The sequence below is a fragment of the Diadema antillarum genome, unplaced genomic scaffold (genome assembly GCF_040938485.1).
Source record: "Diadema antillarum isolate AM-2024a unplaced genomic scaffold, OU_Dant_1.0 seq00000266_RagTag, whole genome shotgun sequence".
NCBI lineage: Eukaryota > Metazoa > Echinodermata > Echinoidea > Diadematoida > Diadematidae > Diadema > Diadema antillarum.
In genome coordinates, this window is record NW_027271303.1 from 18,978 (window position 1) to 163,156 (window position 144,179).

Consider the following 144,179-nt stretch of genomic DNA (forward strand, 5'->3'; position numbering starts at 1 on the left):
CGTATACAGTATGAACTGCTGATTGAGAGGTGAAATGTGTAGAGTTTTTAGAAAATTATGTTCACATTAAAAGGTTGCTGTGAATGCATTTCCTGTTTGGGGATGTTCCTGTTTGTCTTGAATAAACATGTTTTCCTTGAGGATGTGCAAGTATGCACCCTAATACAGAGGGACTACTACCACAAAAAAGCAGGATGGTTTAAATGAAATCCATTAAATCAAAAGGTCAAATCAGAGAAAGTTGAGCAAAGTAGGTCAATTATAAAAGAACGTACATGCAGCATAATGTGAATTATCTGTTGTTTGACATTGTGTTCAATGAAGACTACAGTTTAATATTTTACCCTTGTATTAGATATGTAAGATATTCATTGTATGTATTCATGTAAAATGTAATTGTCCTGTATATTTTGTTGTTGCATAAAATCATCAGTTGTGGGGGGGGGTGGGGGGTTAGAAGCATGCCATTTCATAACTACGTAGTACAAAGGCAGCATTTTCATAGGTCTTGGAGGATTTTGGATTTTATATTTTAACACCATCTTTATTTCTTTTTCATACCATCTTTTTAATACCATCTTTTATTGAACACAGCCATGTTAAACTTGAAACGTTGAACTTAGTATTAACCCACTCCTTGCGGGAATCTGATATACGGTATGCATCATATATTTATGACACATACAGTACATCTTGCAAAGGTTCATTTTATGATAAAGATTCACATCTTTGTCTCGCCTTCCAGTGTGGTTCGGTTGTCAGTCATCATGTGATATCATGTAGGCATCGTATTCACTTTGGCTCGTGATTGGCCTCGGATAGGACATAACATGGAGGTCCCGTGTATGAGAGAGTAACAACTCATGCACGTAAAAGATCCCGCTTCATTCATTCATCGCAAAGAGCAGGGTGTTTAACCCAGTGAAGTGGTCCTACCTCGCATCTGACTGGACCCCATGGAAGACCAGCTTAACGTAGCTGAATATGGGCTATTCAGCCATCTTCTCAGATGGAAAGATGAACAAGCAAACCAAGTTTGGGGCCAACTTCATGCGAAATTGAAGTTACATATCGTGGCTGTGGTGACAAGAAATTGTATCTACAAAATGTCAAATGTTCAGGAGAGCCAAAAAACATAGCGGCCGAAGCACTAAAGTGAATGGGATAGGCATTCCTTTTGACATACTGTGGGAGCTTCATTTGGGGGTAAGACAGTTAGGACTTGGACAGAACATCACTTGACAGATTATTTGACCGTAGATCCCCCCCAAAAAAGGGATTTTCACCCAAATTTAAGGTACAGGGTCTTGTCACCCCAGGGACGATATTTGTATGGCCATCTTGCAACACTTTTGGGACAGCATGATGCCACCGTCAGGCTGCAATCACTGCCGCCAGTAGACTTAGCCAAGGACGTCAAGCTTCGTAGGTCACAGTCTTATCCACTGAACCTCAATGGCTCTTCCATAGAGGAGTGGAGAAGTTCTGCAGTTATTCATACTTTTACATTTCACTTGCCCATTTCACGTCTGAACATGACAAGTCAGAATGTTTCATTTGTCTTTAACCTCATTCATTACAGAAAGTGGAAAAAGTGATTGGTGTGGAGATGAATCAGCAAGCAGTAGACGATGCAAAGGAGAATGCAGCTATTAACGGTAAATTTGTATGGGGTTTTCTGCAAGATATAGCTGAGATGTTATATTCTAAGACCCAGAGATATCATTCCAACACTTTAATCATATTAGAAGTTATCAATGCAAAAATTTGATTGTAATTTTTTTAGGGACATGCAGTACATATAAAACATGTTGAAGCTCATATAGCTAGAGACTGCTTGATGTTGCTTTGTGACTGACACAGGCTGTGATGTTTTTGATGCATTTCCTCTTAACATTTCTCTTTTCATCTGACTGAGATATATATCCCTCAACTTTAATATTCCATCTGAGTGGCCCAATCATGGGCTTGTACTATCATGTTTTTGGGGTTTTTGTCTGATTTCATCTTTGTTTCATTCTGACATCTGTGATCCTTAACAAAATGATGGAATAATCCTTAAAAGCTGATTTTTTTTTTTTAAAGGAAAACAAATCCGGCTGTTTTTGTTGTTTTATATGCAAGCCATGTTCACAAGATACTCTCACTGTCTTTATTGTCCCCGCCGAACGAGTTCGAGCAGGGGACTATGAAACGGGCTCCGTACGTGTGTGTGTCCGTGTGTCCGTCCGTCCGTCCGTGCGTCCGTGTGTCTGTGTGTCCGTCCGTGTGTCCGTCCGTGTGTGATCAAAATCTTCAATTTGCTACTTCTCTGTCATTTATGAGCCAATTTTGATTCTGTTTGCTTTATATGATAGCACTACATGGGAGCTTTGAAACTTCTACACAGAATTTCAGTCGTGACCTTTGACCTTGACCTTTGACCTATATTGTACATTTTGCTACAAGATGCTACTCCTACGCCATTTCTAACCCGATTTCGATTCCGTTTGCTTTATGTGATGGCACTAGGTGAGGGCTTCAAAACTTCTACACAGAATTTTGACCTTTGACTTCTTTGACCTTTGACCTTGATTTTTGACCTGTGTTGTACATTTTGCTACAAAATGCTACTCCTTCGCCATTTCTAACCCGATTTCGATTCCGTTTGCTTTATGTGATGGCACTAGGTGAGGGCTTCAAAACTTCTACACAGAATTTTGACCTTTGACTTCTTTGACCTTTGACCTTGATTTTTTGACCTATATTGTACATTTTGCCACAAAATGCTACTCCTTCGCCATTTCTAACCCGATTTCGATTCCGTTTGCTTTATGTGATGGCACTAGGTGAGGGCTTCAAAACTTCTACACAGAATTTTGACCTTTGACTTCTTTGACCTTGATTTTTGACCTGTATTGTTCATTTTGCTACAAAATGCTACTCCTTAGCCATTTCTAACCCGATTTCACTTCCGTTTGCTTTATGTGATGGCACTTGGTGAGGGCTTCAAAACTTCTACACAGAATTTTGACCTTTGACTTCTTTGACCTTTGACCTTGATTTTTTGACCTATATTGTACATTTTGCTACAAAATGCTACTCCTTCGCCATTTCTAACCCGATTTCGATTCCGTTTGCTTTATGTGATGGCACTAGGTGAGGGCTTCAAAACTTCTACACAGAATTTTGACCTTTGACTTCTTTGACCTTTGACCTTGATTTTTGACCTGTATTGTTCATTTTGCTACAAAATGCTACTCCTTAGCCATTTCTAACCCGATTTCACTTCCGTTTGCTTTATGTGATGGCACTAGGTGAGGGCTTCAAAACTTCTACACAGAATTTTGACCTTTGACTTCTTTGACCTCTGACCTTGATTTTTGACCTACATTGTACATTGGCTACAAAATGCTACTCCTTCGCCATTTCTAACCCGATTTCGATTCTGTTTCCTTTATGTGATGGCACTAGGTGAGGGCTTCAAAACTTCTACACAGAATTTTGACCTTTGACTTCTTTGACCTTTGACTTTGATTTTTTACCTGTATTGTACATTTTGCTACTAAATGCTACTTCCGGCGGGGACATATATTACGCACCGCGTAATTTCTACTTTTCCTTGTTCACAAGGGGTCAGTAACGTGACATTTTATTGTGGCAAAGCAGAGGATCTGCTCCCAGACATCACCACCCAGCTGCATCGGTGCCTGGACGTCGTGGGCATCGTCGACCCACCCAGGGCAGGCCTACGTGAGTTCCACAGATTAACTTTTCCTACCATAAGACATTAATGTTCAAGACGTAGCCAATGGCTGCTCTCAATCAAGTGCTTCTTGCAAAATCCAGTCAGTCAGTCAGTCAACCAGTCACTATTGCGCGTAAAATTCACCTATCCTTCAGTATTGTGGAGAGCTGTGTGGGCATAGCATGCCTTACAAGTTGCTTTTAGACTTGAGTTAGAGGGGTCACAGGGGATTTTGTAGCAACAGGGTCGTCTACCTCACACGTTTTTTCTGTAATAAAGAGAATCAGCTCTGTGTATTATGACGTCGTGTGTGTTACTTGTATACTTCATATCGTCGCTTGAGAATGATAAGGGCGTTAAGTGATCACAAAACCAATAGTGTTCGAGACAACTTAAAGCCCTTCTCATTCTCAACAGACGATATGTCAACTTCTGATATGATATGCTTCCAGACCAATTTGTATCTGAGCACTCTCTGTCACAGTATGGTACAGTATGGTACACTTTTGCAGCACACTGGTAAGTGGTCCACTTTTGGCACTGTACGGTTCACAACAGTATACTTTGGGAGTGTTTTAGTGCTCCTCTGGCACAGGTACGGTATGGTATTGTACGTTTTACGGGCGCACTCAAACGTGCCCAAAGTTCCCCCAGGAGTTGTTTGGTTAAGGAGATTCAGCTCTCTACCTCTACCTGACTATCTTTTTTCTTCTTTTTTTGTTGTTGCAGATCCACGAGTGCTGCAAGCCGTGCGGCGCTGTCCCCATCTCAACAGACTGGTGTACGTGTCATGTGACGCAGGGCAGGCTCTCCAGAACTTCATCAAGTAAGAACAAATTTTCAGATGGCTTTGATAGAAACCGGTATAAGACTATCCAACCTGCCAGCAAAATCCGCCATTCCTGCGGTGTCCCATGCACACACACATATGCAATTGCATGATTATAATATGTCACCGGCTCACTCCTGCCGCAAATGCATTTAGCATATGCATGCACACTTTGGACATCGCAGTAATGGTGGATTCACCACTAGGTTGGATTGGTCTATAGAGAGAGAGCAACAAAAGGTAATGTCACGGTGCTCATGACTTGTGGTAGAAATTTTATTTTTGAGCATTGCTGGAGATTTTCTCCCGTGTCATCAAAGAAACTAATTAAAGCAGCATAACAATATGCAGCAGTCAAATTTGGGAGACTTTTGAGGCCTTTTATAATGAGAACATAGAGTTGCGTGTGTTTAAGAAGCAGGGATATTGATTGCAGCCCTATTCGTAGATGAAGTGATAATGTCTCCTTACCTCACCAATCTTGAAATGTTCATATGATTTTTGTTTTCATGTATACACATATATTTCATTTTATAGAGATTATCTCATGGTACCTTTGGCATTTCTAAGAACTGGATTTTTTTATCATTATCACTTTCTCTGATTGACATGTGTGTGTCTCTTGATGTCATCTCTCTCCTCCCACGTCACTCCTCCTAGCCTCTGTCGACCCGTCTCCAAGAAGATGAAAGGGATGCCCTTCAGGCTGGTCAAGGCCATTCCCGTCGATCTCTTCCCCCACGCCAGCCACTGCGAACTCGTCCTCCTCTTTGAGCGGAATCTCCGTGGCGACGGGGAGGGCCGCGGCGGCGCGCAGCCGGAGCCACCTCCAGCTGCTCCGCCGCCGCCGCCGCCATCGTCATCCTCCGCGTCATCAGAGACGACGTGATTGCCATGACGATAAAGTGCATCCACTGAGATTCTTCCATGTCGCACCCAGCAGCTATCAAAATTCATTGGTTGACATCTCCCCTTCTGTAAAATTGCCGTCATCAGATCCACCAGCTGTTATGCCTTCACCTTTTCCAAATTGTATACTGTATAAGCTGTGATTTGCACAAGGGTTTATTTTTCGCGAATTTCGCGAATTTAACAACACGCGACAATGTCTCCATGCGCTGGGGTAATAGCGCATTTACATTAGTTTCGGCATCGATTCGCAAAAACAACATCTCGCGAAAATGTCTGTGACCTCCTCATTTTCGAAAATATCTCTACTGAAAATAACAGCGTATGCAGTATTTTCTTGAGCCCAGAAACGAGAAGCTATCATGGCCCAGTGGATAACCGCGCATACTATCAATCAAGGGGTCTGCTGCTTGTTATACCCCCGCCAAACGAAGTTTGAAGGGGGTATATAGGAATCAGCGGACGGTCGGGCGGTCGGGCGGTCGGGCGGTCGGGCGGTCGGGCGGTCGGGCGGTCGGGCGGTCGGTCCGTTGCAAATCTTGCGTCGCGAACTACTTCCTCAGTTTTCAACCGATTCCCATAAAACTTGGCACAGATGTGTGCCTTGGGTTGTAGATGTGCAAGACTATTTTTTGACAGTACTCAAAAGTACGTTGCCATGGTAACGGCACATTATGGGCAAAAATGGGTACAAATCTTGCGTCGCGAACTCCTCCCACAGTTTTTTATCAATTTTTATGAAATTAGGTACAGATGTTCATTTGAATATGTTAATGTGCAAGACACATATTTCCGCAGTGGCAAAAAGTGCGTTGCCATGGTAACGGCATGTTATTGGTAAAATATAGGGCAAAATGCTTCATGGCAAAACTGCTTCATCAGTGTTCTTCCAATTCTCATGGAATTCATAATGAATGTTTGTCTTAGGATATAGGTCAGCATGACACATTTCTTGACAGTGACAAAAAGTATGTTGCCATGGTAACAGCTCACATATTATGAGCCAAAATGATGGAAAATTTTGTGTTACAAACTACTTCCTCAGTTTTTGCCCAATTTCCATGAAACTTGGTACAGATGTGTGCCTTTGGTTGTAGATGTGCAAGACGCATTTTTCGACAGTACCCGAAAGTACGTTGCCATGGTAACGGCATATTAATGGCAGAAGATCAAGGAAAGATCTTGTGGATTTAGCTACTTCCTCAGTTTTTTGACCAAAGCTTATGAAATGTTGTTTTGACCAAAGCTTATGAAATGTTGTTTGGCGGGGGTATAACCAGTCGCTGTAGCGACATTTCTAGTTTGAGTCCCTTAAAGACAGCTGTCACTTCCTTAGTGGCAAATCGTGATTTAATTCAAATATTGATGTAGACCACATCATCGTCCTTGGAGGAAGAAGATTTGTGAAATCAAAGGATAGCAATATACGTAAGATCTTCAAAATGGCTGTACTGAAAACATATGGTAGTATAGTGATCGGTACTTGTGGTGTGGGCTCACATGTACTTCACAGAGTTCGCTTGTGTGTTGTTTTTGTATGAAATTTTTTTTTTTACTAGCTTAGCAGCACTGAAAGTTGACAGAGTTTCTGCAAACAGCAGAAAGTGAATACTACAAAATGATGTTTCTTTCATACTATGGGGTTCTGGTGAAAAGGGTAAAAAGAGAATTATCATTGAATATCCATGTATGCAAGATGTTTAGTGGTTACAGTTTTTAGAACACATTGTCACCCGAACAGCAGTATGGAAGATATTCCTGTGTCGCAAAGAATAGTTACAACTCGCAGAACACTCAAGTCTTTGATCGAGGCATTTCACTGATAAGCAGGTGGACTGCCAGGGTTATACCACGGGCCGTCCACAGATATTTTGTCAAAATGATTATGGCTTATGTCACACAGAATGACTCACTTCTTGCAACAGCATAGAAAAATGCTGCTACTCTTTCTCAAAAATTGGCACTCGCACAACTAAGTAGGATGATGCCAGAAATTAGTATCACGACCAGCGACATGACGCTGATGTGATCCACTCTTACATGCAGTGTGTCAGCCAATGAAAAATGGCCTTTTGATTGTAAAATGTATGATCACACCTGCTGGCAGCTGATAAGTTTTATTCATCATCAATCTTTCAAGTTGCTTGAATAGAGACTATGACCCCCTACAGAAGGAATCAAGGGAACAACAATCCCGCAAAAGGGGAAGACTCATTCCAGCTTTTCAGAATTTCCTCCTCTAAATGTAGCTCACAAATTTTTATGGACAGCAGAAAATGGACTGTAACTCTTGTTTAGAATGGCCTTTTGAAATACACCTGTACATTATTGTGTATGAAGAGATCTCTTTAATGCATATTTTAACTCATTCATCTTAAGTTCAGTGAAAAATGCTTGCATATCTATATCTGTCGAACAGAAGAAAAAGACATAAAGATTATTTGTGTACCAGAGGCACAAGAAATAGCATTTGAATTGTATATGTATGAATCTTTTGAAAATAAAAGATTTCAAAAAATCCATCCTTGCATTAAATTCTGTTCGTGATTAATGAATTTTCATTACATGAACTTGTTGCTGCTTACATATCTGTCTGTGTGTCTATCTATCTGTGTGTGTGTGTGTGTGTGTGTGTGTGTGTGTGTGTGTGTGTGTGTGTGTGTGTGTGTGTGTGTGTGTGTGTGTGTGTGTTTTGGGGGGGGGGTATGTAGTGTATGAATTTGTTTGTATTGCAAGTGCAATGGTGCTCTTGAGTTGCACTGGAAATGTTTGCATAAGGGTCCAAGCAGGTTTCAAGGACATTGTAGGTTGCAGTTGTTATATAGAAATTCCATGGTAAGTGCACTTTACTCAAACAAGTATGCCTCGGTCAAACAAAACATTAGAGGGTTCATTAAAGTATAGAACAACAAAGAAGAAAACATGGACCGTAAATGCTTTTGCATCGTGTTTGTTGCCTGATACTAACACAAATCGAAGTCAAATGATGTGATGATGCCATTCCCTCATAAGTCTTCCATTTGCAATGAAATCAAAGAAATTATGCCCTTCACATCAAATTATTCAACCCTGCAATGATTAAACAATGGTGATTCTCGAAAGAGGGATTATATTCTCAAATATGATTTCATTTTCATATTTTCTATACCAGCATTCACATCACACGGAGCCTTGTGAGGCCATGACATTGCATTACCTAATTTCAATACCCCTCACCCACCCCGTTTTATTACATTATACAACAGAAGAAGAAGAAGAGTAGACTGATCTCTGTATTCAGATTTTGTGCATGCTTTTTTCACACAAGTCGCTCTTAACAATCACTAAGGCTTGCCAGAGTCTTACCCTACCTATTATAGCAACAATAATGGTAATGGTAATGGTAATGGTTTATTTAAAAATTCATTTGCAGCCATGAAGATGGCTGAATTGCAGAATTTTGTACAATATCATATTTCATTCTATAACAACATACATAATCATACAATCATTCTACGATAAAAATATAAAACTACACAATTATATATACACATATAAAAGACACCTGATGACCAAAATAGCAAAATTAATCAAATACACTTTAACTTATACATACACATTGAAAGAGCTACAAGAAAAATTAAACATAGTCTTCATGTCACCATCACATATGCATACACAAACTTATAGACTAAAATATATCAAAAATACACAAATCATTATACTTCTCCAACAACTTTCAAATTTCATTTATACATGTACTGAAAAAAAAATTAGGCAGTGATGACATAAGATATATCAAACATTTGTGTATGGAGACGGAGAGAGAGAAACACAAAAGGGGTAGGAAGGATATAGCAAGAGAGATAGAAAGAGACAGAAGAGAATACTTGGAATGAGATGTGCAAAGATATATAGAATAATGGATCTATTTCTTGTTCATCTTGTATTTCTATCAAAATAATCTTTTCAATCCATATAATCTTTTAACATTACCAGCTCTTTAACATTATTATATATATATTATAATAAAGTGAATTCCTGCCGATGGGACTAATGGGAGGGAGCCGGGGTGAATGAAATGCTTCATTACTAAGCTGTAGGAAAAGAAACATCCATGAATTACAATAAATTACAGAAATGAACTATTCCTTAGGACTTAACAGGAGGGAGCAGTTGAATGAAATGCTTTATTAATCGGTTGTATGAAAGAAAAAAATCTGTAAATTTAATACAATACAGAAACGGTTTATTCATTCATTATTACCAATTGCAACTGATGTCACCTGATTTTGTAAAACTTCTATATTTGAAGAGTTTGTTTGCAAAAACCGATAAGTCCATATTTGCCAAATGGAGATATTTGCGATTAAAGGTCAAGAAAAATAAAGAGAATAATAAGAAAATTTTTGCTTCTTTTGACCATAACTTCAAAAATGTACCTTTGTATCTAGTGACCAATATATCATTTAAAAGGTATTATTTTGTACTTTATGACAGAGACCGTACTTCAAAATCTTCAAAAATGGACTTATTGGTTTTTGCGAACAAACTCTTCATTGTCTTCAGATAAATTTTTATATTAATCACTTCTGATTAGTATTCTTTTTATGAAAGTCAACAATATGGAGGGGAGTATCTCTTCAAATATATTCCACTTTTTACCTGTTTTTAGGGTTTTCACAGCCGCGAACAAATTAAGTTACAATTGTTTGTGTATTAAATAGTCTATAAAAGATGAACTGTTTGGTTTTCAGCTATAATGCAATCATATGACTATTATGCAACGAGGATCAAAATCATCATACCGCAAGCATGCAGTGACATCACATTAAGTATGTGATAAATTCCGGGACTTGACTGCCAGCTAGATGATGGGGTCAGAATGAAACAATGTGCATTCATATAGATCATGTGATAATAACTGTATGACAAAAGATTTCACCTTGTCTATATAATCTAGTTTTATGTAACACTTGACAGTCCCCTAGGAGTTCTGAGTTATATTTTCCAATCAAGACAATTTTTTACAGCTTTGTTTTGCTTTGTTTTGCTTTGTTTTGTTTTGTTTTTGTTTTTTTGTTAAAGAACTTTAATAGGAAGATATCTCAATCAGATTGGAAGTAAAACTCTTCAATTCTATAATTTTAGCATTTATATGTTGTTAAGTCCATGGTAGTCATTGTTTATTTGTTCTTTAGATAGTTGGGTTCAATTTTAGGGTTCAGATCAATAGACACTTATAGGGCCTATATAGGTGCAGATCGTAGTTAATTATACTAAAAAGGATAAAATAACAACTTAGCTAGTCTTCATGATTAACAAGCTGATGATAACGAACGAAGAAAGAAGAGAGTATGTATGAACAGTGAATACACGTTTTTAACGGCAGAACAAAAAAAACAACAACAACAAGGAAAGAGAAAAAGTGGGCGTGGCAGTTTCTACGCACAGGGGAAAGTTCTGCCACCTGACAGCTTCTGGTCACCTGATACTTATCTTATTTCTACGTGTACAGTATGCGCGATCGCGATATGCACCAAGCCAGCGCGCGGGCGGGCGGGTACACGCAGCGTCCGTAGAGTTCGCACGTAGAATTAATTAAGAATGCAAGATTGACGGTTTACGTAACAGCTCACAAAACCATGCCATGTCGGTTGTACCCGGCTGAATAACATTGAGCTAAGCAAGTGCGGAGCAACAAGTTAATTTAATCTTTTCAGAGGAGTATCTGAGGTGAAAAAGGAAGAGAAATGGCGCCCTGTTTCTTGAGTGCTATCCAAAGCCCAATCCAAGCCTTCCTGAGACCGGCAATATGGATACCCGGTTTGAACAGACTGCATAGTCACAGAGAACAGTAAGTCACTGCAAAATAACCCCTCCAAACTAAAAATGCTTGAAGAATCTAATCGTGCATTTCAATTACACTAGAAGATATACATGCAGTCCTCATCAGTGATGATCTTTCGTGATCATTGGCATTGATGGAACTAGTAAAATGAAGTTAGTCATAGCGTTTGAATATGAAGCACAACGCCAACGCCAACGCCAAACAGTCGACATTGTTATCTATCCAGCCAGGGTAGCTATAGGAATCCGGGCCGGGGTCGGGTGCGGCCCCGCCACATGCAGCTCAGGATCATGCCTCAGCCATAATCAATATAATTACAGGCGGGCACAACAAGTGGTGTCTACTACAATGTATGATTATGCAAACCTGCAAAGTCTCCCTGATTCTGCAGGAGTTGCCCTGAAAAAAATTAAGTACTTTTACTAGTATCCTAGTTTAGACTAGTCACTAGAATTTAGAAACCCTAAATCTCGACACAAATATTAAAACTCAAGAGCCTCCCTGGCCCTAATGGTCTGTTACCATTTGAGATGCATGTTGCATTTGGGTCTCTCCTATAACCCCGGGGTGCTGTAACCAGTAACAGCGACGTGTTGGTGTCACCGCTGCACGCATAACCCCAGAACTCTGTAACCAGAATGCGTTTGGGTCGCCAGTGCTGTTAGGTATCTCCCTGATGTGAAAGCTTCCCGGCATCTCTCGACTTTGATGTGGGAATATATATAATAAGAATGTTTACAGCTGTGGCATACAAACTTGTGACAATTATATGTTATATGACAATGCTGTGAATTTTTGATTTTATCCTATTTGTAGCACAAGTGATGTTGCTTAAAAATTCCTTCTACTCTAAAATTACGTCTGCTAAAAACAGAATTCTCGTCGGTGCTCACATTAATTTCATCATTCTAGCATTAAAGTGCAGTATAAAGGAATGTTTGGTGTCTATTATTAAGTACCGACGCTACCGGTATTTAATTCAGCCTCTCGGATATGTGCAAAATGCACATGATTTATAAATTACTGTAAAAGCCATATATTTAGCAAGTCTAAATTTTTGTGAATCAAGACTTCCCGATGATTTTGCGAGTGGTTAAATTCGTGATCTTGGAGTCCTGAACTGAACGGAAAATACACGTACATCACATTCATATTGGGATGAGAGTCAATTTTTTTCGCGGGTCTTTAATTTCACGAATTGCAGCTGACTCGCGAAAAATAAAAACCTCGTGAAATATTGGCATATGTGATGTCATGAGTAATATCCTGATCATTCTCGATCACAGCTGTGGTGGTTTTCAACAGTGGTTTTCAACTTGATCAGTTTGATTGTTTATGCAACTCACATACTACCTCAGCTTTAGATTACTCTGCACAAGAAGAAGCTATGCTTGAAGTAAATTTTAGGTGCATCATCCCAGCAATTATGGATCACTTCCACTCTCAAATCTGCCTTCACATCCTGAATTATCCCCAGGACAGTTTAACAACTTACCAGGTATGTGATGTATTCAACATTGTTTTGCCTTGCCACTATAAAGGGGGCAGACAGACGTTATTCCTGAAACAAGTTTCAAAATATACAGAATTATTATTCCTCCATGCATGACAACCTGATGCATGATTTGCAGCAGACATCAAAAGAGAAGGCACACATAATGCTAATTGTGCAGTATAGTGTACAAAATGTCGTCAAGAGCGCACCCCCCCCCCCCCATAAAAATTGTATTTATCATTTCATCTCATAGGTGGGTGTCACTGAGTGCTACAGCTGACCAACTGACTGAGGAGCTTGTCCAAGCGGTAGACAGGGTAGCGGAAGCTGACCCGCGTACAACATACAAAATTACCAAGGTACTTGAATTATATTTATAAATTCTTATCCTAGCCTGCAACTTGAAACCTAGTTCTCAACAGTCACTGAGTGCTTGATCACAGAAATCAAGCTCAGAAATAGCATTAACTACTCAATTCCATCTGGTCAACATCAAATGACAATTTCGACAAGTCCATGTTTGATTCTTTACAGGCCCTATATCATTCATTTATTTGTACAAATTTTATCAACTTTGTCTTGCTATTGGAATTCAGTTTCTTGATCTGAATTGAAATGATACAATGCTTATTTAGCCATCCATTCTGTCTTTATTTTCTTCCTGTAACGATTGTGTGTTATATGTTTAGTACTGTTTGATATTTTTTTTTTTGGTTAGGTTGTTTGTTTGTTTTGCTTTGCTTTATTTTATTCATCAAATAGCAAGTTCACTTGTAATCTTTAGTTTGAATTCATGTGTCAGACCACACAAAGTAATTTTGGTCCTAGATCTTTCACATAAATGTCTGACATGTTTCTGTCATCAAAGGTTAGTGAAGGTGCCATACATTTGGAGTATTAGTAAGTCAAAGAACATCCAGGCTTCTATTAGCTGTGCACTTGACCAACTTTTCAAAGGTTGGACAAGAATGTGGAACCTCATCTACAGGACACGTCATATTTCATGTAAGACATTTAAAGTCAGTGTATACAAGAAAAGTGGCTGAAATCAGAGGGTTAGTTCCTACTCTTTCTATAGCTCTCTCTGATTATGACATTAATGATTGTTGATTGATCGCTTTTTAAAGGTGATACCTGAGTTTCTCTTTGTGGTATACCCTTTTTTCATAATTCATGATATTCGTCTCAACACCAGGTCGACAAAGAGAAGCACAGAGTCCAGATCTTCAACTGGACGTGGGCGGAGTGGCTGGATGTCGTGGAGATTGAGTTCAGGGATGGCGCCAATGGAGGAGTAGAAGCTAAGGTCAGTTAGAGAAGAGTTCCATTTGAGGTCAGGAGGGGGGAGGCGGGAGGAGCTGTCATGCAGAGCTAGCTGCCAAGTCTACCTGATTCTGCAGGAGTCTCCCTGAAAATGTCAAAATCTGTTCATGTCTGAATACGAGAATATGAGAATCTCCCTGATTTGGGAATTATTTTCACCCATTGAAATGCATGTAACACACAGATATCTCCCTGATTGCTGTGTGCAATCTCCCTGATTTGGATGTGGGAATGTTGGCAGACCTGTGTCATGGGGTAGGAGGGAGAAGGTGTCATTAGGCTCGGTCAGACTGGCAAAAGATCAAGGAGATCAAGTTCACGATCTTTAAGATCTCGAAGTTTTGCCAGTGTGACCGCAAACTTCTCGCAAAACTTCTCGCAAATCTTACCACTCCAACTAGGGATATTTCCTTCACTCCCGACAAACTTCTCAATCTGTTTGCGGGCGGTGTCTCCGAAGTGCGAGGCCCTTTGTCATGTACAGTGTGCATTGTTACATCACAATCACTAGCCATCAGACGACACGCTCTTTCTTCTTTCTTGCACGCACATGTCAATGACCCAAACTTCTTGATCCAAGTATGGCTGCCAGTGTGACCGCACAACAAAAGATCGCAAAAACCTCGCGATCTTTAACTTCTCAATCCTTTGCCAGTCTTATTGGGCAAAGCCACTTTTCTCCTTAATTTGACCTTCAGCCACTGGAAGCTTTTCTACTAATGCCTGCACTATGAAATGCTATTCAGTTGGGTTGGGGAGGTGGGTGGGGGGGGGGGGGCAGGCGGAGAAGGTACATGTAGCATAGTACAAGCTACTTTTCCCCTTAACCCGTTGAGGACGGTGTGATTTTGCTACAACACACATTTCCCATAGACACTTGCCTGAGTATACTCGGGACTCGTCCTCAGTGGGTTAATCTGACCTTCAGGCATTGGGAGCTATTTCTACTAATGCTGTGGAATGCTGTTCAGTGAGTGTCTTATGTTAGCCTGATCCTCCAGATTTCTTGTTCTATCATGAAAGTAAGATGTGTGAGAAAACACTGGCACAAGTGGGTTGTGCAAGAGTGTACATGTACAGTGTTTGCAGTAAAATTGATGAGATTGTGAATGTATGGTATGGAAATATGTAATATGACTTTTGTTGCTAAAAACAGACTTTGTTGACAAAAACACTTCAGTAGAGACACTGTTATTTCACTCCAGCAACAATGATCGATGAATGTTTCCAAAATTGGAGTGACTTCAAGTGTGCTCAAAGCAGTCCAGTGGTGACAGCCAGGGCTGGGACTATGTCATTTGGTGAACATAATTTAAAAATGATAGGACGAGTGTCCTTCGGCTAAAAAAGGATTTAGTGGTATTAGTGAGGTAGCTGCTTGAAAATGCTTTGCTCATCGCACTGTCACGTAGCATTTCTATACTGCCATACTTTTGATTTGACAGTAGACCATACAGCCTGTGGTTACTGTTGCAACAAAATAAAAGTGTTTTTTTTTCACATTTCTTGATGTTTCAATTTCTATGGGCTCGCACAGGACTGAACCTCTGGAATGTTGATGAGGAAGAGTGGAATGTAAATTGAGGAAGAAATGTGTGATGAGAGCATAGTCCAACATGTGCATATTTGTGTATGAGGCACTCTGCCAGTTACATAGTATGCTGATGTCTTCTAGGAATTAATTTTCACATGGTATTTCTGTTGATATTACAATGATTCTAGAAGTGGCTTGCAGCAAATCAGAATTTCATTCTTTTTCCCTCATGTACGAATGGTACGTGAGTTTATTCTTCTTATTGTCATGTTTGATTATACCATATGATTTTGATATCAACAAAGATAACCGTTGATATGATACATTTTCCATCTTTTTTCTTTGATTTCTGTCTTTTTAGTGCCATTCATTCTCCAGCGGGTTCCTGCCAACTTGGGTCCCCCTCTGCTTCCTCTTCAATGTTGTGAGTATGACACCGAAACAGGAATGAATGCTTGCAAGTGCTGTGTATGTAGTTGGTGCCTAGGGCTGGTGGGGCCCTGATGGGGCCCTGATGGGGCTCAGGACCACCAATGGGGGTGTGAAGGAGGGGGGGGGGGATGGAGATGAGGATCAAATCACTAGAAATCCTGAACAGGGGGAGAGGGTTGTAGTTTAGCATTGTTTCTCATCAGTTTGTTTTGTTTACTAGAAAGAAAAAAAAGACGAAGAAAGATCTTTTTCTCTTTCTTTTCTCCCTCTTTTTGCCAAAAGTGTATATGTGTGTGTGTGTCTGTCTGTGTGTGTGTGAATGTGTGTAAATCATGGCCCATGGCATGTACAAAATATAACTGGATGACCTTTAACATTCATGATTCTCTCTCCTGTTGACTCACGTTCACGAGACGAGATTTAAACTTGGCTCTCAACAGATAGACATATTAGGTATGCATGGACAAAGAGGAAGTTCAGCCATGGTATTTGGTGCTACGAAGCTTTTGTGCTGTTGAACTTGGATACTGAGTCTTGAACTTTGATACTGCTCTGGTATGAGCAGCATGTTTATTGACAGCAAACAGTCGAGGCAGAGACATGGTGAATGACACAAACACAAGCATTTGCCAACAAAAGGACAAAAAAACATGTAATTCTTGTTTTCATCACCAGCGATGCTTGGTATTATCAAGAGTGCATATATACTAACATTTGTGCTCTGAATAAATGTTTGTGAATGTTTGCAAGGTAACCATATTGCAAATATATTTTATATTACAATAGGACATTTATATTCACTCCAGGCAATATGCAAATTAGAGACATTATTATACAACAAAAAAATTTTTTTTTCCTCTGTGACCACCAGAGGGAGAAGCAGATTTCCAACATATAGTAAAAGAAGGTAGAAAAGTTATATTCATTTATAAATGTTTCATATGGTTTTACGCGCTCTCAAGGACTCTCCTGGGATCCTTGGTGTGTATACAGAGAAATAGATGAAAACAACCCGAAAACATGATGCCTTCAGCGACACTTCATTGTGGAGGCATAAAATAGCAGATACTCACATTTTTACACAGAAATTCCTGTTTTTAGACGATTTGTTATAAGCTTTCATTATCTCAACTCGCTTAGGCTTCTTCCGTGATGTGTACATGCTAATCATACCTCCAGAGACAGAAAAGAATTTAGATCAAACTGTCGTCTGCCCAGACAGGTGTCATTGATATCTCTGCCACCAAGGGGAGACTTTTTCATGCTAATGTCATAATGAAATCCATGTACGTGTACCTTACTTTTCTACTGCTGAAATGAGTCGATGACTTAAAGTGACATATTTTTTTTCTCCTCTTCACTCTCTTCAATTTTTTTCCCCTATTTTTCAGCTGCTGTTTTTTTTTCCCTTTCTTGACATTGGGCTAAATGCGAGGCGGCTGTCGCGATTGCGGAAATCTATGGCCGGTGCTTGTGAATTACAGAAGTCAAAGTAGATTTCTTTACCATTTTGTGCACGAGGTGAATAATCAGTTGTGTTTTGTGTGTACCGCTTGCAACTGCTGTCATATCGCCCATTGTAAAACACAGCCTCTTCTTCTTACTTGTGCTTTCTGCATATTATTAAGTTTTCGTCCAGCAGCCAATATCGTTGCACCCCATTCACTGATGTTTATAACCTCTGCTTCTGCTCAGCAAGTGTGCAAAATATAGTCATGGTTGAATACATAGCCTGAGTGTTCTCTTAAGTCTATTTGACTATTTATCCATATTTTTATTTCTTTCTTTCTTTAATAATCATTATATTTGTTTATTTAGTTTTATAGTTAAGATATGATAGACACCAGGTCGTCGGCTGAGAATGAGAAGGGTGTTAAGGTCCCTTGAATAGTATGGCTTTAGTGGCAACTTAACACCCTTATCATTCTCAGTCAACAAAGTTATTGTTTGTCAGTTTGATATGTATTCATTTATATTTTTGATGAGAAATCATTCACTGCAAATAAATTTCACCTACCTATCTATCGAGAAAGTGCCTGACTTTAAAAATGTGTATGCATAGATGGGGCTATGCATGTACTGTCCCGCATGAGGTAAAGTATGTGTTAAGTAATGGGTCTTCCACCATTGGATGTGGTACACCACCATGATCTGCAAAGCTTTTGATAGTTTGATAGTGATATGAAAACAGCCCAGCTTAGCTCTCCTCTACAGCCCTTGATATCTCTGTCATTGCCAAGATATCACACAAATATTTAGGCAACACTATGTCTTGGTATAGTTTTGCATGCAATGCAATTCATTTTAAACTAAATTTTTAGAAAAGCACTCAGAGAGCACAAACCTCTGCCAAGCAGATCATTTCTACCCATATACTGTAAGCACATGCTAAAAATTGTCCAAATTTTCAATGATAAGGAAGCCTAGTGTTAACCTCATTTAACTCTTTATGTGCCACGTTCGCACGTCCGACTCAGTCCACGGCGTGACAACTTCGCATATTCCGCTCAAACGCACAAACCCGCCCAAACTGATCGATAAATCGCCAAATGCCACAGTACAATTAAGGCGTTTCTGGCGATTGCGTTCCTCTCGTCTATAGCTTGCATTTTATGTGGTGAATGACTAACAAACAGTGTTTCATACTGGATTTGTGTGCAAATTCTACGTTTCTTTCACTGCTTTGTGTACAAAAGTCATACGTTTACAGTAATGTAGCTGCTGGGCATTTGAAAAAAAAAAGCAATTAAAGATTTGTCGTAGAATTTACATTAATGCCAACCTTGGCATTTTCTCTACAACTTTGTGCACTTCGTCTACAATTTAACATAAATCTATAAAAGTACAATGTAATATCGATTCGAAAAACAGAATATTTTCTCAACGCATGACTACTTTGGTGTCTCAGAATAATGTGGCACACGGGGGGGTTTCCACCATGGCACATAAAGAGTTAATAGCTTCCTGCTGTGTGACCCCTTGAGCATAGCACACACTTTAGTGCACATTATGCAAACCTCAAGTATGTGCAGCTTGAACTCCCAAGTTCATTGACCCTATTTGCCAAAAGATTAACAAAAAAACCTTCAAAAATTCATAAAAATCCCTGATCACTAACAAAATTTGATTGGTTGTTCCTTGTGTTATTTTCAACTTTTCCTGCAAGTTTCATTTAAATCCATTCACAACTTTTTGACTTATTGTGCACACAGACAAGCAAACCAATGCCGACAAAAACATAACCTTCTTCGCGGAGGTACAATGTAATTAAACTCGCCCTACTGACTTTCTGACTCTCTGTCTCTCTGTATATACCTATCTATCTATCTATATATCTGTCTATCTATCGTTATATCTATCTATCTATCTATCTATATCTATCTATTTATTTATCTATCTATCCATCTGTCTCTCTCTCTCTCTATCTATCTGTCTATCTGTCTATCTGTCTCTCTCTATCTATCTATCTATCTATCAAACTATCTATCTATCTATCTATCTATCTCTCTCTATCTATCTATCTGTCTGTATCTCTCTCTCTATCTATCTGTCTATCTGTCTCTCTCTCTCTATCTATCTATCTATCTATCTATCAAACTATCTACCTATCTATCTATCTATCTCTCTCTCTCTCTATCTATCTATCTCTCTATCTCTCTATCTATCTATCTATCTATCTAACTATCTATCTATCTATCTATCTGTCTATCTATCTATCTTATCTATCTATCTGTCTCTCTCTGTCTATCTATCTATCTATCTAACTATCTATCTATCTATCTTGTCTATCTATCTATCTATCTATCTGTCTATCTATCTCTATATCTCTCTCCCCATTTCTCTCTTGCATAAATGTAGGAATTAAAGGGATGGTCTAGTTTTGGTTGAGATGGGGGATTCAGATTTTAACTTCCTGCAAGATAATTAGAGACCACTTATGAAATGTTAAAGGGCTACAATTCTGAGAGGAATTCAAAGCTTATTTGATAAAAAAGTGGTTTTAAAATAGCTGAGATATATAAAATAAAAATGAAAATTGAAGTAAAACAAAGAGGCCCTAATAAAAGGTGGGTTCCACCTTTTATTAGAACCTCTTTGTTGTGTTTTGTTTTTTTTTTATATCCCAGCCATTTCAAAACCAATTTTCATCAAGTAAACTTTGATTTCCTTTTAGAATTGTATGCTCTTTCATATTTCCAGAGAGATTTCTCTTTATCTCACAAAAAAAGTTGGAAACCTGAAGTCTCATCACAACCAAAATGCTACCATCCCTTTAAGCAGCAGCTGCCAGATTGACCATGACAAATCAGAATGTGCACAAATGAACACACAATGATGAATTGATTTATAGAATGTGGTTAAGAATATCGCCAACTAGAAGCACCCAAATAAGTCACGTGTATTCTCTTTATGCCAGACTACCCTTTGCAAATCAAAATCTACACCGATGAACACATGCCAGGGTAATGATAAACTGGGTTTAAGAATGTAGCCAATGAAAAGTGCTGAAATTAGTTATATGTACTTTCTTTATTTTTAGCCAATGCATGGTGGTGCAAGAAGTGTGCAATAAAAAAAGCATATCTGCACTGCATGTTATCGTATTTATGGCAATTAACCAATTGTCCTGTACAGCCAACTATAGCTGATGTGTGCACGGCATGAACGCAGGCAACCACTTTGAATCTTATGCACAGCCTATAGAAGAGCAGCCCCACTGTATTGAAATGCAAAGTTTTACCAGTTGATATAATAGTTCTGATGTACAAAGTTTCACTATCTGATATCATAGTTCATAAACCATATTATGAAACAAATAATGCACAGATTTAAGCTTGTGATGTTAGTGGTGGAGATGTAATGCAGTCTCGGATATTCCAAATGTCGTGCAACATGTCTGTACCTTTGTAAATACCTTTTAGTAAGCTACATCTTCCTCACTAACTGACTCTCCTCTGGGCATTATTTGTATGATAAAGGAAAATAAAATGTCAAGTCAGGCCCTACATCAATCTTTATTCTTTCCAGATCCTCTTCTTCATTCCATTCTACGATAACAAATTCAACTCCACGCGGCTCGAGAGACTTCGCAGTGCATTGGTGACCGATTGTCTCCTGGTTCCCAAGGATTCACAAAGACCCAACGAGGCCACGCCCATTCTGTCATCAGATGCATCCGCCCGTCCGGGCTCCCATCACTCTCTCTCCTCATCGGGCGGCAACGGGGAGCCCACCGATGCCAGCTTCGGAGGCGTCCCCATCGCCACGGAAACAGGGCGGTACCAGGATGCCACCCTCAAGGTTGCAGATTCCCACACCTCAACACCCTCCAGGTCAGATTCCCACGCGCCTCCTCCAGCAAGTTCGCCTTCAGAGAACATCCCACCGGAATCTCTCCAGTCGGATTCTACAAACGACAAAGGCCAAGTAATCTCAAGTGAAGACATTCACAGAGATGCTTCTGCAGATGATGTTCATGTATCTGGAAATGACAACCATATCCAACAAGACCAGACTCAGTCACCCCATGACCTTTCTACAGATAACAAAGACTTCTCAGATCCGATGCACAGCACAGAGCCAGTGATTGCTTGAACTGTGTTTTTTTCTGTCGTGTCCTGATACAGGAAAATCCCGTTGTAACGAACTCTCTTTCAATAAGGTGCTGCTTTTAACATGGTGATTTGGCAGTCCCGGTTTTCCGTTTCTGTGTTTAGTACATTTGTAACAAGATACCAGTTATAGCACGATTCAATCAGTGGTCCCAACAATCTCATAGTCAGGTTTCCCTGAACTATAAACCATGCATTGACAGCTTCACATTTTCACTCGTGGGTGTTAAGGGACTTTCTACAATAAATAAAACATCTTTTCCGATAATGCACATGTATGCATTGTGCAAGGTCTAGACTTAGGGTGTCATGTTTTTGAGTACTAGTAAGTCCACTGCCACACCATTCAGCATTATGCTTATCTTGATATCTATTCACCCTTTCTACAATTTATTCATCTTTACACCCCCACCACAAACTGCCCCTTAACCCTATTTTAACTGGGCTATTTGAGATCAAGTTTTTACTGGGAGGGGGGGGGGGTCAATTTCAGATCTCGGCCGCCGATCGCGCGATCACCGCAAAATTTTGCCTGAAGATAGAGCTGGATGTCAACTCAACTACAAGATTACGTGGTCATACAAAAGAAAAATTTTGATTTTCTATTTTTAGTAAATTAATTATGCAAATTTACACATGAAATCATATTTTCACCTATAACTCCATTAAAAAGACTGAATGATTGCTAGATTTTTGTGTAAGAGTTCCTCAAGACACATTAAACAATTTTCTTGTTAAAAAATAGCACAATCAAAATCAGTTTCTTTTGTTTTTTATTGTTTATTATCCGCAACGACGCGGCAAATTCTTTGCGCGTTGCGGAATCATGACGCGAAATGTGGAGGGGGGGTCAGTTTGACCCCCCCCCCCTGGTTGGAATAGGGTTAAGGTGTCATGTTTTTTAGTAAGTTCACTGCCACACAGCATTAAGCTTATCTTGATATTTATTCACCCTTTCTACAATTTATTCACCTTAACACCCCCACCACAAACTACCCCTTAATGATAACCACCTGGCTGTCCATCTGTCCATTCTGTATTCATCTATCCATCCACATGCACCGCTTGTTGTTACTGTTGTTCTTGTATTGTGCAATATAAGATCCTCTCTTCCAAGGAAAATTTCTAGGTATCCCGCTATAAGGTGATTGTACTATGCATAGTTCAAGTACATGTATGTATGATCACACAGTATCTTGCAAATTGATGGTGCGAGAGATGAAAAGTCTAAATTTCCAGGTAGGTAATACTGTACAGACCTTTCCTCAGAATGATAAAACTGGAAACTTCTTTATGATAGAGTGGCAAACAATGCTACAGATTTCCAGTGAATTTCTTCGGATCCTGAAAAAAAAAAAAATGCAACCTTTATTCTCAGTACAAAAGGGGAGTGTATTCTCAGTGATATGAGGTTACTTTTTCATTTCTGTTTTAAATGCTTTGGGGTGAGTATCATAAGATTTCCTACAAGATGTTGAGAGACATTATTCTTCAACCATGCAGAAAAAAAAAAATTGTGATACATGTATTACCAAAAGGAAGCGCCATGGGCACACATGTTTGACGATGTCCTTTAACCCTAAAAAGACCCCCCTTAAGATCTCGGCAGTGGATCGCGCGATCACTGCGAAACTTTGCACAATGGTAGTGTGCGATATAATCAACTAGATTGTATATTCAAATTTTCGAAATAGTCTTCTTTTATTTTATTTTTGATTAATTATGCTAAGTTATGCGAGAAATCAGACTCTTTGATCTAAATCAGTAAATAAAGCTCCAAAAGTGCTCATTTTTGGTCCAATTATTCTTTGTGGCATTCTTAGCAAATGCACTTGAAAAAAAAAATCGGTAACAAAATTAATTTCTTATTTATTTTATTGTTTCATGAATTTCTTATGTATTTCTTTGTTTTTTCGACCTTTTGTTTTTGTTTTGTTTTTTTAACAGAATATGTGGCAGACACTTTTTGAAACATAATACTCCTAAAACAAACTGATTTTAGCCATTGAGAGTAAAAATAAGCATATTTATATGAACCATGTGAAAAAACTCAATTTGCATTGACTTTGTACACAAAATCACATTTTTGAGCCATTTTCGGCCTCACACGCATGTATAAGATGTTATGTAACTTCAGAACCGTACCCCTGGGCGTCACAAATTTGGTGTCAAAATGTGCGAAACTTGAAAGAAAAAAGTCATAGAGCATCGCGGCGAGAGCATTGCGTGTTGCAGAGTAATCGCGGAAAATGTCGAGGGGGGGGGCCTTTTAGGCCCCTCCCCAGTCTTTTTAGGATTAAAGTGGCATAATTTAGCACGAGGTGCATGTTCAGTGGAAAAACTGACAGCCTTGTTTGAAGTGTCCCCAGGAAGTGGGGTCGGTGCACTGAAAGAGGGGTTTTGATTCCATTAACCCATCGCTCACAGAGACTGTGTGTGACATACATTTACCCTATGGGGAATTATAACATTTTAGGAGATGAAGGGTTAAACAAAGTGATGCCCAGTTAAAGATGGAAAAGCAGCAGATACAAATAGCAACAAACCAAATGTATACTCATGGATATTCTGATCTCCTGCTAAGAATTTTACCTACACTGTACATTGCTGCCAAATCGTTTGTCTTCAATTCAAAACTTAATTCACCTTTAACAATTTGTGTAGTATGTAGCATGCGAGTGTGTTTTTGTGTAATGCAAAAAAGGTGTGTGTAAATCTGTGCTGTTTTCAAAAACAAGTTGTTATCTGGAAATCATTTTTCCTCTTTCAGTAGTGCACCTTCCCCCTAGACCAAGCATAACTTATGTATGTTTCCAATGTAATATCTTCTGTTGATCACATTAGTATCATGGAAACATGCAAGTTATGCTCAGTCTAGAGAAAAGTGCATTCCTTTGGGATCATTTTGCTACAGTTTGATCTTACTGGTATTGGTGCCTTACGTTCAAGGATTAGTGTGAGTTGTTACGAATAAATTTCAAAGTGTATGCTACTTTTAATACATAACCTCTTTTCCATGGATAGAACAAGGTTGGACCCTCTCTCTAGCAATTATTTTGCAATGGATTTGTTTTTGTCAGTTGTTGTTGTTTTTTTGTATATGTATAAATTCTATTACATTCTAGAGTGATATGTGTCTTTCTATGCATTTGTAGGTAAGAAATTTGTATAAATTGTATGTCCTATGTGTGATAACAAATTAATCCTCATTTTATCCAACTACAGCTTGTATTGACCTTAATTTGCAGTATATTTTGTGATGCAATAATGTTTAACAGTAACTAAAGTAATCAGTATTATCATTTCTATTTGCCTACACATTAGAAGCACTTGGATTATTCGTCGTTATCGAATGTTTATCAATATACCAGCAAGCTTAACAAAAAGTCAAACTCGCATATTAAGTCATACATTGCCTAATTCGATGTTCCAAACCATTCCCTTAGTCATTATTTTCTATTGTCTTTGTCTCTTGTAAGTGGAATTTCTTTAAGTCTAAGCTGTTTATTCAGCTTCGTCTTATCCAGTGTTGACTGCGTCATTGTCTATGAACATTGGTATCAATACATTGTGCCTTTTACAAGGAAAGTCAATAATAGATTATTAGTGAATAATTTTTTTTTGCACTATTGTTACAAAAAAAAAAATGAAGAGTCGATAGTGATCAAGTACTAATCAATAAACCAATGAATTATTGTGAAACTTGGTTATGTATATCACGTTGATATTGTTCCTGTTGCTAGTACATTGCCATGTTGAATGAAAATTCAACTTTCTGTTTCAAATGAAGAGGAAATACACTAACTTGCAAAAACAGTTAACAAAAAAAAAAAGACATGTAGCAGAGAAAACTTGCTTTGTGGTTTGTGACAAGTGTATGAACTTTCACAAAGACCCAGGGGAGTAAAATACACTGCAGGGTTTCTTCATATCTTTTGACTATTCCCATGTAAAATATGCTTTTCCTCAAACTTAGGATCTCAGCGCAAACGCGTATATCAATGGCAGTACAGTATTTTGAGAATGAATTTTTACTTTCATGTTTATGCAGCAATTAAAACAAAAGTGATTTTTATGGAAGTGGGCAAAATGAAGTTTTGCTTTAATATATTGGTCTATCGTAAAGTCTTGTTTTAGTGGGGTTTTTTCGACCATTTCTGTCCTTATAAAAGGCAAAAAAAAAACAAAGGAAGAAGGGAGAGGGGAATATAGAATTAAAGGAATTAATAGAATAGCACTAAAGAGGGCGCTATACCAGAGGTTTAAAAAAAAAACTTACAGACTGTAAATCAGTCGCAAATTAGTAATCCCTATGGTGAACTCGACAGCTATTAATGCAGTGTGTGCATCGTGATGTGTATTGAGTAGTGCTATTGATTATTTCAAAAGAATCATATATATATATATATATATATATATATATATATATATATAATGTTTGAAGAGTTTTAAAAAAATTTCATTTTCAAAGTTTGTAAAGTAAGGTCATTATTAAAATGATAATCATAGAGCAAAATAGAATCTTTTCAATGATTTTTTACTAGTTGCATGACAAGGAATATTTTGAATATTGAATTAGTTTCCTTGTTTTTCAGCAGGAGTAATCTCAAATATCTCAAACTGATAGAAGTGAATATGTGCAGGTTGTATATGTTTGTTTGGTGGTTTGTTTGTGTTTTTTTTTTCATCTAAACTCCCTCTCTCGCAATCCAGATACATACATATATGATACATAATGTATATAATTGTCAGTTGGTTTGTATCAGAATTCCAAATTTTCGGGGACCTCCCGCTTCGTCAGGGATGAAAATAACGCTAAATTAATACATTCACTGTAATGTATTTTTCTATCGTAATAAACCTGTTGAGATTTCACGTTTTGGCTCCACGAAAGGAATGAAGAAACAAACTGGTAATGCATTTTTAGGCACTAAAGCATAACTGTATTCCGCTCAAATTCGAGGCAAATAAATATGCTTTATTGGCCAAAAATGCATTACCAGTTAGTGTATATATATATATATATATATATATATATATAGAGAGAGAGAGAGAGAGAGAGAGAGAGAGAGAGAGAGAGAGAGAGATACGGTGGCGTAACAATCCGGTGGTAAAAAAAAAAGCGTTGTAATAAATACAATAATATCTCCTGATGTTGCTGCCAGTAATTTGCGTTTCACACCGTCATTCCGTGAGCAATGTAAGGAAAACTGTTAACACGTAACAAACATTGCGCCGACAAGAAAGGAGTTTTTGCACCTGAAACTTATGTTTTTCGGGAAGATATTTATTGGGTAAAAATTATAACATGTATTCAAGACACATGAAAAGAGCTTGTTTCTTCAGGCGCTGACTCGCTTTCGCTCGGTCGCACACAAAAATAAGTGAAGTAAATGATGCTTCGGACATATGGAATGACTTTAGAGGGTATTGTTATAAGGTATTCGCAATAAATTGTCAGCAATGCCGGCAGTTGTAGCCTGCAATAAGAGTTTGGAGCTACACGTCCTGGGTTATCAGAAAGATAACTTTCTCTTACCTTATAAATTTGTGTATTCCTGAGCACTCACTACGCTCGCTCGCACATATAATCTAATTTCGTAGTGAAGAACATGATCATAATAAATGATTTATAATTAATGCAATATTGGGATAATGTACGTAGCAATATTTTAATAATAATAATCATCGTCATCATCATAATCAATCAATCAATCAATCAGTCATTTATTCAATGAGCGCAGAAACTATGTTTACATAATTCTACTGCAGTCATATATCACATTCCTCGAGTAAAACAATATTTCCATTCCATTTTCCAGAATTATTCAGATTTACAAAAATCTATCAAAAGTATGCATGAGATTGCACGATGATCGACATAGATATATAAAAAAAAATCTCCCGTGTGAGGGGGGACACTCCATCCCACACCCTCAAAATTACTTTTCCGCGAGGTGCCCCCCCCCCATGTCTTGACCCACGGTACGCCATCGTGTGTGTATGTATATATATATATATATATATATATATATATATATATATATATATATATATATGTTGATAAGGTAGTCCACGTGTTGGCAAGATAAAAAGATAAGTAACAAAGCTGCAACAAAGTTCATACTGTATTCACCAACGGTTTATTTCTTCACACAAATTTTCGAGCGTCTCGCCGCCCTTTCTCAAGTGTTGATACTGAGAGAACAATATATGTATATATATATATATATATATATATTATATATATAATATACATAATATAGGCATAATATATATATGAGATATGAGAAAGGGGGGAGAAATCGGTGCGTAGCTTTGACATCGTTATTCCTCTTACTGTTCCTCCTTTTTGGAAAAGCGCAAGAGTTGAAAAATTGGTCTCCGCCGGGAATCGAACCCGGGTCTTTGGCATGGAACGCCAACGCCTTAACCGCTCGGCCACGGAGACGTCATAGCGATTCAGGCAGACCCAAGCTCGAATACCCTACGGACCAACCTTTAAACTCTTTTAGCATACGTTCCTTTTGTGAGGCAGAGAGTTATGAATAACGACCAGCCGCGTGCCTCAGCTGGATCTGCAATGAGATTCACGTAGCGGTAAATTCGGATAATGTTTTTGCGAAAGAGATCACCGCTACAACAGCTTTTTGGCTTCTCCTGAACAATTTTGCATATGTGAGATATGAGAAAGGGAGGAGAAATCGGTGCGTAGCTTTGACATCGTTATTCCTCTTACTGTTCCTCCATTTTGGATTAAAAAAAAAATATATATATATATATCCATACATATATACACGATGGCGTACCGTGGGTCAAGACATGGGGGGGGGGGGGGCACCTCGTGAAAAAGTAATGTTGAGGGTGTGGGAGGCATATATATATATGTATATATATATATATATTACATTATAGGCATAAAAGTGAGTTAGTTGTTCACGTGTTGGCATGATAATATCATCAAAAACAAAAGCATGAACTTGATCTAGTTTTGTTTTTTGATGATTATGATTTAATCATATAGTATATGTATATATATATATATATATATATATATATATATATATATATATATGTATATTCCAAAACGAGCTAGAACCATTCTTGCTAAGATGAGATATTTGTGATCAAAGCTGCTAAAAAAGAACAAAGAAAATGATAAGAAAATACAGGGTATTTTAATCATAACTTCTAAAATAGTTCTTGTTATGTTACAAGTGAGGTACATTGTATTACTGCAAGGTTTAATTCTGCTCTATGTGATGGACGTAGGCCTACTTTGAAATATTCAAAAATGGCGCTTAGAGCATTTTGCAATAAAACTCTTCATATATATATATATATATATATATATATATATATATATATATGATTATATATAATAAAATTATACATGAACTGATTTCATTTTCAGTTTGACTCAGGAATACAGGCCTTGTATATTGCTTTTTCTGTATCATGATTTACTTGTACAACTGTCATTTTACGGTCCTTTACAATATTCAAGATATCTGAATGACAGAAATGGCAGGATAATCCATGTCCGCGCTCATTGACAATTTATGTAGAGGTGAATGCATGTAATAATCCCCATATTCCATAGCTAAGATGAAGAAACGGGATTATGGGAGCGAGAGAGGGGAAACGAATGCAGCTGCAGTTTGTGTTTGTACTTTCCAATCAAAATGTACTCTAATTTTTCGGTTAACGAACAGTAGAAGAAATATTGATACACGTTTAAGAATGAACGAGAAGCCGTATTACAATTTTGAAACCTGTCAATTACCGTCAAGTAATCTCCACATCTCTCGTTAAAACGAGCATAGCACGACTATCTTCTATAAGACAGTGATGATGAGAACTAAACATCAGTCAATAGGAAAGGCTAACTTCACAGCCTTTCAAGGTTGTTATCCCCTATGGAAGGAAAATGCCACAAATTAATGATACCAATTTTTTTCTGACAAACATTCGCCTAAGATTGGTATAGAAATCGCAAAGAATTTTCCGTCGTTAAATTATCAAGCCCTCAAAACAGATGTAGTCAGATTTTGTGTGTGTGTGTGTGTGTGTGTGTGTGTGTTTGCGCTTTTTGCTATCAAAAACCATGATTCCATTGAAATATTTCATCAAGTATAGTGCCCACACCTGTTTTTTTGAATTATGATTAAAATCTATGCCAGCATAATTTCGGAATAGGATTGTTCAAAATCATAATGTGAACTGAAGCAATTTCGACAACGTCACGTTCGACCCCGCTTCGTTTGATATAATATTGCTGATACGGTTCCCCGCTTACCTTGTGTGCATGGGAACCGCACCAAAACGGTGTGGTTCCAGGGTCGCCCATTATGCGGTCTACTACTGTGGCAGATAAAAGGACATACACTTTTTTTTTAAATCGCAAGTTTTTGAAGGTATGTGTGATAATCAGATGTTTGCTTTGTGATTCTTTGAATATTACCTTGATACGCAAGTGCGATATCATGATGATGATAATGATAATTCATTTATTTCATACTTCTCATTTATGAATATTACAACAGAAATAATAATACAAGTTCTTTTACCTTGTAAACAATGTGCAAAAATAAACATTATACATGGTAATAACACAGCAATTGTAATGATAACTGGTCTAAATCGAAATGGGCTTGAACAAAGAGAAGTATGACGGGGCCTACATGAAAGTAAGCTTGTTTGGCTGTAAGGCCGGAGTAATCAGTGTTTGAGAAAGAAACGGAGAACGGATAATGATGATGATGATGATGATGATGATGATGATGATGATAATGATGATGATGATGATGATGATGATGATGATGATAATAATGATAATGATGATGATGATGATGATGATGATGATGATAATAATAATGATAATGATGATGATGATAATCACCATCATCATATCAACAATAATAATGTAACAGAGTGAGAAAGAGAGGGAGAGATGAAAGAAAGTACGAGCTCGTGCAATAACGACATGCAGTTGCATCCTCAAGAAAATAGTAAAACTCAGATTTATATTTCGCTATGCCTCGATAACTAAAAAGCACATGCTCTGTAAACACGGGGAACTTACTCAATACAGCACTTGGACACATGGTAGATGTCATTTCTGCCAAACCTACGTTCGTTGCACGTTTGTGTTGGTACTTTGAAGTCAAACAATTGTTTTTGCTACACTCAGACAAGAAAAAGCAAAACGCTTCGTCCTTTACAGAATAATTATTGACTACCCAATTTTAAGTGTGTGTTATCGCTATGTACAATAACATATTTCGGTCCTAAAATGTGGAATAGTCTCCCAAATGTTATTAAGCATTGTGTTTCAATGTCTTCATTCAAGAGAAAACATACAGAATGTATTGTGAAATCATATACATGCAATAGTGCCTTCTTGTAATATAGGGCCTACCCATTATCATTGATGCTAGTATATTGATATTTTGTTTTGTTCCGTTTTGTTCTATTTTGAATTGTTTTGTCTTGGAGTTAATCAGAATTGTTTATTATTATTATTATTATTATTATTATTATTATTATTATTATTATTATTATTATTATTATTATTATTATTATTATTATTATTAGGGGAGAAGCCTTGACAGGTCAATGGCCTTTGCTTCTTCCTTCATACTCTGTATTGCATTCAGTGCCACGCAGTTTTGTATTGTTCGTTCTAGTTTTACTCAAGTTGTGCAAGCTGTGGAAATAATTGAAATGAATTGAAATGAAATGAAATGAAATAAAATAAAGAGATGTATCTGTTCATCTCCGCGGATTCCGAGAAAAAGAAAAGATATTGGGGAGAAGAAAGAGGGAGGGGCGGGAGAGATTGATATTCGTGGAGAGAGAAAAAAGAGAGAGAGATAGTCTGATGGGGGGAAAAAAAGAAAAGACCTCGATCACAAAGAGTTATTGACGGAAAGGATTTTCGCATTCGCATTCAGGGGCATTTTATGAATGGCTCGCAAACACAGTCCAGCCCACAGAACGGGTCCGTGTATATGGATGTGTGAGTGTGTGTGAGGAGATTCACACAGACCAATAAGCGAAACGGAGTCGGCTGTCTGTATTCAACCGGCGTGCTAGTTGCATAAACTCGTCAGTAGATCGGCGTACGCGCTAGGGTCAACATCAGATTCGAGCTCGGGATAAGTCCGCCTCTAGAACTTGACAGTGAGAAAAGAGTGCGCGTGGAATCATCAGAAACCATGGCAACCACGGACGACCCGACCTACGCCAACCTTAACTGGATCGACATTGTCGTGATCGTGGCCTATTTCGTCTTCGTGATGCTCGTTGGAATATGGGTATGTATCGGTGTGGATGCATGGGCTATAATACAACTGTCTGTCTGCTAATGCCATGATTATGATGCCGGCTATAGCGTTTTTTGTTTCCTGGTTTCCGTCTTCAATCGTACTTTTCCTTGAGTCAATGTGTGTATATACGTGTAAATGTGTTCCAAATGTATGAGTGGTAGGTTGAATCGAACCGGTCATTGACTGTTCTCATTAGATTCAGTTCTTAATCCAGCCCCTGGCCATTTCGATGCATTCATCTTTTCTGTGTCTGCAATTCAGTGACAATATGGGCAGGGTATATGCGGCTTGCAGAGATGGGGATTCGTAAATGTTACGAAAGAGAGCTGGAATTAAGCATCACTGAATGCATCTTCTCATTCACATTGCCCTAGAATGATGTTTTTCATGTTGATTGTGAATAATAATTAAAAAAAAAACAATTCTTGGAAGCCCCTCCTCATTAACAGCGATGCCTCTGATGTCCGAATATCACACGCTCTTTCAAGCCAGAATGCTTCCCTGAAGATTCTTTAAGGGTGCTACATGTACAATATTACAACAAATAACCTTTGTCGCATCTTCTTATGAATATATTCACCCCAAAGATACCTGATAAGTTATTGCAGTTCATATTGTGTATGATATTATGTAATATCTCTTAAATATTTCGAACTTTGACAAGCCCAAACTGGCGTCATCAGTATGTGGTCGTGTCCATAGAATTTGCGGCTTGCGGACAGTTGGGGATGGCTATTATAGGAACAGGTCCAAAATTGAAAGAAACTTCGATGAATGAAGATAATGATTATGTCGCATGATCATAGAACAGATACAATGGTATGATGTTTGTTTCTGCTAAGAGCCCCTTCTGGCTATAGCTTCAAGGATGACAATGCTATAAGGCAGCTCAGGTCGGTCTCTTTTTCAGTTTCAAGGCTAAAATTTTGTCTTGTCTCGTATATAATGTGCGTGTGTGTGCGTGTGTGTGTTCATGTGTGGGCGGGGTGGGGCGGGGTAGGGGTGGATAGGTGTATACGCTTTGGGGCAGTGGCCTTGTATCCCTCTCGTATTGTCTCCAGATTGAATGAGCGTCGCTGGACGATCAGTATGTTATTGATTTGAAATGGAAGCAGAGTAGAGCGTATAGAGCATTACGGTCTCAGTGTATACCCGTTTTCTCTTCCTTTCAATATAATCTCTTTCTCTCCATCTGCCTGTATGTCATTATATGTGCGTTATTATTGTATATATACATTACCAATATATACATGTATATATATATATATATACACTGTATATATATATATATATATATATATATATATATGCATGTATACATGCATTTAATATTATATACACACTTGCACAAATAAGCTGTATTCCGTTGACATATCCGATGGTTGGAGTTTACAGCTGTAAGATAATTTATCACATTCTATGTGCAGGTCTACACCTGCATTGCTATAGACATCACACACAAACATGATGATATCGATGTCATGCCATGTTTCTTGTCAGTCAGTGCAAATTTGGATAGCCGTAAAGACAGACACTTATTAAAATAATCATGTTTCATATTAGTCAAAAGAAGAATAGGGCTCTGATAAGAATATATTCCACTGCGCGTTCAGTGATCTTTGAAGTATAACTGATAAACCAATAATTGGGCAATTCGGTTATTGCGAATTGCTTTGTACAAACCTGCTCTGGGAGTCTTTGGACTCGCACGTGTTTGTAAAGAATATTATATGGTATTTACAAACTGTATAGCAATACAGTCAGTGACTTGCCCCCTGCAGTCTTGATTAACGCATTAAAAAAACACCTCCAACCCATTATTACAAAATGAGCACGTCGCGTAGTTTGATTCTGGCACGCATTCTCTTCGTGCTTGGCCAACTCAATAAACACACGGCCGATACACGTTATTCATAATTCATCGAAGCCGGAAAGTCAGCTACTATTCATATACGCGTTCATTATTGTATTGCTGTGACTACCCTAAACCAGAGGAACAATAAAATGTACGATTTTGAAAGAACCAGAATGAATGGTTCCCACATACTTTGTGCAAGTTGCACTGCACTCGCGGGGCCGCGGTGAACTATTGCCCGTTGATCCATTGACTAGCACGGAATGGTGTGGAATCCACAAAACGTGTGCTAGACAATAATATTGTGTGTGTGTGTGTGTGTGTGTGTGTGTATGTCGAATATTATAATTCAAATGCACGCTGACATGCACTAATAATAAATTTGAGTGTTGGCACAAACATGAAAAAACGAAACTTTTTTTTTTTATTTTTTACTTCACCATGAACCATGTTGAATTTCACAATAGTTATATTACAGTATACAAGCCGTGAGTTCCGCCTATCCTGCTACGTGTTCAGATCTCACGGTCTTGTGAGATGTACCTGTTATTGTCATTTCAAAAGCATTGCCTGATTCTTAGTTTGTTTTTGTGTGTGTGTGTGTTTTTTTTTTTACTTTACCTTTGGGTAAAGTTATCCGTTGTATATCTAGATAAAGCACTTTTGTCCAGGGCTCCGTCTTATTTTTTTTTATTATTATTCACGTTCCATATTCCACATTTCGTACAAGTTTTATATTCCATTTGATTTGAAGCAGAAATGTTTTTCACACAATGGTCAGTTTGAACCAATAATGCACAAATGTATAAGGACATATAATTAACGTGTAATATGAGGAACCCACTAAAAAGCAAAGGTTGTAGGATGTGGGTTCCAAAAATATAACATAGGGTTTTAGTACAGTATATCAAAGTCAGAAGTGACGTAACATGCAAAATTCAAAATATCGAGAATATTACAATGTTTACGGGATGTACAAAGTATAGTATATAATGTTTTATGATTAACTTATGGTCTTATAAAGCCTTCAAATCAATCTCAAGTCCCCAAAACAATCGCAACTTGCATTGCAGCACACACAAAAAACTTGTGATTGATTTCTATCACAAGTCTTTATAAGACAGGCCCCAGGGACGTGTTTAGCACTGTACGAGACGGGATTCGAACCCGTGATCTCTTGTTTTTGTTTGTTTGTTTGTACATTTCCATCTGAGAAGATGGCTGGATAGCCCACATTCAGCTACGCTAAGCTGGTCTTCCATGGGGTCCAGTTGGTATGTGAGGTGCAGGACCACTTCACCGGGTTAAACACCCTGCTCTTTGCGATGAATGAATGAAGCGGGATCTTTTACGTGCATGAGTTGTGATTCTCTCATACACGGGACCTCATACGCGGGACCTCCATTTTATGTCCTATTCCGTTCATGCACGAAAAAAAAAAAACCATGCCCACACTACTTTTAAAAGTGCCCCCACAATCAACGTATGTCCTGAATTAACTAGCCCGTTTACTCATTTATATATATATATATATATATATATATATATATATATATATATAATATATATATTTGTGTGTGTGCGTGTGTGTGTGTGTGTGTGTGTGTGTTTGGAAGTGCAGACTCATGGCAAGTGTTTAACAAACCTGCTAATTAGGTCTAATGGGTCAAACGGTCAATGGTCAACATCGCAATCAAGGCTTGTAAAGTTTATACCTCTTGTCATTGTGTATAGGACAGAATATGTAGTTAAGAAAAAAATAGCATATCCTAATCTTATGAAGATATGACTTATTTCACGTCATTATCAGTGAAATAAGCTTAGAAAGGTTGTGATACCTATAATCCATATTACTTAAAAATGCGATCCGCCCCTTGAACCTACTAAAATTTGATCTTATGTGTGTGCGTGTGTGTGTGTGTGTTTTCAATTTCGAAATAGAGGAGATTTTTATATCTGCAAGCTGTGGAATCTATTTTCTACTGTATTTTATTATTGTAGATAACAGCTTTCACACAGTTTGTATTTTCTGTAATACTGCATGGTTGTGAAGACGACTAGAAGACTCATGCGGCTCATACGGGAAACAGCATTGCTATCTTGGACAGTATTAATCAAATTCAAATTCAAATTCAAATTCAAATCCAAGAGTAGTTTGCCGTAATCGTTGGAAAATACGACCCATTGAAACCATCACACACCTTTGAATTTGTCAGCGATGAAAGGGTAAAATGCCCTTACAAGAGACGTTCTAATTGTCATCAATACGCCCCGGTTTCATGTATAAAAACATTGTTGCAAAATAAATACTAGCAGATCATTTGAACTGAGCACATTCATTCATTCATTCATTCATTCATTCATTCATTCATTCATTCATTCATTCATTCATTCATTCATTCATTCATTCAAGTCGGTTTTTATTATCACATCAAAAAGTCCGAAGACAAACAATGTGAGTTTATATAAATTTGACATCATGATACCAAGTATGCGAGGAAATATCCTGTATTTAAATGGGCTCCATAAAGAGTTAATTTCAAAGCTTCTGATGTAGATGTTGCTTTATTATTCAATGTCAACCTTCATTTCTAAAGTCCGGTGAATCAATGAACAGCAAGAAAAACACAACCTCACACGGTCAGCCGCACGCACGACGCACCAACTACTTGTGATAATAATAATGCTTTTCAGACTGTGCGGGGTTTGGTGATGGGGCCAGAGAAGGGGAAGAAGTATTTGAACACTCTCATTTTGACAAACATAATCCTGTATCAGAATTTTTCATGATGGGAGGAGTTCCAATACGGACGGTATTTTTGTTTAACCATTATTGAACTTCAATACCTGCTGATTCATGGCGCAAACTTATTTGGCAGCCTACCAATTTCAATTCATTCTTATTTGTCAATTCCTGTTGACCGAGATGTCGGAAGAAGAGAGAATAACCCGAGTTCAATTCTGTATAATATCTTAATTGAATTTACGAATCCCTGGAAACGTGTTCCAAAGAGATCACTTTGAAGCGTTTGATTATTTCAAACATAAAAATAGTGTGGCTTCAAAGAGATTAATTATGGGATAAACTGATTAGCGCGTGGTACAAAATCTTGGCAATAGCCAGCGAACAGGTCAGTTTTAAAAGCTTCTGTATGACTCAAAATTAAAGATCTATACGAGGAGAAGGAGGCTATTCGTTAGAAAGAACTTCACAGTTTCCATGTCATGTTCGTCTGATTTTCAAAGGGTAGCCGAGGGCTTGCTACAACTGCTGAAATATTTTGCTTCGGTTGATTGGACATACATGTATGTGCAGTATTGCCAAAGGATATACAAAGTTAATAATCAAGGACTTGAATGACGTTGGTGAAACATTTTCACTTTAAAATCGTAGATCGGATCACAAGTACACCTGTTGGACATTGTTGTGTTTAAGTAATATATGAAGTTGCCTCATATCCTCTGTTTGTTGAGATGCAATGCTAATTTCTGTTTGTTTCTTTTAACCTGTTTTCGTCGTTTCAAATGTGTAGATACATTTGAGGCCAGAAGTTTACATACAGCTGGAAGGAAAACAATATCATTTTCCTCAAACTTTCTCAACTTCATTTACTTCTGTCAACCTGTATTTTCACGAGGACAGACAGGTTGTATATCACTCTGCTTCATGTACATGAACACCCAGAGGTATATGTATGGTCCATCATAGTAAATATTTGCAGATAATCAGGGTTCAGAAGTTTACATACGTCAATCCTAAACTTTGTGTTACTGCCTTTTACATATTTTGATTCACTCCCGGTATAGTCGTGATGGGCAGCGTATAAATATATCAGCTCCTTGTAGACCTCTACTGGAATTCTGGACCGTTCGTCCAGGGAGATCATTGGTACCGTGACACGTATATATGTACTGTTTGGTAATATTCCACACAAAGATGTCACAAAGTGTGACAGACGGTCTGGGTTACTATTATAATGTCCCAGCACCCCTCCCCCTCTAGGCGCAAATCACACAAGTCAAAGAGACACTTCCGGTCTATGTCGAGATGATCGGCGTCTCGCGTCAGCTGTAACTTCTACAGCAAATGCTGCTATTCCCTGTCACTACAAAGACAGTCACCTTCGTCAGTTGGTCACAAACGCTTTTCTATTCAATACCCCAAAAGTTCCACGGCATGACGGGAAATTTGGCATTAGGAGGCCTCCTGCACTCTAAAACGTTATTGATTTCCCGGGATGATTTCCCTTAGCCTGTTAGATCAGTTGTTACATCAGTACCCAATAGCTACGAGACAAATGTATATCTAAATATTCCTTGAAGACCAATATACCAAATTCCATCAAACACTATACATTTCCTCTGTTGCTACAAAGTGTGGCAAGACATGACCCTCGTGACGTCACACCACAACACATTCCCTTTCATCTTCTACCTCAAGGAAAAAAAAAAACTTAATCAAAACAAAAACATTGTTGTGGCCTATTTGAGTAGTAGCTTCCTGGCATTACCACAATTTGAGTCTCCATAGACTATACTATGGTTTACAAGCATGTCGTTATTTCATTGCGGTTCAATCATCAGAAAACTGCTGTATTACGATTGTCAGCAATTCTCGTGTTGTTTCATCGGCCTCGGATCTCGATAATAGCCGCTCGGTTCCTACTTTTCGAGAGTAATGGTAATCCGCCGTTCACATGGCAACTAAAAGCTGCAGGTCCCTGGTCTTTTGTATAGGATTGTACTTTTGGACGAAGAAACATCGGGAAAATCTCGCAGTGCATTAGGAGATAGAGAGTTATGATCAGAATCTCTCTCTTCTCTCTCCCTTCTTTTCTTTATCTCTCTGTTTTTATTTCATTTCTCTCTTTTTTTCTCTCTGGCGTGAAGTATCTAACGTAGATCAGAGAAGATTGGAGTGATGGTATAGTAGTTGGGAGGTGCTTCAAGAAAGGTGACTGCCGCCGTGTCGCGAGCGCATTTGTAACCATGGCTGTTAGGCTCTTTCCGATCAGATGGGGGTAAAATATAGGTCGCTGCAGGGTTTCTAACAACCGGTCTCGATGTAGCTCATAAAGAAAACCCATTTGGGTCAATGGAGCCTGTATCACGTCCTTTAGAGATGGGTCAACGTTGGAGCATCTGCACAACTATGTATAATCGGCACCAGGTTCCAATCCATTAGATACGCCCTAGAATAACGAAATTACAGAAAAGAAGGTCCATGAAATTGCACCCCACTTGACCTGATTCCATTACCTTACTTCAAGTTAACACTAACTCTGCAAGTGTATGAGAATTCAAAGAAGTTTGTAGAATCTTTGGTCCCTGATTGAAATGCTATTTTCAGACATCATGTTTTTACGCCAAGCTGATTTACGGTCTATCTTTGAAACCGGAAACAGCTTCGAAAACCGGGGGTAGATCATGGTTTCTTTTTCTTCTTTGACGGAAATGAATAAACTATTGAATTGAATTGAATTGAATTGAATTGAATTGAATTGAATTGAATTGAATTGAATTGAATTGAATTGAATTGAATTGAATTGAATTGAATTGAATTGAATTGAATTGATAGCACTAATCAAACGCCGGCAAAGATCTAGGTGTCACCCGTGTGCCGTTATCTTTGAATAGATTTTGATTATTTCCTAGAGCCGCAACACGACATGGCCATGGCATGGATTGTTTATCATAGTGGATGATGATGATGATGATGATGACGATGATGATAATGATGATGATCCAGTAAGGAGAATGATAATAATGATGATTGAGAGTGGATAGGGAATTCCCAGTTTGAATAATGGTATGTAGAAAGAATGTAATGTATGTAAGAAAGCTGTGTGATTGTGTGTAGATGCATCGATAGATACAGGTGCCTCGAAACGAGTTATTGAGTGTAGGGGCTCTGCACTAAGGGCGGAGAGGGGGGTGTCAGAGCTAGTGCTCATAGTTTGGGTTATTTATCTATTATGGTTTAATCCTTTGAAATAATTTGTCAAATTCAGTTCAGGTGTAGTAAGTCTGTTAATCAATTCCGCGGACCCTGCATGGGATAACCAGAAAGATAGATAAATAGATCAGGTAGATAGATAGATAGATAGATAGATAGATAGATAGATAGATAGATAGATAGATAGGTATGTAGGTAGATAGATAGATAGATAGATAGATAGATATATAGATAGATAGATAGATAGATAGATAGGTAGATAGGTAGATAGACAGATAGATAGACGATACAACGTCATGTGTCGTCAAAAGACATTGGAAAACTCTCCATTGCCCATTGCCCTCGAATAAAATCTAAAATACTTCGACTCTACCACTATGACCGCTGGTCGCCGCGTAGCACCTGCACATGAATACAAGATTAACTCGTTTAGTCTCGTCAGCAACGTGTTTATGTATAATGTCAATGGCTCTTTTAACCGTTACCATGAGAGGGTTAATTTAACACATGAAACACAAACGTCCCAACATAATAGAAAATTTCGACATAGCGGCAGAAGTGATATGAATAATGCGAATCCGTCTTAGTTGACCTCGTGGTGAGATACAGTAACTGTGTCCACGTCAGGCACTGTCGCTGCGAATTAAAAAGCGACAACACCTAATCATACAGGAAACTCCAATTATCACCAATGCAATTTAGGCATCGCAGTCAATTTTCTTTCATTTGATTGTAAATGCAGACCATAAGTGAAAAACGGACAGTCGCAGGGGCGAATCCAGGAATTCCGTAAAGGGGGGGGAACATAATTTCTTGTGCTACTTCCGGGTTTCGTCTCATTTTTTTTTTAACAAATATGAAGGGGGCGCGCTCCCGGTGCTCCCCCCTCTTGATCCGCCACCCATTATTGGTAGTGACTTCCTTTTATAAGCTCATATGGAGGAGTGATTATATTTTTTTCTTCCACGCAGACTGATTAATTTTTTTCTCTTGCGCCAGGTTGTAATTAGTTTGATTTCTCACATTTTGAAATATGAAAATAGCCAAGGTACAGACAATCATATTCATCCTAAAAGTTTTTTATTCAAACGCGTCCTTGATGTTTAATCAAAAGAGCTTTTGGTGGGTTTTTTTCCACCTATCTGAAAATATCACATCAACTCTCCAAAACACATAATTACATTTTCTGCTTAAACAAAGGACGAAACCAAATAACATACGTGTGGATTGAGTGAATGCAGCTATGTTAGCAGAACACATCGGTGAAGTTTGAGGAAAATAGTATTGGACAATAACTTCAAGTGTGATGAATTTTAAAGTTTTGGTGGCGCCATTGCTGGATGAGAAAACTATTCGACAGTTCGTAATCCGTAACTTCATGAATGGACAACGACATGAAGCAAATTTAAAGAAAAATCAACATAATCATTCACACTCTTCTGGCATAATGAAAACGCAATTGACTTGTCTCTTTCAGAAAACGGAAGGAATTATAATAACCCTTAAGATATATCAGCATCATGAAGATGGAGTGTCTCTTTTTATATAAAAGTAAACATTTCGTGGAAATCTCTTTATATTTTCTGTGTGTGTTTAATGTATTGAGGCAAGCTGTTATTTCACTGTATAATGCAAAGCAAAACATCGAATGCTAGGCCTATACTTACAATCATTCAAGCATATTCAACGTATACGAGTGACATATTTATATAATACATGGCAGGGACATTTTGTGGAAGACGACATTTGTATGCACATAAGGAAACGAACAAAAAATAATATTTATTTCTTTCGTCACTTATGCAAAAGGCTGTGAACAGTTTCTCCACCAATTTTTCCTGCCCCATCTGTTTTCTTTCTTTTTTATGCACATTCATTGGAGTGTATTCCGATAAATTTGGGAGAAATTGCGGTTGGATTTCAAAGATGTCTTGTGTTCGCCACTTGACCGTCTTGTTTTCGATGTCTTACGCTTTAACCTAAATCATTATTGCAGTGGTATTCTAATGGAGCAACACTTCCTATATACACAAACACGATGCCATGCAGATCGTTTTTCAGTTCATTTCGGTACAACATCAGTCGTGCCAGGCTACAGCAAACAACTCATAAAAAAGCCCGTCCCTGCGGCGTTTATGACATGCAGGAATAACTGAGAAACATTTTATAAGAGGCCTCTCTTACTTCGTGCTTCTATTATTCGTAATGGCTGACCGATATGCACTGACCACAATTGCACTTCTGTTCAATTGGAGATGGGATTAAGAGACAACGTTACGTTGCCACGGAAGTGACGTCATTCCACGCGAGATGTGTAAAAATTTTCGAGGGGATGTATATGAGGTGCCAATGGTGACTTTGTGCGGCATGCGGTACCATACGGGGCCATAATGCATCTTAAATCTTGCTTGGTCGTTCTGTTTTTGTTGGGTTTTCGGTATAGGCATCAATATTGTTTACATATAGGAGATGGTGGAAGGACTGTCTTCTGCTTAATAATATTACGACAACTGAGATTCTTCAAGTTCAAAGTGCGAGAAATAAGCCAAAAAACCATCTCCTCCTTCTCGGGGGATTTCCGCCATGTTTGCAGTCCCAACTGGCCCCATTCTGCACTCCATACAGGGTGTCGGCAAACAGCGGAGGATGTCTCTTCTCCAAGTGTCGATGTTGAACATCAAGAAGGATTAGTTATTTGCCATCAAATTTCCACCTCGATCTCTACTGCAAATATTACGGCGCATATATATAATGTAGAATGACAAATTATCCTCGCCACGGGGACTGCAAAGGAGACTAGTTATATTTGCCATTGTGATAAACCTGTTTAAGTTCAGACAGTCAATGTGTACGATTGAATAATTCGAATGTAGTAGGAAACACTTTCCACTCACTCAATACGGTTTTCCCCTTTCTTGCACCCCCTTTCGCAGTTCTTGGGTGGTTTTTATCCCCCTCTTTTTCTCCTTCCAGTAGATAATCGGTAGAGCATTTCATTCTTCCTGGTGGACATCGATAGTCACTTTGTGTGCGAATGTTCAGAAAGCATGTCCCAACGGTCGCTTCCATGAGGCGTTGTTTAAAACTAGGGGAAAACAGTTATACTATATTATTGAAATCAACTCAATCCTTCCTACTTTGTCATCTTCATTTCAAGAGGTTGGTTCAGAAACTGATTCTTTGCTACTAAACTTTTTGATTAACCTTGCGCGCAAAAAAAGACCACACACACACACACACACACACACACACACAAACAAACAAACAGAAAGAAAAGGAAAGTTAGTAAGAATTAACGGTTTGTATGACGTGTCATGTGAGTTTGGAGGGATTTTATTTATACGAACAATGTCTTCAAAACAGGGTTGAAAACGTTAACCTGTAACTAAAAAGAGGGTGTGTCATAGGAAAGGACCATAATACTATGCACTCCCAGTGGTTTGAAGAGGTGAAGACCACACCCAGTGGCATAAAGTGGCGACTGACAAGTTGCTTACTTTATGACTAGTGTTGTTCAAAATGTCTCGCTTGAAATCTTTACCATAGCAGCTTTACTACTAGACTTACACGCCAGTTTCAGAGCGTGGTTAATTTTCACAAATTAACGTGAACATGCGCACCATTGTCATTGCTAAGTATTTGCTAGCTATGATTACCTGGGATGAATCAAAAAGGGGTTGCTATTATCACACACCGTTTTTCTTTTGAGATGGTGATAATAAGCCGTCGGAATGTTAATGTCATCCTGCCTTTGATACGGAGAAGTGAGGCTGCAGAGATCTTAAACACAGACTGTCCTACACTACTTCTCGTAATCACAAAAACAAAACAAAACAAAAACAACAAAATGTCACACAAAGATAGATAATAGGTAATACTAGATAATACTGAGTCTATAAAGTCAACTTTCGTTATCTCACAGAAGCAATTCTATCCTATGAACACGTTAAAAACAACTCTTTTATGAGAGAATGTTGAAATATTACGAATAGCAACACACTAGTGGGATCCCACACCACCCACCACGGTTCTGATAACCTTTCAAAGTCACCTTGTCTATGTTTTATTTAATGAAAAAAAAAGTCAATTCAGACTCGGAATTGGCAAAATTATATTTTTGAAGGGGATGCGTTTGATACTGAAAAAAGGCCAGAGCTCCTCATTCACATATATGATTAGATAGATAAATATATAGAAAGATAGATAGACAGATGGATAGATAGATACGATGTAGTTAGATAGATAGATAGATAGATAGATAGATAGAGTAGATAGATAGATAGATAGATAGAGTAGATAGATAGATAGATAGATAGATAGATAGATAGATAGATAGATAGATACAATGTAGATAGATAGAGAGTGGGGGAGGGAGAGGCAGAGACAGGGGAGAGATCACTGTTATATGCAAATAGGTACACAAGGCTAGATAGCTGTTAACATATCCATATCATCTTTTTTTTCACATCTTTCAAAAGGATGTCCCTAACTGTCACCACCGTTTCTGTGTCAGGGTCAGATAGAACAGAGGGGTGGGGGGGGGGGGAAGAAGATGAGATGTGAAAAACATTCCCATGCACGGTATTTCTCTACACCACGGGCGGGACTTCTTTTCATTGTATACTCCGCGCAGTTCATATTTGAAGTGCATTCTTTGAGCAAACAGACAAAACAATACGCTCAGTCCAGAAAATGCGTATTTGATGAGATGGTCGTGATCTTGAGGGCGACAGTTACTACGCAGATATACCGCCCCCTGTCCCTACATGCCCAGCTGCTGTGGCGCTGTGTGTAAATGCATTCCTTGGAAAGTAAGGGCGGAGGCGGGGGAAAGGGGGAAGGGGGGGGGGTAAGAATTGTAAAGGGATGAAATAGTTTTGGTTGAGATGGGGATTCAGGTTTTGACTTTTTTCCGAGATAATTTGAAACCACTTGCATAAAATATCAAAAACCATACAATTCTAAAAGAGGAATTAAGTTTATCAGATGAAAATCGGGTTTGAAATTGCTGAGATATCCAAAAACAAAGAGGTCCTATGTGTCATTGTTCGCTGACCATATGTCGCTTCCCTCTTCAATTCTCCTCTTTCTAGGCTCTTCTGCCAAACAACGATCCGGCTAAGGACTATACACATGGTGTCACCGCAAATCTTTCTCACTCAAAGAGGTCGTATTAAAAATAAGACCCACACTTTATTTGGACCACTTTGTTTAATTTTTTTTTTGATATCTCAGCCAGTTCTAGAAAGGTTTTCATTTAACAAACTATGAATTCCTCTTAGAATTTTGTGATCTTTGACATTTCATAAGTTGTTTGTAATTATCTCCTAAAGAGTTTAAATCTGATTTCCCTATTTCAACCGAAACTACATACCATCCCTTTAAGAAACGGAACGATTGCGGTGAAAGGAAGTCGTTGGTGAGTTGAATGCATAAGACGGAAAACAAGTGATGTGTACATGGATATAAAACAACAAAATACGTGTAATATCACCCACCATCTAGCAGAATGCGAAGTTTCATGTTTAGACCAGCGTGTATCTTTAATGCGGGATGCGGGTTATCTTTGTCATCTTCGAGTTGCCATGGCAACGCGAAAAAAAAAACTCCAAAATAACCAGCATCAACACAATAATGGTTTTGGATCATATAAAAAAAAAATGAATTCATTGATATCGATCTTGCTGGCGACATACATCTCTCTCTCTCTCTCTCTCTCTCTCTCTCTCTCTAGTTTAAAAAAAAAAAACGTTTTAATTTTCCAGAGCTCAATTTACCTTCTCACTGTTTGATGAAATTACAATCTAGTCAGCAAATGCCTGAAACATGATGACTCTGACTCTCTTTTCATTGACTGAAATTGACGAATTCGTGCTTTGGACCAAAGATGCATATCGTACTCATATTGAATTCCTTCATTCACTGCTTGACCTTCGGCAAAAATATGATAAGAAAACAAAAGACAAGTGAATGAATAGAGATAATATTACCTTATGACTTTCTAGGAAATTAAAGTGTCCTCATTTTATCTGTTGATCCATAGGATTAATTTCATGAATAGTATTTTTAGCTATTTCCTCGAAAGAGATATCGTTTTGGGATTTTATTTGAACCCATTCTTACACGTTTGAACTGTGTTTCCGTACCTTCGGCGAATATAAGTATAAATGCTTTCTTTGAAATTGTAAAAAAAAAAAAAAACAAACTATAAAGTATAGCGAGAAAGTCGAATATCATTATAGGACATTCTCATTTTCACATCCAATGTTAACATTTAAGATCTCGTGTACCTTTATATCAACCTTGATCTTAATGGTTGGCAATTTTTGCAAATGTACACATGGTTTATCTTATCCTGTAATCTCCAAACACTTTTTGAATTCTATTCATGTCTATATACTGTTTGTTTTTGAGGGTGTGGGCATGATGATGATGTGTGTATTATTGCGTATATGACAGTGGAAATGACTTTATATAACGAGTGACACACCCTAAACGACATCAATGATCTCAACATTACTATGCTAATAGCATACATAATTGTACATAATTATACATAAATGGGCATCGTGTTAGGGCATGTACATATTGGATATTAAATTCAACTTCAACCTGTTTCCTGCTATCTAACACCCATTAGCGCCACATGAAACTTTTCAAGCGTCTGGGAAGGTTGAACCTTTCATTCTATTAAGATGGGTGGAGTAGCGAAAACGTTCAGGCATTCACAAATTACTTTTTCGCCCCCCCCCCCCCCTCGATTAGGAGCATACTCCAAAGTCGAGACGCTGAATTCTGGAGTTACGAAACTATCGCTATTGTTCGGAAGGGGATCCGCCCCTTCTGGAAGAGAGAATGTGTTTTTTGTCGGTCTCCAGATGACCTGTCAACCTACAACTTGCATGATAACACAAACGAAGGCGTGTTGTGGGGAATGATGGAGTGCTGGTTTCTTTTATTCGACTGGCAAACATGTACAAAGTTTGAATATTGACATTCAACAAGGACAAGGGAAGAGGTATCGAGAAATCAAACAGAATAACCTTGAGAGAAGGGGTTAAATACTTCGATAGGCACACTCCGTACCATGCGGTTATATCCCTTCAAAGTGGGATAGAGCATATAATATGTATAGTATAAATGATTTGATTGATGCAGATCATAAATCTCAGTACATATATGGTGTGATTTGGGGGCTTATTGACAAAACAGAAACGCACAGGTTGTCGTGGTTGTTTTTGTGTACAAGGTTGATGGGCGTGAGAAGATGAAAATTCAAATAATATCACGTGTCACAACACGCTGTAGGTGAACTTGGAAAATAACTTTACCGTCGTGGCAGTATAGAATTAAGCTATACCCGTCGGCTGAGATAAACACCATGATCTAAACAAGGAATCCAAACCGAGACATTTCAACACGAATTAATTTCGTTCTTGTCTGTCACTTCATACATGCATTAAGATTTCATATCTTGCAATCCCTTCACTTCCAGACACGAATTAATTTTATATAATTATATTATATATATATATATATATATATATATATATATCATAATATAATTATATAAAATTAGATATAAAGGGTGAAGAACCCGGAGAAATTAATTCGTGTCTGGAAGTGAAGGGACTGCAAGATATGAAATCTTAATGCATGTATGAATTGACAAACATGTGGGCAATAGTCACATAGTGGGCAATAGTCACGATATTTTCCACATCTTTGAATGTTAATGTGGAGTGCTCAATATTATTTGCAGGTAGAGTGTACGAGTCACGTTTTTACTGTGAGTTAGCTTTTTGGGGGCCGTGTTTCAATACTGAAGTCATTGCAACCACAAATCGCATAATATTCACTGGTAGCATTGTTTTGTTATATAGAGGTTCAAAAGTGCTGAATTTTTCAATGAGAGAGAATTGAATGGTACATTATAATTATGGTAACACAGATGAGCGCGTTTCATGATGTGGTAAAATATTGCCGCCTATAATTCCTGTATATCCGCTCCCGGGATGCTGATGCGGTTTTTAGTCAAGGCTAGTTCTGCACGATTTGGTAATATTTCAATGTTCCCTCATTACTTTTATGGACATTCATATTAAGGGAAAAAACAAACAACATTAACATCAACTTCGAACTCATTAATGACCGCCAAATTGTAGAAAGTATTTACACCTATTTACCAACTTCAGGCTTAACATGCTTAATGATCATATTAAAGTGCCCAAACACTTAATATCACTCATTTAAGTTGGCGATCACGTTTGCACAGTGACATTCATAAATTTTACAAGGCGACTATTCAGGAGTATTTAAAGTGGAGATATTACTCATTGAGTGTCTTCCTGTATAAATAGAACTTTTATTCTTCTCTTATGTAAGCCCCTCGCCTATCGTTCAAAATAGGATTGAAATGGACTTCAGTCTTTAAGCAGCCGACGCAGAAAACAATCCAATCAATCAGAAAAATTCAGCATACTCCCTCATTCGGATCCGATGTTTGGTATTCATGAAATTAAGAAATGTGTGTGTGAGAGAGAGAGAGAAAGAGAGAGAAAAGGGAAAAAACCCCAAAGCATTCTGTCTCAACGTGATTGCGCACCTGGGCCCTGTTGCATAAAAGTTCAAATCAAACATAAGACTCTGAATACTTGATTTTGATTGGCTGATACCTGATTGACTTCCTTACTTATGTTTGATCGCATCATTTTATGCAACAGGGCCATGGTTAGTAAATCGAGCCCATGCTTCCATCTAGAATTGATCAACTTATCGATAGGCAAGATTGTAGAATAAAGATACCATCCCCTGAGAAAGATATCTCGCCCCGAAAGTAAATACAAAACGCATAAAAGAAAACTGATTGTAATAATTAATCTTGTGTAATTTTCAAAGTCATTTTCACGTTGACAAATAATCACTGTATATAGATACGAACATGAAATTATGATGTTGCGAATCTAAAATTTTGCAAGGTTTTAGGAAAGATTTCTTTGCTCTAGGCCCTATTTTATGTTTTCCACGCAATTGCACGTATCATCCTAACCGATGAAGTGAAGTTTGTCTATTACTCTTCCATTAACGTTTGACAATGTCCTGTTACACAACATTGGCAGCATTTTATAAGGCGGTTATTTTCTGAAGTCTACTCATTCAATAAAGGAGCGGTTCTCTTTAAGTATGTTTGATTTCCGATTGATAACCTTCTTGAACAAGAGGTTGAAGGCATTTCGAGATGTTTCAAGTAGCGGATGAAGTGAAATGTACTGAAGAAAAAAAAAAAAAAACAAAACTCGTAAGAATTTGAAGCGCAACATGTTTGCTTTAAACCTCGTGGGTTAGCATGTGCTTTTCTTCAAGCTTATACCTATATTGATAACTTAACCCGCTGGGATGGCCGGGGGGGGGGGGGGGGGGCAGGTGCTCTTTCATGACTAGAACTAATGTCATAAAGATAAGGAAGTGTCTATGCCAAGAGAAACTTGAGAGATTGAGGAGCGTAATTGGTCGTTTTACAACATTACAACCGACGTTCATATTTGCTCGTAAATAGCCGCATTCTGGGACGGTTGGGGTCTTTGCGTCTACTCGTCTTATGCAACATTCACCTTACAAAAGTTGACCATGATATAAATGTAATGAAGTAATTGCTAAGTTACGTTAACTCTTAGAGGACAGATATACAGTTGTTTTAATATATCATTTTAGACCCGACACGCGAGTGGTAACATGCACAGTTCAAATCCTAATAGACAAACGGTGATGGATTGGTAGAGCTTGTTCCAGTCTCGAAATCTATTTCCAAAGTTTGTTTCTTCTTCTCTTTTCTCCTGTCGTCGTCGTCTTCTTCTTCTTCTTCTTCTTCTTCTTTTTCTTCGCTCCTATACTGCTACTTTCTTTTATTCTCTTTCCTGGTGAGAAATGAAACTGAACTGAACTGAACAGTTACATCATCGACCTTACAGCCATGTATACTACTATTTCTTATGCAATTGCTAATCGAGTAAGAGCAACTTATGATTTAATCGCTGTAAAGGATGCTGTATAGCATCGCAAAACAGTCTTCGATATAAAGATTTTAATCCTGGTCTATATGTTTGATTTCAGACTTGATTATCCATTTGTGTTGTCTTCTCTTCTCCATTGTTACGAGTTCAATATTATGTGTTATAACCCGCTTGGAACTTTGGACTCGCATTCAGAAGTTAAAGTTCTTCACACCTTGATAAGCTTCCATGAAATCAGAACGAGTGTTTAATTAGGCGCTAGATTTAAAAAAAAAGAAAAAAAGTCACATATTTATTGAGTGATTCGTGAAGTGATGTTGAATCGAATGTTCTGATGTTAAGTTAATGGCTTCCTTTGACAGATGTAATCCCCAACAGAGACACATTTCCATTTTACTACGTCACGTACGTGAAGGCCCTTTACCTTGTACGGAGCTACTTCAAACTTTCGATGATCCTTATTGGCTCTTTGTGTCCAGCCAATATGATGATGTCACTAGCTCTTTCAACTGGGTGACGTTAATTGAGACCTGAAAGGACTATACAGCTTGCTGAGCCGATACAGTAGTTACGCTACCATAACTCCGAAATTACAGTGTCCCCGCGTTATAGCAAAATAAAGTCATTTGCTCAAAAGGTGGAAGGTTTACTCAGCGGGGGAACGAGTCGGAAGGACGCGCCTGCAAGAATATCTGCCGGTAAAAATTAGACTGCTTTGAGGGTGGAGCGGATCGAATGTGTCAGTGTGTACGCCACTGATCACGATGTAAACTATCGAGATCAGCGATGTACGCCAAGAAAGGGACATTCATCATAATGGATAACGTCATTAAGGTTAACAAGTAGACGGATGCACCCCAATACGATACATCGAGAATGTCAATGCCACATTTGTCATCATGAATACTTACTTTATATTTGCTGTTTATTTGAATATGTTGGAATCAAGAGCATTGTCCAAGATAGAATTTAATGGCACGGATCTCTCACAGCTCTGTAAAGTTTACAATATCATGACAACATTGGGTCATATCTCATCGAGGAGATATTCATTGCTATTAACCTTCGACCTTCCAACATAGCCTTTCTTTTTGATGCCATTGAACTGTAATGCAGTTTATTTCCCTGTGACAAAGGCAGAGCTGGACAACTTTCGTGATTATCGTCATAGATGACACTGCCACTCTTCATCATTTTTTATATTATATTCTGACTGGAGTGTCAACGATATCGACGGAAAAAAGATTCAATATAGAAGTTCCCCCCTCTCTCTCTCTCTCTCTCCCTCTCTCCCTCTCTCTCACTCTACCTCTCTTCCTGTCTCTCTCTCTCTCTCCTTCGGTCGTCAATATTTACAAACTTTATAGCTTCATCAGTGTGTAGCTTTAAGATAAAGGTCAGTCAAACAATAAAAAATGGGTTAGTCGCAAGGTAAACTTAAATGCACGCGCTCCATTACTGTATAGCTATAGTAAGATTACCAGTGAATGACACAAAACTACTTTTTAGTGACACAGAGTGGTTAACAGGGATCGCCGAGCGGAAGTTACATCACAATGATCATTGAAATATCGCCGTTCCCTGTGAATCACAAGACACCTGTTATCATGCAATAATGATGAGGTGGATATTAATTGGCTGCTACTTAGATATTGATGTGTTATAAAAAAAAAGTGCAATGATGCCTTGTTCGGTTCGCGCTATACTCAAGGCCGCACTTCATTCTGCATTTCACAAATCCAACTTAGAATGATTTCCGTTACCATGGCAGCAAACGGGACACAACCAATCCATATTGCAATCAGAAGGGAAATCATTTGGATGTTTGCTCAGGAGGCTGCTATAGGTTAATTTCAAGTGAATTTGAGGCATACATGATGCTCAGATCCACCTCCTATATATGCTCTGCTTTGGTCTGTATACCTGACTTAATAATTACAGTGTATGTAACAGTTGTTGGACTTGGACCGGTGTGATCTTGCTTGTGTAATCATAATAATCATGTCAATCACAGAAACATGAGCCAAAAGATGTCGAATATAAAGATGTCATATAGGAAATAATGACTGGTGATAAAATGTCACAGGTATGATATCACTAAGTGCAGGCAGAAGTGTATTGTCTCATGCAGAAATGTATACGATGTACCAAAGTCAGGAGTAAATTTCATAGGATACTGGACATAATATTGATGCAAACACTGGAATTCTTACAGATCAATTATTGTAAATACCGGGGATTTTCATGTCCACCGCATTAATTATACGTCTGAGGCCTACTGTAATCGATACCCTCTGTATATAACCTAGTTGTATTTCATGCGTTTCTAATCTTCGTACGTTTTGAATCTTGACTGGATTCCCAGATGCCATAACTATACTACAGAAGTACCTTAAAAAGGGGTGAGGGGAGGTAACAAAACTATAAGAGACAAGTAGGTATGAGAATTCATGACTTTCACACAAACAAATATACATAACACAGGTTGTGTAAAACTGAACGCTCTTGTGATATAGGTCCGCACCTCTGGTTATAAAGATCAAATGTGTTTCTCAACATGTTTAGTTCACGGGCTTGTGGTTTTTCTACATTTGTATCTTCGATTGACAGCTTCAGCACATAGAACGATAATACAATCTAGCCTGACATAGGACCTAAGTTTAAATTTTCGTCTGTAACAGTTATGGAGTTACTGTGTTCTTTAAAGATACCCTAAAGGTATGAAGGGTTGGTGTGAATCTTACCCTTGTGTAACGGGTTGGTGTGAATGTAAAATCCAGATTATTCATACACATTATATACTTCTGGCTTGTGTAGCAGCCTCCGCATAAATATACAGCTGTACTTTATTCAAATGCAGACAAATTACTGAAGGTGACTTTCACACAAAAGGTTATTCTTCGGTCGCAGAAGCTCAATCCTAAACAGCCTGTTTCTATTTTTGTTTTTAAGGAGTAGCTTATAAACAAGGACGTACATACAAGCTTGCATGTACGCAGACAAGCTTGAAATTCCTTATAAATCCTTCTTTTCGTTATAGTAATGCGGAGCGAACCCCAGTTTTGGTATGCAAAGTAGAGGAGCGCCAAGCAGAATACGGACACAAAGGAAAAAGGGCACGAGTCCATCCAAGGAAATCGCCTTTTGACTCTTCCTTATTGTGTCGTTTTAGCCCTCATACATATCAAAGGCCTCGCCTCACCAACGCCCACTTTCTTCAAAGAAAGGGAAAGGGTGGATTGTCGCCTCCCGTTGTATGCCTAACGGCTTCACGTCACCCTCTGGTATTTCGAGCCACGCAAGCGTACACACAAGGTGACTCTCACACGTGCGTAGTGATAAAAGGAAACACACACACACAACAAGAGCAACAACCACAACACATACATACGCACACAGACACACACACAGCGTAAATAAACGCATGACACAAACATATCTTTTAGAACAAGAGATTGTCTCATGGATAAAAGTCATAAAAATGCATGAAATAGCGTTTTTGTTTATGTTATTTTTATCAAGATGATTTGGGTTTTTGGACAATACATCGAGAAAACAGCGAAAGAATAGAACGCGCACACAGCCACACAGTTTCCTAACTCAAATTGAGATGATAGGGTTTAACGCTTTCGAAGCATAATTATAATTAAAGACATGAAATCCTTACTTCCCGTTTCCTGCATGTTTGATGTCGATAATGACCAATTCACATCATATAATGTCGGCCTAATAACAAGAAAACCGATTGAATCATTATCGTGTTTATCTTTCTCAAACCTTCACCTTTTTACAGCGACGCTATAGCGTGTGTGCCTGAATTTCCTTGAAGCTTGTTTGTGTGTCGCATATTTATAGTGCATAAACGCGATTACAGCTATACATGTAAACATTAAGGGCGCTAGCATGCCGTAAACAAGACAGGGCCTTCTTTGTTTGTACCTGTTGGCTTTGAATCTTACCGAACTTACCTTTCGAAAGTTATTCGAAGGGTAAAAATAGACGGCGCGAAATGCGGAGCGTCTAATGTATCTGCAATGTGATACGTTCGGGGAATCAAAGCGAGCTTTGTTTCTATAAAGGGCGCCTCATTTCGGATGCGTGCAGCCATCGCTTCTCGGCTCGCCCAGTGAGAGAGGAAAAAGAAATCGAGGAAGGGAAAACATACAGCAATTATTGACAAAACAGCTTTGAATTAGTCGCTGATTTTGCAGTATGTAGACATTGGTAAACAACAAGAATGGTGTTCAACTAAATTTATCAACGCAAAGTTCTCGTAAGTGGTAGTGTTATCTATTCATGGATTCCGTTGTAGCTCCTTGATCTAACTGAGAATTCACAACGTAACCCTATACAGAACCAATCTCGATTTTTATTTATTCTTTTATTTTTTGTAAATGTTTCAGATTATCTTCCTTTGCGAGGCAGGTAACATGGATATCAAAAGCCGAAACAATTGATGCAATGACCCTCTTAAGTTTCTAAAAAATGTTCTTTTAATGCTTCTTTGTCTTAATGTCATGTAAACGTAAACTGTTCGTCATCTACGCAAATGCCTTGGGGTTTTTTGTTTTTTGTTTTTTTTGGAAAAATGTCATGACGTCATCACCGTCAGCTGACCATGCGCTTTACCATCAATCAATACTTTGATGTTTGGTGGGCTTCAGATATTCAGGAATGTGAAGTGGTGCTGCCCCCGTCTCTTCCCCCTCCTCAGTGTCACTTTTACTCGCTTTATACAGGCCGTACGTCAAAGGGGTAGTCAACTAAAACGGGGGGTCGTAAAACACACTCGCTCTTTGCTCTCCATTCACGCAGTCTCTCTGATCACTGCGTTACCAAAAAAAAAAAAAAAAGAAGGAGAAGAAGAAGAAGAAGAAGAAGAAGGAGGAGGATTCGAATGTTTATAGATCTGTTGGACGTTGGATACGCACTCAGACGCAAACTTTCGCCCAAAGTATGCGAAGTATGCAAAGTATACGCGCGGCGTGTCTCAGTTGACCAATATTCTACGAAGAGCCGTTTGACCGTCACTCCATGATTTCGTTTTGAAAGACAAACAAAACCAAACAAACAAACAAGCAAACAAAAAAACCCTGACATAGTTGGAGCTTATTCGTTGTTTATTTTTAAAAGACTTTTACGGATTGCATTTTGTTATGTGCCCGTTGTGTCTATTCTTCAATTTGTGATACGGATACATTTTCCCCGGAACGCTTGTGGAAAGGCGCAATTAGAAAAAAAAAAAATAACGGTTTACTAGATGTTAGATGCAATGCTAAAAAATGTACATGTAGTTCTATTCTGTTGTTTTACTGGAACGATTGAATTGTATTTATAGCTCACATTATCTAAGAGCCTTGATTCAAAATCAATAAGAGTAAGCTGATACGAGATACCGTCGACATGACTTCATATTGTCATACTATGCAATACCTCTACAGTAATATAACGTTTAAATTTTTTTCAGTCATGTATGTTTGGCTTTAGTGTTCAACAGGACCTTCAATTAATGGCTTTATAAATACATCGTTCATTTTTCCGGCGTCAAATGCAATAGAACTTTCATTCCAGAATTAAGTCATAAATTAATCATGGTGACAGCAACTAACGCGACAGCGGGAATGGTGATGAATATATATAGTAACTGACATTGAATTCCCATCTTTACCCAGATGACAATTTGCATAGATACTGGTGGGATAGGCTACTCGGTTGAGCATCTGTTCGGCGATTCTCCATTTCTGTCTCAATCGTCTACATGATATGTCTCAAGGGATGAATGATGGGTCGAGAAATATCCTCCCTCCGTCAGTCATTCCTCATACCAGTGTCGCCAGGAGTGATGTTTGCGGAGAGGTTGCATAGCAATATTGGTACTATCTTGTGCCGATCACTTACCATGTATATACACAAGAGCAAGGGTCATCTAGATCATAATGTAAACAAATAAAATGCTGTATAACATTTTGATGTGTGTAAAGTTTTTTTTTTTTTCAAAACACTGACATACACCAGATGATGAGGAAGCATGGGACATTAATCACCTGTAAATGTTTACTGACTAAATAAACAAACGGCATTTTGCAGCATCATTAAACCTATTACTTAAATCATTAATAGATGCATTATACTCTTAATGTTTGGCGTGATTTCATGTTTACCCTATAATACCTTGCCATTCCTCGAAAACGAAGCTACCCTGTTTTGGTGAAGCTATAAAATTCATTTTTCAACATCATTTTGCAAGCATGATTCGGCAATTGGCTTATATACCTCTTTCAGAAGGCAGGGGGATGATATTAATCTTAATATATAATCACTTTCAGTGACAAGCTTAACAAGTTTAAGATAATATGTGTACTTTCATTCTTGTGGAATTCTCCTTTCTTATACCCTTGCCCTACTGTGACATCACAAATTGCTGCAGCGACGCCTACACCGAAACTTCAAAAAACTCCATTGTTTTAACGGATTTTCAATTTTCCACAAACTTCACTGATTTGTTCTACAAATATTTCTGCATTCGTTCAGTCCACAATTTTCGTTTCATTCTCTTAACTCATGCGCCTTGTTAGGTCTACCGAAGTCATAAAGGTAAAAAATAACAGCTTCCATGTGAATATACCAGTAAAGCAATAGCAGTATACGGTATAGGCCCTTATGACTGATCATGATGAAGATGTAAGTACAAATGACGCACAAGAGTGGTACTTCAATTTGTATTACAACTTTTGTAAAGTATAAAATACCTTACATTATTGCCCTCTTTCTCTCTACCAACGACCTAACGAAAGGAAGAAAGGAAAACGAGAAAATGAGTCGGGACATTTCTACAAGCATGCATACGGAAGAGATAAAATGGAGAAAAGTAAAGATCTTTGTTATTCATTCCTTCACTGGATTCTTCCGAAATGAACTCGAAAAGTGCGGTAGAGTGGAGAGACATACTCAGACAGATCCTTCATCAGGTGGAGTCTTAATTTTCAGCAGTGCGTGCTGCGAATCGTGGTAGGGCCTTCCAACGTGAACCTTTCTATGTTTATTCAGTCGTCTGTAAACACAGCGACTACTGCTGAAAAGATGAAGATGGGAAGGAAAGAGCGGTGGAAAAGTGAGTCGAGCTATTTTGTAGAGCCAGCCACTTCTGATACCTGATACCCGACGTGCCCCAACAGACCATTCTTAATGCTTGTTCGACCGTCTGCTCTGCTTTTAGTCCTAAATACGTGCGATTCCGCATGTGAGTTCCAGCGAGTGTGTCGAACATTCATGCACTTGAAAGCATGATGTGGACATGCTCGTGTGTGTGTGCGTATGAGCCCGTGTGTGTGTGTGTGTGTGTGTGTGTGTGTGTGTGTGTGTGAGTGTGTGTCAGAACATTCACCCCTCGAAGAACTGTAGCGATACGTGAAACGCCAGGAGGACCTATCTACTTGAGATATGAACGTCGTCGATCGAATTATCACGTCACGGCTTAAGATCCGGCGACATTCCGTTAATGTGCTTCGTCTTCGGTTTGTATGAGGTCCACGTGATCCTGAAAGCTGTTGCCCAGTGTAATGGCATCAGGTTTCAGTGAGTACTTATACCGCTGCTAATGTCATTCTTACCAAAGCTGACGTGTTGTAATAGCTGACATGATATCATGTCCTGCGTGTGCCACACATATCTTTGTTTTAGGAATTGAACATCACTATCAGCAGTAAGTGTACTTCTTAAACAATTAATTTTGTTCTCGTCAGAATGCTAATGGATTTAAGGCTAATTCGGAATTCAGGCGTTATGTAAGCTATTTTTTGTTTCTTTGCTCCCCCGTGAGTAACTACAATAATGATAATTGAAATGATAATGATAATGATAACAATAATAATAGTAATATTATTGATAATGATAATGATAATAATAGAGGTAGGTAATAGTGTATATGAATATATAAAATTTATGTACTGTGTGTTATGGTATCAGTATGTGTGTATACGCATGTGTGTGTGTGTGTGTGTACGTGTGTGTGTGTTTGTGTGGGTAGGTGTGTTTAGGTAATGGCACATAAATTTAACATGTTCTTGGAAGCCTTTTCATCAAAACACACACAGATATACTGTCGGCTCCAGAATGAGAACAGACATTTTCACTATCCTGTATTTCCTGTAATTATGTGTGCTTCAACAAAAATTATTGATGTTGCATGGCGTTGACGTCAATGGTGGCAATAGTTTCATCTCGCAGTCACACACACACACACACACATTGTCCGCGACATGTCTTCGAGCCTGAAGGAAGCAGGACTACCAGAAGAAGAAGTGTATCGAACGAAAGTTTAAATAAATTTATCTGAATATCAGATATAACAGTCATTACTGAAAGGCACTATATCAATAAGAGATAATTTTGCTACCATTTCATTGTATATGTCATCTTCGATTTTACAACTATATTAGTTTCTGTAGTTTCATCTACATGTCCGTGACGATGAGAGCAAAGTTTTAAAGCTTTAAACTTTTTAAACTCTTCAGAAGCTTGATTGTTTCTTCGTTCACTATCAAAACAGAATTAAGCAGCACAGTCAGTAATGTTGAGTGGTGGCTGTATATGTAACTGTCGCTCTCGTTTTCGCATCACCGTGAGCAGCCACGGCTTGTTGATACATGTATTCGCAGAGGGGAGCGCACAGTGTACCCTCCCGTCTCAGCCACTGCTACCTTGGGGGTCCACGAGTCAATCTGCGTTTTCTTGTGTATACCGGGGCTCTTTTTTCAGCTCGCCGCTTGCACGATGGTGATGTTATGTGACCCAGCCTCCTGCTTCGAGGAATCTAGAGGTCTCATATCTGGACTACAATTTAATAGCCATATGCCCTCAGGGAATGGCAGACCACTTAAATTGATTTCAGAGATACCTAAAGACACCAGTGTAGCAATTTTCTGATCTTTAGTTTCAGTGACAGTAGTCTAATGCATGCTGCCAATTGCTTTTTTTTTCTTTCTGTCTCTGCATCTGCGTTCTCCTTCCCACAGTCCCCTCTTCTCTTCCCATCCTCATTGTATACTCTTCTCCCACATCACCATCCTTTCTCCTCTTCTCCTTCATCCCAACTCCCTCATCACCTCCGCCACTGCCCTATCTTCTCCTTGTACCTGTCCCCTACCCCACCCCCTCTCAACTATTAATACCTCACCCCTCTCCCCTATACCTCTCATCCCTCTTTTCCCTTACTTCCTCGTCACCTCCGCCTTTATCACATCATCTCCCTGTCCCCTATCCTTTATCCCACCCCTCTGAACTACCCCACCCCTCTCCTCTGCCCCACATCTCCCTTATTCCCTTCTCCCTAACAACCTCCTCCTCTATCTCATCCTCTTCCCATACCCTCTCTCCTACCCCACATACTATCAACTACTCCCTCTATCCTACCCCTCACCTCATTATACCCTACCCCCTCCTCATACCACCTCCTTTTCATCTCCCCATCTTCCCCTCCCCACAGCCCTCGTCCCATATTCCCTCCTTCTCGTTGCCTCCCCCCTCACCCTCATCCTCTTTCCCCCAAGCCCACATCTCCTCACCCCTCATATCCTTTGTCCCATATACCGCCTTCCCCATTCCTTTTGATCCTTTTATCTTTCACTCCACATTAATTTGTACACACACCTAAGCAAGTGTGCATCGCATTCCTGTCTTACATCGCTTTCTTTCCATGAATCCAGACACCAACAGCGTTAATAGCTGGCGTTGAAACGAGTGATAACGTGTACGGTGGTCTTGAAATACCTGGGCGAGGAGGGTGGGGAGAAAATCAATTTTCTTAATCAAATAAGACAGCTACGATCTATTTGCCGACGGCTGGCACCATTTCTAGTCACGTGATGGCCTGCCAAAGGCTTTCTTTCTGGGAGAATATTGTAGGATATATGCAAGAAGATGATAAAATATAAAAGATCAAGCGGTCAATCCAGGTTATAGAGTTCATTCTGGCGTCCTATTTCTAACCGATCAGTTAGCGCGGTGTTTACAATGTGACGCAGAACGGCAGATGAAACCGCGAATGAAACGGTACTCCTTTCGTCGCGAATTTCGTCAACTCATTCGCATACCTATTATATCTATCTATGTGACATGAGCTCTCCCTTAGTATGGTTGTCAATTCTTGTTGGTGCTACACGATTGCACACGCAGCTTAATAATGTTGTTATTCGTTCGGATCAAAGACCTCATATCATGACGTCACTTAAGCCCGTTACTCGTATCCATGGTACCGAGAAATGCCATCTAGAAAAGATAATTACATAATCTTTGGGTTAGGCGAAAATCGACATAGCTGACATCGGAAACACGAAGAATATGACTTGATATGCCTTAAATTGACAGAATCTGGGGGAAATCAAAAACGTCGCGTGAGGAAAGAGGTACTGGGATGGAAATTTCCACTGTAATAATCTGCAATACCAAAGAGTTTGTTTTATGGGTTCATGTTATAGAGTACTTGCTATGCTTTCACTAGCTTCGAATTTAAACGTGAAATCATGTTACTGACTCATCCTCTCTAACCGAACATTCGTTGGTGTTAATTGAAACGCCCATAATAAATCATTACGTCCATTAGCTCGACATAAACCCACCCTCTGTATAATGGCGCCTAGCTATTAGGACTTCTCAGAATTTCTGCTTGATTTTTTTTCCTCACTTAACTTTTGTTTAGTTTAGTTTAATGTATCTATTCATCATCGTTTCATTCATTCATTCATTCATTCATCTATTTACTTTACGTTTCGGTTGCTTTGTATCGCAGCAATCTACAATCGTCTGTTGCGACCGAAAATGATGCTCATTTCTTTTTAGCATTTAAACCGTCCCTGATTGACTTTAGAGTACACACCGCGCTATCATGGGCTAGCGGGGATGTAACTGAAATCAATCAAAGTTCTAGTTTGACCACAGCAACAACTACTATTATACCGCAACGAATAGATCATAAGACGGTATACTTTCAATTCCTTTCAACGAATACCCCGAGGGATCTGTGATTAACAATGTGCAGAGTATGGAATGACAAACATGTAATAGGTCAGAATATGGGAATAGAAACATTTCCACCACCCAATGCCATCGATCAGTACATGCTGTTGGAAAGGTGACATGTGTGACGTCTTAATCTGTAATATAGTTTTAGTTACTGCTATGAATTTATAATTCCAACAAAAACGATACCAACTTTCAAACCATAGCCGGCGGGTTTCGCGAGCATTTTGCCTGCACGTTATGTGTGAAACTTCGTGTTTCAAATATAGGACATAACTCAAAGACAAGCAGTCAGTGGTGGAATTCTAAATTCTCTTCGTGTTCTTTAATGTGTTTCTGACCTCATGGCTGCAGTTCCTTGAAAATGATGATATACCGTCCCCTCAGAGAATATATATCATGAAATTTCAGCTGTGGAGCCTATCAGCATTCGAGATTATTAGCCGTACTTGACAACCAGAGCGCAAGTTAGTTTACAGTTAGAAAGGAAGATGTTAGCATCGAAGAGACATTTTTGACATTGGGCATGACATTGGACATGACGTAAGCACCATAACAAGACCAGTATTAGACCAGGAGCTGGCTGCTGGTCAATTTACCCCATCAAGCCCAAAAGGTTTGACCCCTCAAAGTTACTGGGGCCACCCCCCTCATTACAAAACTGGGCGTCAGCCTGATACCTGAGGGCGGGGTCGTCCCCCAGGGACCCCCCCCCCAAAAAAAAAAAAATGGCCTCCGGCGGGTGTAATTTACCCCATGGAGCCCATGGACCAAACCTGGTCTAAAAGAATGGCCTAGGGGTGTACATAATAAAAATATAAAAACTGACAAAATATCTGGTCGGGAAAGGGGTTGCCAGACCGTCCCCCCCTGGGCCCCCCCTGGCGGGTGTAATTTACCCCACACAGCCCATGCACCAAACTTGGTCCAATGAAAGTACTATGGGTGTACATAATGAAAATATAAAAACTGACACGATATCTGGTTGGGAAAGGGGTTGCCAGATCCCCTCACCCCCCCCCCCCCCCCACCACCACCACCCATTACGCCCCTTCGTGGGTTTAATTTAGCCAACAGCACCCATGGATCAAATTTGGCTGGGGGAAAGTAGGCCCCACTATGGGTGTGCAAAAAATGAAGATAAAAGCTGACAAAATATCTCACTTACAAAGAGTAATCAAACATATCCCCTACCTTTGCTACCCCCCCCCCCATTTTTTAGTGTGAAGGGCCTATACGGTTTGGAGAGGTATGAATGAGCGTGTCATAAAAAGTAATAAATGGAACTTCTTGAATTAAGATGAAGTTATGACAACAGAAGCATTGTGTGTGTACATATCCACATGCCCCATCCCACTCCCTCCCCCAAAAGAATGGAGTTATTGATATCTACACTAGAAACATACTCAGACAGTGCAGACCTTTGCCAAGCAGCTCATTTCCACCCATCCACACATGCTAAAAACTGCCAAATTTCCCATATAAAAGCCTTTTGCTCTTAAATGCCATCAACTTCCAGGTGTGTGGTAGTGCATTATACCTTGAGCACATGCCTTTACCTTTAGTGCGCATTGATGCAAACCTCAAATTCATGCAGCTTGAACTCCCAATTCCATTGATCTCATCTGCCATAAGATAAAAATCATCAAAATTTCATAAAGATTCCCGGATCACTACCAAAATTTATATTTATCATCTGTTTTTAAAATGTAATTGTGTTATTATCATCTTTTCATACAAGTTTCATCCAAATGTGTTCTCAACCTTTCAAGTTGTTTTGCATACAAACAATAATGCAGACAATACTATATATAAGTAACATAAAACCTCAAGTGGCAGAAATAATCACAACTGTATGCAACATCCTACAGTTCAACTGTGTTACCATGCATGTGGAGCAAGCTCATGTACAACAGTACAAGAAACTGTATACCTGTGATACAAAATTGTACATGCAGTGGGTGCATAGGCCATAGTGTGTTTAATTGCATGCATGTATTTGTATGTTGTATACATTTTACTTGTTGCATGCAATTATACATTTCGAAGATCGGCAACACGTGTATCATCAGTCTGCAAACAATAAAAAGGCGGTGTTTTCCTGACCTTGGTAAGTGAACTGGGCTTTCCTATTGTAGGTACTATACTGGTAGGCCCCTATGACAGTGAGTACATGTATTTCATCACTTGATGACAATTGGTGTCAGTAACAAAGCAAACAAAGAAAGGTCAAGAGTCTAGATCTTGGACTAGATCTAAGTCTCAAATATGCTGTGATATGGCTAGATATCTAACGTTAGGACCTATATTTCCTATACATGCTATAGCTTGTAGAGTACCTAGTACTATTTGGCGAAACCAAATGAACTGGAACAGGGGATGGATTATCAGCGAGATGTAGTGTATTATGAGTCATAACTGAAAAACCAATAAATAGAACATCAATGTTCTCAGCCTATATAGGTTTAAGTGTCAAAGGTGTGCATTGCTTTAAATTTGCATAGAACACTTAAACCCTGAATTTGTTAAAGTCACTGCACTTCCTATCATTCACAGCTAGAGTCAAAAAGGCAGAATTATACTACATTTCAATTTCTCTATCTAATAGACAACTTTGATTTTAGGATTAGAAATAGCCTTATTAATAGCTATATGTATCATAAGTGTTGAAGATGCAGATGTTCCACTGAATGAATACTTGCAGAATTTGGTATGAAGATTAGGCATATAATCTGGCAACCCCTTTCCCAACCAGATATCGTGTCAGTTTTTATATTTTCATTATGTACACCCATAGTACTTTCATTGGACCAAGTTTGGTGCATGGGCTGCGTGGGGTAAATTACACCCGCCAGGGGGGCCCAGGGGGGGGGGGGGGGGACGGTCTGGCAACCCCTTTCCCGACCAGATATTTTGTCAGTTTTTATATTTTTATTATGTACACCCCTAGGCCATTCTTTTAGACCAGGTTTGGTCCATGGGCTCCATGGGGTAAATTACACCCGCCGGGGGCCATTTTGGGGGGGGGGGGTCCCTGGGGGACGACCCCGCCCTCAGGTATCAGGCTGACGCCCAGTTTTGTAATGAGGGGGGTGGCCCCAGTAACTTTGAGGGGTCAAACCTTTTGGGCTTGATGGGGTAAATTGACCAGCAGCCAGCTCCTGGTCTATATTGTCGTCATTTTCGATATTCGAGTACCACGAGTCCGGGGGGGGGGGGGGGGGTGAGGGGTGGCACCGCCAAGTCGTGTATCTCCGTCATTCGACGTCATATTTCTGCTGGAAAGACATGAATAGAGGAAGATGGGGAAGAAATAGAGATAGATGGATGGATATCATAGATAGATAGATAGATAGATAGATAGATAGACAGACAGACAGACAGATAGATAGATAGATAGATAGATAGATAGATAGATAGATAGATGGATAGATGGTAAAAAGGTGGAGAGAGAGAGAGGTTTGAAAAAGGGAATGGGACGTGTACAGGTATATACTCGCACATAATTCACACACCGATGCACCCAACAGCATCTATAAATGCATTATGCACACACATGTGTGTGTCAGTTCCCCTAAATCTATTGGGATCAATTCAATTCTCAAATCATTTTTATTGATATGAATAAAGACGCACATATACGAGGCAAATGTAATATCCACAGCAACCAGAGCTTGTACAAATCAGCCAAACAACTAAACTGATGACAAAATCTCCCGCCATTTTAGCCCGATTGCAGAGTGCGAGAAGATTTATAGGGCGAATAAGACACACAGATTACGACGGACGACAGCAAGAGAAAATATAAACAAAAAAGATCTTGATGAGAAGAGACGACCTGCATGACAGTATTCTGGAGATCTCTGTCTAAAAATTGACATCGGGAACTCTGCTGCACAAGACATCAGCTCTTTCTGATTGTCGAATAATATAGATTTAATTCTTCTCCGTCCATCCATCTGTATCGTTTTGTCATCATCACTGTCGTGAGAGTACCTTATACAAGAGGAGAGTGGTTTCTATTTCTGACATCATGCGCAAGATTATCCTAATCCCTTATCTATACCTCTATCTCGTGATCTCTCGTCTGTGCCATGTGAGGAGGAAAATGGGCTGGAAATATTCCAAGCATGAAAATTGGCCGGGAAATATTCCAAGCATGAAATTGACCCTCTTATATAACCCGATTCATGACAATCCCCATAAGTATACAGTACACTGCACATCCGGGTTTCCGCGAGGAACTGCTAAAAGCTAGATAGTACATGTACCGAATACTAGTATAACCTGCCTGTACACAATCAGGTCATGATACCCCAGATTATTCGACCTTCGGCTCAATGGAATGTTTTGGTCCCTGCGAGTTATTGGAAGATGCAATATGCCGAACGTTATAAGGTCAAAAAGAATCTTGGCTCACGTCCATTTGCTGGACATAACAGCGAACGGCATTCTTCCGGTCAGGTTGATCGTTTGTGCTTGTGTGCGGACGAGTAGGTCGATTAAAAACGACGTGAATAGGAGAGGGGAGGGTAATATGTTTAACAGAACAAGTACTAGTACTTGCTGAAACAACGTCCTGAAAATAGTTTCTTCTATACGGTGATTATAATTATGATTATAATTTGAAGGATGGGAGAAAGTTTATCATTTCTTACCCAGTGCTTTCATGTGTTCCTCCCAACCTAGTATGGTTAATGCGTACACTTTGTTTGCGTCTAATGCAGTGTAATTTACAATCTAATATCCCCTTTTCATGCTATTCATGTACATTATTGTACTGTAATATCTTTCTCGATAGAATATGACACTGTAAGTACCCATGATTATATTTTTTCTCTGTTTCTCCTTATGTTTGCACATACATATCTTATTCATCTATTTATCTTTTTATTTACTTTAATTGTCTATTCATTTATACTCATTCATTTATCTACATTTATATAGATGGTTGAGATAAATAAGATGAATAAAATGATAAGAGAAATAAAGGAATGAAAAATTATTTGGGTAAAAGGATGTTAATCGCGGTAGAAAAGCAAAGACATCCGTCGTGTAGTGAAGCCGTGATTGTTTGGAAAAGCCCCTTCGGACAGTTGAAGAAATGTTTCCTTGGCCAGCCACAAATTTGATTGCCAGGTCACGGCCTGCAGACGACTCGCCTTGGCTTCCGTAAACTGACCACAGAATGGACGTTGGCCGGCGTATTTTTATCCCATAATGCAATTGCCATACCATACAGAGAAGGACTGTTATTACTCACACGTTTGTTGGTAATTTGTCGACAAGTTTCATGATTCTTCTGGTTCGTTTCCGGTGCATTATTTTGTTCATTAAAGGATTATTGCAGTGCGCAACGTTCGAGTCCGGAGGAATAAGCCAAAAGTATAAACACATTTTATACCTGATGTTAAAGCAAATGTATTTTGATGACTGCAGTTGCTCCTTAATAGCATAGTTTCGTCGATGTTTGCCAAAACGTTCGTCTGCAAAACAGTGCAGTTAATGTTGTCATGTCTGTCTCCCCATAATCTCCTCCTATATCGTTGTTACTATGGCAACGTAATTATCAGCATCATGAGTAGAGCTGCCAAGTTATTCTGATTTTGCAGGAGGATTCCTGAAAGCTTGAACATCTCTTCATGTCCCGGTACGAATCATTTTTTGCCCATTAAGATGCATGCATGCCTGTCAGTTACACACAAAAACACACCTCCTGGATTCATCTGTGGAATGTCCCTACGTTTAATTGGTGAATGTTGGCAGGTCTGCTATTGGTAAAGATCAATGTTTGTCACTGATATCCTTTCATCACTGTATTCTCTGTATGTTCATCTTAAAATGTCAAATGGAATTAGGAAATAGATGTCCAAAGCTTGAATGACGATAGATGTGGAAAGTCCGCTCTTTTATCGTTATTTTCTCTTTTATTTCACACCAAGTCAGTTCTTTTCCAACTATGACTTCTGTCTCTTCCTCTACGGGTCTGTAGCGTGGTTTAATCAGCTATTATACAGTATGTGAATATTGTGATCTACTTTCACTGGACGCTGCCATGTGGCCTAGATCCAGATCCCTCCTGTCCGTACTGGTTATGAATTGCTTTATATCATATACTGGACAGTGGCATGTCCAGCGGTAACACACGCTGGGATGCCGGGGAAATCTCATACCAATAAAATCAACCTGTCCCTGACCGTTAGCCTATCTTTATGATCTAGCGATTCGTTATCCGCATTTCGCAGAAAAGGGCTACTATGCCTGTAGCCTGCTGCCCAGTCTGTGGGTTGGTTTTTCTACAGCTGTCTCAACTTTAAGCGTTTGAAGCAGACTTGAGCAGATGAGGCCAATTAATCGTGAACTTCGAAAATATAGGATTGCTATATTGCTTTTGAATTCTCGTTCAGGCTGACAACGGTACATTTTTTATCTGGGGTTATTGTGAACTCTGGATAGTGTAGGCAATGGCTTCTGGGCAGGTGTACTGCGTTGGGCATCCTCCAACTAGTACCCCTCCCCCACCACACCCATCGAGGATGATTTCGTTAGATCCAGAGAGAGGAGACTTGTATGGCGCATCGGAGGGGAGGGATGTTCTTCTGTGCATGGAACCCGCGCGCACGCAAAATTCGCTTCATTTGCTCCGAAACCAACATGACCAACCTATAGTTATCATGCACATGATGCAGAGAAATTTGGTGACAGTAAGCTGATACAACTGGAAATGACGTCTATAGGAGATGCAACTATGGGAAGCGTAGGCGATCCCCTCTGTATCAGATCTTATTCTGTTAAAGATTTTTGTTGATTCGTGCATGACGCCATGATCAGACGACTAAAGAGGCGCGTGGTAGCCTTAGCTGCTCCAGCATCTTCTTTAGTTACATTCTAAGTGAAGGCAAAGTCAAATGATGACGCCCTCTCCATTTACTCATGTTGATGTATTAATGCATGGAAATGCTTGAGCAGCATGCATTTACTGGAGAAGAACGACTCGGAACCAAGGCTATAGTCGAAGGATAATGTCTGACGTCATGAGGTGCAATCTTACTCCTCACGGCGGAGGAAGAGTCCAAGTCAGAGAAAGATTTCGGATGATAGATGAGAAACTGATCCCTGTGTTTGTCCAGAACACACCGGAAGACACTACCTAGCTCCTCTGCTCGCATCGATTTATTTACGACCATACAAAGTGCTGAATACCGCAACATCTAAAATCTCTTTCGGTTTTACACACACTTCGACAAGTCTATTTCATCAGTTCAGTTCAGTTCAGTTGGTATCTATTTTCATTCGTCCACAAAGATGGTAACAAAATACAAAATATACATTGCACAGTTATCATTTTTATAGCAAAATACGTAATAAAAGTATCATGAAGTATAATAAACTACACAAACAACTTTACGCCAAGTCACTTGCCAAAGTATATGAATTTCGTAATACAACCTGCATGGAAAGAGAAATACGCAGTATTATAATTGCTTTTCAAAATATACGCCATACTCGGTCTAGTTTACCTCAAGTCTTCATTTTCTAGTTCTTCCTTCTTTTTCTTCAAACTCCTCTTCTTTTGTAAATCCTTCTACTTTTCTCCTCTTCGCCCTTCATTTTCCTCCTACTCCCTCACCCTTCCCGTTCATGTTTGTTTATTTGTTTGTTTGTTTGTTTGTTTGTTCTCATTTTTCAATTTGCCTCTCTCCTCGTCAGTGGGAATTAAAGCAGTAAATGGTGCATACCCCATTCTGGTATACACTATGCAATCAATTAGAACTGCCATTATACTATGCTTGTTCTCACGATTTTAATTGCCACTTGCACTCCAAAATGTTAAATCAATGTTCACGTGGTTTTTTTATGAGCTCCGTAGAAAATATACGGGGATTTGAGACTCTTGTATAGGATATCGGCTTAACTCCTCTACAACCCGTGATTATCAATTTCCTGAATTAATTTTACACACGCACACACACACACACACACACACACACACACACACACAACCATACTCACATACACACACAGTCGTTCTCTTATGGCATTAAACATGATTAAATCAAAGCAAAACAAAACAAAAAAGGAGAACAAAATCGAACCATATTTATATTTAAGAATAAGAAAGATAAACTGTATGGTAATTGTATGCATTGAACTGTAACTATGTACGTCAATCTTTTTTCTTCTGCAGTATCTTAATTCCTATTTTTTCTCTCTTTTTTTTGTAATATGCATGATTTCGTAGGTTTGCTTTTGTGTGTGTTTGTTTATTTTTTTGTATCCTATACTATGTATATAATGTTGTATTTTGTAACTGTATGTTTCAAATTACATGGACTCAGAAGAACAGCCATTGGCTGAAGTAAGTTAGCCGTGGTGACATAAAATAAACCAATCTGCTATGACTGTCCCAGTAGTGTCTAATATTTTATTCTTCTACCCCTTCCTCCATCTCCAGGCATCATTCCAGTCGAGCCGGGCCACACTCAAGGGTTACTTCTTGGCGGGTAAGAGCATGCTATGGTGGCCCATTGGTGCTTCGCTCTTCTCCAGTAACATCGGGTCGGGCCACTTCATCGGGCTGGCGGGATCGGGAGCCTCCGGCGGTATCGCTGTAGGGGCTTTCGAGTTCAATGTGAGTATACCACCATCCGGCCACAACGTCCTCGAAATTTGCGTTAATCACATATAAGGACGGACACATTCTTTGTAAAAAGCAGATAAACAAAAGCAAAATTAAGATCGATTTTCTGTTCAGACCATATGATAACAGTAAGCATTATAACTTTCCAACTAGTTGTCCGATTTCGCTACAGTTGAAGCTGATGCAACTGTCATAAAAAACGGCAACAACAATCATCAGCACTTTTGACTTCTTTCTTTCGTCGGCGTTGTGAATCCAGTTACATGGTGAGGCGCCAAAAGCAATTCATCTAAACTATTACTGTACAACCTTTGGTCTCGTATTTAGTTGCATGTTTGAAATATCTTCTTCAGTAGTGGTTGGTAAAGGTGATGGCACTGGTCCTGCTAAGCATATTGGCAAGCAGACACTTTCACGACTCAAAGGCAACGCATGTGTGTGAATTATACGGCCTTGATGTTATACAGTTTAAAGTAAATTCCGGTCTTTCTACTTACTTTTGCTCTTGTTTTTTTTTCTTATGCTTTGGAGCTATAAATAAATGTGAATCAATCGAAGACAAACTTTTATTTGGGAAGCCTAAAAGGCTCTGATTGCAATGACACAAGATGGTGTTTAGATTATAACAGGTAATGTAATTCCTTCTCCGTTTGAACTTTCTTATTTCATCCTTTTTTCCCACTTTTTTTTTTGTGTGTGTGTTTGAGGGTGTATGTAGGGAGCATCCGTACTTATTTTTTTTCTCGATTTTTTTCCCCTCACTGGGATATTTATTATTCTCTTTTTTCCCACTTGGTGGAGTTTGTGATTATCAACGGGGTTATCATCTCATATGAGAATGGCACCTGTCGTACCCCTAAAAAAACAACAAAAGAAGATACTTAACTTTCTTTTTGTAATTTCCTTTGTGACAACAATCGTGATCGAAGCGGCATTAGTTAATTCCGTCCTCTTTTTTTTTTTTTTTTTGGGGGGGGGGAGGGACTAAGTTCTGAAAACTGAGAAGGGGTTCACCGTAACTTAATTCAAATTCGTTGGTATAGTTCAGAGGCTGTCATACTATTGCTTACATATGCTTGCAAAGTCTGTGATACCCCATCCATTTTGCTCTGAATAAGATAAGCAGGATGAAGTTTTCATCCGACGCTGCCATGGTTACTATTATGCCATCTACCTGTCGCAAAGACGGCAAAACATCCTTATTAGCATACCACGCGGTTCATTGCCCTGCCGCGGGAGTGTGTTTCGTATAAATCACTATAAAACATATAATCAATATTGATGCAGATGTCATTGTAATGAGTCATTGAATGATGACCGATGATAGCATCAATCTTTAAAAGGTGGCGTTGTTGATTTGAGGTTTTTTTTTTTTTTTCTGTGACTGATAGGACAGAAATCATCCGCACATTTTACTTCTAACCGGGGATATATAGCAATAACAACTCGCTTCCTCAGTTTGAGTTATCTTATTATATGATCATCCGGATACTATGCTGGACCTCCACCACCCCCTACCCCGAACACATGCAAAAAAAGGCTTGATTTAAAAGGCAAAAAGGTATTCTCTATTTGTCAATTCAGAATTGTTCGTTTTAGAGGAGATTTGTATATAATATAGATTGTTTGAAGTTCTCGTAGAAACCGATGAGAAGTTCTCGAAAGTCAAGTGCAGCGATATTTACTTTGCGGTCTTTGTTTGCTGTATGGCACGCTAATAGCAGGGTCCAATCGCTCACATCTCTCCATGCTTACCCCTCTCCCCCATTCCCCATCCTACACAATCTCTGTAATATATAGGTATTTGAAGTTTGAAGAAAAGAATCCAGGTCGAGTCATCTTCAAATTCTTTATCGTGATTTCAGAGCATGCTGGACCGTGTGGAAATTATGACTATAATTTGCAGTGAACGGCGCAGGGTAATCTTTTTAGACCTGCATAGTTCTAAACACCTCAAAGACCCCGGGCCTTCTAGTGTGCTTTTGAGTGCTGATTGACACAAAAAATCCCATGGCGTTGTACCTGTCCAATGTCCCTTGAAGAGAAATGGTTAATATTGCCCCAGCATCGGAAGGACCCCATACTTTAGCACCTGGGTACCGTTTCATGAGAAGTTGTCAGCCCTGACAAGTTGTCAGTCTCCGACATTTTCATTACAATTCTAGTTTTGGTTGGTTGAGAAGCTCTGGTAACTGACTGTTACTATGGCAATTGTCAGAGACTGACAACTTGTCAGACTGACAATGACCTTTCATGAAACGGTGCCTTTGGTGTCATGAGGGACAACAGTGGTTACGAACGTTGTCCAAAGACCACTCACTAGGCAGGATTCAAATTCGAGATTTCATGATTAAGAGTCAAGGTCCTTTTTATCCACACCTCCAACAGTGTTCCCAGAGACCAGTTATTCACCCAATATCTTATCAAAGTCACAATACTTTCTGGTTGCAAAACAATACGGCGAGTCTAGTAGAAAAATGATTTATGTACGGCTAAAAATCGCGACCGTTTGGATATCAGAAGATCCATATTAATCCGTTTTAATAGATGTTATTATGATAGAGATTGATAGTTTTAAACGTACGGTTTCTGTACTATTATACAACACTTTCATAAAAGTATCAATAATGGTTCCAGCGTGACATTTGCTCCTGCGACAATTGCTCCCGTGGAATATCTGCACGCTAGCCCAAACATAAATTCTATACATGACATGACACTAACCCAAATCCTAGTCCTTACATCAAAGTAAACCTAGGACCCTACAACCCTAACCCTAAGTAGGCCTACTTGAAGAAAGTAAGACCGGAGCAATTGTCGCAGGAGGAAATGTAGTGTCACCATCAATATCAGTGGCGGATCCGGGGGGGGGGGGGCGCATCTGCCCCCCCTTAATTTTTCTTAAAACAAAAGAAATAAAAAAGAAAAGAAAATGAAAAGGGCGCTTGCCAGCCGATGAAACTCGGAAGTGGCACGAGAAACGGTAGGGGAGCCCCCCTGGCCCTCCCCCCCCCCCCCCTCCCGTTCTCTCTAAATTCCGTGGATTGAAAGTCTATCTAATAGATTGTAGTCAGGGACCAATCCAAAATTGGATTGAAAGTTTCAATCGAATAAGATTGAATTTTAACTCTATTAGATTGAAAACTTAAATCCAACGTTTGGATTGGTCCCTGACTACAATCTATTTCAATCTAAGGAATTTAGAGTGTTTGTCAGCTGATTAAACCTGGAAGTGGCATCAGAAATATTTTTTTGCGCCCCCCCCCCCCACCCCTTACGGAATTCCTGGATCCGCCCCTGAATAATTAAGTTTATTTGAATGTTAGTTTAATATTAATACAAAGTAATTCTATGACTGCGGTGGAGTAGAAGGGTCTCCTGACACGTGCGCGCCATATGCTTCATCTTGGAGCGGATGTGTTACTCCATAAATGTCCTCCCAGCCCCCGCCGAGCGTGTACCTCGGCACCTGTCAGTTTACAATAGAGCTATACTATGAAGTCATGGCCTTGCCGTGAAACGCCGCTTCGACTGAAAAAAAAAGAAGGATATCTTTAGTATAGATCATAGGTTCGTACTATCACTATCATTAAACGACATCATTATATCCCGTTCCCTAAGGAAACTATATTTTCGAGTAAACAAAAAGGGCTAGGTCTAAAAATTAAAAACACGTTAGGTTTTCCCCGCATCGCACCTCAAAAACCAAACATTACACTATGTGTGCATATATGACAGACTTTTTTGAATATCATAATGGTGACGGTTTATTGTTAACACTTCTATCCTTTAGCAGTAGATTGAGCCACCAAAATTACGACATACAGGTAAACAATCTCACGGAATGCCAGGCCTTATCAATCAACACACCGGCCCGAGCTATATAGCTGTAGGCTGGTTTTCCGTGCAGGGATAACTGAGGCGGACGAAATCTGCCCCTTGATGCAAGTTATAATTCTATACAACAACAAAGTAATGTGGGATTTTGAACTTTGACAAATTCATGTTCGGAATTGCTGCTTAGGTAAAGAACAAGGTCCACTCGATTCTATTTTTCTCGCGATGAATCTTCGAGATATTTTTTTGTTCTCACACGATCACACGTACAATGTCAAACATGCAGGTTGCTGTCAATACCGGTATGCACTTCGTCGTATATCACAATGCGTCTATGTTCCCGACGTCACGTATATGATGATTTTGATTGACCTTCATGTTTGCGTGATAGAGATTAATCACGCTAATGGTTTTATGCTCGCAAAAAAACTTATTGTAGTGTTGGTGTAACTATGAACAGAGGGCGTCACTCACTTTACACAGAATCATAAAATGCCACAGTGATATGTGCAAACTACATTAACTGATTGCACATACTTCGTATAACACAACTGAACCTGTTACAAATTTGTAGGTAGATATGGGATGTTATTGAGAGATAATATGTCAGTGAAGTAGAATTAAGCAAACTATATCATTGACCTATATGAATTAAAAGGAATGAAAAGCTCAAAGATTTCCTCATGTTAATTTCAGCTAAAGTGTATTATGTAATTGCTTTTAAATACCACAGCCGTAATATGCCATTTTGCGTTAAAAAAGCAGACATTCCAATGGATATAATATTATTTCAGCTCTCATTAAAAACAAACAAGCAAGCAAACAAACAAACAAACAAACAAACAAACAAACAAATCTTCGCCAAGCCGAATAGTCCCTGAAGCCCCGGAACTCTGCACACATTCTTTCGAGGAAAAAAAAAAAGAAAGGCATGTTCGGGATTACCACCAAAATCTAATTACCCATTTTGTCCATACGGATCTATCGTGAAAATTTTAATTAAAATCCGTTCAGAAGTTTTTGAGTGATATTGTCAGTATTGTTGCAACGAAACCTCCTTGGTGTAACAATTTCACTGCAAAAAAAAAGAAAGAAAGAAAGAAAAGAAAACCCTTTGGTTCTCGAAGATATCAGTTATTAGTATAATATTATGATGATAATAATGCGTGTCCTATCAAACATAATCATTTTAATGAGTTGGTCCCATTAAACACTATTGTAATTTTCCTTTTTCATTTGTTTATTTTGTTACTTTGTATTTGTTTGTTTTGCTATTTTGTTTTATTTTTATGTTATTTTGTTTTGAAGTCATTTACTTTTGGGTTTTTGGTTTTTTTTTATGGGGGAATGATGTATCATAATCTTGGAGCTTATATCACAAGAACTTTATGGCGAATCCGTCCGTATGTTGTAGTTTTTAAAGGACGCGCATCATTATATAACAGGCCCTTGGAGGGATTCAAGACTCTGGGGTGAAGACCCTACCTCTTTCAATTTTGTGTTTGTTTTGTTTCTTATCATTCCGGTCTTTAGGCCATGTTTATCCTCCTCATTCTGGGCTGGATGTTCCTGCCTGTCTACATGTCAGCAGGTGTAAGTATCACATCAAGAGATGGATCAGTTTTATACAAGTTATATACTAATTGAAACAGATATATATATATATATATATATATATATATATATATATATAATGTATATATATGGGGATATAACAGAATAGATAGATAGATAGATAGATAGATAGATAGATAGATAGTAAAAGTCACTTCAGGTTAATGCCATTCATCTATTTGTTTTCATGAAGTATATATTTCACTGAGCATCATTGATTACTTGCTACTATTAGTGTGAATTATAGTGTGAGTTGCGGATTTGATGGAGTAGTGTATGCCGTCCTGTATATTATGTGCATACTAGTAACGAAGCAACTATATCTTTTTCAAACACTGATTCTATTTCATCATGAACGCCAAAAAAAAACCCAAAACCGTTGAATCAAACCGGTTATAGTTCTTTAATGTTTCAAATGAGAAGTTAAGGGTTATCAATCCCCTCATGTAAAACAATTTGAAATGCTCAAACATGTACCAGAAATGTTTAAAACATAATGTTATCATATTCCTTGCTGGTAATTACTGTGCGTATGTCTAACCTCGACTTTTACGATGGTTTTCAGGTGTTCACAATGCCCGAGTACCTCCGCAGACGATTTGGAGGCCAGAGGGTTCGGATATACCTGGCTGTCTTGGCTCTCATTCTCTCCATCATTACAAAGATTTCTGTAAGTATCGATATAGAGTGTACTAGGGTGTATTAAAAAAAAAAACGGGTTGCAATACATGCATAATTTATATGTGTGTGAGTATGTTCGATTTCCTTTCTGAGGACCTACCCCCCCCCCCCTTCAAGCAATCTGCGTTTGTATGTTCCCCGGCATATTTCGTAATTTTCCAATTTGAATTTGATATACTCTAGAATGATGACTTAAATTTATTCCGATATAGTGAAATATTATTTCGAGCTCATTTTGAACACATTAAATTTTCAAGATTTTGTTACTATGCCTCGGTCTCTAAATGTATGTCGCAAGTGTAATAAATAGATAAATAAATGAATATATACATAAACATGTATTTATATATACATATTATGGATATAATTTTATATATGTAGATATATATATATATATATGTACTTTTATATATATTATATAATATACTTTTAAATATACATTGCTTAATATACAAATATACATATATATATATATATATAATATGTGTGTGTGTGTGTAGATTTAAACGCAAAATGCAGTGAGATGAAAGGTGCTCTTTTCTATTTAGTATGAAATATAAGTATGAGAGAGAGAAGGGGGGGGGGGACAGAGAGCACTCGTCGCATCTCGTTTCCTGATGCGGTTGTGCGACACACACCACATCCATCGCTTTGTTTATAGTCTTCGCCGTAATGTATCGATTGACGACAAATCGCTCTTGTAAACATCGATTTGCGCCAGATGTATGTTGTCCCTTCCGCCATGAATATTGCATAATTACGCCCCCATATTTTGTTGTTAAAACAGAAGAAATAAAAAGAAAAAATAAGGGAGGGCGCGTGCGCCCCCTCCACTTTAATTTTGTAAAGACGCCTCCCCCCCCCCCCCCTGCATGATACGCCCCTGTGATTATGTGCGTAATCAGGGATGTCTTGACACATGCATAAAAAATACGAAACGTTTCGCAACCAAAACAGAAAACAAGAACACACAAAAGAACACACTGTACTTGAGTTTTGAGTTTTGGGCTGTTCGAAGATCCCGATTTCGCACGTAAAGGGGGGTTCCCACTATCGTGCGATCCATTGCGAACGCCACAATTGAACATTCGTAACTGATCGTGGAAAATTTGTTGAACTCGTCTGAATTTTCACGTTTGGATACGAGGTTATGCGAGTCAATACGTGTTGGTACGCTTGGATGCGATATGGTCACGATTGGTTTATTTCAAGCGATACGATCTGTCACGATCTGGTCTGCCGTTCAAATACGATCCGACAGGATTGCCCTGATTGAATTCACGATTGGTACCGATCGAACATGACCATTACGATCAGGATCCCCGATCTGGTACGTGCAGCAACGTACTGATACGTTCCAATACGAATACCGCGAACCAATACGGGCTGCTGAGATAAGATACGATATTTTTTACGATCGGGATCAGAAGCGACCCCCATTTAAGGCGCGATTGGACCCGAATGGGAATATTATAGTCCGGCTGACGATGGATTTCATTGTTTCCCTTAAATAATGCAGAGTGATTAGGCCTATTAATTTTATCCACAACCATTGATTGATGAGGCTTGACAGGTTGACGATGATGACAACGTAACCTTTGCAGTATTGCTAATGACGATTATATTATCAGAGAGAAAGCAGCACCCAGGCCAGCCATAACCTCAGATATTCCCTCGTCTAATATTAAACGTAAAGAAATTAATCAGATTATTAAATCGACATGCTCACCCTCCCCCCTCACAAAAAAAAATGAAATAACGAACCCAAATACATAAGATCAGATGATTGCCCCTCTTCCCAAGAAAAAAAACCCAGCAAGACAAAATGACCTTTCTCTCCAATACATGAAGAAAATAATTATATGATGAAATGGAAGCTAAGAAAGAGGATGGGATCATTTTGAATGTTATGTAACATAGTATTATGTGTTATATACGCTCGATATAAGAAAGTTGGCCGAATGGATAGTATTGCTTATGTGTTCGACTTCATATTCGCAAAGTGTATGTATCATATGCCTTTTTATTTCAAAATGTCGTTATCTCATGGCTTATTAAAAGTTTGGTTTATTCGGCTTGATTTAGTGTCTTACTTAACAATGTTTAACATAACTGATACACACACATAACAGAAAAGTGACTCCCTAATCAAAATGATGTCACTTTTTAACAAAAAAAAAGGAGGTTTTACGCAAAATTATTTCGCAGGGGTATATTGCTACACTTATTGAATAACTAACTGTCAAAATAATAAGAGTGATCTTCATTGTCATAATCATACGAGTGATCTCACATCCACGACAATGGTCACTTTTACATTTGCAGTAATAATGAGAGTTGAAATAAGTATTTCCTCTAAAATTATGCTCTACCAAACATACAAAAAAGACATTGAAAAGTGTCAAAATAGATGTAAAGGGGTCAAACGATGGCTGATGAAACAACTCTTAATTACTATGTACAATGCACAAACAGCAGGATACTGCACCCCCAAAAATACTCTGTAATATACTTTTAAAAAGTAACCATTTGCCTTTTATATGTACCCATTCAAGCACGAATCATCAAATTATTCTCATCTTTGTACTGACGTTAGTCAATACGTGCAGACATACAATTGCCATTTTATTTTTACTCATTTTTTGTTTTCGTTACAAAAGTTATCCCATATCCTGTTTTGTGTGTCTGTATAATGGTAATAGCAACTCATTAATGAAAACATCATTAACATAATGTATGAAAACGTCTAAAAATCTGTAATACAACTTTCATTTTATGAAATCATTAAAAAAATGATTTTGATAATGTACCATAAAAATTCGACAATTAAACCCCACACCGTCATGCAATTTACCGTTTGGAAATAATAATTTAAAGATGCAGGCTACCACCTATCAGAATACAAAATAAATCAATTTGTGGGTAAAATAAGGGCAAATGGGCAAAAAATAATAATGATAATAAGCGGAAGTGAAGTGAAAAAGTCGATCCCGATCAACACGATTAAGAAGCACGATTAGAAGAGATTTGCTGCGTTTGGATACGATCCTCGACGATCTGATGCGATGATCACGATCAAAAACTAATCGTGTTAATCGTAGAAAATTTTTGAACCGTCCAAAAATTTCCTACGATTAACGCGATTGCCACGATTGATCTTAAGATCTGATACAATCTGATAAGACCATCACGCTTGCTGCACGATTAAGACCACGATTTCAATCGTGGCGCCAATCGTGATAGTGGGAACCCCGCTTTACCAACATCCGGAGAAATCGCTATAAATCGGCCATGATCACTGGGCTAAACACTTCCGTTTGCCATGTTTACTGTGCTTTTCTCAGACAACAAATCTTTAGACATGTTTTAAATTTATTTACTTTTGGAGGTGTATGCATTTGAGCTTTCGAATTTGAATATACATCATGAGTAATATCGTTCAAGAATATTCGTTCTGAAAAATGTCTCTATATATTCTGACGTCACACATAAACCTTTTTAAGGTTTCTTCCATGAAATTCACAAATCATTTGCAAAATTGGTTTTGGCAAGAGTTTGCGTCGTTTTAACAAACCAGTATACTCTGCCCTCGATAATCCCGTTGCGCAGTCGAATTACCGAGTCTTATGCACCCGCACGATATTTACATGTTCAATTTAGCCTGCACTGACCCAATTCTTTATTTTGTGGCAATATTTGATAAGGTGTGAACTTTACACACTTCTCATAAGTATCTGAATGAATTTTGTCGATAAGATAAGTAAGCACACGCCAGGACAACCCTGCTATATACAAAAAAAAAAGACGTTTGACACCAACATGTCCATAGCGCAACCGCAATTCAGAATGATGCATAAAAACCACACAAACTATACTCAAAGCTACACCTGGAAATTTGGCAAGCTTAAGAGAGTTAAAAAAAACAGTACACACAATAATTTCAATTCAGAAGAAACCTCACGGGATTTATGGGAAATATCAAGAACTCCGGACGTGAAATAACAATACATTGAAAGTGAATGAAGAATTGTATTTCACGCAATAAAGAAATCTTCAAGTTCTACATGTTTTGCATGCGACAATCATAAAAGAGGCAACCATTTTATACAAATCAGCTGAGGTGAATGTTTGATGTTATAGCCTAAAAAAGTCTCCGATAAGTCTGTCCTATATACACTCAATTTTTTATTAGATTTCATTCTTACGCTAAATAAAGAGGTAAAGCAATTGAAGAGCTTGTTCGCAAAAACCGATAAGTCCATTTTTTGAAGATTTTGAAGTACGGTCTCTGTCATAAAGTACAAAATAATACCTTTAAAATGATATATTGATTACTACATATAAAGTATACATTTTTAAAGTTATGGTCAAAAGAAGCAAAAATTTTCTTATTATTCTCTTTATTTTTCTTGACCTTTAATCGCAAATATCTCCATTTAGCAAATATGGACTTATCGGTTTTTGCGAACAAACTCTTCAATTGCATCCTTCTCATCAAAATTTTCTAGTGTTGCAATTACCTACAGCAAATCCTGGCAAATATGACTTATAGAATGGGGTGAAAAGGTCTATAGTTGCTGAGTTATAACTCGTTGTTATTCAATATGATTTTACTCGGGAACCGATGACATCATCGGCTAATTTGCATATGTGGTTGCTACCATTATCTATTATTCAGTTAAGAGCTGTGACACTGTAGAATTCGATAACATTCTTTTTATGCCGATTTTGTCTACCAATCTGTTCTCCTGACTTTGTATCATGAATTAAACGGAAAATCTTAAAAGATTTTTTTTTCTCATCATGTAAGTCAAATACGTGCGTTTTTAAGGCCAATGTGCCGATTAATACATACAATTATTAATAGCTCTCATTCTCTCTGTCATTACAAAGATTTGTGTAAGTGTTGACGCAGAGTGTAATTGTGCCAATTAACACACTCACACGTTATGTAGTATGGTCTCCTATATGACCAGCCCCATAGTATGTACGGAGTCCCTTGGCGACAAAGTGTTACAGAAAGCATGACAAAATCGAGTACCTCTGCATAGCTGTTTCGCATGACTTATCATCCCATTCACCAATACAGTCACGAGCTACAATCTGAGCTGATTTTCTGTAGAGACCCTCCCACGATCGGCCAGTGCAATTCTATCAATTTTTGACACGCGTCGTTGCAACCCATAGGACCCTCGTGGAATACAGCATTAAAAAAAAAATCAAGGGTGCTGAGATACTTTGTACAAGCGTAAATAGTCAATCGTTTTCACTCCGCCAAATTCTGTATTTCATTCTTTTTCTCTCTCTCTCTTTTTTTTTTTTGTCACTAGTAACTTGGTTACTGGCTAGCTCGGAAGACGATGAGATTGATTCAACATTTTTACGCGACCTCGCGTTTTGGTACGGTCTTTGTATGACCAAATACTGCAAGTAGACCCTATACGTCTGTGGTACGACCAATCGTACAAGGAGCTAACAAAAGAACTTCAGAAGCTCCTTTATAGGACCTCAGCGTTTTGAGCACGACCTTGCGACGAGGGTTGAATACCGGTTTTTCAAACGCGAAGTCTCGATACGACGATAGTTGATGATCATTCATGAGGCGTGTTTTGTTGTTGTTGTTTGTGGGATGTACATGTTTCTCCCTTGTTCATCACAAAAGTCTGACAGAAGGTCAATCATAGAATAGGAAGGGGTATAGAATGTTAGCACATTGATTTCTTCTCTTTTATCCTCTGTAACACACCGACGTAGGAGAAGAAGTAAGTAATGAACAAAAGAGGATAAGAAGATGATCAAAAACACAACAATAGATTTCCTTGAAAATAGAGAAAGCAAAATGAAAGACAAATGAAGGACACGATGACCGGTGGAAAAAAAGAGAGGAAGAAGAGATGAAGGAGGAGGAGGAGAAGAAAAAATGAGGAGAGACAAGGACGAGCAAATCAAAAAGATGGATATGATGATGAAGATGATGATATCGGCAACGAGTATGACGAAAGAGTAGAAGACAAAATAAAAAGAGAGAAGGAAAAAGGAAGACAAAGTGAGAGAGAGAGAGAGAGAGAAGAACACAGCAAAGATGAGGGAAAGGACTAGATAAGCATTGTCCATATAGGGAGAAGAACGAATTCATTTTTTTTTCTTAAAAAATATTCACAATTGATTACAAGATTAATATGAATCACAGCTTTTAGGGGCTTGGCTAGAATCCAACAAACCTTCCATCAACTCCTCCTCGATTCAAGAGACATTTAATCAGAGATCGGCTCTGAAGATATCAAATCAAATTGCTGACATCACCACGACTTGGCCTTTTGTCGACTCACGCCCAGCAAATGTTTGAGAATGTTTGTAAAATGAGACTAGATTCAGGTTTTAGAGGGTGCTTTTTTTTTACTTTCCTTTTCGAGTTTCAAAGAAGTGGATCATCGTTCTGAATCAGCCAACGTAATTGATTCGGCAAAAAAAGGGGGAAGAATAGCACAATCATATTTGTAAAAAATCGGTGACGCATGAAGTGTCTCAACTTTTGATAGTAAAATATTAATCATACAAGCATACATCCGGGTCCACCCCGGGAGCTTTATCTGTCCCTCCGTGCGTCTGAAGATTCTCTGTATACCTCCTTTCCGTTGAGCGCTTAGAAGTCCCCTGCCACGCAATCTGATGATCTGATTTAGATTTTAACGCACAGAGGTGCTGATAAGATTCTTGGATATGATAGAATATAATATTATATTCTTCTTTACATTAAATACATTTCTACCACGTCTACATTTATCGATACAGTTATTATGCAAACTCCCAGCCCTTTTCCGTTTTTCCTGTGTCGCATCATATTCAAAATGGTCCGCTCAAAGCTGGACACTGGACCACCTGCCTTGAGAAATCATTAAAGGTGGTACATCATGTGCAGTAGTTGCTGTGTGCATGCTACATCTTCTAACATTATTCCGCCACAATGAAGTATAGGTCGACGTGTCAGACAAACGTTTGCCATACAGACGTCCTTGAAGATACCCGTTTGTTACATTGATTGTGTATTGCACATTATTTCCAATGATTTTGCTCGTCCCTTCCAGGTGGATTTATTCGCAGGCGCCCTCTTCGTCCAGCAATCTCTAGGGTGGGATCTGTATCTGTCTATCATCATACTTCTCGCTATTACTGCTGTGTACACAGTCGTTGGTAAGTCGCAATCAGTCGAGGGGTCTTCTCTCAGTAAGATGATTTACCCCAAAATATCATATTCGCGGATCCAATCAAAGCAGAACACATCAGCAAAGTTTGAGAAAATCGAATTATTAGTTCAAGAGATTTTTTAAACAGTTTTAGTGTCGACATGGCTGGATAAGAAAGCCACAACAGTGCGTGATGCATTAAAAGTGGAATGATGTAAATGAAATAATGTGACAGCACGAATTGTTGTAGCAGTCATATGCAGCGATGGCAGCACAAAAACTGCAAAAGTTCATACCTTTTTAAACGCATTGTTCAATTTTTGTTTTATGTGCTCCTTCCCTGTTCAAGACATTGTTAGAGTTAAAGGTATAATGATTTCATCTTCTTGTTTCTTGGTAATCATCTATCTTTGCTTTTCTTTTTCTTTTCTTTTTGTCTAAACAAGTTCGGAAATAATGAATAGCATATAAGACTGGGTTAAACCAAAGTCAGCTTAATACATTTCGCTTCTCTGAAATGCAGGTTAGCAATGATTTTCGCGCATTTTTATCAGTTTTTTTTTTCGATTTATGATTGGACCCTTAATTAGGCATTAGCTCATTCATACGGTGATTGTCCCTCCTACACAGAGAGACAGCGTTTGTGAAAGACACGAACGCACTCTATCTTGTGACAGTGGGTGATATTTGTTTTATAATTTGTGTTCCCTTTACGTCACAGGCGGTCTGTCAGCCGTGATCTACACCGATGCTCTCCAAACGGCTATCATGCTCATCGGTGCCGTCGTTCTCATGGCTCTCTGTAAGTTGCCAGTATGATTTGAGCAGAGTGGGACAAAACAGTACACAATCGTCCTATAGTCAGATGCTTTTGCGTCTGAATTCACAGTTGGACTTTAAAATTGATAAAATGCAAGAGAAGGACTTAGATAATCGTGATCGGCACTGATACAATGCTTCACAGTGTTGAGTAGACGCTATGAAGTTTGCTATCATTACCTGGATAAATGCCATCAGAGATAATATACTTGTTATCATAGCCATAATATACGTTGATCTCTTCGATTATGAAGATGAACATTATCATGATCATGATTATCATTACTATTGGTAGTAGTAGTAATAGTATAGTAGTAGTAGTAGTAGTAGTAGTAGTAGGTAGTTGTAGTAGTAGTAGTAGCAGTAGTTGTAGTAGTAGGAGTTAGTAGTGGTAATAGTAGTAGCAGCAATAGTAGTAGTGGTAGTAGTAGTAGTAGTAGTAATAGTAGTAGTAGTACTAGTAGTAGTAGTAGTAGTAGAAGTAGTAGTAGTAGTAGTAGAAGTAGTAGTAGTAGTAGTAGTAGTAGTAGAAGTAGTAGTAGTAGTAGTAGTAGTAGTATCATTATCAGTACTATCATCATCATTACTTGCGTAGTAAGGACAGCTATATCGTTATAATTTTCTCGTTCACACAGGGTGTTCTCTTCCTCAGTTCCTTGTCAGAACTGATCTTATGAAGGGGCCTTGCCTCGATCGTTACCCAAATACTGCTGGGTAATCCTTTTCCACACCTAGGTCAGAGGGAACATTACTAGTATAAAAGATATCGTGTGGATGGACGTTCGCACCCATCCAACAGGTATCAAACTCGAGACCCTCTCCACCCCTTTCATGACTTTAGAGATGGGTACCTCCTCCACAGTGCTCAAGTCACTACAGTGGAAAGGCCTTCTGGCAGAGCAATTCCAAACACAGAAGAGCGTAACCGACGCCATGTTTAAATTATTTCGTAACCAGATGCTTCAATTCCATAACATAATACTTTTCACCATCATCATCACCTTTATCGGGGTTCCTTGCAGCTTTTGCCCGCGTACCATACGATGAGCTGCCGATCAAGTATTTCCAGGCCATCCCCAACACGACGCTGGAGAACCCGAACACGACGTGCGGCTACCCGAGGACGGACGCGTTCCACATCTTCCGCGACCCCATCACGGGCGATCTCCCCTGGCCCGGGATGGTCTTCGGCATCACCATCTCGTCCATCTGGTACTGGTGCACCGACCAGGTAAGCGATCACGGCATCGACGACGGTGCCCCCGGTGATCATGCACGGGTATATGGCATCATTATTCACTATGGACTGCGACAGTGATGCTATTGAATACTAGTACCCTGTCAATGCAGTTATGGTTATCGTGGCGATACTGGTGACAATAAAAATGATGAAGAGGAGGTTTCAGCGATGAGGTCGAGAATTTCGACGACGAGGATTTTCATGGTGATTTCCATGGCGAAAACGACGATGCTTATATATATATATATATATACACAATAATAACACGAAAACAAACAAAGGGAAAATTGACCAGAAAGGAATGATAACTAGTGAAAACTTTGAGCAAAGAAAATGGGTTTCCATCGGGATTCGAACCCATTTTCTTTGCCGAAAGTTTTCACTATTTATCATTCGTTTCTGGTCAGTTTTCCCTTTGTTTGTTTTCAAAAGCTGCATGGCTTCGGTTATCCCTCACATTTATATTCATTCCAAAGTTGATTTACATCCTTCGGGTTTATGTCAGGTTAATGTGTATGGGCACACATACACACACCATAGCGTCTGACCACACGAGCATTGAGAATCAAGGGTTGAACATAATTATGGGGCTTTCTATTTCAGTCGGTAGAGCACAGGTCTACCAATCCGGAGGTCTCGGCTTCGAATCCCGATGGAAAACTATTTTCTTTGCTCAAAGTTTTCACTAAGATCAGCCAGGGAGGCTGTTTTTAGTTAGTCCGTTTAATAAAAGCTATTTCATAAACAAAATACACACTTTAACGACAGAATTGCATTTTTCTGTTATTCTTTGATTTCTATGGGCATGATGGTAATGTTTGACATTTCTTTTTAAATCATTTTAGCGCATGGCGGCCTGTCTTGGCCCGGACCCTTCTTATTATTGTCATTATTATTTTGATCACTTTATACTGTTAATATCATCATTATCATCATCATTATTATTCATGCATTCATATTCGGGAAATTCTCTGGGTCTTTGTTATTATCATGATTATTATTCTTTCATTATACATTCTTTGAGTTTTCCTGACCATTTCAATTGTTATATATCATCACTGTTGTTATTATCATTAGTTATTGTTATGATGATTATTTCATTTTTCATAATTTATGTTGGAAATTCTCTCTAGGTCATCGTGCAGCGCGCTCTGGCTGCGAAGTCCCTTGCGCACGCCAAGGGTGGCTGCGTCATGGCGGCCTTCCTCAAAGTCCTGCCCATGTTCATCATCGTCTTTCCCGGCATGGTCTCCCGCACCCTCTTCCCCAACTCAGTCGCCTGCGCCGACCCCGTTGAGTGTATGGCAGTGTGCCAGAGCGAGATCGGCTGCAGCAACGTGGCCTACCCCCAGCTCGTGGTCAACGTCATGCCCGTGGGTAAGTGAGAATCTATTCAGACCAGAACAGCTGCAAAAAGACATTTTTGAGATTTGGGTGCTGTTTTTATTTCACTTTAATCTTATATATATATATATATATATATATATATATGTATATATATATATTCACTGCTAGTAATGCTAATGATAATAATAATAATAATAATAATAATAATATTGATAGAAATAATTATAAAAATAGCAATAGTAATAATGATAATGATAATGATGATAATAATAATGATAGTCATCATCATCATCATCATCATAACGCCTATACAGCGAATAGCACATAGTGGTATAGACTTTAGGCCTAGTAGAATATACAAAATCTTTACAATTACATTTCGCAAGGTAGAGAAAAAATCTTTCCTTTGATCGCATTATTGTCGTAAATAAAACTTTGATTGAAATGTTCCTTTCATTTTTCATCTATTTTTCATAAAAACGAAGCTAAAATGGATGTTTCTTTCAGTAGGAGAACAAAATGAACAAAAATATTGTTATGACTTAATGATAATTCTGTTATTTTCCTATTTGGAATCACATTCTAAAGATAAAAGTTCCCGGTTCTCTCTGATGCATAATGGCAAATTGTATCACGTTGTTTCCTCTCGTTCAGGACTTCGTGGATTGATGCTGGCTGTGATCATGAGCGCCCTCATGAGTTCGCTGACGTCCATCTTCAACAGCAGCAGCACCATCTTCACCATCGACATCTGGCGGAGGATCAGGCCCAACTCATCCGAGACCGAACTCATGATCGTCGGCCGGTACGTTTCTCGAGGTCGTCACCGCTGAATTACTTTGAAAGTTGAAATAATATAATCTATATCAATTTTACAACAACAACAACAACAAAAACCACACACAATGTGCATCGGATTTGCACACAATATCACGCTGTTTTGGGGGTCGACATGCATATGCAAAACATTATGTAACTTCAGAACAGTGAGCCCGGACGTCGCATATTTGGTCTCAAAAAAAGCTGGAGACTTCAAAAAAAAAAAAGGTCATGAAATGGCGCGGCAAAATCTTTTCGCGCTGCTATGTGGAATCGCGGCGCAAAATGTCGGGGGGGGGGGCAATTTATTGAACCCCATCAAGTTAAGATAGGGTTACAGTCATGACAGTTGCAGGAAAGGGAGGAGACGTGTTGAAAAGCCAAGCTTGTATTTTGCAGTCTCCTCGCAATTACCACCGCTTTAACATTTTGTAGCATCAGGCAACATTATCTATTTCTTCAACAATATTTTTCCTCGTGGAGATAACCAACTTTATGTCGCAGTGAGAATGCATCAATGAATCGTTTCACCCCAAATTCGCTGCTCCTCCTCTCCTCCTCCTCCTCCTCCCCCAGGATTTTCATCCTCATCATGGTTGGTATCAGCATCCTGTGGATCCCCATCATCCAGGCGGCCCAGGGAGGACGCCTCTTCGACTACATCCAAGCCATCACCAGCTACCTGTCTCCGCCAATCTGCGCTGTCTTCCTCCTCGCCGTGGCATGGGAGCGCATCAACGAAAAGGTGGGCAACATCTGTTACCATGGAGATTAAAGAGGAATGGTATCGTTTTGGTTGAGATGGGGATTTAGGCTTTAACTTTTCATGAGATAATTCAAAACCACTTAAAGGAAATATTAAAGAACATACGATTCTGAGAAGAATTCCAAGTTTATTCGAAGAAAATTAGTTTTGAAATGGCAGAGATAACCTAAATCAAAGAGGTCCTAATAAAAGATGGGACCTAGCTTTTATTAGGACAACTTTGTTTTGCTTTGTTTTTTGATACCTCAGCCATTTCAAAGCTAATTTCTATCAAATGAACTTTGAAATCCTTTTAGAATGGAATGCTCTTTGATATTTTATATAATTGGTTTCTAATTATCTCACAAAAACTTAAAACCTGTTGAAACCGCGTGGAATGGCAACAACAAAATAGAATCCTCTTCTCTCTGCCTTTTCTCTGTCCACCGTGAAGGTAGTGTCTTCCTGTCATTCCTTCCACCCTTACTTACCTTTCTCCTTTCCTATCCTTACAAGAGAGCTGTCTTATGTTTGTGTAATGTGTCTGTATGTGTGCACTTTGCCTTGTTTTATCAGTTTTGTAACTTGAGCCTTGCCTTGAGCACCACTGAGTGGATGGGTTGCGCATTATAAATGACTATATTATTATTGTAATTATCATTATCATTATCATTATCATCATTATTATTATTATTATTATTATTATCATTCAATGATAATAATGATGATAACAATAATAATAATTATGATAACTATTATTATCATTATTATTATAAACTAGATACAGTTGTTTTTTTTATGAGGGGACAGCAGACTACAAGCTCAGTCTTTTAACGGTCGCTTTCATTTCCATTTTTTTTTTTCTGTACATTTGTATTTGTCTTGGAATCACAAAATTGTATTATTATTCATAGTTTGTTTTCATTGCATTGTTGTACCATTAGTATATCTGTATTCAAATGTTGTAATCATGTGTTGGAAATCAAGTAAAACGAAACGAAACAAACAAAAATAAGTTTGATTTTCCCCCAAAATCAACACCACGCACACAGGGCGCCTTCTGGGGTCTCATGGCGGGACTCCTGGTGGGCCTCATCCGGATGATCCTCGACTTCGTCTACCCCGCGCCCAGCTGCGACAATGAAGACACGCGGCCGGCGGTCATCGCCAACATGCACTACCTCTACTTCGGCATGTTCCTCTTCGCCTTCGTCTGCCTCATCACCACAGCCATCAGTCTCCTCACCACGCCGATTCCTTCCAAATACGTGAGTATGCTCGCTCCGCCCACCGTTTGAAGAAAAAAAAATCTACCCCCTAAAAATGAATACTATATAGTAAGAAAGAGAAAAATATTCCCTACAGAACGATACAAAAATGGCAAAAATCAGATAAAAGATAAGGAAGATGTGACATTTTTGAAATTTCAATTTTTTCCGGAAAACATTTCTTTCTTATAAATATTCAAATCAGAAAGTTGACGATGTCATGCTCTCACAATTTCTTAAACATTTGATATACAGAAATGACAGAAATCTCATCCTTCAGCTGTTTAAATGAAATATATGTATATTATATAAAAGCAGTCATCGTCTTAAAAGTTCGCGTCACAAATTTGCGTCGCAGATCTAGACCTTCCTAATCCTCCTTTCGTGACGCACTTCGAATCTTCACCCTTTTTACCGCCATTAATTGCTTTCTCTCTCTCTCCCTCACAGTTGGTGCGCTTGACCTGGGGTACTCGTCACAGCACAATGGAGAGACAAGACTTGTCCATCTCGGAGGTGAACGAGGAGGAGACCAAGAAATTCTCGCCGGAGGAGGAGACACCAGAAGGTATTCATACATCACTCCATGATGACTCTTTCATTCCATTTCATTTCATTTTATTTCATTCCATCTCGTTCGTTTCATTCATTCAATTTCCTTTCCGTTTTGTTTTGTTTTATTATATTCCATTCCATTTCGTTTCTTTTCATTTCTTTTCCTTTCCCTTTCATTTCATTTCAATTTATTTCCTTTCTTTTCCTTCCCTTTTCTTTCATTTCATTTCATTTCATTTCCTTTCATTTCGTTCCATTCTATTCAATTCCATTCTATTTCAGTTCATATCATTTTATCTCATTTTATTTAATTTGATTTCATTTCATTTGCTCTGCATTTCCAACAAGTAAAAATTAACATTCCTGAGCACAACATTATAAACACACACATAATAATCATCTGAAATATTTAACTCAGCTCGTGAATTAATATATATAGCTTCATTATAATGATAATGAGAATGATTGCGGTGTCTTGTTTAATCAGTCCAAACAAAAATGATAATACATTGTAGATCTTGGTTGCAGGTTTTCGCCATGTTTTCTTCCCTCTCTTCTCTCCTCTCTCCTCTATTATACCGATACTTTCAGTTGCTCAAGTATAATAGTTGATTTGCATGTACTGGTTATCACGATTATTGTAGGAGACATAATATTCTGCGTTGTTTATCTATATATTTCTTTTTCTAATTTTCTAGTCCTTAGATAACATCCTCCCTTTATTCCATTTCCACCTACAGCAAGAGTGGATTTGGCACATTACAAAACGACAATAATAGTAATAATAATAATGATAACAATAATAATATTAATTATATGAATTTATAAAGCGCAAAATCTATGTCTATATTCTTCTAGTAAATCATATCCGTTATTTTTTTTTTAACAGAAGAGGTGAAATTCTCGCGCAAGCTGGTCGACTGGATCTGCGGCACGGGCAAACAGCCCGAGATGACGGCGGAGGAGAAGGAAGAACAGATGAAGCGGATGACGGACATCGAAGAGACGCGACGTGACAGATTCATCCTCAATGTCACCGCCATCATCACTATGGGTGTCAGTGTCTTCTTCTGGGCTTTCTACGGATAACGATAAAAATATTATTCAAATCCCTCTCCACTTCCTAAAAACGGCAACGTAATGGTGTAAACGACCCGTAAACATGCAACGCAACTTAAATCAAGCAATTTCTTCGTTGCAATGGATGTTCCCCATCGGACAATACATATCAGAGAATGAAGTGTTCGCCTCTTCGTGCTTGAATATTTATGGACTACAAACTTCCTCAAAACGGCAACATGCACATGTATAAACGACCCATCTACTCGCATGGCACTTTTCACTCCATATCCAACGCGTCAAGTGTCATGGTCTTGGATATTTGTGGACAAGAACTTCAGCAAGGCGGAACACACACAAAAAAAAATAAACAAAATAATAAAATAAAATAAAAATCGTAATCTAGGCATCATTTTGAACAGGAGTAAAGAATGTTATGAAAAAAGGACCTTCCAGGCAACTGCCATTAACATAGAGCTGCGTAGTCATCGCAACCAGTATTACTGAAAGTAAAATGGTACCAGTGGCATGTTTATCAAACCAGATTCACGCCTCATCATCTTTAGCATGTAAGTGTATATCTCCCCCAAAATCTAAAAAATAAAAGAAATTAAAAAAAAATCAGGTAACATTCAAAACAATGTCAAGTCTTTCTGCTTAAAGCAATAACGCCTTGTGCACACATACTCTGAGATTTGATTTGTGAATCATTCTATAGCTTGTTTCTTTGGTTGGTTGGCTGAAGGGGTATTAGTGATTTGCCGAACAGATAGTCTTGATTTCTTTTTAAGATAGCGGGTAAGATCTTTTGAGTTGAAAACTGAAGGTATTCATTATTCAATCATTTTGTGGCAACACTGACTAAGGAAGCATTCACATCTGCAAATAGTTTCCGGCATATGTTGATGAGCACGATATTCTTTATAAATGTATGAAGCCCTCGTTTTGGAAAAGGGGCATTTGTGGAACTGATGGGTATAGAATGGCTATCATTTGGATCTTACATTATTTTGTCGATGTGATGCAAGAAATTATAGGCAAGTACAAATCACATGAAAACAGTAAATGGTTAGTCCGATAAACATAAAAATAGCTTATACAGGAAATACAAGATTTATATAAAACAAAATAACTCTACGTGTCCTGCGTAAGTCACTGTGCCCGTCACAATTTAGAACCCTTTATTTGCGACAGTGAACGAAAGATTATATTATACGTTATCGGGTGAAATACCGTCCTTTATTCTTACGAATAATCATGGGAAAAGTTATATTTTAATTTCCGTTAAAGAAAGTACTGACAGCTGAAGCAAGGAAGAACTATGCTATGTACATGTTTCTTTGAGATTTGATCTCGCCTTTTTTTTAGCATATTCCCACCTCGTCTTAAAAGGACGATAGTTCAGGATTACTGAACCGATGGAATATATCAATCCCATATTCCGATGTTCTTTTCCGTCTTTTTTTTTTTCCTTTAGAGAAACCTAACCTAGAAAAACTCATATATAATTCAACGTGTTTTCTGCGTGGATAACGATTCACTTGGTTCATCTTCATGTAGCATCGATTGAAACTTATCTTTGTAGTGTGTTGTGTGTTTGTGTGTTTGGTTTTTTTTTTCAGTTTAGAAATGCCGGAAGTAGATCATGTGAACCTTTCATCTTCTGTATGTTCCTAACAAAAGGTCCCCCCTTTCACTCATGTTAGAGCTGCTTATATTTTTTTTCATTTCACCCAGTGATGCAATACGTTTAAAAATCAGGAGTGAAAAACCAATGTCTTGTCAAGAATCCTCATTTGGAAATTTTAAATTTGGTGCCCGTGGTGTGAAAATTATTAATGCCGTTTTGTTTAATATTTAATGCGAATGTGTTAGAATGTCATGATTATCATTTATTTTAGTTCTTCTTTTGATAATAGAAGTCTGTCTTTTCAAAGCAACTCTTACAGTATAGCTTGTCTCGTTTTAAGCGGTTTCTCTGTCGAAATTGGATGTTTTAAATGTAAGCTTTGAAAATGAAAAATGCATGAAATGTCATGACGTCTTGTCGATAAGAGGTTTATTGGAAGTTTTACATTTTAATATGTAGAAATATCAAGGTCTTAACGGGGTATTTTAGTGAATGATATGGTGATGGATCATGCTTTATCCCGTCACGTTAGATATAAATCGTAGTATAAAATCTTATTCAATTCCTCCTCTGAAAACAGTGAATCACAACAAACATTCCCATTTCGAATGAAATTTGTACATTACAATCTCCGCTAATTCTTTTTAAACAGCGAGTTGTATTTATATCAATTATTATTTAATTTATCCTCACGTTGGAGCAAAGATCATATTTTGGCATAAGATTTTAAGAGATTGTCACCTTTGTATATATATTTTTTCCTATATGTACGCAAATGACTGTAAAAAAAAAAAAAAGAAATCGTGTGAGAATTGATGTAAAGTGACAGAAAGAAGGCTATATTTTGACACGTAGTGTATTGAAAACGTCTATTTTCATGATGATGTTTAGTTTTCTATATTTCACGTGTGTTTTGTACCGTTTAGCAGCAATTGTCCAAATGCAGATATAAAATATTATGTGAATGTTCAAAACATAAAAAATTGAGCGTGTCAAATGGTTAAAGGTAAAGTACACTTCGGTAAAAAAAAAATAGCACTTTTACTGAAATGTGTAACGAACGTGACAAAGAGCGCGATTCATGGGAACAATGTGATGAAAACACACGTAATCGTTCTGAGACTAATGTTAATTCTTTAACAGAATCACGACAACTACCTTTGAATTACTATGGGAAATAGCACCCAGACATCACAACACAATTCGACAACAATAATTATTCTTTACCCGGCTTGTCTTGAAATTGTGCATTTGATTCCTCAGTAAATGTGATTTTAATAGAGGAAACATTAACCTCAACTTTGTTAGCAAATACCATTTGACAGAGTCTGATTCTTGTTTTAGAGCCACTGAAAACTATGCTGCACGTAGCATGGACCCATTGAAAGTTCAAATGCAATCTACCCACAGAGGTATGTGTTGAAAGAAAATCCAGCCATCCTTTTATTATTCTTCAATGATTGAAAAAGATCTGAAACAGAGGTATGATTGGTATTAAATGCATTTGATTTATCCAAGTTACTGTAGTTATCCGGTGTGAATGCTTTCTGCTGTCTCATGTGCACAACTCTGGCGTACAGCCACATTCCTTGAGACCCTTGCTCTCCAACTTCTATTCATCCATCAACTTCTAGGACACAAACACACACATTGACCAACACACAGACAGACAAATTTAAAGAGTAACTTGTACATTCTCCATCTTTCTAATTTTCAGCACTGATCACATGAAGACTATACATATAATAACACACAAACAACCAAAAAATATACTCAGAGACAATGAATCAGGCTGGGATAAATGTATATACTATAGAATATATATATATATATATATATAATAATAATAATAATAATAATAATAATAATAATAATAATAATAATAATAAAACAGAAACCAAGCTCATGCTGTCATTACCATTAATTGTACAACAGATTATTTTGGCAAATTTTCGCGCCAATCGCTTGAAAATTTGTGCTAAAATTATACTGTTGGTAATGACAGCACAAACTTGGTTTCTATTTCATTTTGGATATCATTTCACCAACACATGGACTACTTATTCAATAAATGAATGATTATGTATATATAATTATATATATATATATATATATATATATATATATATATATATAATTATATCTATCATATATACACATATATATATATATACACTTATAAACACTATATACTATAATACATATATACATACACACACACATATATATATATATAGATATAGAGAGAGAGAGAGAAAGAACGACTGCTCATTGGATAATGAGATGATGACCAGTGGTTTTATTACATGTGTACATTAGAATAAAATTCGAATATAAGGCTACAGAATTCAACAATTATTTCTTTGAATCACACTGTTAAACAATTCCTCAAAATTCTTAATAATACAAACTGTTTATCCAAAAACTCATCACCATTTACAATTTCTCTATTATCCTCAAAAAATCACCTTTCAATAAATTGCTCAAAAACGAATATACAGCAACACCAACGTTATGTATGCTTATACATTGAGGTTTGTTTAGTAGCTCTGTGTTCATATCATACACATCAAAGCTCAGTACCTTTTGGATCCTTTCATTATATTGCAGACAGGATTTGCAAAATTCTAAACCAAGTTTGAATCTATACCTATTTATAGGCACTGGGCAACTCAACAGATGACAAAGTGGGAGATAGAATATAATTACCAATAGGCTCATGAAATAAAGACCAAACTAGAAATATCACTTAAGGTGATTAATACCCCCGCCCCGTGACGACAGTCTTACCCAAGGAATGATCTTTCCTTGATCTTCTGCCATTTAAATGCCGTTACCATGGCAACGCAGCTTCCGACACGTCCGAAAAATATGTCTTGCACATCTTCCCACCACGACTATTGTGTGTGCCACATTTCATAAGCTTTTGTCAAAAACTGAGGAAGTAGTTCAATCCACAAGATCTTTCCTTGATCTTCCACCATTAATATGCCGTTACCATGGCAACGCAGCTTCCGACATGTCCAAAAAATATGTCTTGCACATCTTCCCACCAAGACCAATGTGTGTGCCACATTTCATGAGCTTCAGTCGAATACAGAGGAAGTAGTTCAATCCGCAAGATCTTTCCTTGATCTTCTGCCATTTATATGCCGTTACCATGGCAACGCAGCTTCCGACACGTCCGAAAAATATGTCTTCCAAATCTTCCCACCAAGATCAAGGTGTGTGCCACATTTCATAAGCTTTGGTCAAAAAACTGAGGAAGTAGTTAAATCCGCAAGATCTTTCCTTGATCTTCTGCCATTAATATGCCGTTACCATGGCAACGTATTTTCGGGTACTGTCGAAAAATGCGTCTTGCACATCTACAACCAAAGGCACACATCTGTACCAAGTTTCATGGAAATTGGGCAAAAACTGAGGAAGTAGTTTTTTTTGTCACTGTCAAGAAATGTGTCATGCTGACCTATATCCTAAGACAAACATTCAATATGGATTCCATGAGAATTGGAAGAACACTGATGAAGCAGTTTTGCCATGAAGCATTTTGCCCTATATTTTACCAATAACATGCCGTTACCATGGCAACGCACTTTTTGCCACTGCGGAAATATGTGTCTTGCACATTAACATATTCAGATGAACATCTGTACCTAATTTCATAAAAATTGATCAAAAACTGTGGGAGGAGTTCGCGACGCAAGATTTGTACCCATTTTTGCCCATAATATGCCGTTACCATGGCAACGTACTTTTGGGTACTGTCAAAAAATACGTCTTGCACATCTATAACCCAAGGCACACATCTGTGCCAAGTTTTATGGGAATCGGTTGAAAACTGAGGAAGTAGTTCGCAACGCAAGATTTGCAACGGACCGACCGCCCGACCGCCCGCCCGACCGCCCGCCCGACCGCCCGACCGACCGCCCGACCGTCCGCTGATTCCTATATACCCCCTTCAAACTTCGTTTGGCGGGGGTATAATGATAATGATGGGTCTGTTTTTTAGTAGGCCTATCACCATCCCGGTACATCACCTGCGTGTTGTGCATTTACAGACTCGAGTGTCATCACCTCGTATTAACGTATAAGCGTATGACCACTTGTAGGGCTGTCAACATCCACACATCATAACAGGGAGACTCCAAATTACGAAAATACGAGCAGATACACTTGCTTATGTATGCATTTCAATAGGTACACTTCTAGAATCATGAAGATTTGTATTCACTTATCAAGACAAGGGGAGATGTGGACATTTTCAGGAAGACTCAGTGCACAGTCTTGGAGACCTTGCATCTCTGTGTTTGTACATGTATCAATTCATTTCAATTCAATTCAATTCAGTCCAGTCCAAATTAATTGTTTGGAATCATATGCATTGAATACAGATCACAAGAAATACAGTCTTTTCTCTTTCCTTTTCAACACAATAAAGCATACAGCGTGACATGCAAGCATACATTTTGATATCTTAAGCATACAATGGGCTGTTAACATATTGAAGAAAAGAATAACACATCATTTGGGAGCTACTCAAGATAGTGAAACAAAATGATCTGACTGAATTATGGTACATGTATTGCAAATATGAATACAGAAGACTGTTGTCAAATATGCATACAGCTTGAAGATACGACAGCCTTGAAAGAGAAACAAGGAAAAGTAGAAATTACGCGGTGCATAATATATGTCCCCGCCGGAAGTAGCATTTAGTAGCAAAATGTACAATATAGGTAAAAAGATCAAGGTCAAAGGTCAAAGAAGTCAAAGGTCAAAATTCTATGTAGAAGTTTTGAAGCCCTCACCTAGTGCCATCACATAAAGCAAACGGAATCAAAATCGGGTTAGAAATGGCGAAGGAGTAGCATTTTGTAGGCAATGTACAATACAGGTCAAAAATCAAGGTCAAAGGTCAAAGAAGTCAAAGGTCAAAATTCTGTGTAGCAGTTTTGAAGCCCTCACCTAGTGCCATCACATAAAGCAAACGGAATCGAAATCGGGTTAGAAATGGTGAAGGAGTAGCATTTGGTAGTAAAATGTACAATACAGGTCAAAAATCAAGGTCAGAGGTCAAAGAAGTCCAAGGTCAAAATTCTGTGTAGAAGTTTTGAAGCCCTCACCTAGTGCCATCACATAAAGCAAACGGAATCAAAATCGGGTTAGAAATGGCGAAGAAGTAGCATTTTGTAGGCAATGTACAATATAGGTCAAAAATCAAGGTCAAAGGTCAAAGAAGTCAAAGGTCAAAATTCTGTGTAGAAGTTTTGAAGCCCTCACCTAGTGCCATCATATAAAGCAAACGGAATCAAAATCGGGTTAGAAATGGCGAAGGAGTAGCATTTTGAAGCAAAATGTACAAAATAGGTCAAAGGTCAAGGTCAAAGGTCACAACTGAAATTCTGTATAGAAGTTTCAAAGCTCCCATGTAGTGCTATCATATAAAGCAAACAGAATCAAAATCGGGTTAGAAATGGCGAAGGAGTAGCATTTTGAACATTTTGATCACACACGGACGCACAGACGGACGGACAGACGGACAGACGGACAGACGGACAGACGGACACACGGACACACACACGTACGGAGCCCGTTTCATAGTCCCCTGCTCGAACTCGTTCGGCGGGGACAAAAAAAATGGGTAAAACATGCATCATGTATACTTATCGAAAAAAAAAAAAAAGGGGGGGGGAGGGAAGTCAGATTGTCAGCTATTCTGGCATCACATATTGTAATGACAACAAAAACTGCATAGATACTAGAGAGTAAGGTGAATGTACATTGTAGTGAGTGCTGGTGCAAGTGCATGTGCCTAGTTGGCGCACGGTAGAAGTGCCTTTTACCTGTGTATTGTGTAGTACACGAATTCAGACATAATCAGCTTATACATTGCTCTAACCATACCAGAATATACAGCTATTTCACATACCACTCCTACACTCCCACCCTCAATCCCAGGAAACACACCGCCAAATACATTGTAGGTTCAATTTCAAAGCTGCCACATTTGCATGACTGCTATCTCACCAGCACAGTCACAGTTCTTGCAGAATTGTGATCCGGTATAGCTGGTGTAACATAGTTATGATCGATATCATGATAACATCAATAAAAAATGATAATTTTTGGTATGTATCTGTAGTCCTTGTCTGGGACAACACCACCTCATTCACATTTTCAAATCACAGATATAATAATGTAAATGGCATGACATAGATTCTATTACATAACACCAGTCCAAGTCTTCAGAGGTAGCATTTCACGCTGTTCAGACAGCAGAATTTATGCATCTAGATTTAAATTAAGCTATTGACATGGCAGTGAGGTACTGCATATGGATGTGAACTTTCTCCATGAGTGGTTTGTGTAGAATCATGATAATCATAGATCATAATCACGTCATAATATTGACCTGACAGTAACTTGACAGTGACGTAGAGGTCGCGGAATGCTGATTATTAAAGAGAATGATTGAAAAATATATATTTATCTGAGTGTCCATGATTCTACTGTCAGTGACCTTTAGCCAAGGGAAGCTTTTTATGAAAAACAGACCAAAACAGATTTCTTAATCGCATGAAATTAAAAATGAGAACCACACCTTGAGCAAAGCCACACAGCCCTGTTGTACTCAAACACAAGCAGTTCCCACCAACTGCAGGACCCCCTACAAAATGCCGATGTGCGCTCAAATTAGAGGAACTTTCCATGATGGAGCGGCAAATGAGTGAAAAAGAATTGGCTAAAATGTAGACTACATGGGTCCACATCAGATAACTCTGTCATCATAGGAAAGATTAAAAAAAAACATTGAAGCTTCGTCAAGGAATGGTATGTGATGGAAGACGGACTATTAACATCATTCAGGAATTCTGTCCCTTGTAATACATGTAGCTACTCCTGGACTAGTAAACTGAAGAGGAAAAAAGTTTTACCTTTATACAGTAATATACCTAATAAAAACATGTATCTTTATAAATTCTGAAAAAAAAAAGATTGGATATAGATTCCAGAGACCTCTATAGATATATACCTTTCAGATATAGCACTGTCTTAGACCATTTTTTTTTATTCATGTATGTTTATTTGCTTTTTTGTTCATGTCTTTGTTTTAAAGCAAATGAGGACCTTACTTGTACATTTTCTGCCTGTGTGAAATACATGATAGTCATATCTGTTTTTAAAGAATAGTAGACATTATCATAAGGATGATCACCATTTGAAACATGTATTGTAGAGTCCCTTAGATAGAGAATCCAAGAATTTCTGCAAAAATGGGTAAGTATGGTGGAAACAAAGTAACAACAGTTAGTAAAGAAGGTTAAGAAACCAGAAGAGAGGGACAATTGGTGGATCTTGGACAAGTTGGAGTTTCTCCGCCCATTCATCGCACAGATGCTCATCAGAGTGGATGTAAGTGTAAGTCTAAGTTTTGCAGATAAACACAGCTTAGCCTAGGAGAAATATTATTCAAAGGTTTATTTCTAAAATGTCTAAAATGTCCAAGAAACGGTACAATTTGTGGAATATGATCCTGTCAGCCGTTATGGATACAGTGTACAACATAAAGTTACTTCCATTATGTGTAGCAAAGTTTGGAATAATTTTAAAGAGTGAAGCAGCAGTGTTATTATCAGTCTACAAGTCAGAATCTAATATGTAAATTTTAGTTCAGTTTGAGGAAAATTGAACTATCCATTCAAGATTTCTGAACTGAAAGTTTCAGTGCAGCCACTGCTGGATGAAGAAGACAATACAACAGTGTGTGATATCACTGCTTGTATTTTCAGATTTCGTGCATTTCGACGTCCAGGTCTAGCCTCTGGAGCTAGAACTAGAGAAAGGCACATGACCTTAAACATGGGCCTCCTTCTGAACCATGAACTTCAATCACTGGGGCAGGTCAAGTCAACAATGAGATGCAGTTAATGCACTTCACGCATTTTCAGCCTCAGTGATTTTATTCCATATACCAGTAGATGCTCCCCAATTGCTAATATCTTGCAATCTATTTTATCTATTTAATGGTAGTTAACATAAATCTGCTGTTATTGTATTTGCAAAACCAATTCGTTAAAAAAAAAGAAAATATATTCAACGTCTGCGAGTCATTCCCCCATCACACATATACCCAAAGATAATGCAGCACCCACAACGTATGAGGCCAAGCCCACTTCACGTTATATATATGTAAATACATATCATGGAATCAAATGCGCTCTCCGTTCACCGTAAAGTTTAAGCTAAAGAATGCACACATACCTGTCCTACCTGATTGGCACACAAAAGAGCTTGGGATAATATACTGTAGGAATGCAACAGGATGTGGGCACAAATTTTAAGCCAGTGAAAAAAGGAACACCTGGATAGTCTCCTAACTTCAGTAAAGGGCAAAGATCTATATTAAAATGGTAACTGTTGCAACTACTCTGATCACATACAATACAGGTAACAGAATGCAGATTCAATAAATTAGACTTGAGTTGTATTTGTTTTGATGCACTAGACATGGCTCACATGGAGAAGGATCCTATCTCCAACACCAGGAGCGTGTGCTGTGCATAACAGGCTTATGTACAGCATACAAGGCTGAAACATGGATCCTTTAGTCAAAATGTGACTAAGGAGAGGTTTAGTGAAAATGTCCCACATTATCTCTTAAAAGAACTAAGGAAATGCAATCCCAGTAGCAAACTGGCTAGAAGTAGCAGGCCACTGAACAAAAAGAGGGGTCAGCTACAGGCAGAGATTGGCAAAGGGATCAATATTCGATGACATCGCTGCAAACCATCTTGTCGACATCTCGACAGTTAACCGGGGTGTACACACTGGCTAACTGGGACTAGATTGTGGACAGTCTCCTTACTTTATTATATGTTTTTTTATTCCTTTATATTCTTTATCACATCTATTATGTTCATGTACGTTTCCTTTTGAAAGATCGTCTAAACCAGGATATCTTGGAAAATCTATTTTCCATCATTTGCAGAAAAGGGGGATTTCCAGGTAACCCTTCAGCAAAAGAGTTTCGAGGTTCATTTCGTATCCATGGTCATGGTTGCTGAGCGTCTGAAGCCAAACATGAATGCCAACTGTTCTCCAGATAATGACCAATTTATGGTGACACTGCAAACTCTAACCAACAACACAAGAAAAAAACCTTCTGTACCAATCTCCCTTGTCATAAACACAGCTCCGCATCATGATACCCTCCGTACATGTATTACCTTGGATCTTCCTGCACAGAATACACAGACTGGCATGTATGTGGCAGGTTACATCTGTCGCAGAGTTCTTGAAGGGCATGAAAAGGGTACCAAGTGTCAAACATGCAGAGATGTGTTGATACAGCCTGATGCGAGATTAGATGATCCAGTCCTCTTATTCATCCATCATACGGCATACAACACATCTAAGTCTGATTTTGGTGGATTGATGGTACCTTCAGAGTATTTCCTGGCATTTTGTGAGGTATCAGAGAGGGTCTTTTGTGCTGATGTTGACGGTGTCAAAATGACGAGAGCCATCATTTCTCATCATCTGAAACAAGCCATTCAAGATACTCAGGAGTACAAAAGTTTGAACTTGTGCAGTGACAGAATTAAGGTTCGAATTGTGTCCATTTTTGTGAGTGTTCACGTACACTACAGACTAAAATTCAAGAGCACTATAACAGATTTTGATCATTTCTCCCAGAACATACCATGTTGGCTTTATTTTATTATTTTTTTTTTTTTGAGTGAGAGAGCTAGGGTTTGAACAGGACATTACCCGACTAATCATGACGATTACCACAAAAGAAAAAAAAAATATACAAAGTATATAAAGGGGATATTGATGGGAAAAAATGGTTGAAGTGGCTAAAATGAAAAAAAAAGAATGCGAGGGTATGATGGTGTGTATGTGTATGTCCGAGAGGGCTTTTGAGCCTTTGAGCTAGCTTCGCACTAGCTGCCATGCCGCCGAGGAGTACACGCGGCAGCAGAGACTATCATTGGAATTTGCCGGGGGAATTTGGGAGTGATATCACCAATATGGTAAGTTGAGAAAATACATTCTGAATAAATCAGGTTCGAAACTTTACTGTTCATGTGATAAAAAGGCCTAATCGTGAAATAAGCCCCCTCTCATTCAGTGTGAATGCACACGTCTATGACTGAGGACACGAGGTGGGAAGAAGTCCCCATGTGCACTGCTGCTATAAACCGCTACTGTGCATAGTGAATGGGGGGGGGGTACTATAATATTGGTCCTTGTCGTAGTTTAAATTCCCTCTGTTGTATAAGGCAATATATAAACATATATGTTTATATGTTTGCCCGTGCGGCATAATAAGGAACTTTCGTTTTTAATGACGGATGCTTTCTACGATGGTTGAAAACTGTAACTGTACCGTCGGGTGTATATTAGTTTCCGTCCTGCAAAATATCGTTTCGATTTTTAGGACGAGGACATGAAAAGGTATCACGTGACCAATTTCATCAGGTGACAAGGAGGGACAACAAAATGGCGAACCTTCACAGGGTTCGAGAGTGCTTGCTCTTTGGTCATTGCTTGGATATCATCGATGAAGAGGAATTCATGCTCCTTTTTGATGTCAACAAACCCACCAACACCGACTTTAGGTACTTCGACTACGAAACTTTCGACCTGGACAATTTCAACGATGATGAAGGCAACTCATATTTCCCGCAGAAAATCAGGAAGTAGGCGCGAATCCCTTATTAGATTTTGCGTGTTTTTTTCATGAAACGGTTGCGAGGCGGTGCCGATTTTACAATTTCGATTAATTTGTGTAGTTGTTAAACTGCAATTTTGGAATGTAGATAGTAATATTTGTATAATGGCGAGCCATTTTTCAGTCGCTTGCCCATATTTTATTTTCTGGGCTTTACATATTTCTTTACGTAAGCGTTTGGAATGTCCTTGGGACAACCCGGATGTTTCAGCTTAGCTTTAGTTTTGCCTATTGTGGTATTCGTAATAATTTTGTAATTTGTTATAACTTTGTAGCGTCATTTATACTCGTGTCCTACAGTGCATGAGAGGGATTTCTGTCTACAATTTAGCGGACATTTTGTATATGTTTGTGTATGAAAAGATTACATTATGCCTTAGTATGAATATATGAAGAAAAATGTGTGTTATTATGTCTCATAATTATAAGTGATTTGGGGGTTTTATCTCTGTGATTTGTTTACAGAATGGACCCGGCCTTGGAGCTATTCCCCTGCAGTCCCATGTTGATCCCTGGGTATGGAAGGGGAGGAACAGGGTCTGGGGGGGGGGGGGGAATTGAGCGAGGGGGAAGGGGGAAATACTGTTAAAGTCAAAGTTGAGCCCGGTACAGAGATGGGGGCTACTGTCAAGGCCAGATGGGAACCGGGCAAGGGGCGCAGTCCCCGTAAACCGGCCTTCAGGCAGCCCCCAGTGGTTGGATACCTCCAAGCAGTCCTCGTGCTCAGGGTACTATAGGGGGGAGAGGCACGGGCATGAATGGCCTGCTTGCAGGCAGCGTGCGCTCACCTTCCAGGGGGAACGACCCCGGCCCGTCTGCCCAAGGGCAGGGGAGTCAAGGTAGTCCGCACATGCGTGGGACTGCAGTTGGGCGAGGGAGAGGCATAGCTGCTTGGCTTGCTACCAGCATGCCAGTGCTCCCTCAGGGGGCTGAACCTAGCACATCTGACCCAGTCCAACAGGAGGCCTGTGGGACAGGTTGATCCCACAACAGAGAGCGTCTGTGGCGGAGGTAATGGGGGAGCCAGGCCCACAAGCACCGGCTCCCGTACCTACCGTCGAGGAGGCAGAGACAGCCGTGGCCGGTACACCAACACCGGCACCTGCCACGACCGCGCCTCGGGACCCTCCCCCGAGAACAAAACAGGTGGTCGGGTTCAATACCCACTACCATCCCAATCGGCTGTAGTCAGTGGCCAATCAGGCTTGGATGCCACCGCGCAACCCCAACATGACACCACTGGCCGCAGACCCGACCACCCAGTTCCCATCACGGGGGCGGTCCTGAATTTTTGCGATCCGGACTGGTTCCCAGACCACGAGTTCGAAAATGAACTCGTGAGGTCGACGAGGCGTGGCCCCCATTTTAAGGTGGCAGTGGGGATCCATCCCAAAAAGGCAGCCATGTACACGCAGGCCCAGTAGGATGGATTCCTCAGGTTGCTCTGCAACCCCCGAGTGTCCGCCATAAGTGAAGTTAGTTTTGACTTCTCAGCGCCAAAAGATTTCTGGCGCCCACATCCAGGGGGAGCTCTTTAACCGAATTCTCGCACTGGGGACCTTGGGGAGGATGGCGTTGCGACCAGCGTTTCAGCTTTTTGAACATGATATTCTGCTCGAGAATGGCCAAGTTATACGTAAGTAGATGATTTAAGTTACTAAATTTTCATTTATATGTGTTTATTTGCTTTGTTATAACGTATATTTCGTATTGTTTCACCTTTAGAGGTGAGTTTGTGAGCAGAGTATACCGTAGCAGATGCTATTGGGTTGGGTGTGGCGTTCTACAGAATGCCAACAATGCCGTGGCGCGAATCCTTTAAATTTCGCGTATTTTTTTTGTGTGTGTGAAATGGTAGCGAGGTGGTGCCAATTTTACAATTTCGATTAATTTGTGTAGTTGTTAAACTGTAATTTTGGAAAGTAGATATTAATATTTGTATACGGGCGAGCCATTTTTCAGTCGCTTGCCCATATTTTATTTTCTGGGCTTTACATATTTCTTTAGGTATAAAAGCGTTTGTAACGTCTATGGGACAACCCGGATGTTTCAGCTTAGCTTTAGTTTTGCCTATTTGAAGAGTTCGGTTTCAAAAGGTTCTACATCGATGTGTTAGTCTCATATATTGAAGTTGACACAAAGCATGGAAATTGTTTCGATTGAAATGAAATTGCATGTTCACAATTTGTTTCTTTTGGTCTCCATTTAACAGTCAACCAATATCTAGAAAGGGCAACATTCCCCTGCACAGGTGCCCGTACAAGGATTGTAAGGCAATTGTGCAGAGACTTGATGCCCACCTTGCGAAAATGCACCAACTAAGAAGGGGCTCGGCGGAGATCAAGGCAGCTATGCAGAGAGGAAGGCCGACTCAAGTTGGAGGTTCCGTTTTTAAATGCTTGTTATTTGCGTCTCAATTTAGTAAAGCCATTACCTAGCTGTAATAAAGCTGCTTATGTGCAAGAAGTAATCACAGCATTTTTCCTTTCAGGTAGCAACCAGCTTTTAGTGAAATAGATTGAATTATTTGATATTAAAATTTAACACATTTTACAAAATGAATTGCTCTTTTAAGCAGAAATTGTACTTTGTATACTCTCTTGCTTTCTCTCTTATAGCATGAATCGTGTCTTGAAGATGATTTTGGGCAGGAATGGATATAACGTTCTACAGAATGCCAACAATGCCGTGGCGCGAATCCTTTAAATTTCGCATGTTTTTTTTTTGTGTGTGTGAAATGGTAGCGAGGTGGTGCCAATTTTACAATTTCGATTAATTTGTGTAGTTGTAGTCGTTAAACTGTAATTTTGGAAAGTAGATATTAATATTTGTATACGGGCGAGCCATTTTTCAGTCGCTTGCCCATATTTTATTTTCTGGGCTTTACATATTTCTTTAGGTAAGCGTTTGTAACGTCTATGGGACAACCCGGATGTTTCAGCTTAGCTTTAGTTTTGCCTATTTGAAGAGTTCGGTTTCAAAAGGTTCTACATCGATGTGTTAGTCTCATATATTGAAGATGACACAAAGCATGGAAATTATTTCAATTGAAATGAAATTGCATGTTCACAATTTGTTTCTTTTGGTCTTCATTTAACAGTCAACCAATATCTAGAAAGGGCAACATTCCCCTGCACAGGTGCCCGTACAAGGATTGTAAGGCAATTGTGCAGAGACTTGATGCCCACCTTGCGAAAATGCACCAACTAAGAAGGGGCTCGGCAGAGATCAAGGCAGCTATGCAGAGAGGAAGGCCGACTCAAGTTGGAGGTTCCATTTTTAAATGCTTGTTATTTGCGTCTCAATTTAGTAAAGCCATTACCTAGCTGTAATAAAGCTGCTTATATGCAAGAAGTAATCACAGCATTTTTCCTTTCAGGTAGCAACCAGCTTTTAGTGAAATAGATTGAATTATTTGATATTAAAATTTAACACATTTTACAAAATGAATTGCTCTTTTAAGCAGAAATTGTACTTTGTATACTCTCTTGCTTTCTCTCTTATAGCATGAATCGTGTCTTGAAGATGATTTTGGGCAGGAATGGATATAACGTTCTACAGAATGCCAACAATGCCGTGGCGCGAATCCTTTAAATTTCGCATGTTTTTTTTTGTGTGTGTGAAATGGTAGCGAGGTGGTGCCAATTTTACAATTTCGATTAATTTGTGTAGTTGTAGTTGTTAAACTGTAATTTTGGAAAGTAGATATTAATATTTGTATACGGGCGAGCCATTTTTCAGTCGCTTGCCCATATTTTATTTTCTGGGCTTTACATATTTCTTTAGGTAAGCGTTTGTAACGTCTATGGGACAACCCGGATGTTTCAGCTTAGCTTTAGTTTTGCCTATTTGAAGAGTTCGGTTTCAAAAGGTTCTACATCGATGTGTCAGTCTCATATATTGAAGTTGACACAAAGCATGGAAATTATTTTGATTGAAATGAAATTGCATGTTCACAATTTGTTTCTTTTGGTCTTCATTTAACAGTCAACCAATATCTAGAAAGGGCAACATTCCCCTGCACAGGTGCCCGTACAAGGATTGTAAGGCAATTGTGCAGAGACTTGATGCCCACCTTGCGAAAATGCACCAACTAAGAAGGGGCTCGGCGGAGATCAAGGCAGCTATGCAGAGAGGAAGGCCGACTCAAGTTGGAGGTTCCATTTTTAAATGCTTGTTATTTGCGTCTCAATTTAGTAAAGCCATTACCTAGCTGTAATAAAGCTGCTTATATGCAAGAAGTAATCACAGCATTTTTCCTTTCAGGTAGCAACCAGCTTTAAGTGAAATAGATTGAATTATTTGATATTAAAATTTAACACATTTTACAAAATGAATTGCTCTTTTAAGCAGAAATTGTACTTTGTATACTCTCTTGCTTTCTCTCTTATAGCATGAATCGTGTCTTGAAGGTGATTTTGGGCAGGAATGGATATAACGTTCTACAGAATGCCAACAATGCCGTGGCGCGAATCCTTTAAATTTCGCATGTTTTTTTTGTGTGTGTGAAATGGTAGCGAGGTGGTGCCAATTTTACAATTTCGATTAATTTGTGTAGTTGTAGTTGTTAAACTGTAATTTTGGAAAGTAGATATTAATATTTGTATACGGGCGAGCCATTTTCCAGTCGCTTGCCCATATTTCATTTTCTGGGCTTTACATATTTCTTTAGGTAAGCGTTTGTAACGTCTATGGGACAACCCGGATGTTTCAGCTTAGCTTTAGTTTTGCCTATTTGAAGAGTTCGGTTTCCAAAGGTTCTACATCGATGTGTTAGTCTTATATATTGAAGTTGACACAAAGCATGGAAATTATTTCGATTGAAATGAAATTGCATGTTCACAATTTGTTTCTTTTGGTCTTCATTTAACAGTCAACCAATATCTAGAAAGGGCAACATTCCCCTGCATAGGTGCCCATACAAGGATTGTGGGGCTATTGTCCTGAGACTGGATGCCCACCTTGCGAAAATGCACAACCTAAGAAGGGGCTCAGCCGAGATCAAGGCAGCTATGCAGAGAGGAAGGCCGACTCAAGTTGGAGGTTCCGTTTTTAAATGCTTGTTATTTGCGTCTCAATTTAGTAAAGCCATTACCTAGCTGTAATAAAGCTGCTTAGAATATGTGAGAAGTAATCACAGCATTTTTCCTTTCAGGTAGCAACCAGCTTTTAGTGAAATAGATTGAATTATTTGATATTAAAATTTAACACATTTTACAAAATGAATTGCTCTTTCAAGCAGAAATTGTACTTTGTATACTCTCTTGCTTTCTCTCTTATAGCATGAATCACGTCTTAAAGGTGATTCTGGGCCAGAATGGATATAACTTGAAAAGAAAGAGAAAATCATTTCCTACAAAATGATGCAAAAATTATGAAAATCGGGCAAGGAATAAGGGCAGCAAGAGATATGCCATTTTGTAATGTAACCTGTTTTTGGAAAACATTTCTTGACCAGTACTTTTGAATATCGAGATGAGAGAATTGATGAAGTCATTCCCTCACAATTTTCTACATATTTCATTTACAGAAATAACAAAAGTCGCATAATTCAGCTATACAACAGTAATGCTTACCAGCAGTCCATCCAAAATGAATGAGAAATGGTGTTTATTGTGACATATTTAAATATGGGGGTACAGTTTTACCAATACCTGCAAAACATTAGAATACTCAAAATTATTATGCCATCCCATAACTATCAGACGGCAATTTCACATGCAAATTAGTTACCATCAGCAAGCCATCGGCTAGCAGATGGCTTGCTGATGGGTACGTTTCCCGATGGCTTGCAGCTGATGGGTACACTTTCCCCGATGGCTTGCTGATGGACATTTCCCGATGGCTTGCTGATGGGTACATTTCCCGATGGCTTGCCGATGGGTACATTTCCCGATGGCTTGCTGATAGTACTGTGGATGGCTATACCTATTGGCCATCCGATGGCTATCTGGTGGTTATCCGATGACTATCGCATGGCAATTTCACATGCAGATTAGTTACCTTCTGCAAGCCATCCGCTAGCAGATGGCTTGCTGATGAGTACATTTCCCGATGGCTTGCTGATAGGTGAATTTCCTGATGACTTGCTGATGGGTAAATTTCCCGATGGCTTGCTGATGGGTAACTTTCCCGATGGCTTGCTGATTGGTATACATTTGCCAGTGGCTTTCCGATGCATGGGTACATTTTCCGATGGCTTGCTACTACTGATGTACCTATACCAGCCACCAACAATGGCTTGCTGATAGGTACATTTCGAACACACTCTGAAGAGTCTCTTCTGCAGGCTTGACCATCTGGTACCTCGAATGACCTCTTGGCCAACATCAGGTATTTGAGTATCTGAACTTTGATTTGCTCAGTTTTCCCATCCATAATTGCTAGACAAACATAAGAACCGGTAGCAGGAATTCCTCTTTTTCCACTGTCCATTCTCTTGGAAGATTAGCTGTAGATTCAAATTCAAGCTGTTTGGGAGCTGTAGCTGCTCCATCATGTAAAATCAAATGAAGAAATCCGCATGCATCCACAAACCACATCAGCTACCTGATGTCTTCCCGATGGTAAGGTGAGAAGCTGTTTCAAAAACCAAGTTTGCTGATGTGCTCCTGATAGGTATCAATTGGCCGTCAGCTAGCTGATGTCTTGTTGATAACTGGGTTAGAGACTACCAGGAAGACATCGGGTAGTGTAAGAGCTCAGTGTGTGCACATGGGCTGGCCAGTAAAGCCCCGGCTAACCATTAGGTTATGCAATTTATTTGCTTGCGGGCTCCGTCATTCCTGTTTAGCAGGGGGTCAGTAGCCCAAGGGACAGTCTTGAGGCCCGCATACCGGCTGTCCCAGCGGCCCAGGTGCCCCACCCCTAGAAGGTGGGGAAGGTGCAGAATTGCGTTCAGCATACTCTGTACATGCATGTCCGTGGGCCACATTAGGAGGAAGGGTAATGTAACCTTTGCTGGTAGGCTGTAGCCCCTTCGCATGGCGGAGGGGGAGTGAGGTGAGGGGAGGATTAAGTGCATTTATTATGCAGTTATCAACTTTTTAGATTTATTGTGGGGTTTTTTTTATATCCTCGGCGAGGATGCAATTATTTTATTACGGCCGTTGATCATGGGGGGGGGGGGTTAGTTACCTCATTTATATTTTGTAGATTTATATATTTTGGACAATTTATTCAGTTTGAAAGGCATAGGCACTCCGACGGAGGGATATTGACGATATCCCTCATGACACAGCTCGCTGTGTGTCTGCTGAAGTCCAGCCTCCCATGTAGAAAACATATAAAAGACCCATTCTGATTGGTGTGTTTATTAATGGCTGGGCAACGAATATTTATGGTAATTCATGTATCTTTAGGATAAGAAATGCTTTATAAGAACACCTTTCAAAATACGAAATAAGACATTTCTTATGGAGTTCATAAATTTTAAGTTAAGAACAAAGTTACGATCAAATTTAAGAATAAGTAACAAAATACCCCTCTACTCCTGGAACGCTTCTGACACCCTTGTACTTACAGGTACAGGTTATTGGTTGAAGTTACTGAGTGAGATACATTTTTCCCTACCACCCTTTTCTGTTAATCTTGAAAATTTCACAAGTGAATATATAGGGAGAGAATGTACAACGTATGTGCACCAGCAAAATTAACTCTTTGGAAACTACTGTTAATGATGTTGATATAAATGATGAATATTGCAAGTTTCACTTTTAGCCACAAAAAATGCCAGCCAATTGCAAGAAATTGCTCCATCTGTGGGGCCAAAATCACAAGAATGACGCAACACCTTCAAAGGAAGCACAGTGATCTTACCTCCGAAGAACAGTCTTCTGCTCGGTTGAAGATGATAGAGAGGTATGTGTCCTGTAAATAGCTTGTTAACTTTCAGTGTACCTGGTAGGATCATAATGTGATTTGAGGAATATCTGTCTTGAAGTAGATATTCAAGGAAAAAAAAAGGGTTACGAAAAGTTTATGTCACACTAATACGAGCATATCATCACTGGGGTGACAAGAATTATTTTGAAGGATACTGAATATTCTTCAAAATGAAATCATCATCAATACTTACGCTAGTACTTTAAGCTAAGTATTAAAATGCAAGTATTAGCAACTTACCAAGTGTTAACAAGTAAACAATTCAGTTTATTTTGACTAATATTGTACTTAAGAACCTTACATGTGGCCTTCACAAAATGTGAAGAATTACATGTATTTGAACAAAGCTGCTTACCACACATCAAATGTAGAGCTAGATTCTATAGCATGGGTACTCAAAACAATGTCAATCTTAAGTTGTTATCTCAATTTTTGTCACATTCAATACATACTTCAATTCTTTAAAGCTGGTCCTGAAGAAGAGATTAATATGATAACTAATTAGTGGATCATATCCCTTTTTTTTTTTTTTCGAACATCAATCATGTATATCATTTATCAATTTCCTGTTTAATAATCAATGTGCAAAATTTCAATTTCAATGGGCTGGCCAGTAAAGCCCCGGCTAACCATCAGGTTATGCAATTTATTTGCTTGCTGGCTCTGTCATTCCTGTTTTGCAGGGGGTCAGTAGCCCAAGGGACAGTCTTGAGGCCCGCATACCGGCTGTCCCAGCGGCCCAGGTGCCCCACCCCTAGAAGGTGGGGCAGGTACAGAATTGCGTTCAGCATACTCTGTACATGCATGTCCGTGGGCCACATTAGGAGGAAGGGTAATGTACTAGTAACCTTTGCTGGTAGGCTGTAGCCCCTTCGCATGGCGGAAGGGGAGTGAGGTGAAGGGAGGATTAAGTGCATTTATTATGCAGTTATTAATTTTTTAGATTTATTGTGGGGTCTTTTTTATATCCTCGGCGGGGATGCAATTATTTTATTACGGCCGTTGATCATGGGGGGGGGGGGGGGGGGGGTTAGTTACCTCATATTTTGTAGATTTATACATTTTGGACAGTTTATTCAGTGTGAAAGGCATAGGCACTCCGACGGAGGGATATTGATGATATCCCTCATGACACAGCTCGCTGTGTGTCTACTGAAGTCCTGCCTCCCATGTAGAAAACATATAAAAGACCCATTCTGATTGGTGTGTTTATTAATGGCTGGGCAAAGAATATTTATGGTAATTAATGTATCTTTAGGATAAGAAATGCTTTATAAGAACACCTTTCAAAATACGAAATAAGACATTTCTTATGGAGTTCATAAATTTTAAGTTAAGAACAAAGTTAAGATCAAATTTAAGAATAAGTAACAAAATACCCCTCTACTCCTGGAACGCTTCTGACACCCTTGTACTTACAGGTACAGGTTATTGGTTGAAGTTACTGAGTGAGATACATTTTTCTCTACCACCCTTTTCTGTTAATCTTGAAAATTTCACAAGTGAATATATAGGGAGAGAATGTACAACGTATGTGCACCAGCAAAATTAACTCTTTGGAAACTACTGTTAATGATGTTGATATAAATGATGAATATTGCAAGTTTCACTTTTAGCCACAAAAAAATGCCAGCCAATTGCAAGAAATTGCTCCATCTGTGGGGCCAAAATCACAAGAATGACGCAACACCTTCAAAGGAAGCACAGTGATCTTACCTCCGAAGAACAGTCTTCTGCTCGGTTGAAGATGATAGAGAGGTATGTGTCCTATAAATAGCTTGTTAACTTTCAGTGTACCTGGTAGGATCATAATGTGATTTGAGGAATATCTGTCTTGAAGTAGATATTCAAGGAAAAAAAAAGGGTTACGAAAAGTTTATGTCACACTAATACGAGCATATCATCACTGGGGTGACAAGAATTATTTTGAAGGATACTGAATATTCTTCAAAATGAAATCATCATCAATACTTACGCTAGTACTTTAAGCTAAGTATTAAAATGCAAGTATTAGCAACTTACCAAGTGTTAACAAGTAAACAATTCAGTTTATTTTGACTAATATTGTACTTAAGAACCTTACATGTGGCCTTCACAAAATGTGAAGAATTACATGTATTTGAACAAGGCTGCATCAAATGTAGAGCTAGATTCTATAGCATACTCAAAACAATGCCAATCTTTAGTTGTTATCTCAATTTTTGTCACATTCAATACATACTTCAATTCTTTAAAGCTGGTCCTGAAGAAGAGATTAATATGATAACTAATTAGTGGATCATATCCCTTTTTTTTTTTTACAAAAATCAATCATGTATATCATTTATCAATTTCCTGTTTAATAATCAATGTGCAAAATTTCAATTTCAATGGGCTGGCCAGTAAAGCCCCGGCTAACCATCAGGTTAGACCAGGCGTCCACTAGGGCGCGGACAAGACGCGGACAAGACCCGGAATGCAAATTTGGTATTCCGCACTCCTTCGGGAACCTGTCCGCACGTTCCTGAACGTGTCCGCTCACTGTCCTAAACATGTCCGGGCGTTTCCGCACCTTCGGGAGAGAGAAAAATTTCCGCGTCCAAATTTTGATCGAGACCAAAATTTGGACGTGGAAATGAACTTCCTGACACCTTCGGCGACTTGTCCTGACGATGTCCTGAGGATGTCCCGCTTGTCCGGAACCCTTCCGCTCCTTCCGCACACGCTCCGGAAAGAATCTCGCGGTGTGGGGAAGCTTCCCGAATGAAAGCGGAAGACACCAGGAATGTTTTAGGACAGCGCGGAGCCGATGCGGATCTATATATGCAAGTGTCCGGAACCGATGCGGAAATTTTGTGATCCAGACACGAAAATGTCGACACTTTCCGCGAGCGTCATGCCAATGAAACGCAAAATGAGCAAGAAGGGAGGCGAGGCCCCCATGCAAATATCCCCATCACAGGCACACCTTTCGTCTAGTGATGAAGAACAGGTAAATCTAAGGAATTTCCGGTCCCAGAAGGCAAAGAATAAGGTAGTAGAGACTGTGCCAAACATGAAGTGAAATCAGCCCCCTAACTTCCTAGTAAGTTTGTTTTGATTTTATCTTTTCAGAAATTATTTTTCATCTGAGTGACTTTCCTGGTTCCTATTACTTACTATAGTACATTTTCCTTTATGTTGTTTTCATATTTTTTTTGCAAACAAACTAGGTTGTCCCATGTGACAGCCCAGCTGAAAAATCACAAAAGTAAGTGGAAGTACACTCAGAAAAAAAAAGCATAGAATTTTTGGCTAAATGTTAATGTATTATAATAAACATGAACAAGTTGTTATTCATACGTAAATGCTTTCTAATGATACAACATATTAGAACAAAAGACAAATTCATCACACTAAAAAGCATGAATTCAATTGCAAAGATATACCTGTGGTCTCATTACAATGTAATATCTTTGAAGCCCAAAATAACAATGAAAGCTAAAGATGATGGAGGAAAATGAAGAATTTTCTGTCACTTCAAAATTCAAGTGAAATGAGAGAAAAAGCAATAAATCATGAACTCGAACAAGTGTTAAATTTCTGTCTTTCTTTTGTTTTGTTTTTTGTTTTTTGCTGAGTGTATATATTAAAGTACACATTAAGCATCACAAATCATTTCAGAAATATTCTTTACCTGAATGATTTTCGTAGTTGTTATTACCTAATAATTTTTTCTTCTCTTTTTGTTTTAGTTGCAAATAAACTCGATTGTCCAATTTGACAGTCCAGCTGAACCCCCCCCCCCCAAAAAAAAAAAGTAAATTAAAGTAGGTTAAAAATATTTCCCCATTTTTACACTTCATTGACAGTAGGCTGGTAAGCTCTAAGCATGAAAAAAAAAAATTCTCGGACTTGAAAATGTTCAAAAGTGATCAAAGTAAGAGAGGGTTAGAGATGCACAAGGGTAAAAATGAGAGAAAGAAAAACAAATTTAATGATTAGGATCATTTTGGCATGCTCTACAGAAGTATCAGACAAAACATGTATATACTTCACGATGGATAAAGCACAGGTCTAAAAAAAGGGAATAAAGAATATATATGTATGTATATATATATATATATATATATATATATATATAAGTAACAAAACTGCAACAAAGTTCATGCTGTATTCACCAACGGTTTATTTCTTGTGAAGAAATAAATGAATACAGCATGAACTTTGTTGCAGTTTTGTTACTTATCGTTTTATCTTGCCCACACGTGGACCACCTTATCAACATGATTATATATAAATATATATATATGTATATACATTTACATTTTTATGTATATTGTGTATATATATATGGTTCAAAAAGTTTGCGAATATCATCCATGTGACTGTAGGTAGAGAAAAAATTGTTCTCCCAGATGAGACAAATAAAAAAAAAAAAAATGAGTCGTCAGCCGACATGCAGACAATCCTATTCTTCGACTGTTGGTGGTCACATTTATCAAATAAAATTGACCAATCATATTAATATAATATCAGCCGCTACTGCGGAAGCACAACAAGGAGCATCAATGACGGTTAGCAGTCAAATGAGGAAAAGTCAAAGTCAGCGCCAAATTTATACCTTTCCATTTTCCTGGTATTGTCCGCAGTTTGTCCGCATGCTTAACTTGTGTTGTCCGGAAGGCATCCTGATTGTCCGCGTTCATTCCGGGTGTAATCCTAGATGTTTCCGCGCTGCCCGGCTACGATTAACATATTCCGAGGTATTTCGCGCTCTTCCGGAGTGATTCCTAGGGATGTCCGCAGTCAGTCCGCGGACAGTCCGCGGACAGTCCGCGGACAGTCCTAGGAATGTCCCAGGACAAGCCGATTCACAAAGTTATTCGGCGTCTGTCGCGGACAGGATGCCGAAATAACAAAATTTGCTTCCGCAACCCTTCCGGGGCTTGTCCGCACCCAAGTGGACGTCCGCCCTTATGCAATTTATTTGCTTGCTGGCTCTGTCATTCCTGTTTAGCAGGGGGTCAGTAGCCCAAGGGACAGTCTTGAGGCCCGCATACCGGCTGTCCCAGCGGCCCAGGTGCCCCACCCCTAGAAGGTGGGGTAGGTGCAGAATTGCGTTCAGCATACTCTGTACATGCATGTCCGTGGGCCACAACAGGAGGAAGGGTAATGTAACCTTTGCTGGTAGGCTGTAGCCCCTTCGCATGGCGGAGGGGGAGTGAGGTGAAGGGAGGATTAAGTGCATTTATTATGCAGTTATTAATTTTTTAGATTTATTGTGGGGTCTTTTTTATATCACTTAAGGTGATTAATACCCCGCCCCGTGACGACAGTCTTACCCAAGGAATGATCTTTCCTTGATCTTCTGCCATTTAAATGCCGTTACCATGGCAACGCAGCTTCCGACACGTCCGAAAAATATTTCTTGCACATCTTCCCACCAAGACTATCATCCCACATTTCATAAGCTTTTGTCAAAAACTGAGGAAGTAGTTCAATCCACAAGATCTTTCCTTGATCTTCCACCATTAATATGCTGTTACCATGGCAACGCAGCTTCCGACACGTCCAAAAAATATGTCTTGCACATCTTCCCACCAAGACTATTGTGTGTGCCACATTTCATAAGCTTTTGTCAAAAACTGAGGAAGTAGTTCAATCCACAAGATCTTTCCTTGATCTTCCACCATTAATATGCCGTTACCATGGCAACGCAGCTTCCGACACGTCCAAAAAATATGTCTTGCACATTTTCCCACCCAGACCAATGTGTGTGCCACATTTCATGAGCTTCAGTCGAATACAGAGGAAGTAGTTCAATCCGCAAGATCTTTCCTTGATCTTCTGCCATTTATATGCCGTTACCATGGCAACGCAGCTTCCGACACGTCCGAAAAATATGTCTTCCACATCTTCCCACCAAGATCAAGGTGTGTGCCACATTTCATAAGCTTTGGTCAAAAAACTGAGGAAGTAGTTAAATCCGCAAGATCTTTCCTTGATCTTCTGCCATTAATATGCCGTTACCATGGCAACGTACTTTTGGGTACTGTCAAAAAATGCGTCTTGCACATCTACAACCAAAGGAACACATCTGTACCAAGTTTCATGGAAATTGGGCAAAAACTGAGGAAGTAGTTTGCAACACAAAATTTTCCATCATTTTGGCTCATAATATGTGAGCTGTTACCATGGCAACATACTTTTTGTCACTGTCAAGAAATGTGTCATGCTGACCTATATCCTAAGACAAACATTCAATATGAATTCCATGAGAATTGGAAGAACACTGATGAAGCAGTTTTGCCATGAAGCATTTTGCCCTATATTTTACCAATAACATGCCGTTACCATGGCAACGCACTTTTTGCCACTGCGGAAATATGTGTCTTGCACATTAACATATTCAGACGAACATCTGTACCTAATTTCATAAAAATTGATCAAAAACTGTAGGAGGAATTCGCGACGCAAGATTTGTACCCATTTTTGCCCATAATATGCCGTTACCATGGCAACGTACTTTTGGGTACTGTCAAAAAATATGTCTTGCACATCTACAACCCAAGGCACACATCTGTGCCAAGTTTTATGGGAATTGGTTGAAAACTGAGGAAGTAGTTCGCGATGCAAAATTTGCAACGGACCGACCGCCCGACCGCCCGACCGACCGACCGACCGACCGCCCGCCCGACCGCCCGCCCGCCCGACCGCCCGCCCGCCCGACCGCCCGACCGCCCGCCCGACCGCCCGCCCGCCCGACCGCCCGACCGACCGCCCGACCGACCGCCCGACCGTCCGCTGATTCCTATATACCCCCTTCAAACTTCGTTTGGCGGGGGTATAATTATTTTAATACGGCCGTTGATCATGGGGGGGGGGGGGGTTAGTTACCTCATATTTGTAGATTTATACATTTTGGACAGTTTATTCAGTTTGAAAGGCATAGGCACTCCGACGGAGGGATATTGACGATATCCCTCATGACACAGCTCGCTGTGTGTCTACTGAAGTCCTGCCTCCCATGTAGAAAACATATAAAAGACCCATTCTGATTGGTGTGTTTATTAATGGCTGGGCAAAGAATATTTATGGTAATTAATGTATCTTTAGGATAAGAAATGCTTTATAAGAACACCTTTCAAAATACGAAATAAGACATTTCTTATGGAGTTCATAAATTTTAAATTAAGAACAAAGTTAAGATCAAATTTAAGAATAAGTAACAAAATACCCCTCTACTCCTGGAACGCTTCTGACACCCTTGTACTTACAGGTACAGGTTATTGGTTGAAGTTACTGAGTGAGATACATTTTTCTCTACCACCCTTTTCTGTTAATCTTGAAAATTTCACAAGTGAATATATAGGGAGAGAATGTACAACGTATGTGCACCAGCAAAATTAACTCTTTGGAAACTACTGTTAATGATGTTGATATACAGAGGAATATTGCAAGTTTCATTTTTAGCCACAAAAAAATGCCAGCCAATTGCAAGAAATTGCTCCATCTGTGGGGCCAAAATCACAAGAATGACGCAACACCTTCAAAGGAAGCACAGTGATCTTACCTCCGAAGAACAGTCTTCTGCTCGGTTGAAGATGATAGAGAGGTATGTGTCCTGTAAATAGCTTGTTAACTTTCAGTGTACCTGGTAGGATCATAATGTGATTTGAGGAATATCTGTCTTGAAGTAGATATTCAAGAAAAAAAAGGGTTACGAAAAGTTTATGCCACACTAATATGAGCATATCATCACTGGGGTGACAAGAATTATTTTGAAGGATACTGAATATTCTTCAAAATGAAATCATCATCAATACTTATGCTAGTACTTTAAGCTAAGTATTAAAAATGCAAGTATTAGCAAGTTACCAAGTGTTAACATGTGAACTATTCAGTTTATTTTGACTAATATTGTACTTAAGAACCTTACCTTCACAAAATGTGAAGAATTACATGTATTTGAACAAGGCTGCTTACCACACATCAAATGTAGAACTAGATTCTATAGCATACTCAAAACAACTCCAATCTTTAGTTGTTATCTCAATTTTTGTCACATTCAATACATACTTCAATTCCTTAAAGCCGGTCCTGAAGAAGAAGAGATTAATATGATAACTAATTAGTGGATCATATCCTTTTCTCTTTTTTTTACCAACATCAATCATGTATATTATTTATCAATTTCCTGTTTAATAATCAATGTGCTAAATTTCAATAGCAGATAGTTTAAAAATACAATTAATTTACCTACATAACTCAGTTAGCGGAGGCCCCATGCCTACCGATGCAGTTATTGCAATTACGTATCGACCATCAACGAAATGGTGAAAGCTCATGAGAGTTCCGGACACAAACAAGACAGGGCGCCTCTCACTAAGGTCATCCCCCTGCAAAGATGCCTGCAAGTGGTAACAAGGCGCCCATTTGAAGCCAAGAGGAAGAGGTGGTCTACACCGGATCTGACAGCGAGGAAGCCCACGAGACTATTAGTGCCATTCTGCAGGGCCAGGAGGCTTACGTCACCCACGCCCGTGCCATCACCGTAACACGGATCCCCAGAAGAGCCAGTCCCTACCCCTACAAGCGATCAAGACGTCCCACCTAAAGATGAGACAACCACGTCCATCATAAGCCTCAACAAGGACGACTGGACGGAACTCGATGATGATATCGACGAGTCGACACAAACGGAATTCGACACAACGGAAGCAGAGACCTAAACAGATAACGAAACCAGGCTCCTCTTTGACGTATGTCACGAAGCGCTTTATACTCACTCATCTTTTACCCAGTCTTTTGCGCTAGGGTCTACCCATGGTCGTGGTGCCGGTACATACGTCGTGGAGACGGTCCACTTGCCGGAGAAGGGTGTCATTTACACGAGACACACGTATCATCACAGTGAGCAGTAGAATCTGCGCTAATAATATGCTATTATGACATGCTTTCTCTTTCTGCTCTTTCTCCTCTGTCTCTTTCTGATCTTCATCTTTGAGAATTGTAACGCCACTGATGTAAAATATGTATATAGGGATTGTACTTGTACAGGGGATTAGTGGGAATCTTGAGGAATCGCTCATCTTCAAAAGTTTAAATGATTTCAATAAAATATGTCCTCCAGTGATTGGGCATTTGGCTTAGAAGATGATATATAATTTGGTGATTGTGATGATTACGAGATGATTGACGGTGTTGACTTGTTCATAATGATGAAGACTAATTGCATGTACGTACATTCTTTGGATCGAAACTGTGAAATGAAACAGCTGTAGAATTTTCGAATTGCCAGAATCTTTCAGCTAATGATATGTTTTTCAAGTTACGGTCAAGCATGCTGGATTGAGCATTTCAAATTGAGCATTCCCAAGATGTATTTTTATTTCATGAGATCCGTTAACATTGTAAAATGCGAGGACGCATTTCATGGGGAGGGAGGCTGTGTAACCACCCTATGGTACAGTAGGTTAGGGAGGGAGATTAGCTTCTCTTGGAATATATTATTAAATATTATCAAATATATATATTATTAAATTTTACCTCCTTATATTTTCCTTATCGTCTGCCTAACTGCTCATACTTACATACCTTACTTCATAAAGCTACTGCTACTATATGTCAGTGTCGAAGAACCTCAATTTCCTTTGGCTATCCAGCTATCTTTGTCCCTGTGGAAGTATAACACAACTTCAGACAAGTTAAAATCATATTCATACAATTTTTGGTAAAATGTCCATTTCATCGTGGAATTGCTCATATGTCTTTCTTGTACAGGTTTACCCAACTGCCATACCGCTAGCAACCCTTACCCCTGCATCCTCTCTTTATTCATCATCTTTATTCATCATCTTCAGTGTTTCCCAGTTGTTCCCAATCATCATACCCTGGCATACTAGTTCCTCCTCAATGTCAGGCTTCACCTTCATCTTCACTTTCATCTTCCCCTTCATCTTCCCGTCCTCCTTCACCTTCCTTTCAAACTACATGACTGTATACCATTCCACAATTGATCAAACTCATCCAGTCCATCTTCCTGCGTCTCACAAGTCTTCAGTTTTCCTTTACCTCTTCCTATTGTTTATTGTCTTGTTACTTGTACCGTAAAGTTCCGTGTATAAGACGCACCCGTGTATAAGACGCACCCCTACTTTTGGACCTAAAATTCAAAAAAAAAAAAACACACAAAAATTTCCATGTGAATATTGCGTGTGTCATATATATTATTTCAGCTCAAAATTTCCCGAGAATGCAGTATGTATTTGCTCTATTTTTCGTTTCCTTTTATGCTTTCTTTTAACGGTATTCATCGGACATCGGCAAAATATGGAAGACGCAAAATGCGAGACTTGTCTCGGTACTCGCTATTGTTTCGCCTTTCAATCGTGGTACATGTATCATATCGTACTCATGAGTGTACAGTACGATCTTTGCTATCCATAGCAGAGGGTGTCTCGCATATTGACGCATGTCAGACTGGAAGGTTCATTCCAAAAAATAAGAAAAACATCAACGAGTGTAGCAGAGGGATCGTACGGCGAGACGTACGGTGCGTACGGTAATTACACTCACTGTTGTTTCGCCTGGAGGGATTACCAGTAACATGTGTGTCTCTTGTGTACCATGATTGTATTCACAGTGCTTGCCTTTTGCAAAAGGCAGCTCCCTATAATTTCAGCTCACGCACACAGAGAGCAATGGACTTGCACACACAGCGCGCAACGGGCAAGCGCGCTCCGATCCGTTCGCTGTGTGCACGACGCGAGTCCATTGCAAGATCCTCTCTGCAACTGCTGCCTTTGCACAAGGCTTGCTAGCTAGCTAGCTAGCTACACAGTGTAGCTATGCTATCCTACCTGTGATGGCCTCGTGAAGAGCATGCAAACGAACGCCATGGATATGCATGCATGCTTCACACATCGTTCATATTTCATACGGTGACAATAGTGTCGATTCTACTCCGTATTTTGCAGCTTTTGTCTATGGCCATATTGATACTAGTACATTGATAAGTTTTACGGTATCGGTAATTTAGTAATGATACCTGTACATCGCGTATTTCAGCTACTAGGTTGGCTGTTGGTAGCTTGGTAGACTGATACATCGGTAGCAGTGCTGTTACAGCCGTTGTCTATGGCCAGATTGATACATCGTTAGTGCACAAGGCCGATGTAAGTTTATCCCGTATTTGCAGCTTTTGTGTGTGTCCAGATTGAAAGATCGCTCATTTATCTGTAAGTTTTAGTGATTGCTTACCTTCCAAACGTCGATGGGCATACATGGCCCCAAGGTGACCTTATAAAATTGGGTGTACATGACAGATTTTTTTCCGTAATTCGACTGTACCCGTGTATACGACGCACCCCCGATTTTCAATGTTTTCCGACGAAAAAATAGTGCGTCTTATACACGGAACTTTACGGTATTCCTTGTCATTCTGGAATTAATCCATCTCTGGTTAGTGTATATTTTCAACTGCATGTAGTTGAGTTCGTCAAGTTTCTTTATTCATGTAGTTGTATCTACATGTATTTTCATATCACTTTGGGGTTGTGTGAGGGGGAGAAGGAATGTCACAAGTACAATAAAACAAGGGATAGAAATAAGGTAACAAATTTGGTGAGAAAAGTTTTCATTTTGAATTCTTGAGGGCGCCATGTAAATCGTGCCCTGTTGGAGTCTTTTGAGGTTTTTGTGTTTTGGTGTTGTATTCCCTTTTTTAGCCGTGCACTATCTCGACTGTTACTTCATTTTTTGATCGAGACTTAGGTCAGGTGTGGCAAGTCTATGCATCTTTGATATTGAGTTGAGTTGAGTTGAGTTGAGTGTATTAACAACATACATATGAATATGATAACATAACATGAAATTCCACAGTGTAAGATACAATAACATGAAATTTTTATGAGAATACAATGATTTTGTACAAGGTTCTTACAGCTTTGCAAGCATATATTTTACATACTTATATCTACCTTACATAAGAATACATGTGTTATAATACAACGTAGATTTAGTTTCGTTGTGATACATTTATCACTGAAAAGGCAAAGAGAATGAATAAGTATGTAATGTAGACATATATGCATACACAGAGGTTCTGAAAAAAAATAATAGAAAAAAAAATAATAGAAAAACAGAAGATAATGTTGTTAAAGGGGGAACCAAAAGTTAGCACAAGCGCTAGTCGAGAATGGTTCTCCCATTATAGCTACATGTATATTTAAGCTGCTTATTGCAAGGTCTACTCTTTTAAAGTAACTGTAGAAGTACATTAAACTGAACACTGAAATTTCTTTTCATCACTAAACTTCTTTTAACAAGTGATTTTTTAGGTTTCTTCGAAATGAAGATCTTGTTCTTTCCTCTTTCTTCATGTACTTCGTTCTTATTGTTCTTTGAGTTACTTGGTGTGTAAACGCCTCTTTGCAATAGTTGCTGTTGATTTGTCTTTACATATGTCTGCTGTCTACCTTCTTTTGAAATATTTTCTGGTCTGTATTATTGTCATTTATTTCACTGTTCATTTGGATATCACTAACCAGGCCAGGGTGGGCTGGGAGGCCCCCCTTGACGTTTCCGGCAATACATCCGCAACGCAAAAAGTTTTTGCCGTGACTTTCATGACTTTTTTTTTCAAATTTTATACATCTTTTGAAACCACCTTCGCGATGCCTGGGCATGCGGTTCCAAAGTTACGCCTGATTTTGTACTTGCATGTGGGACCAAAAATTTCCCCTAAACGTGATTTCTTGTACTATAGTGGAAGCTCAGTATAAAGAGAGTATAAAGATATCACAATATTCCTGATATGATAGGCAATATTCCTGGTCCCAGCTCTTTATAGTTTATTGTTTTTTTAACCTGATATAGCGAGATTCCTACCATAATATGATAATTTCGATGGTCCTAACGACCTCTTATACTGAGTTAATTTCTATTGTATTTCAATTTCAGAGTTAACAGAATTGTATGATTAACTGTGTCAAATGTGGAAGATAAATTGACGAGTTAAACAGAACAGTAGTCCTCCTATCATCCACGTCTCTCAATGATCGCAGAAGTGTCACCAACTAACTCCTAATTCATGAAAGATTCTTCCAGCCTTTGCCACAGAAATGAATAAAAATGAGTTTGGTTTCCTCTAATACCCCTCCTTGTTCTCTGCTTCTCTTTCTCTCTTCTCTAAACATGAGGTTTAGATTAATGGAATAGTTTGGGGGCAAATATTCCCATGCTCAAAAGTCACAGGTTGCCAAACTTTTACTAAAATTCCAGTTTTCCAGCCATTACTTCAGTTAGAAATGTCTAGAGGTTATGAAATTTGGTAGGTATGATCTATATACGTATTAGAAAGACATTTTCAGGAGGCAAAAGGGTTGGAAAGTAATGGAAACCATTCCTGAAACTGTGACTGTAAAGCTTAGTAAAAAGAAAAGGAAGAGTTTAGAACCTTCGCTGAACTATCTTTTTTAGATTAACACTTTTTACAATAGGAGGCTTGAGAATGATCAAAACTTTTTGTCACATGACAGATCATCCTTACCATGATTATAGTTCAGCAAATGTTCCCAATAAAGTTTATGAACTACATGTAAATACATATACGTACCCAACACCAGCCATGTCTATATGTGCAAGATTTGCTGTCAATAGATTTACTGTCCTTGCACCGCCCCGCCATGTTGTGGTTACGTCCTTTGATGTCAGTATATATATAGTATGTATATATGAATTGCATTACTTGATTTGCAGGAAGAGCAGTGTTTGCTGGGAAGAATTTCCATAAAGGTGACTTCCTTCTGTGGTACAAAGGAATTTTATTGGATGCTGCAGAAGGGGAGAAGAGGGAGGAAAGGAAGGAGTCTGTCTTCAGATACTTCTCTAACTGGAAGGGGAAAAAGTGGATGGTACTGAGCAGTGAAGAAGATACTTGTGTATTCCTCATTGTCAATTGGACAAAGGCGAAGTCAAAGAGGACACAGGCTACCTATGACCATCTCACAGACATGCAGAGATGGGAAGACAAAGTGATGGTGAAACTTTGCTTTTTGATGAAGGACCACACACAAGGATGTTGATCAGCTCTTCAGTCGCATATCAACTCATATACGTCCAAACACAACATTCCAATGCTCTCTTCATTACTATCACACATTCCAAAATCGTTAGCAAGCCGAATACTACTGCTAGAGGACACAAAGAAACCATCCTCAACGTAAGAGACTGGTTACAGACACATCAACAGACCATCGCACAACAGTCTTCCACACCCATTCAAAAGTAGATGGAAAGGCTATTATTCAAACAAAGAAGAGGAGCAATAGTCCTGAATGGCAAGCAACAACACGTAGCAGCCATATTCTTTCTGGACTCCCCTCTGGGATTCCCAAAGCTGTCCACAGAAAGTTGGAGGAGCTGCACCTCACCCATCTACACAGAGATATGTCCAAGTACTGGCCACACTTTAAATCAAGCTCCTTGGAAATAGAAGCTAATGGCTCATACCCCCATTGGATACTACGAGATATTTTTATGGCCAAGGACTCCACACTGACAAATCAGCCCCGGGAACCTCATTCAGACATTCATTTTTTAAAATAAGTTCAAGCTGGACCCTTGAAAGCATGGTATTCATTTTGGGGCAAGTCCAAGATATCGCGCACCTTACGTATGGGACATTCAGAGATTTCAAACCTCTGAAAAGTAATGAAGGAGCACTTGGATTTTACTGTTTATCATCAGGAGGACTGGTAGCCCGGAGAAGAATATTGTGTTTAAGTTTGATGTCATTTGACCTTGGGTTAATTATTTTATTAAGAAAAATATGGCAACTTACGTATGGGACCAGAGAAAAACTGGATTTTTCAAAATAAAGTTTGAATTGAAAATTCTCTGAAAGTACCTTACTGATCAAGTTCTGTTTAGAAGTGAAGAAAGGTACAATACTGAAGTATCTTTCAGCAAAGTTTCACTGCAAAAGAATGGCGCATATTTTCATGAAGTTGGTTTAATTAACTAAAGTACACCTTACGTATGGGACATGGCTCAACTTACGTATGGGACATTTGTCTTTAGTGCACAAGTGTATTCATGGGAATGACTTTAAATTTCCCCATAGTGTCATATTCAGTTCCACAAATCATACTACAACATGTAACCAATGAAACAGATTTCTAAGTGGGTACTTTCCCAGTTCAGATACGTAACAAAAGCTAAAATAAGACAAATAAAAATAATTGCCAATTTACAATTATTGTAAATGTCTTAGTTTGGATTCCGTCATGCATTAACACTGTCCTCATGATGTCTACACATACAGATACAGTATACTGACACTCTATTTCTAGCCCATTTGTAATACTCTGGTCAATATTTTTTTATCAAATGAAAAAAAAAATGTGCGAATTCTAGCTTGCGACCTTGATGTAGCATACATTGTACATGCACATGTACCATGACTAATTTGTAGTCTTGATAATTTCAACTGTAAAATCAAATGTCATGTACAGTGTAATTTGCAAATACAGTTTGAAGTGGGTACTTTCAGTAGTTCTAGGCTTAGCTTGCAAGTTGTCTAAGTTTTTATAGAGCTTTGTAATTGTTTGAAATGCAGCACAAAACACAACAACAAGAGTAATTAATTTTGCTCTGTAATCATCATGTTTTGCCATGTGAATTTTAGCTTCTGCAAAATCTATCAAATTTTAATGAAACTTTCAGATTTTAAAAGCCGTGGTAGAACAAAGAGATAGAAGAATGTATGTACCAATGCTGGCTTCTTCTTTTTTTCAAATTGCTTGGCTTCAGGTCTAGAAACCAAAGACGACAAAATTTGTGTTTATACTTTGTACATACTCATGCTTGTGTAGTGATACAGGAAAGATTATCATTTGTACATGTAAATCTTAAGAGAAAATGTAATTCTAGATTTGAAACACTCAAGTAACTCACTGATCTGAAACTTACAATTTTGATGAATTCTAATAACCTAATTTGATCATACACTACGAGATTGCAATGCTTGTTGATAATTGTGTAGTTGTGGGGTACAAAGTAAGTATGAGTTGATGAAGGTGTCTCAGAGCACATCTGTCTCTTCAAACACAATATAGAAAAGAAAATTGAATTCCCTATTTGTTTGTGTAATTTGTGTTATTAGCACTCCAACCACAGAACCAGTATTGATATTGTGTAAGGTTCGTGGCAAATGTAAACTATAGTCTTCATTTTACAGGATTTTCAGAAATCATGTTCATGACCTTGTTAAGTCATGAGATATTCTGAGGGTGTGCAGTTGAAATATTAAACATAATATCAAAATAAAAAGTATTCTCGTAGGGTTTTTCCTTTGCTATCAACTCAAGTAATGACAAAGTTACCTGCTGTCAACTCAAGTGATTTTTCTTTTCAGTAAGACCTGTAATGTTGTCATTGATGAGCGCCACAAGCACAATTGTTTTGATTTCCCTTTTTAGGCTGTACAGCCTGTAGTACATGCTGAACAGTGTACTGCACCTAAAATGACACTCAGAGAATCCCATTCTCTAGGACAAAGTCATTTTGTAGAGAGGTAAAGTTGAAAATGATAACTGAATGAAGAAAATGTCCAATATCAAAATGTTAAAAGGAGGAATGTTAATTGAAGACCAGCTGCACAGCTTGTAATGAAAATAAGAAAATACAAGTATAAATGAATATTCTTTATTTTCCTTTCTTAATCATAGAATGACTTAAAGGGGAAGGCTAGTAACTGATCAGTGGGAATCAGTGGAAATGCTGGGAGATGATTGTTCCAATCCTTATGGGATTCATTCAAGAGTTCATTGTATATCTACTGTTGTGTGAAAATGATTTGCTTCAGAATGGTGTCATATTCAAGTAATGTGCAGTTTAATGCTTCCAGGTTAGCGTCCCTGGTCAGTGACGGAGCATTAATCTGCACATTACTTGAATATGAGACCGTTCTGAAGCAAATCATTTTCACACAACAATAGATATACAATGAACTCTTGAATGAATCCCATAAGGATTGGAACAATCATCTCCCAGCATTTCCACTGATTCCCACTGATCAGTTACTAGCCTTCCCCTTTAATAATGCTGTTCTTACACTCTCCCTGAGGTCAACTAAGTAGGAGAGGTAGATATATAGACATATCCTTCAGAGTAGGTGCAAAGATAACCATTAACCAAACAAATGTAAGGACATGTAGCATCCATGTCAAAAGGCGGTTTTCCCATTCACTTTGCATGTAATGTCCCATACGTAAGGCATTTGTCCCATACGTAAGCAAACTTTAATTAGTTATAAGATGAAGGACTAATTAAATTTCCACATTCAGTTTTGGTAATCTGGAGTTAAAATGAATAAATTAGAACTTCCCAAAGTATGATTGGTCAATGTTGGAAATCTTTAGAAAAAACTTAAAAAAACATACTCAAATCCTTACGTATGGGACACTTCGTTCTGGGAAAGAGCATAATTTGCATAATTAATGTGCTGACCTTGTCTTACCTATTGGAAATTATACTAGCTCCTACAGGGGTCATGTCCATAAAGGAACTAGGTCAAGGACAAATTCAACTGATTTTAGATGAATATTTTTAATTTGTCCCATACGTAAGGTTTGTTTTTAATTTATGCAAATTAAGGCCATATTTCTTGCATAAATTTGCATAATTAAATATTTTCTTTGCTGGAAATATATAATTTAACTCTTTGGCTACAACATGATATCAATAACTTTTTGATTAAATCAAGATGAATTTTGAGCATCTGAGGGGACATTATCTTGGACTTGCCCTCTGACAAATTTAGACTAGGAAATACCTACCTTCCAGAGATAACATAAAGAAAGGTAGGACACTAATTATGACGAAAGAGTATGCACATTGTGCAATCAAAATAAGATATAGTGACAAATTTCATACCTTACACTATGTTCAAGTTTAGCTTCTTAAGCACTCACTGACAGGATATGTTACCTAAATTTCAATAGATATATCCAAATACTTTTAAAATGGGATAGTTGGTATAAAAGTGGTTAAAATATTTTTAGGTGAATTGAAAAAACTTTTAAAAGATTATAAAAGTAACCATATTACCTCTCATGACATAGACAGTTTACTACATGTATGTGATTATTGCCTTTATGCTGTATATCTTGTATTCTTTCTTCTTCTTTTTTCTGTAACTGTTTTTTTTTTTTACCTTGAACCCATAACTACATAAATATACGACTATATTACGGCAGAAATAGAAGAGAATCTACGCCAGCGGAATGGAGATATGAAATTGACCAAACTTTATTTCATCAGAAACAACGAAACATTCATCCGTGGATAATCTTCTTTCTGTGAACTTATGATGTACATATCCCGATAGATCATTTTCATATTTCACAGAGGCCTGCTTTTCTCCTACTCCCCTAGAACATTATCATGCAACTTGATGTAGAAAGACTGAGAGACCTACTACTGAATGTGGCAGAGAGGCAGAGCGGCATGCTTCTAGATACTGAACTGCCCTCCAAAGGAGACTCTTCCATCCTCCGAGATTCCTGGATGCTGCACTCGCACCAACTGCCGCCCGATGTCAAAAGACCTGGAGGCAGTATGTTGTGGTCTATCGAAGGAAAACTGCCTCTCAACATCAGAATTACTTACGTTTATGAATAACACTTGCCAGTATGAGTCTCACAAAACACACCACTTTAGACAATCCACTTAGCACTGAAATCATATGATTAATATTACATACTTTAATACTGCATTTCATCTAATGTCTTTGAATGAAATGAATTAGTACACAAATTCAAATCCGTTAAATGAAATGAATAGGGATTAGGTTGAGACATTCACTCCCTACCCTTCTGGGAGTTGACAATGAAGATGCCATATCAAGAGGCTATTGATGTTGAACAGATTGAAAATGTTAATTTTACTCTAAATTAGCATTTGTTAGACTTTGAAACTGCTTTTACAGACCAGTCGTAGTTTAAACTCTAGATTGGATAATTCAAAGGTAATAAGCAATTTGCCATGTATTGAAACTATTAGAGGAGCTTCAATGCAAAGAACCCTATAAGAATTTCGGCACTTGTTGACAGATCCTCATACTATTTAAATATTAAAAACCATGTTTATTACTAAAAACTCCACATTTTACTGATTTAAACAATCCCTTCCACTGGAGTTGAATAGCAGTCCACAGAGTCAGTGGTACTTGATTGGGTTTGCCAACTAAAACTGTAAACAATTAAATCCAGCCTATAATTGCATGTATGGTCCTTGAGGAACTGGGGTGTTATCCAATTATAAATTATGCACATTTGTGAATGACTCATTTTTGGTGTAAACTCGTTCATAAAATCATTCTTCCATTGCTAATATCATGTATTGTCTTAACGGTGTGAATATGCAAAATACCTGAGATTTTTAATCAGACTAGCTCTCTACTATATACAGAAAGTGATTACTGACTGTGGTTTTAATGTTTGGCCTTCTCAAACATGTGCTGTTATTTGGTTTAAAAGGAATACCATGCAGAGGTTAGTGGACCAATTTATCAAATCTTGGCTTAGTACTGTTGAATCAAGTAACATATGGGCTGATTAAAGAATTTTTTAAAAATAAGTTCAAGCTGGATACACTGTTTTTTCCTTGCAAGCATTATATTCATTTTGACAAATTTAGACTAGCAAATACCTACCTTCCAGAGATAACATGAAGGAAGGTAGGACACTAATTATGACGAAAGAGTATGCACACTGTGCAATCAAAATAAGATTGGTGACAAATTTCATACCTTGTTCAAGTTTACCTTCTTAAGCACTCAGTTACAGGATATGTTACGTAAATATTACTATAGATATTCAGATACTTTTAAAATGGAATAGTTGGTAAGCGTTTAAAATATATTTAGGATAATTGCAAAAGCTTTGTAAGCTGAATGGTGTTATCATTTCAAAGTTCAGGTTCTCAAAGCCATCCTAGCGTGCCCCCCCCCCCCCCCCAATATACCCACAATATTTCCCCCTCCCTCATTTGCTATATTATACCCCTCTCCAATTTGGTTTTTAAACCCTCCATATAACTGTTAGTTCAGGATCTTCAATAGATTATAAAAGTAAACATATTACCTCTCATAGCATAGACTGTATATTATCTGATTATTGCCTTTATGCAGTACACCTTGTATTCTTTTAATTTTTTTTTCTGTAACTGTTTTTCTTACAGTGAACCTGTAACTACATATATACAACTATATGTAGGCAAAAATTGTAGATTTGAGACATCATTGGTAGAAATGATTATGCATAGATCTCAGGTAGATGATGACTTAGTGTGGTTCAAGAGATTCATTTTATCAGCAATAATGGAACATCCATCCATGGATAATCTCCATTCTGTGATGGAGATACATGCATTGCTTCTGTTGAAGCAAGAGGTGGGTTATTGGTACAGCATTCAAGATTGGAACATGGCTTGTATGATGGAGGGAAGTCGAGATTAGCATGTGCACAAGGAGCTCACACAATTTTTTTTTTCTCTTAGTTCTTACAAACAGTTTTGCCTAGAGCATTTAATTGATAATTAGATTTGGTGCCTTATAACTCCCATATTTTATTATGATTATTTCCATTACCATTATCATTATTATTATCATTATCATCATCATTATTATTATCATCATCATCATTATTTATTCATCATTATTACTACTATTTGTGGGTGTCAAAGCCATTTAGATTCACCTAAATGTGTCAGGATATCAGGAAAATCATGATGACAATTTCTCTGCCAAGGAGTTAAATGGTATTGGTGCAAAAATTTGTCTTAAAATTTCCTCAAACTGCATACTCTTGTAAAAAGGTACGTGATATGGTCCAATCAGCAAAACATGAAGCTTCCAAGTCAAGCAGTGAAATTCCCAGAGGTGACTTACTTAGCTGCTATTTACCTGTTACATCCAATCACAGGCCTCCATCCAATACAGTGAATGAAGAAATTTTGCATTTATGATTTTATATACCAGGGGGGCGTTTCATAAAGCTGTTCGTAAAGTTACGAACATCTTACGAGCGACTGGTGATCAGTTCTTGTGCTGAATTATGGCAATTCTGATATGTATAGCACATCACAACTGATCACCAGTCGCTCGTAAGACGTTCGTAACTTTACGAACAGCTTTATGAAACGCCCCCCAGCAGCCTAATGATGGAACGCCCTATGTTCAGTGTGACATTTGTAACACTTGGTACCATTTTGACTGCGTTGGTTACAATCACCCTGACATCACAACGGACGATCCATACAAATGCCCTTTGTGCTTGACAAATGACTCATCATACACATTGTAAGTGCCTTCAAAACCTTGCCATGAAGCTTCCAAGTCAAGCAGTGAAACTCTATTAAAGAGGAGACTCGCCTAGCTGCCATTCACCTGTTACTGTACATCCAATCACAGGCTTGGTTCAGCCTTCAACACCATCCATCTCCGATGCAAGAATCGACCGACTGATTGGTCGTGTTTACACTGGTGTTCTTTACCTAACTCACATTTTAGAACTATTAATTTTGTTTAATCTGCAAAATTTATGGTTAATAATGCCATTAAAGCGTTAATTTACAACAATCAATAATGAAGGAACAGGAGTGGGTTGTACTGTATGAGGAGGTGGACAGTGACCCAAAAGTGCATGGGAGGAGCCAATGTTTGAAGATTATCATAACAACGACGAAACATTTTTTTAGGAGCCAAGTAATCTGCAGCTTGCTGGTAGAACCTTTTTCTTTTTTTCAGCTGCAGGCTTCCACAGTTAAGTAGCAATTGAATCACTTCATCAGGAGAATGCTGAACTTTCTGGATATAAAGGCTGGCCCAACACCTTCAAAACAGGAAATTTCAACCTGACCCTACTGTAATTACAATTTGATTTTTTTTTTCTTAAAAATAGTGGAGGTCCTAGACCAAACTTTCAGCAGAGCAATGAGATGGTGCTTGATGTTCTCCCAGACCAACGCCTAATGGGCTTCCGTGGTCTGGAGTCCGAGGAAGAAAACATCATTGCTTGGATGAGATAAACTTTCTTGCTGAAAGACTTTCAAGCTTACAAATGGGAAATGGAAGAAACTTTGTGTAAAAAAAAAAAATAATAAAAAATAAAATATCCGTTGTTAATTTATGTTTATATTATTGTCGAAGCATTATCATATTTGATCATTTTCATTTTACGACTTGCAGTGATAACTAATGTTGTGTCTTTTATATCATCTAATTGAGTATGCATCTTGTATAATGTTAATTAAAATGTTGTTTTCTGAAATTATATTCGTTAGTATTTTCACTAGATGTTTGAATATGGGCTCAACAAAAAGGACATCTAACACTAGGATTTTTCTTTCAATACTTATCTTGAAATAAATTTAATTCATATTTTTCTACTTTCAGTGCACACAGGAAGACCCGAGTCATCATTGAAGATGTAAACGGGCAAATCAAAAACAAATTCCGCTGCCTCTTGGGACATAAGATGCAAATCCAGCCACACCGGGCATGCAATATCATCACAGCATGTTGCGTGCTATTCAACCTGAGCAAGGATTTCAAGAGGGACGAAATAGATGAGAGATGGACGAGGACAGCGATGATGATGGCTAGAGGCAAAGAGAGAAGACATGCTGCCAATGTTGATGACCACATCAACAGAGAAATGGACCCCACAGGCATTGCCGTGCATGCAGAAATTGTTAGGACATTCGAGTCATAAATTGCATCTTGCTTGAACGTTCACCAGAACAGGATTTATGTGCAATTCAAGGGAAATTAGGACCTCAGAAGCAATTTATGCAATTTTTAGACCATGAAATTGTCACTAAACCACCTCCAAATTTCTTTTTCTTTTCTTTTCTTTTCTTTTCATAACAGCGGAAGTGGTTTAAGGCCCTTTTGGCATAAGACCGATGATTTGATACATGTATATCATGGTTGTTGTAGTGATAAAGAAATAGACAAGACATTTTTTTTTTTCAAGGTTTAAAGATCTGACATTATGTTTTCCTTCTTCGATTATTTTGATGATCAATATACTATGCAGGTCTTCTTTAAGGTCCCAGCTTTCACATATATTCGAAAGAAGTGGTGGACAATTTCAATAATCGCCTACAGGGCAAGTCCAAGATAACGCGCACGTTACGTATGGGACATTCAGAGACTTTTATGACCTGAAAAAGTGTTAATGGCCTTTGATCATATTGAACTTCATCATGGTGATTGATATCTAGAAGAAGTATAATCATGTAAAAAATTGAGAAAAATGACCTTGACAATTATATTCTAGAAGAGAAAATATGTGCCGTTACGTATGGGACCAGAAAAATTTTGTTTTTTTGAACATTTTTTTTCAACCTCAAAACTCTCTGAAAGTATATCATTCTACAACTTGTAACTCACTGTGATGAAAGTCACAACTTTCAAGATTATCACTAGTAAGTTTCATGTCATTAGGCAAAAAGCTCTAATTACAGGTTCTAATTAAAGACAGACATGACGTGTTACGTATGGGACAGTTACGTATGGGACAGTTTGTCCCCCATTCATTTAGTGTGTGAAGAACCATGTTTATGGGTATTTTGCATAATTATTGAAGTAAAATCAGTTGAAACCACTCAAATACTGATCCAGATTGTCAAGGAAACAATATTCCCCAAATATTCACCATCATAATCATATGCAATCATATTTTCATATTTTTATGACCAACCTGGGTATGCATGCCCTTTGTCCCCCATTCGTTTAGTGTGTGGAGAACCATGTTTATGGGTATTTTTTTGCAAAATAATTTTGCAAAATACCCATAAACAAATTTTTGCATAATTATTGAGGTGGAATCAATTGAAATTACTCAAATACTGATCCAGATTGACAAGGGAACAATATCCCCTAGATATTTACCATCATAACCACATTCAATCACTTTCTATATTTTTTATGACCAACCTGAGTATGTACATGTGTATGCCCTATTTTTATCAGGATAGTTACTACTGAAAAATTGAACAGTTTAAAGTGTTTACTTCCATTGATGAAGGGCAGTTTTCCATTTAGTTTCAATAAAAAACAACTTGACACAAGAAATATTAAGTTTAATAAATAAGCAATACCTGCTGCGTGGATCCCCAGTGATCGAGTAGATATATGATGGCTGTCTAGCAGTCAGGTCATTGATTCAAGTAACACCTCAGTATGTATACCCATGAATTTTGTTGTGGCTACTACTGAAAACTGAATAAGGACAATTTGTGTATCACTTGCAATAAAAAAAATAATTTTACTTTTTATTTTTTTTTATATATCACAGCCATTTCAAATTGGATCTCCATCACATAAACTTTGAATTCCTCTAGTCTTACGATTTTATGCTCTTGAAGTAATTCATACGAATTTATTGGTTTCCAATCATCTCTTTAAATGTTGAAAACTGAATCCCCATTTCTACAAAAAACTATACCATCCCTTTAATGCTGATTTTTCATTGTGTATTTTGCCATTTTCCCCTCCCCCTTTCTGAAAATTGTTCAGTCAAGTTCATGTATTGTTTCAAGTGTCTATAACTCAAAAAGTAGCTACAATGTTGGGATGCTTTCTTCAGGATGATTGACCATTTGTGTACTGAGAGACCTTCCCAGCTAGCTACATGCATTCACATGCAATATGAATGAGGATGTCCCATACGTAATGCATTTGTCCCATACGTAACATTATTTCAATGCCTAATAAAAAATATTTCTTTTACTTTTTTTTTCTTTTTTCTGTGGTATTTAATTTCTCTAAACAATAAATTAGAACTTTCCAAAAGGGCATTAAAATAACCTTAGCAATTTCAGAAAAAACCTAAAAAATGACCTCATTTTGTTACGTATGGGACATCTCATGATAAGACACGAGCTAATTTGCATAATCACTTGCATAATCCCTAAATTTTCATACCAAGTTAAACTATGTGATGAACTTCTTATGTCCACATATTAATCAAATATTATTTGCTTTCCTTTGAATTACTATGAATTTTTATCAATGTCCCATATGTAACGCTGTGTTTCACATTTATGCAAATGAAGCCCTTGAAATCTGCATAAATTTACATGATATCATTTTTTCCTCCACGGAAATCAAAACTTCAACTCATAAGCTTCAAAATGATACCAAACATGTCAATATTGAGCAAAGATAAAATTTTGCATTCTGAGGGGACCTTATCTTGGACTTGCCCTACAGTAAGCATCCGAAACTTGAAGGAGTCACTGACTAAGACGTGTGTAAGTGCGTGGGACTGTGTCACAGGTATGGGTCTAACTTTCATGAAAAAAAAAACACACACATCCGTTGTTAATTCATGTTTATATTATTGTTGAAGCATTATCATATTTGATCATTTTCACTTTTCGACTTGCATTGATGACTAATGTTGTATCTTTTATATCATTTAATTGCATATGCATCATGTATAATGTTGATTAAAATGTTGTTTTCTGAAATTATATTCGTTAGTATTTTCACTAGATGTTTGAATATGGGCTCAACAAAAAGGACATCCAACACTAGGATTTTTCTTTCAATTCTTATCTTGAAATATATGTAATTCATATTTATCTATTTTCAGAGCATACAGGAAGACGTGTGTGATCATCGAAGATGTAAACGGGCAAATCAAAACTAAGTTCCATTGGCTCTTGGAACATACACCAGGTGTAAGATGCAACACACACAATCCAGCCACACAAGGCATGCAACATCATCACAGCATGCTGCGTGCTATTCAACCTGAGCAAGGCTTTCAGAAGGGCCGAAATAGATGAAGAAATGGACGAGGACAGCGATGATGATGGCGAGAGGCAAAGGGAGAAGGAAAGACATGCTGCCAATGTTGATGACCACATCAACAGGGAAATGGATCCCACGGATATTGCCGTGCGTGTAGAAATTGTTAGGACATTCGAGTCATAAATTGCATCTTGCTTGAACATTCACTAGAACAGGATTTATGTAAAATTCACGGAAAATTAGGACCTCAGAGGCAACTTATGCAGTTTTTAGACAATGAAATTGTCACTAAACCACCTCCAAATTTCTTTAAAATGTTCCCCAAAGTGTTTGATGGTAAACCCCAAAATATAATTGCCCAAGGTCAATTGGTTGCTAAAATACAGTGCCACACAGCAAGTAATGTGCATATCAACAAGTGAGTTACTGTAAAAGTGGATATTTTCGCGCGACTAATTTTTTGCACTCGGCGGGGTTAGAAGAGCTTCGCCTGTTTTTAATTCTGCGGAATCAAAATGTCTACTACAGGAACATATGACAAGCAAAAATATTTGCGTGCTTTTATTTTCGCGCTAGTTTCTGGTTGCGCGAAATGCGCAAAAATTTCAACACCACAAAAATTTCCACTTTTACAGTAAGAGAAAATTATACTGATGTTACTAGAGTGGCCATAAATTGGCTGAGAGTGAAGTTTACAAAAATGTTGAATGTGTTATTCTAAGTTTTACAAATGGCTAATTCTTAAGCATTTCATGGTCAAGCGATTAATATCCATGTCTGAATTATCTTGAAAAAAGAGCATGATTAGAATATAAGTTCAATAGGACAGGCCATTAGAACTATAAGTCTTGAAAAATTGCTGTTTCATGAGAGCTTGAATGGAAAGTTGCCCGCAAGAAAATGAGTTTTTGTATTTTATGTTACTTTTATTCTGGCAGGGAGATATTTCTGGGGCTACCCGCCATAATCAGTTGGTCGCTAAGGCTAATGTTATTCACATAGCAAGGTTTATCTTCGAATGCGATTATGGACACGTCTGTATGTACACCAAGTCTAGCAGAAAACTCTTTGTAACAGACATATCCATTTTACCTGCAGACACATCGTTCATGTCAATTGTGGATAATAATTGGGCAGCAGACCCAAACTCCTGTTCTTGAGCCAGTTCTTGTTGGCACAGGAGTGGCAAGACGCCTGCCCCTATAGGGCTCACACCTGTAAATAAAATGGAATGTCCCAGACCCCTTCACATATTCATAGCAAAGATACCAAAGTAAATGAAGAAAAAAAATAATTAAAAATCAGAAAAAGCAGTGTGGTAAAAAGTGAATAGCTGCAGATATGAGTATGAATTCCTCTACAAACTGCATTTTGGTTGGAAGATAAAAGCTTTTCTCATGGGATTTGACGGGACTATATTTCATTGGGTGTACGTACGGAAAATATGTGATTTTTTGAGTAAACAGAACTCGTAGTCTGGCTTTGCGGACCCTTGGACAGAGTTTGAGCCGAAGAACCCCCCTTGAAAATTTGATGGATGAAAGGGTACCTCACTTTTTCAGGTTACCAAAGATGAAACACCTCATTTCTCCCAGCTATTTTACAGAATTTTTTGAATTTTGAATTTTAAAACATGTCTCTATGGAGAACTAGTTACCCGTGTGAGCCCTATAGAGTATGCATGTAATACAAACAAGTCTATGGAAAGTGCCTTGCGCACAGAAGTTCTGCTTGCCTTCTATGCATGACGAGGCTCTCGCCACACGAATAACTATCAATTTAAGCAATGCCATGCCAAAGTGAAGTTCATAAGATCAAAATGAGCACAATGTAGAAGAAAATCATAAGTTACATTCTAAACTTGAATACATGTATACAAGTTTGCAATTTCAATACATTTTTGTCAGAATCATTCATGCTACTTGTACAGCTCTGTGCTGTCCAGTAACATGATAACACCCCTACACTCGAGTAGACTAGACTGGAGTGTGTACGTGTGTCACACGTTGTGACATTGTGCGATGCCAAACAATAATTCAGCACACTATATGCATGCAGTGCACACACCAGTGCATGAGAAAGCTTCCTCAAATTCAACATCTACACCTGACGAGGTTATCAAGGCTTTGCAGATCTGGTAAACTTGTGCCTTCTTTGTTCAAATTTTATGTGGCAGTATGACTTATTGAGGTGATTTATTGGAACAATTATTTTAACTAAACTGATGATGATATTGCTGATGATAACGTATAAGAGATACTAACCTCGATTATCATTGGCTGGCTGTTCCCACACCCAGGCCATGCCTACATTTTCAAAATTCAAGTGCTAGCAAGCTACAGCGAAATAAGTATTACCGGTACTCTGTTTAATACTGTTGTTACGATTACTACGAACATGGCTGAAGTTAATACGAATAGGTAGTCTACTCCAGCTGATTACCAGCAGAAGCTGGAGAGGAAAACATTCAAACTAGGTGAAGACCCAGGCCATTGCAGGGTCTTCACTGGCCGACAGAAAAATGGATATGGGCTGGTGGATGTTGTGATTTCAGAGAGAAGCAAGTCCCGTACAACCATACACGCACATAGGCTTGCTTTGATGATCTGGATCACTGGATCATGGGATATTCCATCTGAGCTCGATGCATCCCACCTCTGTGGAACACGTTTGTGTGTTAGGCCTAGTCACCTGGTGCTTGAGAGCCATGAAGATAACAAATCCACACAAATATGCCACGCTTATAATGTGTGTAATATTGGGCATGATCCAAAGTGTATTTTTCCACCAGCCCAGTAATTTTCCTTCCTTAGCCCTGGCCCTGGCCTAGTTACAGAGGAACAAAATTCGGTAGGTAATTCATCATACTGTTTTCAAATTAAGACAAGCTCTTAATGAAGTATTTGTATGTTTTAGACTCATCCTCAGTCAAGCTTTGCGGTTGTTATTACCAAACAGCTACAAGAGTTTGGAGGGCTATGGCTGGAAGGAGAGGTGGACCAACAACTCCACACTGTCTCAGCTAATAAACAGAAAGAAGCATTGTCTGTCCAGCTCAAGTTTCGACACAAAGTGTTGCACCAGACCTCTCCTGACAGTTCAATGTGGTCTTTGTCAAAAGGGGGTATAGCCAAAGCCAGTCTCAGAACTCACAAACAATTTGAAGTCTATCATATCACATAATCTCACTAGCCCAAATTCCGAACCAACAACTCCAACTCCAAAGAGCTACAGACCAGAAGAAGAGAGACGGAATCTTCTTGCTAAGAGCATGAACAAGATCCAGCAACAGGCGCAGGAGGACAAACTGAAAATCTTGTCAAAGAAAAGGCAGAAGGACTCGCAAAAACAAACTGGCTCCCCAACCAAATGAAAACGCACTGTGCCATTTATTCCCGATTTAGTTTGAAAAAAGGTCGAGCACCTTTATGAAGACGAAACCACAGGGGCAGAAGATTGGTACGTCGGGACAGTACTCTGTAGAGTGAGTGACCAGAGAGTGAAGAACCCACTGAAGGTTCTCTACAAAATCCACTATGAAGACAACGATGAAGCTCAAATCAATTTAGCAGAGGATTTTCTGAATGGGGAACTACGCCTGCTTGATGAAACAATGCAGGAATAGAACTTTTTTCTTCTTGAATCACAGCACCTTTGTGCTGTGGCACCATGTTGTTTTAACTTCACAAAGGTGTTTATAAATCCTGTTTTCCGCTTAGACCTGAATTTTTAACATTGATTTGGTGTTTAAACCTTTACCATGACTTACTGATATGAACAGTTTAGACTACTTCAGAAAAACACGGACTTACACGGATGTTCTGTATTTCTATAGGAAGGTTGTCTCTTTCTATACTTCAATCTTGTGTTTACCATACCATATACATGTTAAAAAAATTTATTAAGTGACACATTTTAAACCAGATTGAAAAGCTCTAAATTGACATACAGAAAACATATATCATTATCCATCCTATTTTGATAGGCAGTGTATTTCAAGTTCTATAATGAAAAATTTGCTTTTAGTGAATTTTCTTTGTCTTTCTTTGTTACCATGACAACACCACATTGGGTCGCTGGTGCGGTTAGGGAACTAGGTAGACTCTACATTGATCAGAGAGACAGCCCGTGACAGACCATTGACAACATCGGCCAGAACCGTAGGTTTAATACTAGCCAAGAATGAACTGGGCGTCCACAAGAATTCATCGATCAGAATAAGAGCCCGGGATAGCCCATTTAGATAAACGTTACAGCATCAGCCAGAACCCTGGGCTAGTCGAGAATGAGCTGTGTGGCTAAGACAATACATCGATTAGAATGACAGCCCATGATAGCCCGTTGACAGCATCAGACAGAACCCTGGGCTAGTCAAGAATGCGCTGGGTGCCCAAAAGAATACATCGATCAGAATGACAATTTTAGCCCGGATAGCCCGTTGACAGCAACGACCAGAAACCTATGTTAGCCAAGAATGAGCTGAGTCAAAGAGAAAACACTGATGCTGCCAGAGAAAACCTTTGAGAAATATGTAGATAGGGTACTATAGGTAAGTCCGTTTGCATTGACTTATAGTGTATTTTATAGCTGCTCTTTCAGAATCTGCCGTCAACCCAAAATTCATGTCTGGCGACTTTTTGTTGGTTTGTGTGATGGAGGGTCACATAACTATGTTTTGTTATGTTCCCAATACAGTATTTGCAACTTACAATGTACCGGTGATAATGTTTCACTATAATTTGCATTTAACAGCTTTGAATCAACTGTATTGGGGGGGGGGGGGGGGGGGTAGACGTAATGAGATTAGACCAGATGCCAATCTGAGAGGTGGAGTCATTCATAGTTTTAAACTTTAAAAGCACAAACGGAAAATGCTCTTTATACTTCTCCAGTCATTGTGTGGTCGATTTCTGCACACTTTTAAAGTTTGCACCTAGACTGGTAAAACTTATTGCATTTATACCCACGCAGGAATTACGTATTGTGTAGAGAATTGAAGATTATGTAATTTATTTCAAAGCACTGATGCACCTCTTGTCACTGGTCAGTTTATATTGCCTTTGCAGAAATACAAAATGTACGAATGTACGTGGTGGTGGTGTTTAAAAGACTGCTGCCAAATTTGGTGAACAAAATGACAAATGCTAGCAACATATTATTGTCATAGGCAGGTTATAGGACAGCAAATTCAGACCTCAGCTGTATGCCTGCATTGTATATAGTTTACTCTAATAAATTTATGGCTCTGCTTTTAAAAATGTGCACATTTTTATTGATTCCCAATGTTACATATTTTAGATCATGGTTGAGGAAGTTTGTTCATTCATGCTTGTGAAACTGTGTGGGTGTGGTATCCTAGCTCCTTTCCCCTTGGGATTCTTATTATCCTTCACATTATAAAACAATGTTTTCTTTGTGTGTGTGTGTGTGTGTGTGTGTGACTGTGTGTGTGTTTTTCGTAGGACACGCTGTAAATTGTCAGAGGTCATGATTAACCTGAATTGATACTCTTCTTGTACAGATCTGCAGTTGTATGTGTCTATGTGCTTTCAAATTGCAGAACAAAAAAAAAGGTCACTCGTATACAAACAAAGATAAGTTAATTCAAGTACTCGATGTTATAAATGTGAAGTGAAGTGAAGTGAAGTGAAGAAGTGTAAAGCTTATCCTCTCCCTAGTATCATACACTGTACCAGCAATATAATGTATGTTTTCTGTGACAATACCAAAGGTCCTGTTTAATGGATTTTGTTTTCCTACCCTTTGTAGTTGCTTTTAGGACAAATATGCTATAAAAGAGAAAAAAAAAACCAACACCAAACAAACTAGCAAATATGTGGGAAAAGTTCCTCATACTATTTAAGTAATGTACTTGACTTCTGCCTATCTTAAGACTGACACAATTACTGTATCTCATCTATGCAGGAATTATTTCCCAGAGAATTAGAAATTTTGTTATATGTATTTCAAAAGCCCAATGCACCTCTTGCTATTTCATATCATCTGTACAGAGATGTGTGATGGTGTTTCAAGAACTGCTCGGTACACAAATGACAAATATTGTGGAAAAAAAAAATTAGTGAACAAATCAACAGTAAAAAGTATAAATTGTTGGTAGCACATTACATAAAACAGAAAAATGCTTGGTCAAGACATGTATGTGTGCACAATAATGTACTTTCACTATAAAGAAACCTGATTTCACTTCTGTAACACAACCAGACATGTTTTGACAACAGAATAATGGTACTTCTGTTGACCTAATTCCTATGACATTGCCATGACTATGCCGTTTTTGGTTGTATGGTGCACCAATCGTCATTTGTTCATGCTTTTCATCTCGGACAAAAGTTGTTGCTCAAGACATGTTGATTATGCAATATCTCACTGTAAACTCTCCTTCAACACAACTACATGTACAGCGTACACGTTCTTGATACCAGTTACTCTTGACACAAGAATCATGATAAAACAGTCCCTGCATTTGTCTGCAGAGTTCATATACAATGTATCTATTGTGATTTTTCAGCAGTTTAGAGCATTAATCACTTTGTTCCCTTCTTCAATGAAAAAAGCACACCAACAGACTCTTCCAGACAGATTAATGCAATTATCAGATATGCATGCTATCAACAATACACGTTGCTTGCATATCATTCAATTTACTTTGTACCCATTCACAAGCAAAAAATTCATGAACAGAAATAAACAGATAACATTTCTCTTCTTTTTTTCTTTGATGCAAGTGACCGCTTTGTAAAAGGCACTCATGATATAGAAGGTCATTTCATTTGGTTATCAAATCTTGCAAATCTTTCTAAAAATCAACAAAATACAGAGAACAAAATCAAGGGAAAAGCTGTTTGCTTTCTTTCTCTTTTTATATCAAAAGACTTAATAATGTTTTCTTTACTTTTCTCTTTTTAATTTCCATGAACAGTTCAGGGCTGTCTATCTTTTCAAATGTCCCCTACTCTCACAATAGATCCTAGTTAATATTTAGCAGTCATTTAGGAACTGCAGAACCTTCTTTGGGCCTCCAACTTGTTTTATGATAACACATGAAGACACGCCTTTAATCCTTGCGACATTCTATCTCCTCTTTCACATACAAAGTTCTATCAGTATGGAAGCCTCCACAGCTCAATCCAATATTGATATTTGGACATGTGCATTAACTGTCATGCAATGAAAGGAGAGATTCATGAATTTCTAACACTTTTTTTTCTTGGTCTGCTGAAGATTATTGACATACGTGCAGCTGCGGTGGTTTTACATTGCAGTCTGGGATCCCATACTGCCGAGTCTCGATTGCTTTTCACAGTGCAGAATGGATCGTCATTATCCATTCCATTTCGTCCAGTCACCAAGCATAAACATGAGACTGCAGTACCTCGACAGTCACTCCCTCCTTCCAGGCTTACTTCAGGATTCCAGCCACTTCATTTCTTGTACTGCATA

At 38.5% G+C, this 144,179-nt stretch overlaps 3 protein-coding genes and 1 non-coding gene across 4 annotated transcripts in view; 3 read left to right on the plus strand and 1 right to left on the minus strand.

Moving 5' to 3' along the window:
• LOC139729848 (tRNA (uracil-5-)-methyltransferase homolog A-like) overlaps positions 1-5,445 on the plus strand; it is a gene marked incomplete at its 5' end in the record, with an annotated part of 22,707 nt that extends 17,262 nt beyond the window's left edge. Inside the window, 4 exons of the mRNA XM_071640772.1 lie at positions 1,583-1,658; positions 3,613-3,732; positions 4,457-4,553; positions 5,217-5,445. Of these exons, the coding sequence (XP_071496873.1) occupies positions 1,583-1,658; positions 3,613-3,732; positions 4,457-4,553; positions 5,217-5,445 (522 nt within the window). The remainder of the gene's footprint in view (positions 1-1,582; positions 1,659-3,612; positions 3,733-4,456; positions 4,554-5,216) is intronic.
• Positions 5,446-11,036: 5,591 nt separating this feature from the next.
• LOC139729854 (uncharacterized) lies at positions 11,037-21,674 on the plus strand. Its single transcript, XM_071640778.1, has 5 exons — positions 11,037-11,301; positions 13,044-13,149; positions 13,986-14,096; positions 16,009-16,071; positions 21,108-21,674. The coding sequence occupies exons 1-5, from the start codon at positions 11,198-11,200 to the stop codon at positions 21,672-21,674; spliced, it is 951 nt and encodes a 316-aa protein (XP_071496879.1). The 5' UTR covers positions 11,037-11,197.
• Positions 21,675-28,070: 6,396 nt separating this feature from the next.
• On the minus strand, positions 28,071-28,142 carry Trnag-ucc (transfer RNA glycine (anticodon UCC)). The gene has a single exon. It is a non-coding gene; the product is annotated as a tRNA-Gly (tRNA).
• Positions 28,143-31,835: 3,693 nt separating this feature from the next.
• Positions 31,836-91,021, plus strand: LOC139729826 (sodium/glucose cotransporter 4-like). The gene is made up of 13 exons (XM_071640753.1): positions 31,836-32,010; positions 69,315-69,491; positions 74,871-74,930; positions 75,517-75,621; positions 82,718-82,823; positions 83,538-83,618; positions 84,658-84,866; positions 86,009-86,252; positions 86,877-87,027; positions 87,618-87,786; positions 88,839-89,054; positions 89,505-89,622; positions 90,499-91,021. Exons 1-13 carry the CDS (start codon positions 31,912-31,914, stop codon positions 90,696-90,698), a joined length of 1,935 nt encoding a protein of 644 aa, XP_071496854.1. The 5' UTR covers positions 31,836-31,911; the 3' UTR covers positions 90,699-91,021.
• The last annotated feature ends 53,158 nt before the right edge of the window (positions 91,022-144,179 follow it).

Excerpts from the sequence above, each read along its gene's own strand:
- LOC139729854 (XM_071640778.1), top strand. The coding sequence starts at position 11,198 with ATGGCGCCCTGTTTCTTGAGTGCTATCCAAAGCCCAATCCAAGCCTTC. Across the intron at positions 13,150-13,985 it reads CAACATACAAAATTACCAAG|GTCGACAAAGAGAAGCACAG; the intron begins GTACTTGAATTA and ends TCTCAACACCAG. Across the intron at positions 14,097-16,008 it reads ATGGAGGAGTAGAAGCTAAG|TGCCATTCATTCTCCAGCGG; the intron begins GTCAGTTAGAGA and ends CTGTCTTTTTAG.
- LOC139729826 (XM_071640753.1), top strand. The coding sequence starts at position 31,912 with ATGGCAACCACGGACGACCCGACCTACGCCAACCTTAACTGGATCGAC. Across the intron at positions 69,492-74,870 it reads TAGGGGCTTTCGAGTTCAAT|GCCATGTTTATCCTCCTCAT; the intron begins GTGAGTATACCA and ends TCCGGTCTTTAG. Across the intron at positions 84,867-86,008 it reads GGTACTGGTGCACCGACCAG|GTCATCGTGCAGCGCGCTCT; the intron begins GTAAGCGATCAC and ends AATTCTCTCTAG.